Source organism: Panthera onca, chromosome D1 (assembly GCF_046562875.1).
Source record: "Panthera onca isolate mPanOnc1 chromosome D1, mPanOnc1 haplotype 2, whole genome shotgun sequence".
Lineage (NCBI taxonomy): Eukaryota > Metazoa > Chordata > Mammalia > Carnivora > Felidae > Panthera > Panthera onca.
Window position 1 is genome coordinate 51458715 of NC_138348.1, and position 134786 is coordinate 51593500.

The window sequence follows — 134786 nt, forward strand, 5'->3', positions numbered from 1 at the left end:
TATTTATATTAGGGCACCTGGGTGGCTCAATCAGTTAAGCGTCTGACTTTGGTTCAGGTCATGATCTCAGAGTTCGTGGGTTCAGGCTCCCATTGGACTCTCTGCTGTCAGTGCAGAGCCAGCTTTGGAGCCTCTGTCTCCCTCTCTCTCTGCCCTTCCCCCTTTTGCACTCTCCCTCTCAGAATAAATAAATAAACATATAAAAATATATTTATATTAGATGACAGATTAGATAATTTAATCAGAGGATTAAAACATTAGGAAGAAATAAAGAATTTTTAGGTATAAAAAATAAAATTATTAAAATAACACAAAAGATGGTTTAACAGCATATTAGACATAGACAAAGATAGGTCCAGTGAACAAGAAGACAGATAAGAACAAAATATCAGGGAGTGCCTGGGTGGCTAAGTGTCCAACTTCGGCTCAAGTCGTGATCTCACAGTTTGTGGGTTTAAGCCCTGTATCGGGCTGTGTGCTGACAGCTCAGAGCCTGGAGCCTGCTTCAGATTCTGTGTCCCTTACTCTCTGCCCCTTCCCCACTCACACCCTGCCTCTCTCTCTCTCTCTCTCTCTCTCTCTCTCAAAAATAAATAAACATTAAAAAAAATTTTTTTAAAAAGAAGAAAATATCTGGATTGAAGGACAAAAAGACAAAAAAAAAGAAAAATGAGACAAGTGAAATATGTGAAAAATAGTCTAACAAGTATAACTGAAGTCTCAGAGAAAAGAGAAAATAGGTTGAAAAACATTAAAGAGGTAATAGTTGAGAATTTTTCAAAACTGATAAAAAATATCAAGCTTTTTTTTACAAATATATATACATATATATTTAATAAATGTGACAATGTGAAAATAAATGATGTCTGTGTAAATTTAAATCTCATAGCGTATCTTACAATGGCAATAAATAAAAAAATAATAAACTACAAAAATCGTGTGCTTATTTTAACTAAAATACAGAGAATGCCTAAGCTTTAAATTACCCAAATTAGGGAGAAAAAAAATCCCACCAAATCCCAGAAAACCACCTCTTATACTCCTGATGTAAATCTTTTCAGAATGCTGTAACAGTCCAATGAAAACTGGGTGGAAAAAAAGAAAAGAAATACTAATAGAAAGCTCAAGACTGATCTATAATCATTGCCTAAAAGAGAAAGTCCTTCTTTAGTAAGGAAACACTAAAAACAGAGCAAAACAAGCAAGCAAACAAACAAACAAACAAAAAACTTCCTGAAAGATCAGAGAACTGACCATAGGGAAGAGTTTAAGAATGTGTGTGATTGAAAGTAGCAGTCTTGGAAAGGCATAATTTCTAGGAGAGAAGCAACCTTGGGGATTAGGGAGTGACAGAATAAAGAAGCAAAAGGAGAAAAATTAGGATCTCTGTAAGAAAAAAGAGAACTAAAAATCAAATGGCATACAATCTCTCTCCACCTCACCCAAACAAAAACAAAACCATCCACCACAGAAATTTTACTTAATTACTCTTGTGTATTTTTGAATAGGGAAACCATCCCAAATCCATAAAATAAAGACTGAATTTATAGAAAATAATTATTTTTATACATATAATTTATTGTCAAATTGGCTTACATACAGCACTCAGTGCTCATCCCAACAGAAGGTAATTTAAATATTGTTGAAAAATATTAATGAACAGAATCAATACCACCTTAAGAAAATAATACATCATTAAAGAGTGGGTTATATTTCAGGAATGTAAGGTTACTTCTATATCAAGAAGCTCATTAAGATAAGTCATATTAATGGATATGAGAACATAATAAATAATTATGTTGGCATTTCAATTCAGTTAGGAAAAGAAAGATATTAAGTACATAGCTATATTTAATATGTTTTCATAAAAATAAAATTACATCACTACATCATAATATAAAACAAAATATATTACAGATGGAGCAATAATCTATATGTCAAAGCCATAATATAAAAATTTAAGAGAAAATACAAAGAATTCTGTTTTGGTCTTGGAATAAGAAAAAACTAATCATGACACCAAATCCACTAGCCATAATGAAAATAGGCATCTGACTACATAGTCATTGCTCTATTTATCCAACACATAATCAAGGGCCATATTCTAGAATCAAATTCTTCAAGAAGTCCACATTACTTTAATTTTTTAAGTTTTTATTTAAATTCCAGTTAGTTAACATACAGTGTAATATTAGTTTCAGGGGTACAATTTAGTGATTCAACACTTCCATACAATACCAGGTGCTCATAACAAGTGTATTCCATAATCCCATCACCTATTTTAACCATCCTCCCACCCACCTTCCCTCTGGTAATCATCAGTTTGTTCTTTATAGTTAAGAGTCTACTTCTTGGTTTGCCTCTCTCTCTCTTTTTTTCCCTATGCTCATTTGTTTTGCTTCTTAAATTCCACATGAGTGAAATCATATGGTATTGGTCTTTCTCTGACTTATTTCCCTAGACATAATACTCTCTAGCTCCATCCATATCACTGCAAATGGCAAAATTTCATTCTTTTTTGTGGTTGAGTACACACACACACACACACACACACACACCACATCTTCTTTATCCATTCATCACTCTATGGACACTTGGGCTGTTTCCATACTTTGGCTATTGTAGGCAATGCTGCTACAAACATAGAGGTGCATGTATCCCTTTGATTTAGTATTTTTGTATTCTTTGGATAAATACCTAATAATGCAAATGCTAGGTCATAGGGTCGTTCTATTTTTAACTTTTTGAGTAACCTCATACGTTTTCCAGAGAGGTTGCACCAGTTTGCATTCCCACCAACAGTGCATGAGTGTTCCTGTTTCTCCACATCCTTGCCAACACCTATTTTCTGCATGATTGATTTTAGCCATTCTGATAGGTGTGAGGTCATATCTGATTGTAGTTATGATATGTATTTCCCTGATGATCAATCATGTTGAGCATTTTTTCATGTGTCTGTTGGTCGTCTGCATGTCTCCTTTGAAAAAATTGTTATTCATGACTTCTGCCCATTTTTTAACTGGTTTATTCATTTTTGAGATGTTGAGTTTGATAAGATCTTTATATATTTTGGATGCCAACCCTTTATCAGATATGTCATTTCCATAGGTTGCCTTTTACTTTTGTTGATTGCTTCCTTCACTGTACTGAAGCTTTTTATTTTAATGAAGTCCTAAGAGTTCATTTTTGCTTTTGTTTCCCTTGCCTCAGGAGACATATCTAGTAAGAAGTTGCTACAGCCAATGTCAAAGAGGTTACTGTTTGTGTTCTCCTCTAGGGTTTTCATAATTTCTGTTCTCAATTTAGGTCTTTAACTAATTTTGAATTTGCTTTTTGTGGATGGTATAAGAAAGTGGTTCAGTTTCATTCTTTTATATGTTGCTGTCCAGTTTTCCCAATACCATTTGTCGAAGAGACTTTCTTTTTTTTTCCTTTGGAAATTCTTTCCTTCTTTGTTTGAGATTAATTGACCATATAGTTGTGGGAGAAAGCCACATTACTTTTAAAGAATTAATAGCAAAAGCAGGAAGCTTCTTTTTTTGTTCTTCAGAAATATCAATACAAGTTGATGTTCTTTTAGTTGTGTTTGACTTTGTTTTTCCTCCATTTATTACACCTTCAAATATGTTATAATATCCTCTATGTTAAAATGCATACAGGAGGAGGAGTTAAGATGTCAGAGAAGTAAGGGTACCCTGGGCTTTCCTATTCCCTCGAGCACAGCTATGTGTTCAGATCACTTGGAACACCCAGGAAATTGATCTGTGGACTGCCATAATGATCTCCATGGTTGGAGGCAGACAACATGGCAGGTGTGAGGGGTGTAGAAGTGAATTGGGGGAGAGGAAAAATGGTGGTGCTGTGGAGGGGAAGGGAACCCTTTCTATGGAGAGACAAAAAAAGAGAGGAAGAGAGAGGGGTTGAGACAGTGCAGCATCAGGTTCACATAAGAGGAAAGCTTCTGTGGACCATGGACCGGGGAGCAAGAGGTACTAAATGTTGCAGGGGTTTTTTCTTGTTTTTGTTTTTTGATTTTTTTGTTTGTTTGTTTTTTGTTTTTATAAACAGTGTTTGGAGCTCAAACTCTGAGATATTGGAACTGCACAGTGACCTTCTCTGGAGCAGAGCTGTGCTGTGCCCTCCTGGGGAGGAGGGAGCTGGCCCCAGAATACATAGCGGCAACCAGAGATCTCCAAGGTGAATTGGGAGAGAGCATCCCCCCCAGAGTACTTTTGGAAGAGGGTATATGGCCTCCCCAAGGCCAAAAGACCCTGCAGGTGCCAGCAAAAGGCCTTTCATCAATAGTGGACAGAGGACCAGAGGAAATAAAACTTTTGCTGCTTTTACTGGTGCTACACCATAGATTCTGCACATTGTGTAGGGTGGGACTGTTTTTCAGAGACACAGCATACAGGGGCTCTACTCTGGAGTAAGGGGATGGATATGTGTGGTGCTGTGTTAAGACTTTGAGTTTTGGATTCCAGCCACATTCCAAAGAAAAAATGCAGTGGAGTTGTGGTACACAGCAAGCTAACTGCCCTTACTATACTGTAAGGGCTGCCTCAACAGCAGGGGATGTGAGATCCCCTGTCTGTGGATGAAAGATTGGGGTGGCACCATTTTCCCCCAACACCGACATGGTTGGTCTTCAGAAAGCAGCACACCAACCCCCAGTGGAGGTAGGAACCACTTACATCAAACCTCACCGCCCTGTGCCTGGCAACTGCTTATTTACGGGGGCACGACTGACTCTGAGCCAATACAGCAGGCCTCCCCTCCAGAAGACAGGCACAGACAGCACCCAGAAAGCACCAAGTGTACTGAAAATCACGTGCTTCAAAACAACACTTGCAGGTCTGGTGGAAATAGGGCCAGGCTTACTTTTTTTTTCTTTCTTTCTTCTTTTTTTTTCTTCTGGAATCAGGTTCATAGTTTCTTACTTGTTTTTTTTTTTTTTTTTTTTTCATTTCCTTCTCTCTCTCTCTCTTTCTCGACAAGTTTCTTTATTTTTTGTTTTTTCTTTCGTTTTCTTTTCTTCTTTTTTTTTCTTTTATTTTTCCCTTTAGAATCAGCATTATCATTTTTTGATTCTCTGGGGTTTTTTTTATTCCCTTTCCTTTTCTCTTTTTTTTGGGGGGGGGGGAGAATCAGGTTTTTCAATTTTTTTTTCCATTTAACCAGGCTTATTTTAACAAACAAATCAAAGCACACCTAGTTAAAGTTCCAAACATTCCCCACTGCAAGCAAGGAGGAGCTCTGCAAGGTCTGACCGGGGAAAAGAGCAGTCAAAATGCAATAGCAGCGTGCATACAGCATATACCAGAAACATTTCCTGAAGAGCCAGGCCCTGGACAGTGTATGACCTCTTTTTAATATAGCATTACTCTTAGGTGCAGTAATATAACAAGATTTTAAAACACCCAAAAGACAGAAACTTAGCCAAAATGACAAGTCAGGGGAATTCTCCCCAGAAGAAAGGTCAAGAAGAAATCACAGCCAGGGACTTGTTCAGAACAGATATAAGCAATACATCTGAACAAGAAGATAGAACCACAGTCATAAGACTACTAGCTGGGCTTCAAAAAGCATAGAAGAAACCAGAGAAACCTTTGCTGTAGAGATCAAAGACCTATCAACTAGTCAGGCTGAAATAAAAACTTCTGTAACTGAGAAGCAAAACTAACTGAAGACAGTCACAGCAAGGACTAAGAAGCAGAGAAAAGAATAGGTGATATGAAGGAAAAAATTATGGAAAATAATGAAGCTGAAAAGAAGAGGGAAAGGAAGCTATTAGATCATGAGGGGAAACTTAGAGAACTTAGAGAGTCCATAAACTGAAACAATATCCATAGCACAGGAGTCCCATAAGTAGAAGAGCAGGGGAAAAAGGCAGGAGGTTTATTTGAACAAATTATAGCTGGGAACTTTCTTAATCTGGGGAAGGAAAGAGGCATCAAAATCCAAGAAGAACAGAGAACTCCCATTAAATTCAACAAAAGCTGGTCATCACCATGGCATATCATAGTCAAATTCACAAAATACACAGACAAGGAAAGAATCCTGAAAGCAATAAGGGAAAAAAGTCCTTAACTTACAAGGAAAGATAGATCAGTTCACAGCAGATTTTTCCACAGAAACTTGGCAGGCCAGAAAGGAGTGGCAGGAAATATTCAGTGTGCTTGAATGGGAAAAATATTCAGCCAATAATTCTTTACCTAGCAAGGCTATCATTTAGAATAGGAGAGATAAAGAGTTTCCCAGACAAACAGAAATTAAAGGAGTTCATGACCACTAAACCAACCCTGCAAGAAATTTTAAGGGGGAGTCTTTGAGTGGAGAAAAAAAATAGTAAAAGACCAAAGCAACAAAGACTATAAAGGACCAGAAAACATCACCAGGAACACCAGCTGTATACATGACACGATGGCACCAAATACATATCTTTCAATACTCACTCTTTAAATGATTAAAAGCTCCAATCAAAAGACATAAGGTATCAGAATGGATTAAAAAAAAAAAAAAACAAGATCCATCTACATGCTGCTTACAAAAGACTTACTTTAGACCTAAAAACATCTGCAGATTGAAAGTGATGGGATGGAGAGCCATCTATCATGTTAATGTAGGCTAAAAAAAGCCAGAGTAGCCATGCTTATATCAGACAAGCTATATTTTAAAAAAGAGACTGTAACAAAAGATGAAGAAGGCATTATATCATAATTAAGGGGTCTATCCACCAAGGAGATCTAACAATGGTAAACATTTACGCCCCCAACTTGGAGAACCCAAATATATAAATCAGTTAATAACAAACATAAAGAAACTCACTGATAAAAGATTTCAATAATACTAAGGGACTTTAATATCCCACTGACAACAATGAATTGATCATCTAAGCAGAAAATCAACAGGAAAACAATAGCTTTGAATGACACACTGGACTGGATGGACTTAACAGATATATTCAGAATAGTACCCCCTAAAACAGCACAATACACATTCTTCTCAAGTGCACATGAAACATTCTACAGAACAGTTCATATACTTGGTCACAAATCAGAATATTAAAGAACATACTACTAAAGAATGAATGGGTTAACCAGAGAATTAAAGAAGAAATTTAAAAATACATGGAAGTCAATGAAAATGAAAACATGACAGTCCAAACCCTGTGGGATGCAGCAAAGGCAGTTCTAAGAGGAAAGTATATTGCAATTCAGGCCCACCTCAAGAAGCAAGAAAGGTCCCAAATACACAACTAACCTTAGGTGTAACTAACCTTATACCTAAAGGAGCTAGCAAAGGAACAAGAAATAAAGCCTAAATCCAAACAAGAATGGAAATATAAATATTAGAGAAGAAATAAACAATATAGAAACAAAAAGAAAAACCAGTAAAACAGATCAATGAAACTAAGACCTGGTTCTTTGAAGAATTAAAAAATTGATAAACCTCTAGCCAAACATATCAACAACAAAAAAGAGGGAAAGGATCCAAATAGATAAAATCATGAATGAAAAAGGAGAGATCACAACCAACACCACAGAAATACAAACAATTATGAAAATACTATGAAAAATTACAAGACAACAAATTGGGCAATCTAGAAGAAATGGAAAAATTCCTAGAAACCCATGAGCTACTAAAACTGAAACAGAAAGAAATAGAAAATTTGAACAGTCCCATAACCAGCAAAGAAATTGGATGAGTAATCAAAAATCCTCCAACAAACAAGAGTCCTGGGCCAGATAGTTTCTCAAGGGAATTCTACCAGATATTTAAAGAACACTTAATACCTATTCTTCTCACACTGTTCCAAAAAATAAAATGGAAAGAAAGCTTCCAAACTTATTCTATGAAGCCAGCATTACCTTAATTCCAAAAACCAGACAAAGACCCCACTAAAAAGGAGAATTACAGGACAATCCCTGATGAACCTGGATGGAAAGATTCTCAACAAGATACTAGCAAATCGAATTCAAGAGTATATTCAAAGAATTATTCACCATGATCAAGTGGGATTTATTCCTGGCCTGCAAGGGTGGTTCAATACCTGCAAATCAATGAACATGATACACTGCATAAATAAAAGAAAGGATAAGAAGCATATGATCATTTCAATAGATGCAGAAAAAGCTTTTAACAAAATACAACATCCTTTCTTGATAAAAGTCCTCAAGAAAATAGAGATAGAAGAAACATATCTCAATATCATAAATGCCATATACAAAAGACCCACAGCTAATATTACCCTCAGTGAGGAAAAACTGAGAGTTTTCCCCCTGAGATCAGGAACATGACAGGGATGTCCACTCTCACCACTGCTGCACTGTTGGTGGGAATGCAAACTGGTGCAGCCACTCTGGAAAACAGTATGGAGTTCCTCAAAAAATTAAAAATAGAACTATCCTTCAACCCAGCAGCTGCACTACTAGGTATTTATAAAGGATACAAAAATGCTGATTCGAAGGGGCACATGCACCCCAATTTTTATAATAGTGCTGTCAACAATAGCCAGAGTATGGAAAGACCCCAAATATCCATTGACTGATGAACGATAAATAAGATGTGGTATATATACATAGAATGAAATTTTACTTGGTGATCAAAAAGAATGAAATTTTTCCATTTGCAACAATGTGGATAGCTCTAGAGTGTATAAGGCTAAGTGAAATAAGTCAGAAAAAGACAAATATCATATGATTTCACTCACAGGAAACTTAAGAAACAAAACAGATGAACATAGTGGAAGGGAAGGAAAAATAAGATAAAAACAGAGGGAGGTAAACCATAAAAGACTCTTAATAGAGAAGAAAAACAGGGTTACTGGAGGGGAGGTGGGTGGGGAGATGGACTAGATGGACAAGCATTAAGGAGGGCACTTGTTGGGTAAACAATAATAAGGATTAGATAATACTTTAATGATGTTGGGATATTGGCTAGAAATTTTGTTTAATGATGGATGTATTCCTTGTACATTTATTGAAATACACTATATATGGATCAAAAAAATCCATATATGCACATGCACACACACACACACACATGCACACACACACAGCCTTTCTTTGGTCCTGTTACCCTTTCTAGCCACTGCCTAATTTTTTTTTATTTTGTTCCCAAACTTTCCACTCACTCTGTTTTCTTTCATTGCCAAATAGATTCATGACTGAAATTTTTTCATCCATTTTCCCCTTTTTACCACTTTGCCACTTTTCTTTTTTTTAAAGTTTTTAATGTTTATTTATTATTGAAAGATAGAAAGAGAGCATGAGCGTGGGAGGGGCAGAGAGGGGGGAGACAGAATCTGAAGCAGGCTCCAGGCTCTGAGCTATCAGCACAGAGCCTGATGCAGGGCTCAAACTCACAACCGAGAGATCATGACCTGAGCTAGAGTTGAATGCTTAACTGACTGAGCCACCCAGGCACCCCCGACTGTATCCTCATTGGTTGGTTAGTTGGTTAGTTAGTTCGTTCATTAGTTAGAGTTTTTGGCAATTTGACACTCCTCTTTATCACAACTCTTCTCCATTCGATTCTTTTAAGTCTAATTTCTTGAACCTAAAGTCAGTTAATATTTGATTTTTGTCTCACTTATATGCCAGTCACTAGGTTAAACTACAGAATAATCACAACAAATGCAAAAGTTTCTTATTACAGCCAGTGTTTCCACAAACCTTGCACCCTTCTTTACTATTTCCTTGTGTCTTTCCAATACCCCTTCCATAGCTGGGGGAACAGAATTCTTTCCTAGTCCCCACCCTAACCCAACCCGGTTCCATCTCATCACTCCCAGGATTCTGTCTTTCTGACCATACCACAGAGAAATTAAAAGCCTCAACATAAATAAATTAAACCACTCACCTCTCTGACCACACATGCCTACAAACCTGTAGCAATCCATCCTTTCCTCACAGGGAAGAGTTGTCTTTAAAAAAAAATTGCCTTAGCTACAATAAGGGTATTCCCTGTGCTCAAAACTTCACATACTTCTTCTTTGGCTATTTCTCTAACAATTACAACCTCTTTTCTCCCTTTATCTTCCTTATCTCCTATGCTATTGGTTTTCCTTCTAATAAAAGAATAAATATATTTATCATCTTACCCTTCACTCTAAGCTTTCCCATGTAGTGTGCTTTTCATCTCTTTGATGAATCTGTTCTGCACAATTCAAAGACACCTTTCAATGGCCAAACATACTGATTTTGCTTTTGGTTATCTTGCTTGATCTCTCAGTCATAATTAAAACTATGGATACTCTTGAAGATGTATTTTCCCTTGCTTTCTCTTATTCCTTTTTTCTCTAATGACATCCTTTCCTTTATCATCTTTTTCCTTCTGCTTATCTTTTAATATTGACATTTCCCTCATTTCTTCACTTTCTGAGTCTACACTCTCTGCATGACCTCATTTCTTCTGACTTTGGCTATCATTTAATTGTTGATGACTTCTATATCTCCATAAGCAACTGAGGCTTTTTTTTCAGAGTTCTGATTTACACAACAAACATCTTACAGGACCTCACTGACAATTTCCTTACATATATAATAGAAATAATGATGATGATGGTAGTATAAGTTTTCAGAACAACTTGGTTTGAATCTGAGTTCTATGAATTAATATATAGATCTTCTTGAGTAAGTAATTTCAGTTACACAAACCTCAGTTTCCACATCTATAAAATGAGGATATTAATATCTAATTTCTCCATTTGCTGTAAAAATTAAATGTAATAACTTATATAAACACAGTTATTATTTGGTATATGACAAGTATTAATTATCTGTAATAATAACAAATAAATATTACTTAATGCACAAATATGAACCAGTCACTCTACACACATTTTCTCATTTAACTTTCAATTTAGGACAACAAAAATTGAAACTATTATACTCCTCTGTTTTTTCCATAATTTATATTCTACATAAATACTCCCTTTCTTTCTTATATTGACACAGATACTAAGACAGTCTCTCAGGCTGAAAGGGGGAGACATTTTTCTCCCTTCCTTTCTTTCTACCTACTAGACAGGTGAAATAGTCACTAGATTGTATCTCAGATCTCAAATTTCTCTCCTCCTCTCTATTCCCAGTTATCATCAACCTATTTTCTGACCCTATACTTTCTATTTGTTATACTTCTATGATCTCTCTGCCTCCTGTATTGCTCTTTCAAAAAATAGAATAGAAGTGGGGCGCCTGGGTGGCTCCGTTGGTTAAGTGCCCAACTCTTGATTTTGGCCCAGGTCATGATCTCACAGTTCATTAGTTTGGGTTCTGTGCTGGCAGTGCAGGGGCTGTTTGGGATTCTCTCTCTCTCCCTCCCTCCCTCTCTCTCTCTTTCTCTCTCTCAAGATAAATTTTTAAAAAGAGAATAGAATAATCTTTAGAAAGTGACAATCATATAATTTTCAATTCTCCCATTAAATCAATTCAGTGATTCTCCGTTGCTTATAGACTGAAATCCAAATGCCTGATCAAATCCTACAGCATCTCTACCTGACTGCGGCTGTCTGAAAGGCCATCCTTCCCCACTTCCTAACTCCTAATTCATGTCCCTGCTATACCCAAAGGTACAGGAATCTGTGTCTTTGCCTGTGCCATTTCCTCTATCGAAGTTCACTTCTGCCTTATCAACTAGATAAACTCCTAGTCATCCTTCAGTATTCTCCTCTGACACTTCTTCACCCAATCTTTCTAGAAGTCTACTAAGCTGAGCTGTTATTTTCCATCTCTCTCGGTTTCTCTAGGTTTTATACCTACCACTATTCATACATATTTTCTGTCATACAATATATATTTACTTTCAAGTCGCTGTTTTTTTCTAGTTTATGAATTCTTAAGACAAAGATTCTCAGTGACTTTATCCCCATCTCTTGACACAGATAACTTTTTCAATAAAAATCTATTTAACAAATCAATATGTGTATATCCCATGCACATATTACCACACATTTTATACATATTTTTACTTATATTCCCAAACACAAACACTTATACAACCAGGAACCATAAAGCATGAAAGTAGGAAAAATAAGGCATGTTCACCTAGGCTTGGAGTAGGTAAAGTTGCACAAATAATGTTTTTTTTTTCTTCCTACCTTGAACTCAAGAAGAAAATTACCAATTGGCCACTTTACCTTCTGCATGAGATCAGGGTAAAGTATGTACACTGTGACAGAGATGATAGAGCAAACTATTGGGTCTTTCGGTAACAAAAGTCCTCAAAAGCTGTCATATTCATCTCAGTTTCTAGATCCAGAGATTTTCAAAATCAAAATACCAGGTTTCCATGTAGGCTTCTGCCTGTAGCAATGGGAAAAGTACAAGGGGATGGAAGCAGAGTCAGCAAAGGGCAGAGAAGTATCGGCCAGGGTCCAGTTGTTACAAAATGAGGTCAATGTGGAAAGTTATTACCATAGAGATTTTAGTGTAAAAGTCCTAATTTTTTTCTACTGTACAGAATCTGATCCCTGCAGGTACCTTGGAACAGAATCTCTGTACCAAGTTCTTGCAAAGAGAGTTAAAGATAAGTGCCCCACACATCAAAAAAGGAAAGTTCGTGTTGAAGAGGAAAGGCCAATTCTTCACAAATCTTGCAGAAGCTCCTAAAGAGATGTAGTCCCCTGGACAATTCCCTACTCTTACCTGCTGGGCTGGGCTAAGCACAGAGCAGTGGAGTCGCTGGTGAGGGGTCAAGGGCTGAGTATAGGATGGTGAAATCTGCAGTCTGAAGATCCAAATCCCACTTGGCACTTCTTCCAGGATTTTTATTCCCTGACACTCAGAACATTTCTCTATCCTAAACTGTTGCCAACCACTTGTCAAAGACAAAAACCTAAATTCTCTAAGGGCCTGAACAGTGGTTTTTCCTAAGAGGAAGTTATTAAAAATGAAGTCCTGAGAGCTGAGATAAACAGTACATTCCCATGAGTCTGGCTTCATAAAATTCTCTGAAGCTCTTTGTATTATGCTTGTAGACACAGATTACAATCTCTGGGTCTCCCTTGATTTTAAACTCTACTAAAAAGAGACAAAATTTAAATAGTGATATGGAATCCAATGTATATTTGTTATTCAACAGAGCAATTCTATTTCTAGGCTCCTACGAGAAATTAAATATTTTGTTCACAGAAAATTACAATTGTTCTTATCAGCTTTATTCAAACTATCCAAAAAACTCGAAAAAAACCCCAAATGTGTGTCAATAGATGAATACACAAATAAACTAGTGTATCCTTATAGTGCACCCATTTAACAGAATACTACTCAGGTTTTTAAACATATTTATTAATTTTTGGGATAGCACCAGTAGGGGAGCGACAGAGAGAGGGGGACAGAAGATCCAACGCAGGTTCTGCACAGAGAGGCTGACAGAAAAAAGCCCGATGTGGGGCTTGAACTCACAAATGACAAGATCATGACCTGAGCCAAAGTCAGACACTCAACCGACTGAGCCACCCAGGTGACCCAACTCTGTATTTTTTTTAATGAACTGCTGAAAAATGTAACATCATAATTGAATCCAAAAAACACTGTGCTGAACAAAAGAACTAATCACAAAAAAGTTCATACTGTATGATTCCATTTTTATGAAATTCGAGAGTCAGTAGCTACTTGGGGACCAGTGTATAAGAACTGACAGCAACCCAGCGTGCCCCTTCCTCACTGCCCTCCAAATCCTGCTGCAGCCATTGCTGCAACCACGATGCCGAAATAAAAGAAGCAGAATCAGTAGCAGCTGCCACCACCACAGCAGCCCCCGCTGCCAGAGCAGGAAGAGAGTAGAGTCGAGGAGGGTGGGAGTCCCATAGGACCACCCAGGATTCTGGGTGCCCCCCATGGCCAAATGGAAAGCCGGGTGACCCCAAGTCAGTCCCAAGCTGGAATCCTCCCACATGTCCACCATCAGTAGAATAGATAAATAAGTTGTTGTGTGTGCATGCAATGGGAGACTACACTGCAAGAAAATGAATGGACTCCTGCTATAGGCAACCTGGATTAATTCTCACAAACACGATGTTGAGTGAAAGGAGCCAGATAGGAAAGAATGCAGATTCTCTTCACAGAAGTCCTCCAGGATCAAGGGGACCAATGATTTCACCACTACTGAGTCTCAAACCTCTTCCCTGGGGCAGAGGCCCAATTCGGGGGGCCTAGGCCCCAGATGTGGCCCATATGGTCGTGGTTGGTGGGGGGCCAATACTGAACCTCCTTTTCCTGGACCACGCCGTGGGGGTCCTTCCAGGGGAGGCTTTCACAAAGAGCAGAGAAAAATCCTCAAAAGCTCATAAGTTGGTCTCTATCTGCCCACCCAAGGATGGCCCCAAAGTTATGGAAGACAAATCCAACCACCCTGTCTGCTGACACTTTGCCAAAAAAGGGCCACTGTCGATATGAGGACCTCTGTGCCTTCTACCATGCAGGCATCAATGGACCTCCTCTGTGAGACTGTGCCTTCCCATCCAGGCTGGAAGGAGCCATTTGGACCTAGCAGTCATATATTTCCCTGTGGCCCTGTGATGGCTACTGTGAGGCTGTTCCCCCCACCACCCTCAATCAGTGACACCCACCTCCATCCATCCCCTCCCCATTTGGGGTCCAGAGTTGTGTTTCATCACTGGTGCCAGTGTGTGGTCTTTCTTCTGATCCAGCCTCTAGAGACTCGCCTTCAAGACCCCATCTTTGCTCCCTTCAACTGCCTTCTGGATCCTCTTCCCCCTCACCAACTGACTGAACAGGAAACCTCTTTGGTGCTGTTTCTTATGCATCCGTTCACCCAGTCCCCAGTACTGCCCTTGATTCCTGAGAGCCCTGGAGCAGTTTCCTAGCACTCCCTTCTAGCTGCTTAAGTCCTTTTTAAAATGAAACAACCCTTACCTCCAAAGTTGCCAGTTGTCCTGTGAAACTCACCAGGTTGACCTGGGGTCAAGTATGGATGACTGGTTCAGAGTTACTCCCTGAAAGGACGCTCTCCCTGCTTTTGGATTTTGTAATTTCTGCATCAGTAGCATGATCTCCACCACTCTGGTCTGCGATCACTGTGCTTTGTGAAACTGCCCATCCCCTTGTATGCAGCCTCTCTCAGTGTCCGTGGCCTCTTTGTGACTTCCCAACACTAGAGTAAGTTTTTCTGCCAAAACAAATGAGACTTGGTGCCCTCTAGACTTTCCATACCTCCCAACATGGGAGAATTGTGAACCTTTCTGCAAGACTGCCTCCCTGGTCTCCCCATCCTGGCGTTGGTTTTTCTGGGTTTGACACAAGTCCATGAGATGTCCTCTAAAGCTTCTGACGAGTAACCCTATCTCCTCTCCAGCCCACTTTAGTTACACTATGTCATTGTGAGGCCACCAGCCCTTTCATCTGAATTCTGTGAATCTCCACCCGGCCTACCTTTGGGTGGAACCTGGGCAGTAGGGTTGCCTTCATCTAAGCTTCTTCCCTGCATCCCTGGCACTGGTTGCTTTCTATAAAAATAGCAGTGAACAGGCTCAGTTTTGAGCTGGCCCTGAGGAAATGGCTCAGGAGTTGTGTGGGCAAGAGGGAAGGATGAGAGCCGTTGGAGAACTGAGAATTAATTTTTTTCTTTTAAACATTTTTTATATTAGTAATAAATGCAGTGGAAACAATAACAAAAAAAGAACTGACAGCAAAAGGCCATAAGGAAATTTTCTGATGAAAAATTTAAATAGATGTATTATATATCTACTATATTATATTATAGATGTCTTATATTATATTGAAGTTATAAATCCATTCACTGTAAACTTGTACAGACACTGTGGAAAACAGCATAAAGTTTCCCCCCAAAATTACAAATAGAAATACCTTATGATCCAATAATTCCAGTACTGGGTATTGACCCAAAGAAAATAAAAACACTAATTTGAAAAGATATATGCTCCCTTATGCTTATTTCAGAATTATTTATAATAATCAAGATAAGGAAGCAACCTAAGTGTCTATTTTTTTTTCATGAAATTTATTGTCAAATTGGTTTCCATACAACACCCAGTGCTCATCCCAAAAGGTGCCCTCCTCAATACCCATCACCCACCCTCCCCTCCCTCCCACCCCCCCATCAACCCTCAGTTTGTTCTCAGTTTCTAACAGTCTCTTATGCTTTGGCTCTCTCCCAATCTAACCTCTATTTTTTTTTTTTTCCTTCCCCTCCCCCATGGGTTTCTGTTACGTTTCTCAGGATCCACATAAGAGTGAAACCATATGGTATCTGTCTTTCTCTGTATGGCTTATTTCACTTAGCATCACACTCTCCAGTTCCACCCACGTTGCTACAAAGGACCATATTTCATTTTTTCTCATTGCCACGTAGTATTCCATTGTGTATATAAACCACAATTTCTTTATCCATTCATCAGTTGATGGACATTTAGCCTCTTTCCATAATTTGGCTATTGTTGAGAGTGCTGCTATAAACATTGGGGTACAAGTGCCCCTATGCATCAGTACTCCTGTATCCCTTGGATAAATTCCTAGCAGTGCTATTGCTGGGTCATAGGGTAGGTCTATTTTTAATTTTCTGAGGAACCTCCACACTGCTTTCCAGAGCGGCTGCACCAATTTGCATTCCCACCAACAGTGCAAGAGGGTTCCTGTTTCTCCACATCCTCTCCAGCATCTATAGTCTCCTGATTTGTTCATTTTGGCCACTCTGACTGGCGTGAGGTGATATCTGAGTGTGGTTTTGATTTGTATTTCCCTGAGAAGGAGCGACATTGAACATCTTTTCATGTGCCTGTTGGCCATCCGGATGTCTTCTTTAGAGAAGTGTCTATTCATGTTTTCTGCCCATTTCTTCACTGGGTTATTTGTTTTTCGGGTGTGGAGTTTGGTGAGCTCTTTATAGATTTTGGATACTAGCCCTTTGTCCGATATGTCATTTGCGAATATCTTTTCCCCTTCCGTTGGTTGCCTTTTAGTTTTGTTGGTTGTTTCCTTTGCTGTGCAGAAGCTTTTTATCTTCATAAGGTCCCAGTAATTCACTTTTGCTTCTAATTCCCTTGCCTTTGGGGATGTGTCGAGTAAGAGATTACTACGGCTAAGGTCAGAGAGGTCTTTTCCTGCTTTCTCCTCTAAGGTTTTGATGGTTTCCTGTCTCACATTCAGGTCCTTTATCCATTTTGAGTTTATTTTTGTGAATGGTGTGAGAAAGTGGTCTAGTTTCAACCTTCTGCATGTTGCTGTCCAGTTCTCCCAGCACCATTTGTTAAAGAGACTGTCTTTTTTCCATTGGATGTTCTTTCCTGCTTTGTCAAAGATGAGTTGGCCATACGTTTGTGGGTCTATTTCTGGGGTTTCTATTCTATTCCATTGGTCTATGTGTCTGTTTTTGTGCCACCTAAGTGTCTATTAATAGACAAGTGGATAATGAAGATGTGGTATATATATACAATGGAATATTACTCAGCCTTTAAAAAGGATGAGATCATGCCATTTGTGACAACATGTATGGACCTAGAGACTATTATGCTAAGTGAAATAAGCCAGTCAAAGAAAGGAAAATACCAAATCATGTCACTCATATGTGGAATCTTCCAAAAACCAAAAAAATAAAACCCACAAAAAAACAAAGGATTATTCAAACAGAAAGCAAAATCAAACCTATAAATACAAACAGCAAACTTATGGTTGCAAAGGGGAGGGGATGGGAGGATGGGCAAAATGGGTGAAAGGGAATGGAAGATACAGGCTTCCAGTTATAGAATAAATAAGTCATAGGAATAAAAGGCATAGCATAGGGAATATATAGTCACTGATATTGTAATAGTGCTGTATGGTGACCAATGGCAACTACACTTGTGGGGAGCATAGCATAGCATATAGAAAAGTTGAATCACTATGTTGTACACCTGAAACTAATGTAACATTGCGTGTCAACTGTACTCATTTAAACAAAAAATTTAAGTTGTACATCTTTAAAACTTATTTTTATAAAATCTCATCTGCATGCTAATTTAAAAATAGGGAGATTTCAGGAATAAGTTATGGGAATAGCAACTCATATGAAATCCATTCAGTGAATCATTCATAACAAAGTTATTGAAGCAAACGTGTTGAAGCCAGAGGATACAGATTTCCACGGTATGTCATAAATGTGAACAGTTTTAGAAATGGAAGCCATTAGCATACTGTAGAACCTTTACAAGTATTTAGAATGTAATGGTAAGCAACCTTAAAAATACTTGCACAACATAAAAAGTAATTGGTAACTTAGTTACAAAGTATGAAAAACAAAAATCCAAATTTTATGACTTTTGCTTGGTTGATAAGTGGATACCACTAAAACGGCATAAGAGATATTTACACAAAGTAAATAGTTGTGATATCTCCCCTCAAGGAAAAGATGATATTGGTTTTTGCCATTTTCCTTCTTACACTGAAACATTCTATACCCTTCTATGCTCTGATAGTCTAAGAGGTGATCACTAAAGAATATATAACTGGGTTCTTTTGCTGGCTAGCTTCTGGTTGGACATAGACAGGGAGAAAGAAGTGCCAGCAGGGAACAAGAGAGCAGGAGTAAAACAGAGGTAGAGTATTTCTTCCCTGCTTACTCTCTGTTATGGGCCCTGTTTTCTGATAGTATTGATGTCCCAACCCTTGCAGGAGGATCCTCCACCACGCTGCTTCTCTCCCTAGAATACAGTAGTACATTATTTCCTCCATTCCCCCTTCAAGCTTAGGGTAGTAATGGTATCTTTGTGGTATCTTTGGATATCTCAATATCCCTTGGTAGTTTCTTTAATTCTGTCCTGACCTCTATATTAATCATTTCATTAACACTTCTGGAAACATCTAAGTTTCCTGCCAGGTTGAAAATGTTACAAGAACATTTTAATACTAAGAAAAAATGAAAGTAATCATCTAACTAAAGTCACAGTAAAAAAATCATTTTTGAAACTGGATGCTTAAAAATGCTTCTGTTTGTGTGATCTTGTGGCTAAAAATCACACGAAGTATGATCTTTAATCAAAATGGAATTAAACTAGATATCCATATCAGAGAGATATCTGAAAAAAACTCAAATATTTGAAAAGTAAACAACATAATTCTAAATGACCCACATTTCCACAGGGAAATACAAGGTATTGAAGTGAAACAAAAATAAAAACACAATATACAAAATTTTGTGGGATGCTATTTACGTATTTACTGTGGGCAGTATTTACGTATAAATTTATAGCACCAAATGCCTATACCAGAAAAGAGGTAAAATCTCCAATCAGTAATCTCAGCTCCCAACTTAAAACAAAAACAGAAAAAGAACAAATTAAACCCAAATAAGAGTAAGAAAAGAAATAATGAAGATCAATTATAAACATCTGTCCAGATCAAAGAAAATAAAGAAAGAAAGAACGCTTATGGAAAACATGCTAGTAAGTTCAACAACTAAGATGATATGAGCAAATTCATTAAAAGACCCAAACTACCACAACTTTGTAAAGAAGAAATGGATAGCTTAAATAGCCATACACTGCTGCTTTTGAAGATGGAAGGAAGGACTAAGAGCCAAAGAATGTAGCTGACCTCTGGAAGCTGGAAAAGGCAAGGAAACGTATTGTCCCCTGGAGTCTCCAGAAGGAACCAATCCTACTAACACATTCATTTTAGGTCAGCAAAACTGATTTTGGACTTACGGCCTGCAGAACTGTAACAGAATAAATTTGTGTTGTTTTAAACCATCAAGTTTGTAGTAATTTGTTACAACAGCCATAGGAAACTAAAAGATGTGGACATTCTAACATTCATTATAACTACGGTACTATTTTATTTGCTCCATTATCCTTAGTACACATAACAGTGTTTGGCATGTGGAGGAATTTCAGTAATAATTTATTGAATGAGTGGATAAATAAATGAATTTGATTAATAACTGTTAAAATGATGGAGATATAGCAATGAAGAAACAGACCTGAGGGACTGGATTCTAATAAGTTTGGTCAGCGTGAACTCATCAGGAAATAAGCAACATGAGGCAGAGAGGACATCTCTGGACAGGCTTAGAGACTGGGTAGGATTCATGGCTCAGCCACTAACACATTGTGTGAAACAGGCTGATCACAGCCTACCTCCGAGTCCTAGGCTTAGAAAATGGAGGGGTGGGCTAGAAAATCCCTAAAGTAATTTCCCATGAAAGTGAGAATTTTCTAAATATTGTGTAAAAACTCATCTGCCTACTAACTAACTGGAGCATGGGCACATTTTTGGCCTTCACTGTCACTGGAACTGGGCAAAACTGGCTACCATTCCCATTATGCTCCACTATGTCTTCTACTTGTATCTTTATCCTCAAACACATATGCAAATCAGGTCTGTGCCCATGTCCTCCACTACACACTTGAGGATTGGGATTTTGTCTTCTTAGTCTTTGAATAACAACATACAGTGCCTGGCATACACCAGATGCTTTAAAATAGCTTTTGACACACATTGAATGAATGAACTGAATGAGTGAATCAACGAGTGGATGACAATACTTTCTGTTTCCTCTGGGCTCCTATGCCACACTATAAAATAATTTCATTGAAGCTTAATCACATTTTTCCATGGTTGTGTCTGCCATTTTTCATAAATCTCTTAAGGGAATTTTCTTTTATTCATCATAATCTGCCACAACACCATAAGATACGTTCAATAAATGCTTATTTAAAAAATAAAAGTGAATATACCTCCTTGGCAGAGCCCACCCAGGCTTCCTTGGTGCCTCGGAAGCTAGGATGGTGGTAGGACACATGGGAGTCAGAGAAGAATCTGTCACCAGTATGAAAGCACTGTATTTCAATATTTAATACCGATAAGGACATCCCACAGCTTAATAGCTGCATATCATCTCCATATTAATAGGGCACTCGGACCACTAATCCTCTCTTAACATATTTTTCCTGAGTTACTGCATTTTTTTAATGGTTTTGACTGTGATCTATATGCTGATGATTCCTTAATCTAAATCTTCAACTCCAGACAGGTTTCTGGAACTCAGGACTGTGTAACCAGCTTAGTAGATACTTCCACCAGGATGTTAATGTGGTAGTTAATGTGGTAGTGGTTGGTTTTAGAACCAGGCTGTCATAGAACCTTGAACAAGTCACATCTCTGATTCATGTGTAAAAGATGGTACTTATCTTACCTCTTAGTGTTGTTATAAGTATTAAATTAAAAAATACATGTAAAGTACTTAGAAGAGTGTCTGGAAAATACAAAGCACCATACAATGGTGTTAACCATTATATTAATCTCAAACTCAGTGTATCAAAACTGAATCAGTCATCTTCCTCTACCCTCAGAGCTGCCCTGTACCTTGTAGCCTCCCATCTCACTAAATTACCCATTTAGGTACACACCTACGAATCACCTTCAAGACCCATACTTCCATTTCCACACACAATTAAAAAAGAAAAAAAAAAAGCCTTGCAATTTTAAACCCTTAAATTGATTTTATTCTATATCTTTTTCTTCCTGATAGAGTTCTACCCCTAACCCTCATCATGTTCTACTTATATCAAAACATTTTTCTCCTCTCTCCTCTTTCTTCCTCTTTCTTCCTCTCTGTTTCTCTCCTCCCCAATTTCCCTCAATCTGTTTGTGTATCCCTCCCTTCCTCTACCTCTGTCTCACAATCTTTTTTAATCTCTGTAGTAGGCTAAATAATGACTCTCCCCCAAATATATCCATCACCAAATGCCTGGAATCTACAAACTTTACCTAATATTGCAAAAGGGACTTTATAGATGTGATTAAGTAGAGGATCTTGGGGTGGAAAGATGATCCTGAATTATCCAAGAAGGCCCTAAATGTAATCACAGAATAGGGAAGCGGATGGAAGTTTTACCACAAAGGAGGAGAGAGCAATGTGACTACAGAAATAAGTACTGGAATGATGAAGCCACAAGCCAAGGAATGCAACAGAAGCTACAAGAGTAAGGAATGGATTAGCCCTGGAGCTGGTTCAACCCTGCTAGCACCATGATTTTGGCTCCAGAAAACTAAGTTTAAACTTCTGACTTCCAGAACTGTAAGGTAATATGTTTCTGCTCCTTTAAACTACTAAGTTTATGCAAATTTTTCATAGCAGCAATGGGAAACCAATACAATCACCATCAAAACTTTCTCTCTCCTCATAAAATACCTTGGAATTACCAATATCTAAAACAAATGCATAAACAAAACTTTATTATGTGTACCATTCTTGTGATAGTCCCTTTCCTCTGCTTATATTAAGAGCAAGAAATATTGATCTTTAACTAACTCCACCTCCTCATCTCAAATCTTATTTCTACTCAGTTTTACTTGGCTTTCCCCCCACCCATGGAAATGGCTTTTATCAAGTTCATCTATGACTTTCACCTTAGAATACATAATGATCAACTCTCTACCCTTACCCTCTTGACCTCTCAGAAGCATTTAATATGGTTGAACACACTTTTGCCATACTTCCTTCTCCAGGTTTTAAGGATCCCAAATGTGTCTCAGTCCCTACCTCCTCCTCTCTGGATGCCTCTTCTTAGTGTCCTTTACCTCTCTTGTAAATGTTAGAATGTTGCCCACCACCAGCATCCTTCTTTCTCCTCTATCTACACTTTCTTTCTAGCCAAGCTTACCACTACCATTCCTTGGTATGGATGGCATCCCTTAAAAGGCATGGCCTACTTTAGTCTGCTTTCCATCTCCACTTACCTGCCTAATTGGTATCACAAATTAAATATGACTCCCAATCTGCTCATGGGGGTCATAAACTTTGACCATATCAGAGAATGACACCATCATCAACCTATTTGCTCAGGTCAAAATTCTAGAAATCATCTGTATTAATTTTCAATCTCTGCATAACAAATTACCAAAAACTGTAACAACTTAAATAGTTGTAAGACTGTGGATGTAAGACTGAAGTCCCCAATTTCTTGCTGACTATCAGTCCAGAATCACTCTCAGCTCCCAGGCACATGGCCCACACAGGCAGTTCACCACATGCTCTCTTCAGATCATCAGGAGCACACTTGTTGCTGTTTCTTGTGTCTTTTAAAAGCTGGCCTGATTAAGTCAAGCCCATGCAGTATAACCATCCTTTTGCCATATAAAGTAACATAATCACAAAGTGATAGCCCATCATACCCATAGGTACTGCCCACAGTCTCTTAACTGTTACAACTGCCTTCTTCCTTGTAACCCCCCTATTCTGTATATTCAACCAGGAGACAATGTAATCTTCCTAAAGCTCAACCAGATAATGTCATTCCCATGCTTAAAATGTTAAAATGATCCAAACGCTTTCCATGACATGGAAGAAAAGCCAAAATTCTTATCATGACCTAAAAGGCAGAATATGAATCAAACTTTCAGACTTTTATCTTCTTCCCTCGCCTGTTTTTCAATTTTGCTCCAGTCACAGTGGGCTTTTCCTGTCCCCTATAACACCAAACTAGCTTCTGTTTGAGTCCTTTGAATTTGCTCTTCCTCATTCTTGGAAGGTTCTTCTCCAAGTTCTACACATATTAGCTTTCTTATCTTCCTTCAGGTTTAAACTGAATTATTACATCTCCAGAGTATTCTTTCCCAAAAGTCCCTATCTTCCAACCCCAGTAATATTTTACATTACCTTATTCCATCATCTTCACAGCAAAAATAATCATACTAATATTTTTATTGTTTGTCTCTTGTTTTTCTCACACACTCCAACAACTACCCTGCCCTGATATGAAAGTTCTCTGTGGAAAGGAATCTCTGTCTCTTGTCCAGGATTGAATAACCAGCAATGGATCATTGCTCGGTGCATGATGAGCGCTAATAAATTAGTCAATGTGTTTTTTGGCACTAAAAATAAAAAAGTGATAAGTGAATTTTAGATGAGATTTTTCAGAAATGTTGGAAAAAATAAGCAAAAGTTAAAGTTCTTTTGACAATGATTACGTTTAAAAAAGTATTCTGATATGTACTGAGATGTACACAATGATGAATAATATATTATCTGTTGATAATATTGTTAAGATTGTAGATTTGGAATTGCAAAGACTTGTGCTTGAATTCTTACACTCACAGACTAAATTACCTTGGAAATCTTACTCTCACTCTTGATTTTCTTACCTATGATATGAACATAATACCTATTTCTTTGTTTAAAATAAATGAGATAAATTGTGCAAAGTACCTGCCACAGTACCCAGGATGCAAATGATGCCCAATACATATCAGTTGTACATTTAAGTAAGAGTTTTTTTCAATCTAACAGAGGTAAATGGTTGAAGTAAGCAGATAACTATAATAACAAGACCAAATAGAAGTATCATAAGAATTGTGAGAGTAAAAATAGATAGCACAACATCTTTGGAGAAAAATCAAAACAGATGGGAAAATGACATTTTATAGTGACTTCAAGAATAGGCAGGGTTTTGATGAAGAGAGACAAGACAGATTACAGAAAAAAGTATTTTGGTGATAAAATAGATTTTAGTGATAATGGCATTAGCCTCAAATACTTGCTTGGAATAGGATTTTATCAGGCAAAGAGTAAGTGGGTAGCCATTCTAAATAGAACAGAAAAGCCAAGGCAAAAATGTGTGAAAGCAGGTTATGTTTGGGAAACAGAAAGTAATCTCGCATATATGGGCAGCAGAAAATGCAAGAGTGAGGAAATAGAAGCTAATGTGTTTCTGCCATCTTGTGGTCATGATCAGCCTTGAATTCCCTCAAACCTCCCACACTAGGGTATATGTGTTTAATTCAAGGGCTGCTTGAAAGGAAAAAATAAATATTACTGACAACAAATTATAAGATTTCCTATCACTTAAGTAATTAAAGAAAGGTATGGAAACACAGAGGACAGAAGGCTTAGCTTAGTCTACATTGGTAGAACCATCACGTAATGCTTGTAAGTTAAGGAAGATGAAGCCTGAGCCAAATTTAGAAGAATAAAAACTGTCAAGCAAAGGGAAAAAACTCAGGCAGGGGGAAGAGCTTAGATACTGAAGAAGTAAAGTTCACTATATGGTTAGAGCACAAGTTGTATGTGGGGAATGACAGGAAATTTAAGTTAGATAGAAAGCCAGGTCCATGTTACATAGGTCTTGTTGACCTTCATAAGAATATTTGTCTATCCTGGGTGGGACTTTTTAAAAGACACGTAGCTGTGCTGAACAATTTCCCTTTATCTCTTCAGGATCCTTGTCACCTCTCTACACTTTGCAGTGTATACCATGAAGCTAATTTCAGTGCTTTGAATCAACCAGGCTTCCTCGCCTTCTGACAACAGTTTGAGTTTGGCCAATGAGAGGCTCCTGCAGGTGACTGAGAAGTAGAGGGGGTTGGAGCAGATCTGAGTTTTTGTCCTTATGGTTCTCACTTTGGCAGACTCAGGTTGGCAGTGGCCTTTTCCTACAAAGATACATATTTTAGAATTTCTTTTCCTGCTGTTGCTAGCCCCTGGTATTTCACTATCTCTTAAACCCCTTTATAAGTAAACCCTTCATTAAATTTTTTTAATTACCTCCTTTGAATGTGCCATACTTTTGCAACTAGCTCAAATACATTTCATTTCCCAACTGTAAACTATTTTTTTGAAGTTAAGCCACTCTGTGTGAAGCACTATTGGCAACTCTTCTGAACACTTTTTGAAATGGATTTTGCACATGGGAGATCAAGTTGCTATATCCCTTGCATTAGATGCTGGTTGAATAGAATGCATATTTGTTCTTACTCATAACCTTAAGTTAGCTGAAGATTTTACACAAGTACGGATAGAAGAGAAATTCTGTATCTATTAATTTGGTTAAAGACGGGGGTACATAACATGTACTCTGAAAAAAGAATAGTTAATGGAATAATCCTAAGCCTAAAACTATGATAATACTAAAGTTTTTCCTAATTATATTAATTTCTGCAATTAATGATTTGTGATATAAAAGGCATTCCAGAGATTGGTGGTAAAATGGAGGAGTAGGGTGACCCTAAGCTTGCTTCTTCCCTCCAACACCGCTAAATAAATATCAAATCATTCTGAACACCCATGAAATCCATCAGAAGCCTTAGAGAACAGGTTGCACATCTGCAAACAAGAAAAAGGACCGGTGGAAGGTGGTAACTTTATAGAATGAGTGGGAGAAAAGAGCCTTGGGCAGTACCCAGGGGAGGGAGCATTGAATGTGGTGGTAGTAGTGAGAAAAGAGAGAAAAGGCACGGGATGAAAAACAAAAAACAAAAACAGAGTGAAAATATGCACAGAGGACTACGCAAGAAAATTATTCCCCAAAACCTTTTGTGGGGTTACAAAGAGAGGGTTATAATACTGCCAGTTTTCTAGAAATAGTGGAGCAGATTCTGAAGTTTCAGAGGTCTGCAACATTGCCAGGTTCATGCTTAGGAAGGTGAGCGGTGTTCCTCTGGGACAGCAGAGCTGAGTCCCAGTAGCAGGCAGCCTGAGGATCCCCAGGGTCACAAGGAGAGAAGTGGTTCCCCTGCTTGGAGTGGATTGGTAGAGGTAATAAGACCTCTCCAAGGGCAAAGGACCCTGGGAGAGCCATCAAACTCTCCCACTCACCAAGACAGGAACAAAGATACTGGTGGAGGTCTGCAAACCCTGATGCAGACTGTGTTACAGTGATTTACCATACACTCTGATCCGCTGGCTGGCACCGGCCACAGTGCAGGGAGACCCTCCCCCAGAAGATCAATGCAAGTAAGGCCAGGGGTGGGATGGTCTCTGAAGTGTGGAGTTTTGAAACACAGAGGCACCTGACTTAAAACACGAGTGCTGTGCTATTTGGCAGGTGGACAGCTTGGACACAGACAGGGTAAAGGCAGGGCTCAAAAGGAAATCAGGGACACAGGCAAGGTCACTCTTTGCAGGTCTGTGAGGGCCTGCAGCTGTGGGCTGAGAGAACACTGTGAAGCCATTGTCTTCCCACACCCACCAGCCTGATCCAACTCAGTTAACTAACAGTGCCACCAAGTTGAAAATGGATCTGCTACATCAAGCCCCACCCCCCTGCACCCTGCAGGCACATCTTCACTAGGGAAATTGCACCTGAGAGTCACAGCAGCAGGCCCCTTTCCCAGAAGAATAGCACAAACCCCTAGCATACACCAAGTCTGTTGATCATAGAATGCTCTCACCTTCAGCTCTAGGGGGAAAGGGATGTGGTGTACTTTTGCTTTTGTTTGTTTTGTTTGTTTGATAAAGACCAATTTTTTATTTTTATTTTATTTTTTAAATTTATTTTAGTTTATGTATATTTTTTAATTTTCCAATTTTTCTTTCTTCTTTTTTCTCTCTTTCTACCTTTTTTTCTATCAAGCTTCTAGTAACAAGCAGACCAAATCACACCCATGATCTAGCTTCCTTTATTTTATTTTACTTAAAGAAGTTTTTCTTTGATTTTTAAAAATCTTTATTTTGTTTTATTTTGCTTTTTTTCCTTCTCTCCAAAGCACAAGACAGAGGAATTCACCCCAAAAGAAAGAACAGGAATAAATGATGGCCAGAGATTTAATCAATGCAAATATAAGTAAGACGTCTGAACTGGAATTTAAAACAACAGTTATAAGGATATTATCTGGGCTTGAAAAAAGTACTGAAGACATGAGAGAATGCCTTACTACAGAGATAAAAGAACTAGAATCTAGTCAGGCCGAAATCAAAAATGCTATAACTGAGATGCAATCGCAAACGGAGGCCATAAAAATGAGGAAGGACAAAGTACAGGAGGGAATCAGTGACAAAGAAGACAAAATTATGGAAAATAATGAAACCAAAAAGAAGCGAGAAAAAAGGTCATGGACCATGAAGGCAGATTTAGAGAACTCAGCAACTTATTAAAACAGAATAACATTTGTATCATAGGAGTCCCAGAGGGGAAGAGAGAGTGAAAAGGGCAGAGGATTTATTCAAACAAATTATAGCTGAAAATTTCCCTAATCTGAGGAAGAACACAGATATCAAAAGCCAAAAAGCACAGAGAACTCCCATTAAATTCAATAAAAGCTGATCATCATGGTATATCATAGTCAAATTTACAAAATACACAGACAAGGAAAGAATCTTGAAAGCAGCTAGTGAAAAAAAATGCCCTTAACCTACAAGGGAAGACAAATCAGTGTGCAGGAGATTTTTCCACAGAAACCTGGCAGGCCAGAAAGGAAGAAATATTCAGTGTGCTGAATGGCAAAAATGCAGCTAAGAATTATTTATCCAGCAAGGCTATCATTCAGAATAGGAGAGATAAAGTGTTTCCCAAACAAAAACTAAAGGAGTTCATGACCACTAAACCAACCTTGCAAGAAATTTTAAGGGAGACTCTTTGAGTGGAGAAAAAAATAAATAAAAGACCAAAGCAACAAAGACTACAAAGGGCCAGAAAACATCACCAGAAACACCTATACATGTGTCTCTATATGTGACACAATGGCACTAAATACCTATCTTTCAATAATTACTCTGAAAGTAAACGGATTAAAAGTTCCAATCAAAAGACCTAACGTGTTAGGATGGATTAAAAAAAAAAAAAAGAAAGAAAAAGATCCATCTACATGCTGCCTACAAGAGATTCATTTTAGACCTAAAGACCCCTGCAGATTGAAAGTAATGAAGAACCATCTATCATGCTAATGGACATGAAAAGAAAGCCAGAGTTCCCATACGTATAACAGACAAATTAGATTTTAAAACAAAAACTGTAACAAAAGATGAAGAAGGGCATTATACCATAATTAAGGGACCTATCCACCAAGGAGACCTAACATTTGTAAACATCTATGCTCCCAACTTGGAAGAACCCATATAAATCAATTATTAACAAACAAAGAAACACATTGATAAAAGAATATACTAATACTACGGAACTTTAACACCCCGTTATAGTAATGAACGGATCATCTAAGCAGAAAAAACAAGGAAACAATCGCTTTGAATGACACACTGGACTGGATGGACTTAACAGATATGGTCAGAATATTACCCCTAAAACAGCAGAATACACATTCTTTTCGATTACACATGGAACATTCTCCAGAACAGATCACATACTGGGTCACAAGTCAGCCCTCAACAAGTACAAAAAAATCAAGATCATACCAGGTATATTTACAGATTACAACCCTATGAAACTTGAAGTCAACCACAAGAAAAAATTTGAAAAGCACTCAAATACATGGTTAAATACATCCTACTAAAGAATGAATGAGTTAACCAGAAAACTGAAGAAGAAATTTAAAAATACATGGAAGTCAACGAAAATGAAAACATGAGAGTCCAAACCCTTTGGGATGCAGCAAAAGGCAGTCCTAAGAGGAAAGTTCATTGCAACTCAGGCCCTTCTCAAGAAGCAAGGGTCCCAAGTACACAACCTACATTTACACCTACACACAATTCCTTTACATCTAAAGGAGCTAGAAAAGGAACAACAAATAAAGCCTAAAGCCAGCAGAAAAAGGGAAATAATAAACTTTGAGCAGAAATAAATTATATAGAAACAACAACAACAACAGTCCAGTAGAACACATCAATGAAACTAAGAGCTGCTTCTTTGAAAGAATTAACAAAATTGATAAACCCCTAGCCGGATATATCAAAAAGAAAAGAGAAAGGACCCAAATAGATAAAATCACGAGTGAAATGAGAGAGATCACAATGAACAACACAGAAATACAAGCAATTATGAGAATACAATGAAAAATCATACACCAACAAATTGGGCAATTTGTAAGAAATGGGCAAATTCTGAGAAACTCATGAACTACCAAAACTGAAACAGAAAGAAACAGAAAACAGAAAACAGGAAGAACAGTCCCAGCAAAGAAACCAGCAAAGAAACTGAATGAGTAATCAAAAATACCACAACAGATAAGAATCCTAGGCCTTCCCAGGGGAATTCTACCACACATTCTTCTCAAACTGTTCTAAATAATAGAACTGGAAAGAAAGCTTCCAAACTCATTCTATGAAGCCAGGATTACTTTGATTCCACAAACAGATAAAGACCCCACTAAAAAGGAGAACTACAGGCCAATATCCTTTATGAAACTAGATGCAAAAATTCTCAACAAGATACTAGCAAATAGAATTCAAGAGTACATTAAAAGAATTATTCACCATGATCAAGTGGGATTTAATCCTGACCTGCAAGTTTGGTTCAATATCTGCAAATCAATCAACATGATACACCACATTAATAAAATAAAGGATAAGAACCATATGACCCTTCAATAGATGCAGAAAAAGCATTTGACAAAATACAGCATCCTTTCTTGATAAAAACCCTTAAGAAAGTAGAGATAGAAGGAACATATCTCAACATCATAAAGGACGTATAGAGAAGACCCACAGCTAATATCATCCTCAATGGGGAAAAACTGAGAGCTTTCCCTCTAAGGTCAGGAATATGACAGGGACGCCCACTCTCACCACTGTTGTTCAACATATTACTGGAAGTCCGGCGTTAGCAATGAGACAACAAAAAGAAATAAAAGGCATCCAAATCAGCAAGGAAGAAGTCAAACTTTCCCTCTTTGCAGATGACATGATACTCTATGTAGAAAAACCAAAAGACTCCACCAAAAAATTCCTGAAGTAATACATGAATTCAACAAAGTCACAGGATATAAAATCAATGTACAGAAATTGGCCTTTCTATACACCAATAATGAAGCAGCAGAAAAAGAAATCATGTAATTGATCCCATTTGCAATTGCACCAAAAGCAATAAGATACCTAAGAATAAAGCTAACCAAAGAGGTAAAAGATCTGTACTCTGAAAACTATAAAACACTTATGAAAGAAATTAAAGAGGATACAAAGAAATGAAAAAGCATTCCATGCTCATGGATTGGAAGAACAAACATTATTAAAATATCTACACTACTCAAAGCAATCTACACATTTAATGCAATCTCTATCAAAATACCATTGGCATTTTTCACAGAGCTAGAACAATCCTAAAATTTGTATGGAACCACAAAAGACCCTGAATAGCCAAAGCAATCCTGAAAAAGAAAAACAAAACTAGAGGCATCACGATTTCAGATGTCAAGCTATATTACAAAGCTGTAGTCATCAAGACAGTATGGTACTAGCAGAAAAAACAGACACATAGGTCAATGAGCAGATTAGAAACCTCAGAAATGGATCCACTACTATTTAGTCAACTAATCTTCCACAAAGCAGGAAAGTATATCCAATGGAAAAAACTCTTCAACAAATGATGTTGAGAAAACTGCACAGTAACATGCAGAAGAATGAAACTGGACACCATACACAAATATTAATTCAACATGGATAAAGACCTAAACAGGATGCAGGAAACCATCAAAATCCTAGAGAAGAACACAGGCAGCAACCTCTTTGACCTCAGCCATAACAACTTCTTACTACATGTTGCCAAGGCAAGGGAAACAAAAGCAAACATGAAGGATTGGGACATCAAGATAAACAGCTCCTTGTTTCAAAGGGACACATGCACCCCAATGTTTATAGAAGCACGACCACAACAGCCAAAGTACGGAAAGAGCCCAAATGTCCATCAATGGATGAATGGATAAAGAAGATGCGGTATATATATACAATGGAGTATTACTCGGCAATCAAAAAGAATGAAATCTTGCCATTTGCAGCTACGTGGATAGAACTAGAGGGTATTATGCTAAGCAAAATTAGTCAGGGAAAGACATATATCATATGACTTCACTCATATGAGGACTTTAAGACAGAACAGATGAACACAAGAGAAGGGAAGCAAAAATAATATAAAAACAGGGAGGGGGACAAAACATAAGAGACTCTTAAAAATGGAGACCAAACAGAGGGTTACTGGAGGGTTTGGGGGAGGGGGGATGGGCTAAATGGGTAAGGGGCATTAAGGAATCTACTCCTGAAATCATTGTTGCACTATATGCTAACTAATTTGGATGTAAATAAAATTTAAAAAAATATATGAACAGCTTCTACAGAGTGAAGCAAACAATAAACAAAACTAAAAGGCAGCCTGCAAGTGGGAGATGTTTGCAAATGACATATCTGATAACGGGCTAGTATCCAAAATCGATAAAGAACTTACAAAGTTAACACCCAAAAAGTAAATAACCCAGTTAAGAAATGGGCAGAAGACATGAATAGACATTTTTCCAAAGAAGACATCCAGATGGCTAACAGACTCATGAAAAGATGCTCAACATCCCTCATCATCAGGGAAATATAAATCAAAACTACAATGAGATACCACCTCACACCTATCAGAATGGCTAAAATGAGCAACACAAGAAACAAAGGTGTTGGCAAGGATACAGAGAAAGAGGAGCCCTCACCATCCTGGTGAGGATGAAGAATGGTGCAGACACTGGGAAACGGTATCGAGGTTCATCAAAAAACTGAAAATAGAACTATCCTGTAATTCAGTGATTACACTATTAGGTATTTACCCAAGGAATATAAAAATACAGATTCAAAGGGGTATGCCCCCAGTGTTTACAGCAGCATTGTCAACAATAGCCAAACTATGGAAAGAGCCCAAATGTCCATCAACTGATGAATGGATAAAGAAGAAATGGTATATTTATACCACAGAATGTTCCTCACAGAAAGAAAGAAATCTTGTCATTTAAAACAACGTAAATGGAGCTAGAATGTATTATGCGAAGTCAACTAAGTCAATCAAAGACAAACACTACATGATTTCACTAATATGTGGAATTTAAGAAACAAAACAGATGAACATATGGAAAGGGGAAGGGAGAGGAGAGAACAGAACATACCACAAGAGACTCTTAATGATAAAGAACAAACAGTGTTGATGGACAGACGTGGGTGGGAGATGGGCTAGATACGTGATGGATATTAAGGAGGGCACTTCTTGCGATGGGTCCCGGCTGTTATATGTAAGTGATGAACCTCTGAATTCTACTCCTGAAACCAATATTGCACTGTATGTTGACTAAATAAAATTTAAATAAAATTAAAAAAAATTTTAAAGTCACTCTAACTGCTTATGCTCTTTTAAGTAACTTTATTGTTGGATGACGAGATGACCTGAAGGAAATTATTGTGGATCTCCTTTCTCAGATTCCCAAATGGGGCTGAATGATGGTGAAAGTGGAAGTGTTGACCAGGTGCCAACAAGATAAATGGTGCCTTTGGCAAAGGGCTATGACTTCCATCCGGTAGCAACCACTGGAATTCTGGACTAGAAAACTACCCATGTGTTTAAGGTATTTCCCCACTTGAAAGGCCTGTTGGCCTATTATTAGGTTTTAAAAGAAACCTCTTAAATTATGAAAGAACATAAAATATTTTGAGATCTGAAATACCCATTTTTTCCTAGGTTATAACATATCATCATTCTAAGAGGGAAGGAAATGCATGAAGGAGTTCTGTCATTAAACGGTAATACTACATTCAAGAACATATAACAGTGGGGACCACTGGGAATACCAATTGCACACATAAAGAGGTGGCTTTCATGACGTTGGTCCCTGCATTATATCCCCTGAGGACTTCCTAACCCCCCCAAAATAGGCCACAGTCGATAATGTTTTCAGACAACGTCAACAAGAAGTATAGTTTACGTACGGCAACTCAATGTTGGAGGGCCAAACATTCAACTTCTAAACTAGATGCACTTAAGTTTGTTGATGATTGTATTATAACTTAGGATGAAAGAGGAAAATACACTCAATGGGCAGAATTAATAATAATTTCCCCATGGCATCAGAGGAACTAATAATAATGATGGGGTATGGATTTTTATCAATGCTTGGGCTTAGCCAAGAACTGGCAGTGTAGTCCAGAAAATGGGCTTCAAGTGACTGAAGGATAAAAGCAGCACTATGTTATAGAAAATTGTATGCATTTTGAGGGCAAAATCAAAGTTGGGTATCTCAATGTTCACTAAAAACTCTCTCTTCCCTGATATTATGTACCCTCTGATATTATATTTATGAGAAGGGCACATTGTCTCCGTGGTATTTTTACCAACAACACATAACCACAATATAAACATGAAAGGAATCCAAATTGAGGGAAATTATATAAAATTCTTGGCCATTATTCTTTGAAACTGTTAATTAAGGCCATGATAAATAAAGGCCAGACTGAGAAACTATCACAGACCCAAAGAAAATAGGATGTGACAACTAGATGCAGTGTTATCCTGGAACAGAAAAAGATAATAGTGGAAAAACTGGTGAAATTCAAATAAACTCTGGAGTTCAATTAATAGTAATGTACTAATGTCAATTTCTTAGTTTGATAAATGTTTCATAGTTATGGAAGATGTTAACATTAGGGAAAAGTGGCTAGAAGGTAGGCAGAAACTAAACACACACACACACACACACACATATATGTGTGTGTGTGTGTGTATGTATATATATATATATATATATATATATATATATATATATATATATATAAAACTCACTCTACTATCTTCACAAATTTCCTTTAAAACTAAAATGATATGGGGCGCCTGGGTGGCTCAGTCGGTTAAGCGTCCGACTTCAGCCCGGGTCACGATCTCGCGGTCCGTGGGTTCGAGCCCCGCGTCGGGCTCTGGGCTGATGGCTCAGAGCCTGGAGCCTGCTTCCGATTCTGTGTCTCCCTCTCTCTCTGCCCCTCCCCTGTTCATGCTCTGTCTCTCTCTGTCTCAAAAATAAATAAACGTTAAAAAAAATTAAAAAAAAAATAAACAACTAAAATGATATTCTGGAGGTTGGCTGGGAAGATGGTGAAGTACGAGGACCTCAGCTCACTTCATCCATGGATACAACTAGAGACCACTCACGTCCACATACATAACCCAGAAAATGATCTGAACACTACAGGAAATAACTGCACATCTAAAGGTAGAGAAGCCACATCAAAGAAGGTAGTAAGGGCAAAGATGTGGCCTGGGAGCAAATGGATCATGGTCATCCACAGTGGAGAGGGAACTGGTGGCACAGAGAAGGGCAGGAAACAGACTTTTACACCAAGGAACCCATAAAAAATCCCCATAATATTTGCCTTTGAAAGCAAATTCCATGAGTTCTTAAAACCAGTGGGACTTAAAACTTGGAGTTTTTATCAATTGGTGGGCTTGGCTCTAGGAGAGCCAGGAGGGTATTAGCAGAGTCCCTCCCCTTAAAGGGACAGAATGGCAAACAGACTGTGCAGATACAGCATAAAACCAACAGTTTGGTTTGTTTGCTTTTTTAAATATAATTTATTGTCAGATTGGCTAATATACAGTGTGTACAGTGTGCTCTTGGGCTTGGGGGTAGAAGAACCAGCAGTTTGAAAACACCAGGGGCAGATGGGAAGAAGAGTAATTTGCTCATTTCAGAGTATGGCCCAGAGACACAAGGATCACAGGGAGACCCTTCCAGGAACAAAGGACTGGCAGGCACCATTTCCCTCCCAACCCCCAGCATAAACAACAGCCACAGCGGACACTCATCGCCTAACTTGCTTACACCAACGCACCCTCCCCACCCCGGAACGCCGCTGTGCTTTGGGTGGTTCTGCCTTTCTTACACATACTCACCTTAATCCCAGCACTGTGGGCCCTGTCCCCACAAGAAGATTGGCACAAACCCTACCAACACCACATCACCCGACCCAAATGTTGGGTGGGCAGTTCCAGTGGTGGCAGGGAAGGTCTCATTTCCCAAGCAGACCACCACACACCTTGTTAAAACATGCCCCACCCCTCCCTGGTGGGGACCAAACACTACCCAAAAGAGGCAAACAGAGCCTCTGCAGACAATCAGAGTAAAGGAAAAAGAGGCCAAGACTCAACAGTAGTACTCTTCCTAGAGTGCCAGCCTTCCTAGAGTGCCAGGGGAACAAGAGACCCTGAAGTTCAGGGCACTACAAGACCTCTTCTTCATAAGGCTACTATCATTAAGAACAAGAGAAGTAGGGGTGCCTGGGTGGCTCAGTCAGCTAAGCGTCCGCCTTCAGCTCAGGACATGATCTCACAGTCCATGGGTTCAAGCCCCACTTCAGGCTCTGTGCTGACAGCCCCTCCCCTGTTCATGCTCTCTCTCTGTCTCAAAAATAATTAAAAACGTTAAAAACAATAATAACAAGAGAAGTAACTGACTTTCCTAACACACAGAAACAGACACAGAGTGTTACAAAAATAAGGAGACACAAAATATGTCGTAAATGAAACAACACAACCACACCAAAACAAGACACCTAAGTGAAATGGATATACGTTAATATGTCTGAGAGAGAATTAAAAGTAATGATCATTAAAGATACTCATTGGACTTGAGAAATGGGTGGAGGACATCAGTGAGACCCTTAACACAGAGATAAAAAAAGAACGAATCAGAGATTATGAACACAATAAATGAAATTAAAAATACCTTTGATGTGGGGCGCCTGGGTGGCGCAGTCGGTTAAGCGTCCGACTTCAGCCAGGTCACGATCTCGCGGTCCGTGAGTTCGAGCCCCGCGTCAGGCTCTGGGCTGATGGCTCGGAGCCTGGAGCCTGTTTCCGATTCTGTGTCTCCCTCTCTCTCTGCCCCTCCCCCGTTCATGCTCTGTCTCTCTCTGTCCCAAAAATAAATAAAAAATGTTGAAAAAAAATTAAAAAAAAAAAAAAATACCTTTGATGCAATAAATAGCAGAAAATATGAAGAAAGGGAATGAATTAATGACTTGGAAGACAGAGTAATGGAAAGTAACCAGGCTGAACAAAGGAGATGAAAGAAAAGTAAGCAAATTCAGAATGGTCTTAAGGAACTCAGTGACTCCATCAAGTATAATAACATTCGGATTATAGGGATATCAGAAGAGGGAGAAAAGGGGGCCGAAAAGTTGTTTGAGGAAATAATAGCTGAAAACTTCCTGAATCTGTGGAAGGAAACAAATATTCAGATGTAGGAGGTAGAGATCCCCCTCCCAAATTCAACCCAAGGAGGTCCACACCAAGACACAGAGTAATTAAAATGGCAGAAAGTAGTGGTAAAAAATTTTTAAAGCAGCAAGAGAAAAGAAAGGAAACCCCGTAAGACTATCAGTGGATTTTTCAGCACAAACTTGATGACCAGAAGGGAGTGGCATGTTATTTTCAAAGTGCTGAATGGAAAAAATCTGCAGTCAAGAATATTTTATCCAACAAGGCTATCATACAAAATAGAAAGACAGATAAAGATTTTCTCAGACAAACAAAATCTAAAAGAGTTCTTGACCACAAAACCAAAAAATGATAAGTGAAATAGGGCAGTCAGAGAAAGACAAATACCATATGATCTCACTCATATGTAGAATTTAAGCAACAAAACAAAGAAAGACAGAGAGAGAGAGAAATCAAGAAACAGACCTTAACTGTAAGGAAAAAACTGATGGTTACCAGAGGAAGGGTAATTGGAAGATGGCTGAAATAAGTTATAAAGATTAAAGAGTACACTTATCATGATAAAAATAAATAAAATAAACACTAAAATTATATTCTTCATTATTGTAGTTTTACAGTGAGTCTTGAATTCAAATAATTGAATTTCTCTAATTTTATTTTCCTTTTTCAAATCATTTTGCCTATTCTAAGTCCTTTGCATTTCCATACAAATTTTAAAATCTGCTTGTCAATTTCTTAAAAAAAAAAAAAAAAAACTTTTAGGATTTCTCCCATTATCGAAAAGTACACTTGACGGGAAGACAGTGGAGTAGGAGGATCCTAAACTCATTTCCTCCCACAGATAAAACTAGATAACACCCACATCAGTGTGAATGAGCCAGAACACAATCCAAACACTGGTAGGCCAGACTTGCCACATTTAAATGTACAGAATAATCCACATTGAAGAGGGTAGGAAGGGCAAAGACACAGTACAGAGCTAAATCAGACTGTCCCCAAGATGGAGGGACACCACAGCCACGGAGAAAGGAAAAAAACCAAACCCTCACTCCAAGCACTCGGGCACAGGCAAACTGGATGAGGAGGATGAACCCACATAACATCTAGCTTTGAAAACCAGAGAGGCATAATTTTATAAATTCCTACAATGAGTTGGACTTAACACCTGAAACTCATTTCTCTCTCTCTCTTTTTTCCCCAAATTTTTATTTAAATTCCACCTAGTTAACAAACAGTGCAATATTAGTTTCAAGTGTAAAAATTAGTGATTCATCACTTACATACAACACCCAGTGCTTTTCCAAAGTGCACTTAATACTCATAACTGGTTTAACCCATCCTCCCACCCAACTCCCCTCCAGTAACCATCTGTTTGTTCTCTATAGTTAAGACTCTGTTTCCTGGTTTGCTTCCCTTTTTTTCCACGTTCATCTCTTTTGTTTCTTAAAGACAACATATCATTGAAATCACAGGGTTTTTGTCTTTCTCTGACTGACCTAGTTTCCTTAGCATAATACTCTCTAGCTCCATCCACATTGTTTCAAATGGCAAGATTTCACTCTTTTTCATGGCTGAGTAATGTTCCATGATATATATTCAATTTTGGATGTTGAGTTTATATATATACACACACTCCATCTTCGTTATCCACTCATTAGTCAATGGACATTTGGGCTCTTTCCATATTTGGCTATTGTTGATAATGTAGCTATAAACATCGGGTTGTGTGTATCCCTTTGAATCAGTATTTTTTTTATCCTTTGGGTAAATACCTAGTAGTGCAATTGCTAGGATGTAGGGTAATTCTATTTTTAATATTTTGAGGAACCTCAATACTGTTCTCCAGAGTAGCTGCACCAGTTTGCCTTCCCACCAACATTACAAAAATTTCCCCTTTCACCACATCCTCGCCAACACCTGTTGTTTCTTGTGTTGTTGATTTTAGCCACTGTGACAGACATGAGGTGATATTGTAATCTGGATTTGTAATTCCCTGATGATGAGTGATGTTGAGCACCTTTCCATGTGTCTGTTGGTCATCTGTGTGCCTTCTTTGGAAAAATGTCAATTCATATCTTCTGCCCATTTTTTAATTGGATTATTCAATATTGGGTGTGAATTTGATAAACTCTATAGATTTTGGATATTAATCCTTTATCAGATATGTCATTTGTAAATATCTTCTCCCATTCTGTAGGTTGAGTGTTTTCTTCACTGTGCAGAAGAGGCTTTTTACTTTATGTAGTCCCAACAGTTTATTTGATATTTTGTTCCCTTTGTCTCAGGAGAAACATCTAGAAAGAACTTGCTACTGATGATGTCAAAAAGATTACTGTCTATGTTCTCTTCTAGAACTTTTATTGTTTCAGGTCTCACATTTAGGTCTTCAATCAATTTGAAATTGATTTTTGCGTATGGTGTAAGAAAGCGGTCTAGTTCTTTCTTTTGCATGTTGCTGTCCAGTTTTCCCAATACCATTTGTTGAAGAGACTATCCTTTTCCCATTGCATATTCTTTCCTGCTTAATCAAAGATTACTTGACCATATAGTTGTGGGTTCATTTCTGGGGTTTCTATTCCGTTCTGTTGATTTATGTGTCTATTTTGTGCCAGTACCACACTATTTTGATTACTACAGATTTGTAATATAACTTAAAGTCTATAATTGTGATGCTCCCAGTTTTGCTTTTATTTTTCAAGGTTTCTTTGGCTATTTTCAGTACCATACCAATTTTAGGATTGTTTGTTCTACCTCTGTGAAAAATGCTGGTGGTATTTTGATAAGGATTGCATTAAATGTGTAGATTGCTTTGGGTAGTATAGACATTTTAACAACATTTCTTCTTTCAGTACATGAGCATAAAATATCTTTCCATTTCTTTGTGTCCACTTAAATTTCTTTCATCAGTATTTTATAGTTTTCAGAGTACAGGCCTTTCACCTCTTTGGTTAGGTTTATTCCTAACTACCTTATGGATTTTAGTGCCACTGTAAAATGGGATTGATTCCTTGATTTCTCTTTCTGCTTCATCATTATTGGTGTATAGAAATGCAACAGATTTATGTACACTGACTTTGTATCCTGTGACTTTACTAAATTCGTGTATCAGTTCTAGCAATTTTTTGGTGGAGTCTCTGGGGTTTTCTACATAGAGTGTCATGTCATCGCAAATAGTGAAAGTTTGACTTCTACCTTGCTTGTTTGGATGTCTTTCACTTCTTTATGTTTCCTTATTGCTGTGATTAGAATGTCTAGTACTATGTTGAATAAAAGTGGTAAGAGTGGACACCCTTGTCTTGTTCCCGATGGCAGAGGAAAATTCTCAGTTTTTGTCAATTAAGGATGATATTCACTGTGGGTTTTTCTCATATGGCCTTTATTATGTTGAGGTATGCTCCCCCTAAACCTACTTTATTGAGGGTTTTTATCATGAATGGATGTTCCACTTTGTCAAATGCTTTTTTAGCATCTACTGAAATTACATGGTTCTTATCCTTTCTCTTATTAATTCTTTTATTGATTGATTTGAGAATATTAAACCACCCTGACAACCCAGGAATAAATCCCAGTTGATCATGGTGAATGGTTTTTTTAAACATATTTTTGGATTTGGTTTGCTAGTATTTTATTGAGAATGCATCTGTGTTCATCAGGAGTATTAACCTGTAGTTCTCTCTTTTAGTGAGGTCTTTATCTGGTTTTGGTATCAGGGTAATTCTGGCCTCATAGAATGAATCTGGAAATTTTCCCTCATTTTCTATTTTTTGGAATAGTTTCAGAAGAATAGGTATTACCTCTTTCTTAAGCGTTTGGTAGAATTCCCCTGTAAAGCCATCTGTTTCTGGAGTCTTGTTTGTTGAGAGATATTTGGTTTGGTTACTGTTTCAGTTTCTTTCCTATTATCAGTCTGCTCAAGTCTTCTTCTTCCTGTTTCAGTTTTGGTAGTTTATCTGTTCTTAGGAATTTATCCATGTCTTCTAGTTTTTCATAATATGCTCTTATAATTATTTGTTATTTCTGTGGTGTTGATTGTTATTTCTCCTCTCTCATTTGTGATTTGTTTATTTGAGTCCTTTGTCTTTTCTTTTTGATAAGACTGGCTAGACATTTGTCAATTTTATTAATTTTTTTAAATTTTCTCAAAGAACCATCTCCTGGTTTCATTAATTTGTTCTATTGTTTGTTTAGTTTCTATATCATTTATTTCTCTCTAATCTTTATTATTTCTTTCCTTCTGCTGGAAAGAATTCCTTCCTTTCTTTTTCTAGCTCCATTAAGTGTAAGGTTATGCTGTTTATTTGGGATTTTACTTGCATCTTGAGATAGGACTGTATTGTTATGTACTTCCTTCTCAGACCGCTTTTGCTGCTTCCCAAAAGTTTTGGCCTGTTGTGTTTTCATTTTCATTTCTTTCCATGTAATTTTTCATATCTTATTCAATTTCGTGGTTGACCCATTCATTGTTTAGTAGCATGTTGTTTCACCCCCATGTATGTGTGATCTTTCCAGATTTTTTCTTATAGCTGACTTCTAGCTTCATAGTGCTGTAGTCAGAAAACATGCATGGTATGACTTTAAAATTTTGTATTTGTTGAGGCCTGTTTTATGACCCAATATGTGATATATTCTGGAGAATGTCCTATACTCACTTGAAAAAATTGTGTATTCTGCTGTTTTGGGATGGGATGTTCTGAATATACCTGTTAAGTCCATCTGGTCCAGTGTGGCATTCAAAGCCATTATTTCCTTATTGATTTTTTGTTTAGATGATATGTCCAATGATATAAGTGAGATGTTAAAGTCCCTTACCATTATGGCATTATTATGGATTAGTTCCTTTATGTTTATTATTATTTTATATATTTGGGTGCTTCCATGTTGGAGGCATAAATACAATTGTTAATATAATATAATATAATATAATATAATATAATATAATACAATTATTATATCTTCTTGTTGGATTGTCCCCTTAATTATAATATAGTGTCTTTCTCTGTCTCTTATAATGGGTTTTGTTTTAAAGTTTAGTTTGTCCAGTATAAGTATTGCTGCTCCAGCTTTCTTTCGACATCCATTTGCAAGTTAAATGTTTCTGCATCCCCCTCACCTTCAGTCTGCAGGTGACTTTAGGTATAAATAGGTTTTTTCTAGACAGCATATAAATGGTTCTTGCTTTTTTTTATCCATTGTGACACTCTATGTCTTTTTATCAGAGCATTTAGTCCAATTACATTCAGAGTAATTACTGATATATATATATATATATATATATATATATATATATATATATACACACATATATATATATTTCCATTTTATTACCTTCTTTGGTGGTGGTGTCTGGAGATTTTCTCTGAACCTTACGGTCTTTCATGTTTTGCTGAGTTTCTTTAGTGATATATTTGAATTTCTTTCTCTATTCCTTGTAAGTATATTATTGTTTTTTGACACATAGTTACCATTAGATCTATATAAAATCTCCTCTGCAAATTAACAGTCTATATTAAGTTGATGGTCATTGAAGTTTGAGTCCATTCTTTTCTCCTCTCCCTCTCCATGGCCCTACGTTTTAGGTACACATTATAGGTACACGTTTTAGGTACACATATTATATTTAGGTACCCCTTTTTGTGTGTGAGTTCCTCGACTCATTTTTACAGAAAGATTCATTTTTACTGCTTTTGTGTTTCCTGCCTTTCCATTGTCCCTTTTGGTCTCTCTTTTCGACTCAAAGAGTCTCCTCTAATATTTCTTACAGAGCTGATTTGTGGTCACAACTCCTTTAGTTTTTGTTTCATTCTGAATGATAGTGTTCCTGGATGCGATATTCTGGCTGCAGAATTTTCTGATTCAGCACTTTGAATATATCATACCACTGCCTTCTGGCTTGCCACATTTCTGTTGAGAAATCTCCAGCTAGCTTTATTGGCCTTCCCTTCTAAGTCAATGACTTCTTTTGTGTTGCTGCCTTTAAGATACATTTTTGTACTCTTTTTTGAAAACTTAATTATAATATGTCTTGGTGTTGCTCTGCGTTTGTTGATTTTGATGGGAGTCTCTGTGCCTCCTGAATCTGGATGTCTGTTTCCTTCCCCAGATTAGGGAAGTTTTCAGATATTATTTTTTCAAATAAATTTTCTGCCCTTTTTCCTCTCTCTTCTTCTGCTGGGATTCCTATAACACTAATGTTATTACATTTCATGCAGTCACTGAGTTCCGTAGGTCTATTCTCACTTTGCATAATTCTTCTTTCTCTCTTTTTTTCACCTCCCTTGCTTTCTATTGCTTTGTGTTCTAGGTCATTAATTCATTTCTCTGTTTCTTCCAGCCTGCTGTTGATTGCATCAAACATGCTTCCAATCTTGTTTATTGCACTCTTCATCTCCGATTATTTCTTTTTCAATTCTTTATCTCTGTGGTAAGGGCCTCACTGATGTCTTCCATTCTTTTTTCAGGTCCAGTGAGTATCCTTATGATCACTGCTTTAAATTCTCCATCAGGTACGTTACTTATATCCGTTTAGCTTAGATCTCTGGCCATGGCCTTATCTTTTTCTTTCATTTGGAATAGATTCCTGTGTCTTCTCATATGCCTAAGTATCTGGCTGCTTCTGTTATTAGAAAAGCCAGTTGTGTCTTTTGCTCCTGAAAGTAATGGCCTTATGAAGAAGAGATCATGGAATGCCTAGGGCCTGGCAGTTCAGGGACTGTCTTCAGTATGTGCTCCATGCACTGTGCTTTTTTCTGGCTGCTCTATCCTTCAGGCCAGTCCTCTGCAGAGGTTCTCCTATCCTGCTGTTGGCAGTGTTTCGTCCCTAGTCTGAAAGTGGTGAATTTTAACTAGGTGTGCTGCTTATAAAATGAGACCTGTCACCACCTCTTCTAGAACTGGGGCCTTGCAGAACTCTCTGGTCAGGAAATGGACTGTGGGCAGGGGCCTGTGCTGGTCTTCTGGGGAGGCACCCACACACACACACTGGGACTGAGGCAAGCATGACTAGGTAGTGGGGTTCTACCAGAGCACGTGCGGGTGGGACTTGGTATATGCAAGTTAGGCAGCCATTGTCCTCCTACTGTGTGCTCCTTCCTGCAGGTGGCTCTGTGTTTATGCTGAGGGGAAGGAGAGGAGAATGGTGCAGGCCAGCTCCTTTTTTCTCAGAGAAGTGTCTCCATAAACACTGCCTCTCAGGGACAAACTCCAAGAAGAGCAAATATTCTCCTCACTGTGTGTCCAGGTGCTATTCATGACACTGTTTCCATGCTATCCACTGATGGGTTGTTTGCCTGCCTTCTCTCCAGAAGCAGGGCAGTGCCCTCCAGGCTCTATCCCAGCCAAACCCTCTGACCCTTAAAACTCCAGGCTTTAAGTCTTGCTGGTTGCAAGAACTCAGGAAATTTGGCATCTTCTGCTTTCCAAGTCAATGGCTATGGGGAAATGTTCCTCTTGTGCCTTCCACTCCACCCCGCCACCCCCAACACACACCATGTTCTCCTCTCTCTCACCCTCAGCTGTACCTAAGGCTCCCTCACCTCCAAGCTGCCATAATTTATTTCTGCCCTAAACCTCATCTCCACACTTCTTACCTTCTTTGATGGGGTCTCTTCTCTCCCTTCAGTTATGGAGTTTGTTCCATCAGTCTTCATACTATTTCTGGGGTATTTAGGATGCTTTGACAGTCATCTAGTTATATTCATGGGACAAGGTGAACCTAGGGTCCTCCTACTCCTCCCCCATCTTCCCATCAATGAACATTTTATATGTCTTCATTTATTCTTCAATTTCTTTGGAATTTTTTTTATAATAGAAGAGAGAGTTCATAAATAGACTAACACTTACATAGTTTTTTTTATAATTACTCACTGAACTAATATGGAAAAGATGTCTTCGAGAAATCGTGCCAGAACAACTAGATATTTGTACAGTGGGGGAAATGAACCTTCATCCTTGTTTCCCACCATTAACAAATGTTAACAGAAAATGGGTCACAGAAGTCAATATAAGAGCTAAAACAATTAATTTTGGGGAAGGAAACAAGAAAGAAAATCTTCATAACATTGGGTTAGGCTAGGCAAGACTTCCTTAAATAGGATACACAAAACACAGTACAAGAAAAATTGATAAAACGGCATTCATAGAGGTTAAAATAGTTTTACCCTCTGAATGACATAGTTAACAAAAGAAAATATCAGAGGCACATGGGTAGCTCAGTCAGTTAGTATCCAACTCTTGATATCAGTTCAGGTCGTGATCTCACAGTGGTGAAATCAAGCCCCACATCAGGTTTTGTGCTGAGCGTACAGTCAAATTAGGATTCTCTCTCTCCCTCTCCCTGCCCTCCCCCACTCTTGCTTTCTCTCTCTCTCTCTCAAAATAAATATATAAACATTTAAAAAAATATCAAGCCACAGAATGGGAGAAAACTTTGCAAGACATATTGGACAAAAGACTTGTATCCAGAATATATAAAGAACATTTAAGAGTCAAAAAGAAAAAAAAAGACAAAACTGGGAGAATATTTGAACAGACATTTCACAAAAGAAGATATACAAATGATCAGTGAGTACATAAAAATGTTCACAATAATTCATTACTAGTGAAATGCAAATTAAAACCATAATGAGATAGCACTGCACACCCACTCAAATGACTAACAATACTAGTGTAGACAAAAATATGGCCAACTGGAATTCACAAACACTGCCGGTAAGAATGCAAATGTAAAATGATACAGTCACCTTAGAAAATGTAGTTAACCAGGGGCACCTGGGTGGCTCACTCATTAAGGGTCTGACTTTAGCTGGGGTCTTGATCTCACAGTTTGTGAGTTCGAGCCCCGCTTCGGGCTCTATGATGACAGCTAGGAGCCTGGAGCCTGCTTCAGATTCTGTGTCTCCCTCTATCTCTGTCCCTCCACTATTTTTGCTCTGTCTCTCTCTCTCTCTCTCTCTCTCTCTCTCTCTCAAATATAAATAAACATTAAAAAATTGTTTTAAAAAAAAGAAAATGTAGCTAACTGAAACCAAATTTGTTTTCCAATTCTCCATCCCTGAAAGACTCCAGACTCATTTTTGCAGCATAACTATATACTCAAAAACAAATGCCTATCTCATAAAATAGTTTGGAGAAGGGGGAAAAGAGAGAGCAATCGATTTCCTTTATAAGGGTATTTCATCGAGCCACCAAATTGGACAAGGACCCTGCAAGGAAAGAAAAGTATAACCCAAACTTATTCATGAAGATGCAAAAATTCTTTATGATAATGTTTGCAAATCACATCCAACTATGCCTAAAATGGAATAGACACAGCTCTTGTTCACAAGCAGCTCACAATCCAGGAGGGAGCAAAAATACAATGAGTTAAGTGACACTGAAGATATGAAATGTGACAGTTGGTCAACTGGTCAAATAGAGAACGCAACTGGTTGTTCATCCAAGAACTCTTTACAGGGAGGTAGCCTTTCAACTAGCTTTGGAAGAACAAGTTAGGCAAAGTTAGAAGCTCTTTTCTCAGTGTAAGACTTGGGGTGACATTCCTCATCTCTTGTGATTAGCATCTTTTAACTTCATTATTTACTTGCATATCTGTTTCCTACCCCTGCCCCATAAAACACAGTTTGTACGGGCAATGGTCAATTTATTCACATATTTCTGTAATATTAGCATAAGGCCTCACACTTAGTAGATGTTCAGTAAAGATTTACTGAAGTCTTAGGAAAAAGAATTATTAATCTTCTTATTCCCTATCTGCGTATGGAAGAGTCTTTTGAAGAGAAAGTAAGAAGGAAGAAGCCAGAAGACCTTGGAGCAAGGAAGATTAGAATACATCAGTTATCTCCCCATTGTAGGCCTGAAAATCCAGAGACAAACAAGATGCTGAGATGGAATGAATGTCCAGACAGTGGTAAGAAAAAAATACAGAGGGAATTACTTTAAGGGAAGCGAAAGTTTGTTTCCACAAGCCTGACCTCCATTCATGCCTCTAAAGAGAGCATGGCTAAAGTATTCCTTTGTCCTTTCTCTTTCTTCTAGATGACTAGATTGAGAGGCTGGAGGAAAGACATAGTGGGGGGATGTAGAAGAAATGTCCTGAGGAAAGACAATCTTGTCACTGAACTCTAAGACTTAAGTGACTCCCATTTCTTAACTCCACCCCAAACTCATCATCATCCAATCTCCTAGTAAGTTTCACAGAAAAAAATCCAAAGGTAGTTATTTCAGGCAGAGGTTAACCATGCCCCATCTTGCCCATGGGACTATACATAAACCAAACATATAAAACAAACATAAAAGGAAAATCCTAGGACCTGTAACGCAAATGCAAGTGAGGTGATGTTGATTTATTTATGGTACAAATGTCAGGAAAATATCATAGATTATAGTGTAGCAAATTGTTCAGATATCTGAACCTAGATTGTGTGGTTTGCTGAGCAGCAGAATTACTGTTTTTCCTCTATCAGGAAGTTGTTTCAGGGAGTTGATGGGTCAAAGGTTGCTGAGTGCCATAGATAAACTTTACACTGTTTCTTGGGTACAATTTATACCTGGTGAATTCCTCACCTGACCACCAGTCATCCTTACCACATTGAACACATTTCCTATAAGAAACCTAAGGGGAATGTCAAGCAGCCTAATAAACTCAAATATATCTCTTATCTCTGCAATTCTCTTAGTCATCCTTTGAATGATTTATAAATCCTATGAGTAACCTGTTGGGATGAGCACTGGGTGTTGTATGGAAACCAATTTGACAATAAATTATATTTCATATAAAAATAAATAAATGAATAAATAAATAAATAAATAAATAAACAATAAATCCTGTGAGTAGAGCTGACTGTGAGCTTCATTTTTGCCAGTTCTCATAGATGTACTCCTTAAGACATGATTTCTAAAGTTTCAGATATGAAAGCCTGTGCTCTTTCTACTATGCTGCACTAACTCTAGGCTGGAAAGGAAAAAGGACATTGGAATAAAGCACTATAATGAGGAGTACAACTCCTTTTTTGGGTGGTTGATATTTGACTGCTAACAACTTTTTAAACTCCTCTTTCACTCTTCCCCTTGTATCCACATCTGGGTTAACTAATGAGAAAGCCCGGATGTTCCCATATTTAGCATCAGCACAAATGCAAACCACACACACCCTTCCCAAAGTACATGAAGTTTTACCCAGCCCCACCCCTCACCACAATAAAAACCCAGTCCACTTCCTTTCCTTGCTCTTCAGACATTTCAGACGTCCTCGAAAGTTCTTCCCTATTCTCCACAGAGACCTCAATTATGTAAGTAATGAACGTTTTCATTCAATGTGTGTGTGTGTGTGTGTGTGTGTGTGTGTGTGTGTGAGAGAGAGAGAGAGAGAGAGAGACAGAGACAGAGACAGAGACAGAGGGAGGGAGGGAGGGAGGGAGGGAGAAGGAGAGGGAGGGAGGAAAGGAGAGAGGGAGAAACATGTTATCAGTCATAACATCCAAACCAGATTTTGGAGGGGAAGTCCATCTGTGTGTGCTGATAGCCATACCAAGCATCCTAGGAAAATCTATTTATTCTAGCCTCTAGGACTCATAGAAGCATCCTTACCTCTTTCCAAACTTCCTTCTTTGTCATTTGGGGGGAAAAGATCACAGAATCTTAATTGTGCCGATTTATTCCACAAACATTCACAGACTTCACATTACAGGAGAGTAGTTAACAGCACAGGTGGCGGTCTAGGATTTCCTAAGCTGAATCCTGGCTATGTGGTCCGGACAAGTCATTTAACTTCTCTGTGTCTGATCTTTTCTTCCATTTCCAAAATAACACTATCTAGGAGTGGTGTTCAAAATGGTAAATGGAAAGGCAGAAGCACTGAACATTCTGGGTGGAGTCTGGCTCTCTATAGCACCCAGAATTAGCCTTTTAGGTGCTGTTGGATTGTGGGGAAGGGTATGCAGTCTGGATGACCAGGACAGCAAAGACACCCTTGAAGCAGCAGCTGTTTACCACTCAGTATGAAAGTATTTCAACATTTTCATAACCAGCGAGCTGAATGTGCACCAGTTTAGTTGATGATAATAACAACAATAACAGCAGCAGCAGCACTTACTTCAAAGGATTGTTGTAGAAATTACAATTAAGAACATTAATCCCAATGCTTAGTATCCCACAGTTAGCAAGGAATTAAAAATATATGAACTATTATTACTATATTACTGGGCTCTCCTCTAGGTATAACACAGCACACACAGACAGAAATAAACCTCTGTAAGGGAGAATATGATTTAAAAAAATATGATTTAGCTAGTTTTGTCAATGATTGACAACAAAGTCATATTTCTCATAATCAAGTAAGGTCTGCCATAACCAGCTATTCTTATTTAATAACAGATCAAATATCCATGAAAGTTTTCATAGATATCCAAATTCTTTGACATTCTTCACATCAAGAAGTAGGGTCTCTGTCCTCTCCTCCTGAAACTGAGCAGGCTTTGTGATTACCTCAACCACAGAGCACTGCAGAAGTGACACTATACAGTCCATTGCTAGGTCATAAAAATGCCATGTATTTTCCACCTTGTTTGCTAGGAACACTATCTTATGGGGTCTTTAGCCACCATAAAAGAAGCCCAACTACAATAAAGTTACCATCTAGGAGACAACATGAAGAGATCACACAGAGAAAGGGGGCAAAAAGAAATAGGACAAAGTCTATATTACACAACTATTTATATAAATTAATAATATATACTCATGTAAAAAAAGGACTATACATTTTACCAGTATACTTACATGGCCACACACATTACCATACATATCAAACCCATTAAAGTGGGTGTCTATGAAGGAAATGAGAATAAAAGTGGAGATGGAAATAAAAGGGAATAAACAAATAAGAGGATGTGGTAAAACTGAAATCTCCATTACATGGCTGGTAAAAATGTAAAACAGTGCAATGGCTGTGAAAAACAGGAAGCTCTTCAAAAAGTTAAACACAGAATTGCCATATGACCCAGCCTTTCCACTTCTAGATTTCAATTCCAAGAGACGTTCACACAAAAACTTGTAAACAAATTGATCATGGCAGCATTATTCACAATAGCCAAAAAGCAAAAATAACCCAAATGTCCATCAACTGATGAATGGATAAACAAATGTGGTAGACCCGTACAATAGAATGTCATTCAGCCATAAAACAGAATGAAGTACTGATGCATGCTACAACATGGATGAACCCTGGAAAAAACATGCTAAATGAAAGAAGGTAAACACAAAAGGCCACATATTGTATGATTCTACTTATATGAAATGTTCAGAATGGGCAAATTCATGGAGATAGAAAGTACATTAGTGATCTCTACTTTAGTGAGGAGGGGAAATGAGGAGGTACTGTTGAATGGAGATGAAGTTTCTTTGGGGTGATAAAAATGTTCTGGATTTAGATAGATGATTGACAGATAGAGATGAAAGAAAGAAAAAGAAAGAAAGAAAGAAAGAAAGAAAGAAAGAAAGAAAGAAGGAAAGAAAGAAAGAAAAGCAAGAAAGGAAGGAAGAAAAAATTGTCTCCTATTCATTGGATTGTCTCTTCACTCTTCTGGTAGTGTCCTTTGATGTACAACATTGTGAACATAGTAAAAACTTTTGAATTATACACTTTAAAATGGATAAAAAATGGTGAATGTTATGTTATGTGAATTTATCTCAATACATTTATTAGGATTTATCAGTACATATACTAAAATTGTAATAATACAGAGATTAGCGTGGCCTCTGGGCAAATTCATGAAGTGTCTTACATTTTTCTGTTTCTGGTCAAGAGCCATATTCACTAGTTGGCCCAATATTGTAAAATCATATGAGTCCTCCTCTCCAACTAGAAATATGAGTCATCCACAGCTTCTGCCCTGGTTGCATACATTTGTCTAATCTCAAGCAACAAAATCATTGTTTAACTAAAAAAAAAATTCAACACAGATTCATAATAAAGTTAGCACACTGACAATACAATGAAAGTTGTTTAATCGGGAACATCTCCCACAAATATATAGGAAATATCATATTTAATGGTGAAATGTTAAAAATATTCTCTTTAGGGGCGCCTGGGTGGCTCAGTCGGTTGAGCGTCCGACTTTGGCTCAGGTCATGATCTCACAGTTCGTGGGTTCGAGCCCCGCAACAGGCTGTGCTGACCGCTTGCTCAGAGCCTGGAGCCTGCTTCAGATTCTGTGTCTCCTTCTCTCTCTGCCCCTCCCCCGCTCACGCTTTGTCTCACTCTGTTTCTCAAAAATAAATAAATGTAAACAAAAAAAAAAAATTTAAAAAAAAAAAAAAAATATTCTCTTTAAAGTTAAGAACATTAAAATATACCCTGTATCCAAGTTCTTGTTCCACATTTAATTACAGCTCCAGTGATCACAGTAAGATAACAATTACAACATGAAGGATTAAAAGATAAGAAATAAAATGTCTAGGGGCACCTGGGTGGCTCAGTCAGTTAAGCGTCTGACTCTGGCTCAGGTCATGATCTCACAGTTCGTGGGTTCGAGCCCCATGTCAGGCTCTGTGCTGATAGCTCAGAGCCTAGAACCTGCTTCAGATTCTGTGTTTCCCTTTCTCTCTGCCCCTCCCCCACTCATTCATTTTCTCTCTCTCTCCCTCTCTCATAAATAAATAAACATTAAAAAAATAAAGTTTTTAAAAGAAATAAAATGTCTATTATCAGCGGACAGTATGACTACCTGCCTAAAGAATTCCATAACATCTATAACCACATTGTTATGATTAACAGAAGGGTCAACAAGTTTGTTAGGAGAAAATCCTGATGAAAAAGTATAAACCTAGCCTAAGAAATTGGTGTTAACAGAATGACATGGAAGACACTTGTCACAAATACTCCATAATTAAATTCACAGGGTTTTCAGAGAATCCATAAATCATTTTGAAGATTCCAGCCAGTCTGCTCAAGGTCAGGCTGTCTAGATTTACCTCTTTGCTCGCTAAAAGTTAATTTGCTTATCAATGAAAAAAAGAGCAAGACTTAAGTGATCCCAGACTTTTACAAATCTGTTTTTGCAGTTTGTTCACTGACAACAGTCTACTCGTTGTATCTATCACATATGAGTACATTAGCATGTGAATATATAACTAAATATCACCTATATTATTCTTTCATGTCTGTATAGAAGCTAAATTTACAAAATTGTATGCCTGCAAGAAACCATACAGAATGTAGTTTTTATTTTTATTTATTTTTATATGAAATTTATTGTCAAACTGTTTTCCATACAACACCCAGGGCTCATCCCAACAGGTGCCCTCCTCAATGCTCATCACCCACTTTCCCCTCCCCCCTAACCCCCATCAACCTTCAGTTTGTTCTCAGTATTTAAGAATTTCTTATGGTTTGCCTCCTTCCCTCTCTATAACTTTTTTTTCCCTCTTCCCCTCCCCCCCAGTCTTCTGTTGAGTTTCTCTGGATCCACATATGAGTGAAAACATATGGTATCTGTCTTTCTCTGTGTGACTTAGCTTACTTAGCATAACACTCTCCAGTTCCATCCACGTTGCTACAAATGGCCAGATTTCAAGAACGTAGTTTTTTAAAAAAGAGAAGCAAACCAAGAAACAGACTCTTAACTATAGAGAACAAACTGATATACTGGAGGGGAGGTGGGTGGGGGGATGAGTTAAATAGGGGATGGGGATTAAGGAGGGCACTTGTGGTGGTGGGCACTGGGTGTTGTATGTAAATAATGAATCACTAAATTCTACACCTGAAACTAATATTACACTATATGTTAACTAATTGGAATTTACATAAAAATTTGCAGAAAAAAATAAATATATATGTAGAAGCATTAAAAAAGGAATGTAATTTTAAAACCATGTCATTAACACTAACAATAGAATAATAAAGAATCTAAGAGTAAATCTACTGCAAGTGTATAAGAACTTCACCAAAGAAAGTTATGGAACTTTATTGAAGCACATAAAGAAACACCTAAATAATAGAGAAACAAACCATATTTGTAAAGACAAGTCTCAATAATGATGGCATTTGCCCCCCCCAAAAAATTCTCAAACTCAATGTAATTATAGACAAAAGCTTAACAAGGTTAAAAGTTTACCTTAAAATAATATGAAAATCTATCTAAAAAGTCAAAAGTAACCAACACTACTAGAAGAAAAAAAAATAAAGGGGAGGTACTTGCACTCTTCATATCTGATTGATTCTTTTTTAACTCTTTTATCTCTGTGGTAAGGTTTCACTGATGTCTTCCATTCTTTTCTCAAGTCCAGTGAGATTACTGCTTCAAATTCTCCATCAGATATGTTACTTATATTTGTTTCACTTAGATCTCTGGCTGTGACCTTATCTTGTTCTTTCATTTGTGATAAAACCCTTTGTTGTTTTTGTGTTTTATCTAAGCTAGTTATTTCTCCTGCTCCTGAAAGTAATGGCTTTATGAAGAAGAGGTCATGCAGTGCCCAGGACCCAGTGCTTTAGGGAGTGTCTCCGGTGTGTGCTGCATGCTCTGTGCTGTTGTGTTTCTCTGCTCTATCCTTCAGGCCAGTCCTCTGCAGAGGCTCTCCTTGTCTGCTGTGGGCAATGTTTCACCTCTGGTCTGAACGTGGTGAGTTTTAACTAGGTGTCTGGTCTGCTTATGAAATGAGACCTGTCACCACCTCTTCTGGAACTGAAGCCCTGCAAAACTCTGAGAGATGTAGTGTGCACAGGGATTTGTGCTGCTCTTCTAGTGGAAGGGCTCATCATGCTGCCATTGAGGCAAGAATGAATGAGAAGGGCAGTTCTACTGGAGCACAGAGGATGGGGCTTGGTGGATAGAGTTAGGCAGCCAGTGTCCATGCTCTGTGTACTGCTTCCTGTAGGTGGCTCTGTATTTATGCTGATGGACAGGGGAGGGAAATGATGCCAGGCAGCTCCTTTTTTCTTAGAGAAATGTCTCCATGAAAGCTGTCTTTCAGGAAAATACTTCAAGTAGAGTAAATAATCTCCCCACTGTGTGCTCCAGGTGCTGTTCACCTCGCTCCTTCCACTCTATCTGTCCCTGGGTTGTTTGCCTGCCTTCTGTCCAGGAGCAGCACAGTGCCCTTCACACTCTACCCCAGCCAAGCCCCCTGACTTTTAAAACTCCAGGCTTTAAGCCTTACTTGTTGCAAGAACTCACAAAATCCAGCCCCTCTCACTTTCCAAGCCAATGGCCATGGGGAAATATTCTCCTTGTGCATTCCCCACTGTGTGCTCCTCTCTCTCTCTCCCCCCACCCCCCCGGCCTTCTCTGTAACCATGTCTCCCTCCACTCTGCAACAGCCAGGGCCCATTTCTCCCCTAAACCACATCTCCATACTTCCTACTTTCTTCATTGTGGTCTTTTCTCTTCCTTTCATTGAGGAGTTTATTCTGTCAGTCTTCGTGTCAATTTCTGGGGTATTTAGGATAACTTCATAGTCATCTAGTTGTGTTCATGGGCAAGGCAAGCCTAGAGTCCTTCTATTCTGCCATCTTGTTTCCCCTATCTGGTACTTTCTTATACTTTTTATCTCCTTGTTGAAGTTCTCACTGTGTTCATCCATTTTTCTCCTCAGTCTGATGAGCATATGTATGACCATTACTTTTAACTTTTTACCAGGTAAATTATGTATCTGTCTCATTAAAGTTTTTTCCAGAGGTTTTACCTTATTCCTTCATTTGGAACTTATTCATTTATTTCTTCATTTTTCTTGATTCTCTATGTTGGTTTCTATATAGTAGATGAATCAACTATCTCTCCCAGTTTTGAAGGAATGGCCTCAGGTTAGAGGTGAGCCTTGTTGTTCAACCCTTCCTCAGGCCTTTGTTGTCTCTCAAACCTTTGTGCTTGTCCAAGTAATCTATTATATTTTTAATAGTTTCCAGTAGTTGAAGACGTGCCAAGACCTGTCACTGTTCCTAAAGGGATGATCTAAACACCTAAATTCAGGATTTTTAGAAGCCAAACCTTCATACAGCAGATTTTAAAAGAACGCAAATATATACAGTTCTGTAGAATCACAAATATAAGCCCCACTTGCCAGATAATCTAGTGGTGTCCCCAGGGTGCCAGTCTGAACAATTGGGGCTCCAGATGAGTATGTAACATTTTTTCTTGGAAATACCAGCAAGCTGGAGCAAGGCAGAGGGAAAGCCCCAATATGGCATCCACAACCTATATTCCTTGAGAGAAGCTCCACAGTTCACTAAATGTGTGCCAAACCTGAAGCCTGCCCCTCAGGCCAAACTTAAGGACAAGTAAGAAGCCTCCTTCACAGAAATACTGGGGAGTGGGTGGAGAACGCCTCAGGCTGCTATCTGAATACAGTCCCGGGGTGGTAGCCTATCAAGAATCACCTTTCTGATTGCCACAGTCCCATGGAACTCCTGGCCACCAGAGCAAGGTAATCAAGGGGCCCTGTGGAGCATGGCAGGAGAGCACAACAATAGCTCCTGACCTCCATGTTTTTTGGAAAGGATTACAGCCAGCTCTTAGGTGCATGTTTCATTAGAAGTCTGATCCTCAGGCTACAGCCATGATGATTAGCTAACAGGCCTCCTTCACAGAAAGACTGAGCTCCTAGGTCTGTGGCCTCTTGCTGTGCCCTAGGGGTAACAGGGGTTTAAAAACCCTTTCTCCTTTGATTATAGTCCTTTGGGACCAACAAGCATAAGCTCCACTGGCTTCCAGAGCCAGGTGATGTAAAGCTGTCCTCTGGCAACAGCCACAAAAATCAGGGTGCTGGCTAGGGGTATGAGCTCCCTTCTGGGTGACATTGACTACCACAATCCCATGAGACCAGGGCCTGAAGCTCCCCTTGACTCCAGACACAGGTAGTCAAGAGGCATCCCCTGAGAAAAACTGCCACAAAGATTGGGGGACCAGAAATATATAAAATCCCCCTTCCAGGAGATACTGGTGCTCTGGAACACAGTAAAGAGAGAGTGCAAAGATGGTGCCCACCAGTCTCCATCCCCTGAATGTGTTCCAGCAGGTTCCCAAGTATGTGAGTTAAATTAGATGCCCACCCCTTAAGCCAATGCTTTAATATGAGCAGGTGAGTCTCCTTCACTTTAAGCCTGGACATGGTCAGCTATTTCTGAGCAGGACCCTAGGGCAGGTAACTCTGAGTGTGTGGGCCTTTTATTAGTTGTGCCCCAGAGCACTACAACTTTGTGGGTCTCAGCTCACAAGTCTAATTGGTTTTCAAAGTTAGATGTATTTGGGGGTTCATTTCTCAAGGGCAGGTCTAAAAGTTGAGGTGCCTGTGATGGGTTCAACCACTTCACTCTTCAAGGGAAGCTCTGGTTTTGAGGTTTTTCTTTTCCCATTTCTGGTTTGTCACAACAGGGGTAGAGATTATGGCAAAACTGTGTCCCAGCCTTTCCTCCCCACTTCAGTGTGGTTTTCTTCTTTTTGCCCATTGTGTAGTCATCACTCAGCCAACCTTGGTTTTTTTAAGAGGAAATTATTCCATATGTAGCTATAAAATTCAGTGTGTCCATGGAAGGAGGTAAGTTCAGGCTCTTCCTATGCTGTCATCTTGAACTGGAGATGAGTGTATAAGCTCTTTTCTGGGAGATACCAGTGAATTGGAACAAGGCAGAGGGAGAGTGCCAAGATGGTGTCCACAGCCTACATTCCACAAAAGCAGCTCCACAGTCCACTAGATATATGACAAACCTAAAGGGTGACCCTCAGCCTTGCTCAAGACAAACAGACTGGTATCCTTCACAGAAAGAATGAGAGTTGACATGAGGTTGAGAAATGAAACCCAGTCCTTTCTCAGTATTGGGGGTTGACCTACGTAACAGGAGCCAGCTGTATGGTGGAATGAATTTGCTTGTAAATCTGATTTTGAGGTCATGGGATTTCTTCACCCTCTTCACTAGTTTATACAACATTTACTGAGATCTTACCATATACAGAAAATGTGCTCATACCATGAAAGAATCTGAAGTGGATCAAACACACTCTGTCATCCATCTATATACTCATAGCATAGCAATAGAGAAGACATAAGCACTGAAACAAGACTCAGCAGAAGAGTGCAAAAAAAAATCCGCTAAGAACTGTAACATGGTAGCACTCATATAGAAATTCTCACAGATTCAAATTAAACACAAGGGAACACCGCACCTAGAGACATTTCCCTTGATGCCCCTTGTTCTCATAGAGTTGATCTTAAAACCAATTATGTGCTGGGGAGAAAATAACTCCTATTTGAATGTTTCTTCAGGCCAAGAAACTTATAACCTATATCAATCTATTGTCATTAATGTAATGTGAGGTAGTACTACCAGAACAACTTCTTTCCATTACTCAGCTCCTTCTCACTGCTTAGGTCACCCTCCTCTCACCCAAGATTTTAGTAAATGTAGCTAGTTACTGTTGGTTCTTGGACCCAAATTTGTCTGTAACTGATATCAAAACTCTTGCTTATTAGAAAACAAAACACTTTCCATGGGATTTACATTTGAGGGAAAACTGTCAGCAATAACGTTACTAAAAAGTTCTAATATAAAAGATAGAGAACAGTGAAATTCTCTCCTTCTCACCATAAACACACAATATGTGTTTAACAGTTTAAGCTCGCTTTAGTGTTGAATCATCCAAATGAGCCAACACAATGTTAGGAATGTTGTTAATTTTCAACTCAACAACTGTAGAAAAACAACTTTAGCAAAAAAAAAAAGTCTTTTACAGGAAATAAAAACTAAATCTAACATAAAGGTCTTTCACAGAAAATAAAAGTAACAAGTTTTATTACAACTGCTTCTCTCTCTGTCCTTGAGTGACTTGTGAACTGGAACAGTAAAGCAGTTAAAGCACTTTTCCTAAGGAAGAAACTCTAATGTGCCCATATCTTTTCTCCCTAATTCTTTACCTATCCTGTTTCTGCTATGTTTATTATCATGCGTTCACCGCCCCCCACCATTGGTACACACACACATACACATCAACTTTAGTCTTCTATTTACAGTAATTTTAAATTCTTTTAATGTTTATTTATTTTTGAGAGAGACAGAGTCTGAATGGGAGAGGGGCAAAGAGAAAGGGAGACAAAAATCTGAAGCAGGCTCCAGGTTCCCAGCTGTCATCAAAGATCCTGACACAGGGCTCAAACTCACAAACCGCAAGATCATGACCCTAGCCAAAGTCAGATACTTAACCAACTGAGCCACCCAGGTGCCCGTATTTGCAGTAATTTTTAAACCCAGGATCTCTCTCTCTCTCTCTCTCTCTCTCTCTCTCTCTCTCTCTCACACACACACACACACACACAGACACCAGGCATCACAATATAAACAAAAAAATAAACAGGATTCCTTTTAATCAGCTGGATTTTTTATTTTACAAACTTGATATGTTACATTTTGTAAATTTAAGGTGTACAGTGTATTACTTGATTCATTTATATATTGTAATATGATTGCCATTCAATATGATGTATAAATACATTTATACATCATTGTATCACAATATTATTATCTATATTCATTATACTATGCATTAGATCTCTATGGCTTATTTATCAGTCATTACAAGTTTGTATTCTTAAATAGCATCAGTTTTATTCCCCCATGCCAGCTATCACCAGATAACCATTTTACTCTGTTTTTTTGGTAGGTTTGACTTTTTTTGATTCAACATATAAGCGATATCATAAATACTAGTCTTTCTCTGACTTATCTCACTTAGCATAATGTGCTCAAGGTCCATTCATGTTGTTGCAAATGGCAGGATAACCTCCTTTCTTGTGACTTAATAATATTCCATTACAAATATACACCACAGCTTTTGTATCCATCATTCATTGATGGATATTTGGGTTGTTTGCATATCTTGACCAGTGGGAATAATGTTGCGATAAACACGAGTGTGCCTATATCTCATCAAGATCTTGTTTTCATTTCCTTTGGGTACATACCCAAAAGTGGAATTGCTGGATCGTATAGGTCTATTTTCAATTTTTTGAAAAACCTCCATATTATTTTCCACAATAGTAAGACTAATTCCCAGCAGTAGTGTATAGGGATTCCCTTTTAACCCTATCCCTGCTAGCAATTGTCATGCCTTCTTGAAGATAGCCATTCCAATAAATGTGAAGTGATATTTCACTATGGCTTTTATTTGCATCTCACTCATGATCAGTGATGCTGAACATCTTTTTATGTGTCCATTTGCCATTTTGATGTTCTCTTTGAAAAAATATCTATTTAGTTCTTCTGCCCATTTTTTATCTGGATTGTTTGTTCTTTTGTTGTGTTAGTTCTTTACACATTTTGGATATTAACCCCTTATCCAACATATGGTTTGCAAAATTTCTCTCATTCTGCATGCTGCGATTTCATTTTGTTAATTGTTTCTTTCATTGCGTAGAATTTTTGCTATTGTTGGTGCTTTGGCCTCATTCCCACAAAAACCATTCCCAAGACCAATTTCAATGAGTTTCTTCTCTATACTTTCTTCTAGGGGTTTTAAGGTATCAGAGCTTATGTTTAAGTAATCCATCTCAAGTTAATTTTTGTCAGTGGTGTGAGATAGGAGACCAATTCCATCATTCTACATGCGTTTCTCCAGTTTTCTCAGGAGCATTTGTTGAAGAAACTATCCTTCCCACCATTGAATGTTCTTGGCTCCATTGCCAAATATTATTTGAGTATATATGCCATGATATAATTCTAGGATCTCTATTCTGTTCCTTTGGTCTATTTATTTTTACACTAGAGCTACATTGTTTTTTATTGCTATGACTTTGTAGTATAGTTAAAATCACGAAGTGTGATACCTCCAGATTTGTTCTTTTTTTCTTCAGGATTTCTTGAGCTATTCAGGGTCTTTTGTGGTTCCACCACAAATTTTAGGATTATTTCCTCTTATTCTGTAAAGAATACCTTTGGCATTTTGATAAGGATTACATTAAATCTGTAGATAGCTTTGAATAGATTGGCCATTTTAACCATATTTATTCTTAGGATTCATGAGCATGAGATGTCTTTCCATTTGTTTTATGTCTCTTTCAATTTCTTTCAGCCAAGCCTTCTAGTTTCCATTATACAGATCTTTCACATCCTTAGTTTAATTTATGCCTAAGTATTGTATTGTTTTTGAAGTTATTGTGATTGGGATAATTTTCTTTATTTTTTTTTGAAGTTTTTATTTAAACTCCAGTTAGTTAACATACAAGTGTAGAATATAGTGATTCATCACTTACATACAACACCCCAGTGTTCATTACAACTGCCCTCAAAACCTATCCCCCACCTACCTCCCTACAGTAACCCTCAGTTTGTTCCCTACAAATAGTTAAGAATCAGTTTCCTGGTTTGCCTCGTTTTCCCCTATGTTCACTTTTTATGTTCCTTAAATTCCACATATGAGTAAAATCATATGGTATTAGCTTTAATTGACTTACTTATTTTGCTTAGCATAATATTCCCCAGCTCTACTCATGTCGTTGCAAATGGCAAGATCTCATTCTTTTTTATGGCTAATTGGCTAATATTCTGTGTGTGTGTGTGTGTGTGTGTGTGTGTGTGTGTGTGTGTGTGGTGTGTACTCACCACATCTTCCTTATTCATCCATCAGTCAATGGACATTTGAACTGTTTCCATAATTTGGCTAGTGTTGACAATGCTGCTATAAACATCGAGGTGCATGTATCTGTTCAAATCAGTATTTTTGTATCCTGTGGGTAAATATCTAGTAGTGCGATCTAGTAGTAGTGTGGGTAAATATCTAGTAGCTAGATCATAGGGTAGTTCTATTTTTAACTTTTTGAGGGATTCTCCATGCTGTTTTCCAGAGTGGCTGCACCAGTTTGCGTTCCCACCAACAGTGTAAGAGGGTTCCCTTTTCTCCCCATCTTCACCAACACCTGTTGTATCCCATGCTGTTAATTTTACCCATAGTGACAGGTGTGAGGTGATATCTTACTGTAGTTTTGATCTGCATTTCCCTGATAATGAATGATGTTGGGCATCTTCTCACGTGTCTGTTGGCCATCTGTTTGTCTTCTTTGGAAAAATGTCTATTCGTGTCTTCTGCCCATTTTTTAAACTGGATTATTTGGTTTATGGGTGTTGAGTTTTATAACTTCTTTATATACTTTGGATACCAACCCTTTATCAGATATGTCATTTGCAAATATCTTACCCCAGTCCATAGGTTGCCTTTTAGTGTTGTTGCTTGTTTCCTTCATTGTGAAGAAGCTCTTTATCTAGATGAAGTTCCAATAGTTCATTTTTGCTTTTCTTTCCTTGGCCTCAGGAGACATATCCAGAAAGAAGTTGCTATGGCCGATGTCAAAGAGATTGCTGCCTGTGTTCTCCTCTAGGAATTTGATGGCTTTCTGTCTCACATTTAGGTATTTAATCCATTTTGAATTTATTTTTATGTATTGTGTAACAAGTGGTCCAGTTTCATTCTTTTGCATGTTGTTTTCTAGTTTTCCCAACACCATTTGTTGAAGATTTTCCCCTTGTATATTTATTCCTCCTTTGTTAAAGATAATTTTCGGTTTATATCTGGGTTTACTATTCTCTTGCATTGATGTATGTGTCTTTTTTGTGCCAGCACCATACTGTCTTGATCACTATAGCTTTGTAATATAAATTGAAGTCCAGAATTGTGATGCTACCAGCTTTGCTTTTCTCTTTCAAGACTGCTTTGACTGTTTGGGGTTTTTTGTTGCTTCATACAAATTTTAGGATAGTTTGCTCTACCTCTGTGAAAAATGCTTATGGTATATTGATAGGGATTGCATTAAATGTGTAGATTGTTTTGGGTAGTACAGACAATTTACCAGTATTTGTTCTTCCAATCCATGAGCTTGGAATGTTTTTCCATTTCTTTCTGTCTTCTTCAATTTCTTTTTTGTTTGTTTGATGTTTGCTGTTGTTTTTTGTTTTTTAAGTAGGCTCCATGCTCAGCATGGAGTCCAAAGTGAGGCTTGAGCTCATGACCCTGAGATCAAGACCTGAGCTAAGATCAAGAGCCAGACACTTAACTAACTGAGCCACCCAGGAGGCCCCTCTTCAATTTCTTTCATTAGTGTTTTATAATTTTCAGAGTATAGATCTTTTACCACTTTGGTTAGGTTTATTTGTAGGTATCTTACAGGTTTTGGTGCAATTGTAAGTGGAAATGATTCCTTGATTCCTCTTCCTGCTGTTTCATTATTGGTGTATAGAAATGCAACCGATTTCTGTACGTTGATTTTGTACCCTGAAACTTTAGTGAATTTGTGTGGGTATTTTTTGGTGGAGTCTTAAGGGTTTTCTATATCATATCATCTGTAAATATCATATCATCTATAAATACTGAAAGTTTTACTTTTTCCTTGTCAATTTAGATACAATATTATTACTTCTTGTTGTCTAATTACTGAGGCTAGGACCTCTAGTACTGTGTTTAACAACAGTGGTGAGAGTGGACAACCCTGTCTTATTCATAACCATAAGGAAAAGCTCCACTTTTTCCTCACTGAGGATAATAATAGCTGTGGTTTTTTCACAAGGCCTTTATTATGTTGAGGTATTTTCCTCCACCACTACTTTGTTGAAGGTTTTTATCATGAATGGATGTTGTACTTTGTGAAATGCTTTTTCTGCATCTACTGAGAGGATCATATGGTTCTTATTAATGTACTGTATCATGTTAATTGATTTGTAAATATTAAACAACCTTGGAGCCCAGGAATAAATCCCACTTGATCGTGGTGAATGATTCTTTTAATATACTATTGAATTTGATTTGCTAGTACTTGTTGACAATTTTTGCATCCATGTTCATCAGGGATATTGGCCTGTAATTCGCTTTTATACTGGAGTCCTTGTCAAGATAATGCTGGCTTCCTAGAATGAGTTTGATAGTTTTCCTCCCATTCTCTTTTTTCGAACAGCTTAAGAAGAATAGATATTAACTCTTCTTTAAATGTTTGGGACAATTTCCCTGTGAAGCCATCTGGTCCTGGAATTCTGTTCCTTGGGAGATTTTTAATTACTGATTTAATTTCTTTGGTGGTTATCAGTCTGTTCAAGTCTTCTATATCTTCCTGTTTCAGTTTTGGTAGTTTATATGTGTCTGGAAATTAATCCATTCCTTTCAGATTGTCCAATATGAGGGCATACGATTTTTAATACATTCTCTTATAATTGTTTATATTTCTGTGGTATTGTTTGTTATTTCTCCTCCCTCATTTGTGCTTTTATTTGTTTGGTTCCTTTCTCTTTTCTTTTGGGATAAGTCTGATAGAGGTTCATCAATTTTATTATTTCTTTTTTTCTTGTATTTATTTTTGAGAGAGAGAGAGTGCGAGTGAGCGCAAGCGGGGAAGAGGCAGAGAGAGGAAGACACAATCTGAAGCAGGCTCCAGGCTCTGAGCTGTCAGCACAGAGCCTGATGCAGGGCTCGAACTCACAAACCACGAGATCATGACCTGAGCTGAAGTCGAATGCTTAACTGACTGAGCCACGCAGGCACCCCCAACTGCATCCTCATTAGTTGGTTAGTTAGTTCGTTCATTAGTTAGAGTTTTTGGCAAGTTGACACTCCTCTTTATCACAATTCTTCTCCATTTGATTTTTTTAAGTCTAATTTCCTGAACCTAAAGTCAGTTAATATTTGATTTTGTCTCACTTATATACCAGTCAGTAGGTTAAACTACAGAATAATCACAACAAATGCAAAAGTTTCTTATTACAGCCAGTGTTTCCACAAACCTTGGCACCCTTCTTTACTATTTCCTTGTGTCTTTCCAATACCCCTTCCATAGCTGGGGGAACAGAATTCTTTCCCAGTCCCCACACTAACCCAACCCGGTTCCATCTCATCACTCTCAGGATTCTGTCTTTCCGACCATACCACAGAGAAATTAAAAGCCTCAACATAAATAAATTAAACCACTCACCTCTCTGACCACACATACCTACAAACCTGTAGCAATCTATCCTTTCCTCACAGGGAAGAGTTGTCTTTAAAAAAAAATTGGGGCGCCTGGGTGGCTCAGTCGGTTAAGCATCCGACTTCCGCTCAGGTTATGATCTCGCGGTCCGTGAGTTCGAGCCCCGCGTCGGGCTCTGTGCTGACCGCTCAGAGCCTGGAGCCTGTTTCAGATTCTGTGTGTGTGTGTCTCTCTCTCTGACCCTCCCACGTTCATGCTCTGTCTCTGTCTCAAAAATAAATAAACATTAAAAAAAATTTTTTTAAATAAAAAAAATTGTCTTAGCTATAATAAGGGTATTCCCTGTGCTCAAAACTTCACATACTTCTTCTCTGGTTATTTCTCTAACAATTAAAACTTCTTTTCTCCCTTTATCTTCCCTATCTCCTATACTATTGGTTTTCTTTCTAATAAAAGAATAAATATATTTATCATCTTACCCTTCACTCTAAGCTTCTCCATGTAGTGTGCTTTTCATCTCTTCGATGAATCTGTTCTGCACAATTCAAAACCACCTTTCAATGGCCAAACTTACTGATTTTGCTTTTGGTTATCTTGCTGGATCTCTCAGTCATAATTAAAACTATGGATACTCTTGAAGATGTATTCTCCCTTGCTTTCTCTTATTCCTTTTTTTTCTCTAATGACATCCTTTCCTTTATCATCTTTTTCCTTCTGCTCATCATTTAATATTGACATTTCCCTCACTTCTTCACTTTCTGAGTCTACACTCTCTGCATGACCTCATTTCTTCTGACTTTGGCTATCATTTAACTGTTGATGACTTCTAAATCTCCATAAGCAACTGAGGCTTTTTTTTTTTCAGAGTTCTGATTTACACATCAAACATCTTACAGGACCTCACTGACAATTTCCTTACATATATAATAGAAATAATGATGATGATGGTAGTATAAGTTTTCAGAACAACTTGGTTTGAATCTGAGTTCTATGAATTAATATATAGATCTTCTTGAGTAAGTAATTTCAGTTACACAAACCTCAGTTTCCACATCTATAAAATGAGGATATTAGTATCTAATTTCTCCATTTGCTGTAAGAATTAAATGTAATAACTTATATAAACAGTTATTATTTGGTATATGACAAGTATTAATTATCTGTAATAATAACAAATAAATATTACTTAACGCACAAATATGAACCAGTCACTCTACACACATTTTCTCATTTAACTTTCAATTTAGGACAACAAAAATTGAAACTATTATACTCCTCTGTTTTTTCCGTAATTTATTTTCTACATAAATACTCCCTTTCTTTCTTATATTGACACAAATACTAAGACAGTCTCTCAGGCTGAAAAGGGGAGACATTTCTCTCCCTTCCTTTCCTTTCTACCTACTAGACAGGTGAAATAGTCACTAGATTGTATCTCAGATCTCAAATTTCTCTCCTCCTCTCTATTCCCAGTTATCATCAACCTATTTTCTGACCCTATACTTTCTATTTGTTATACTTCTATGATCTCTCTGCCTCCTGTATTGCTCTTTCAAAAAACAGAATAGAAGAGGGGCACCTGGGTGGCTCCATTGGTTAAGTGCCCAACTCTTGATTTTGGCCCAGGTCATGATCTCACAGTTCATTAGTTTGGGTTCTGTGCTGGCAGTGCAGAGGCTGTTTGGGATTCTCTCTCTCTTCCTCTTTCTCTGCCCCTCCCCTGCTCATGCTCTCTCTCTCATTCTCTCTCATTCTCTCTCTCTCTCTCTCTCTCTCTCTCTCTGTCTCTCAAGATAAATTTTTAAAAATAGAATAGAATAATCTATAGAAAGTGACAATCATATCATTTTCAATTCCCCCATTAAATCAATTCAGTGATTCTCCGTTGCTTATAGACTGAAGTCCAAATGCCTGATCAAATCCTACAGCATCTCTACCTGACCGCGGCTGTCTGAAAGGCCATCCTTCCATCCTTCCCCATCCATCTTTCCCCTTCCATCCTAACTGCTAATTCATATCTCTGCTATACCCAAAGGTACAGGAATCTGTGTCTTTGCCTGTGCCATTTCCTCTATCGAAGTTCATTTCTGCCTTAACATCTAGATAAACTCCTAGTCATCCTTCAGTATTCTCCTCTGACACTTCTTCACCCAATCTTTCTAGAAGTCTACTAAGCTGAGCTGTTATTTTCCATCTCTCTGTTTCTCTAGGTTTTATACCTACCACTATTAACACATATTTTCTGTCATACAATATATCTTTACTTTCAAGTCGCTGTTTTTTTCTAGTTTATGAATTCTTAAGACAAAGATTATCAGTGACTTTATCCCCATCTCTTGACACAGATAACATTTTCAATAAATATCTATTTAAGAAATCAATAAGCGTATATCCCATGCACATATTACCACACATTTTATACATATTTTTACTTATATTCCCAAACATAAACACTTATACAACCAGGAACCATAAAGCATGAAAGTAGGAAAAATAAGGCATGTTCACCTAGGCTTGGAGTAGGTAAAGTTGCACAAATAATGTTTTTTTTTTCTTCCTACCTTGAACTCAAGAAGAAAATTACCAGTTGGCCACTTTACCTTCTGCATGAGATCAGGGTAAAGTATGTACACTGTGACAGAGATGATAGAGCAAAGTATTGGGTCTTTTGGTAACAAAAGTCCTCAAAAGCTGTCATATTCATCTCAGTTTCTAGATCCAGAGATTTTCAAAATCAAAATACCAGGTTTCCATGTAGGCTTCTGCCTGTGGCAATGGGAAAAGTACAAGGGGATGGAAGCAGAGTCAGCAAAGGGCAGAGAAGTATCGGCCAGGGTCCATTGTTACAAAATGAGGTCAATGTAGAAGGTTATTACCCTAGAGATTTTAGTGTAAAAGCCCTATTTTTTTCTACTGTACACAATCTGATCCCTGCACGTACATGCTTTATACCTCAAATCAGTCATTTCTAAGAGGCTTACCTTGCTTGCAATGGGCAGTGTTTGGACCTTAGCCAGAGTGTGGTGAGTTTTAACTAGGCATGCTCTGGTTAGCTTATTAAATGACATCTGATGCCACTTCCACTATAACTGAAGCCTTGCAGAACGGGGTGCAGGCGGGGGTTTCTGCTGACTCTGCAGAAGGGGCCCATTGCACCGGTGTTAGGCACACTTGCCCAAGAAAGGCAGAGCCAGCAGGGTGCAGGGTGAAGGGACATGTTGTAAGCAAGTTAGGCAGTCAGTGGTGGCTGTGCTGTTATTGAAGTTTATTTATGCTGGGGGTGGGGAGGGACATGGTGCCAGTCAGCTCCTTTGTCCCCAAAGAGGGGTCTCTGTGCTATCTTCTCTCAAAGAACTTCCAGAAGAGTGAATAATTTCCCCTCATGTGTCCCCTAATGTTCCTCAAATCATGTTTCATGCTGTCTCCAGGTTTCTTGACTGCCTGGACCAGCACAGTGTACTTTGGGCTCTATCCTAAGCCAAGCCTTCTGACTTTTAAAACTCTAAACTTTAGGAATGTGCTGTGGTGGGGGCCTGCCTTGGTCTTCTGGGGGAGTGTCTCTCTGGGCTGGGACATAGGCAGTTTTGACCAAGAACAACAGCTGCACCTGAGCGCAAAGGTGTAGGATTTGGAGCAAAACCATCTAAGGAGCCAGTGTCTGGGTTAACCACCCTCAGCAGGCATCTCTGCTCCTATGCTGAAGGTAGGGAAGGGAAATGGTGCTCACTGGCTCTGTTTTCCTTAAAGTGGCATCTCTGCAAATGCCACCTCTCACAGATGTGCTCCAAGAAGATCCAACAGTCTCTCCTGGTGTGCCTTAGGTGATCCTCAGATTGCATCATCTACCCCCGAGGTTGCTTGCCTGCCTTCTCTCCAGGAGTAGGGCAATGCCCTCAGGTCTCTCTTCCAGTCACGCATGCCAACCTCTAAAGCTCCAGTCTTTGAGCCCCACTGGTTGCAAAAGTACAAAAATCAGCTCCTCTCGTTTTTCCAGCCAATGGCTTTGGGGAAGTTTTCTTGGGCATATCTCTGTGCACCCCACTCTCTCTGGTCTCTCTGCAATCAGGGCTCGTTCCCCTCTGCAGTACCCACAATCCATGTCTCCCCCAAGTCATATCTCTGCACTTCCTACCTTCCTCAGTGTTGCCTCTTCTCTCCCTCTAGTTATGGAGTTTGTTCTGTCAATCCTCAGGTTGATTTCTTGGATATTCAGAATGATTTGATAATTATCTAGCTGTGTTCAAGGGACAAGACAAGCCAAGGATCCTCCTACTACACTGCCTTCTTAACTCCCCTGAAACTATTTCTTTTCCTAATGCTTAATCATTAGTGCAAAGGAATACCACTGATTTCTGTAAACTGATTTTGTAACCTGCCACTTAACTAAAATCAATCATTAGTTCCAATACCTTTTCAATTGACTCACTGGGATTTCTACATACAAGATCATATTATCACCAAACAGCAACTATGTCACTTCCTCCTTCTTGATTTGGATGCCTTTTATTCCTTGTTTTGCCCAACTGCTGTAGCTAGGAATTCTAGTACTATATTGAATAGGAGTACTGAGAGTAGGCAATCTTGTCTCCAGAGCTGAAAAAAACATTGCAATTCTTTTCCATTGATTATGTTAGCAGTGGATTTATTGCATATGGCTTTTATTATGTTGAGGTATGTTACTTTGATACCCAATCTGTTAAGGATTTTTACTATGAAAAGATATTGTATTTTATCAAATGCTTTTCTGCATCTATTGAGATAAATGTGAGTCACATAAATGTGAGATTTTTGCTTCTCATTTTATTGATGTGAAAATGTGATTAGTTATTGATGTGATTAATGATTTACATATGTTGGACCATCCTCACATCCCAGGGATAAGTCCCACTTGTTCATGGTGTATAATCCTTTTAATGTGTTAAGTTTGGTTCCCTAATATTTTATTGAGAATTTTTTCATCTATATCAGAAATACTGGTCTATAGTTTCCTTGTGATATGCTCATCTGGTTTTGGTATCAAGGTAATGTTGGTTTTGTAGAATAAGTTCAGAAGTGTTCCCTCTTCCTCAATATTTTGAAAGAGTTTGAGAAGTGGTGTCAATTCTAGAAATGTTCAGAATGCTCTAGGGAAACTGGTCCAGGAGTTTTAGTGTGGGGAGGGTTTTTTTGATTACTATCTCAATCTCTTGACTGGTATGGATGGGTCTTTTCAAATTTTCCATTTCTGGGGTGCCTGGGTGGTTCAGTCGGTTAGGTGTCTGACTTTGGCTCAGGTCAGGATCTCAGGGTTCATGGGTTCGAACCCCACATCAGGCTCTGTGCTGACAGCTCAGAGCCTGGAGATTGCTTCAGATTCTGTGTCTCCCTCTCTCTCTGCCCCTCCCCAACTCGTGTTCTGTTTCTCTTTTTCAGAGATGAATAAACATTAAATTTTTTTTAATTTTCTATTTCTTCCTGATTCAGTCTTGGTAGGTTGTGTGTTTCTAGAAATGTATTCATTTCTTCTAGGTTATGTAATTTGTTGGTATGTAATTTTCACAGGAGTCTAATTATTCTCTATATTTCTATAGTATCAATTGTAATGTCTCCTCTTTCATTTCTAACTTTATTTATTTGGGTCTTCTTTTGTTCTTAGTCTAGTTGAAGGTTTGCCAATTTTATCTTTTTGAAGAAGCAGTTTTTAGTTTCATTCATCTTTTCTATTATTTTCTGGTATCTATTTCATTTACTTCCACTGATTTTTATTATTTCCTTCCTTCTGCTAAATTTGGGCTTAATTTGCTTCTCTTTTTCTAGTTCCTTGAGGTGTAATGTTAGGTGTTTATTTGAGATATTTATAATAATGTCTTAATATATTCATTTATTACTGTAAACTTGCCTTTCAGAACTACTTTTGTTGCATTCCACTGATTTTTTTTAAGCAAAACAACCAACAAAAAGAAAAGTGAAACAGTTTTTCATAAATTCAGGCCCCCTGACACAGAGGGAGACAGAGTCTGGGCTGGAGGTTAATCACCATCCTACCAGACTCAAGGAAGGAACCTACTAAGAACATACTAACACATACTAAGAACACAAATATGAATCTGGCGTTGTCACTGTTCTGATAAGCAGCTACAGAGGCAGAATATTATCTACACAAAAAAAGGAACTTAGGTTAAAAAAATACTGTTTGAAAGTATTATTGCAATAAGGAGAAGGAAACTTGCAATAAGGAAAACAATCTAACCACAGAGGTGCAAGAATCTCAAAGGTCAGGCAGAAAGGAATTTTCTTCTATGGGGAAATGTCAACAAGGCTAGAAAGAACAGGCTATAGAGGGAGTGGAATAATCCAGTAATGTTTTTTCCTGATTAAGTAGTTGTGTGCTGAGTCAAGATAAGAGTTGATCAAAGTTCAGAGCCCTGGAGAAAGGAGAGAAGCTTAACTAATGTTTAGTTAAATTACAAACAATTTACTTAGATTGATCAGTGTGGACAAACATCTCAGCTAACCTTTTATGAGACAAAAATGGGAATTTAAAGGGTCCATGTCTGTCCTCATTATTAGTAAGTTAAAAAGGGAGACCTCCATCCATGAGTCTTAACTAAGTCATACAGAGAAGAGTGGTTCTTTGCAGTAAGCCTTTACCAGAACACATTTCCAGAAGGACTCAGAAAAAATTTAATATTGTTATTATGATTCATGTAAGCATCAGATGCTATTGTAAACTCAGCCTAGGTATTAACTCAACCTAGAAGTATAACGGAAGTCTTCACAAATAAGGAGAACCTTGAACTGGGTCAGGAGCATAGAGTCCTGGGCAGAGAAGATGGGGAAGGGTTCATGTAAATAACGATGTAGGGGAGGGAAAATTTTCTCTTCTTTCCTTCCAGTTTTAGATTTGTTGGCTGGTCTAATAATTAAATTGACACAAGACAGGGGCGCCTGGGTGGCGCAGTCGGTTGGGCGTCCAACTTCAGCCAGGTCACGATCTCGCGGTCCGTGAGTTCGAGCCCCGCGTCAGGCTCTGGGCTGATGGCTCAGAGCCTGGAGCCTGTTTCCGATTCTGTGTCTCCCTCTCTCTCTGCCCCTCCCCCGTTCATGCTCTGTCTCTCTCTGTCCCAAAAAATAAATAAATGTTGAAAAAAAAAAAAATTTAAAATTGACACAAGACAGATTAACAGAGGAAAACCAAATTTAATTATGTATATACAGGAGTTCCACAAAGACATGAAGACTCAAAGCAATCAGGAAATTAAAGCTATTGAGCTAATGAGAAGGAATTAGGGGCCTAGGGTTTCAAAGGGAAGGAAGACAACTCACAGGAATATGACAACAAATGTTTGGTAAACAATGCTTGCCATGCAATGCAGATAAGTCTTTCTGATATAAAAAGTTATTTCTGATAATAGCTCTCTTTCTGGGACAAATCCCCTATTTAAATTCTCTAAGCAATTAAGAAACAGGTAAAAGGCTTTTTCTGGAATCTACTCGTTCTTAATTGCCTTCAGCTCAAAACAATCCACATGCCAAAGTGGCACATTTTGGGGTGGCATATTCTACTCCCCTTCAGTCGTGCCTTTGAAACTTCCCCAAGAAATCTCACAGTCCAGAAATTGAGTTGGTAGATTGCTCCATTTCCCTGAACCAGTCTCTTAGTTCTGACAATGGATCACTTTCATTAAACCCATTTCAGGAGACAGTAGGCTCCCAAAATTAGGCTTATATTGTATAAGCAATCCAATATTTAATGAGGCATTTCTGTGGAAACAAAACGGAAACAATGGTTGATTGGAATCGACTATAATTCCAGTTTCTGAGGTGTGAAGGCAGCCAGTGAAGAACATTTCTAGATGTCAGGCTCAAAACATCTTCAAATGGAGTGAGGGCAGGCTGTGGCAGTCTGCCAGGTTTTCCTGGTTTATAATTTGAAGGTCTCTGATGGTCTTTCTGAATGGCCCACACAGCAACCAGAATGGAATTACCTATACATGAGTGGTTGGGGTGATTTCTTAGAAGTTTATATCAAGTTGTCCAACTTAACCTTGCAGAGCCTCTAGAAAAGGGTAGTTTCTCAATGATTCCAAGGCAGGAATGTGAGAGAAAATTGGAAATGTTAGTTTAGAGAGCTGTAGCCAAATATTGAAGGAAACTAAAAGAATTCAGAGTCCAGTCCAGTTTACAGGTAGAAAACAGAACCTCAAAGACAACTAACAGAACTAGAATCTGATACCCACCAGGGTGCACTATGGTTTTTGCTAAAACGTAATTTCTCTCTCTCCAGGCACCCCTGTTTCTATCAGAAATAACCAAAGTAAAACTAATTTGTTTGCACAATAAGTCTAGTCTCATTAAGTTAACCTGATTACTTACGTAAATGCAGCAAGAATAGTAATTAACCATATAGGATCTTCTAGGTCTGCTTTGCTAGAACTTTTCATAAAGAATCTCAGACTAGACTTTTAAAAGCCTCTCAAGGCTAGGAAGCCAAGCCAAGTGCTAGCCATTAGACTTTACCTGTAATACCTATAGATTTGGGTGAATTCCTCTCTTGTCAAACTATCTTAAATAACCTGAGGTTCCTGGGACTGCCAGGAAGCGAATTTCCTTACTTACCTGCTAAAGCTTCTGGGAACCATGTAAGCAGGTACTAGGCCAATGTTTACTGGTTCCATAAAGTCAACCTTAGTTCCTTAAAGCTGTGTGGTCATATCTGGGTCTATTACATATCTGAGTATTACATCTCTCCCAAAGATGACATTCCAATCAAAGCCTTGGTAATATAACTAATGTTTCCAATTGTGTCCTGTTATAAGAAGAACAGATTCTTTTTTTTTTAAAGTTTTAGATTTTAATTCCAGTGTAGTTTACACACAGTGTTATATTAGCTTCAAGTGTATGATATAGTTATTCAACAATTCTATATATTACTCAGTGCTCATCATGTTAAGTGTATTCTTTAATCCCCATCACCTCTTTTACTCATCCTCCTACCCACTTCCCCTCTGATAAACATCAGTTTGAAGGACAATAGATTCTTATTAAACTTAAGCATAACTATATTGCCATGAAATAAGAATACTTAAGAGTATACTTAACACCATATTGAAAGCTTCTAAATTCTGAAGGTATCAGAAAGAGAGAAAAAGATAAATGTTTCACCTTTGTTCACAAAGGTATATTTTACCAAACTGCTGGTAGCTTGGGAGAAAAGAGAAAAGGGTTTCCTTAAATCTGGGAAAACAAAACACAAAGAACCAATGTTTCCAACCAAAAAAAAAAAAAAAATCATATAAAGTTGTAACTATCCTCATCAGTTCTTCAGTTCCATGTAATTAATTCTTATTGATCTTGATCTTTTGTTAGCAGTTTCATAAGTCATTAGTTTCTGCATTAGAGCTCTACAAATTCACACCCAATTTACTGGTATGATCTGAAAGGTTTCAGAGACCTGTACTTGTTAGAGTCGTTTCCATTAGTCTCCTTGAAGATGAACCGCTTTTACAGGAACATGTTGCAAAGCATTAGAATAAAACAGTAAGTGTCTGTAAATGACAAAAGATTAAGAATGGCTATGGTTAGGGATGCCTGGGTGGCTCAGTCAGATGAGTGTCCAACAGTTCATGGGTTCAAGCCCTGCGGTGCAGAGCCTGCTTGGGATTCTCTCTCTCTCCCTCTCTCTCCACCCCTCCTGTGCTCTCTCTCTCTCTCTCTCTCAAAATAAATAAATAAACTTAAAAAGAAAAATAAATGGCTATGGTTAAAGATCTGATGAGAGTTCATTATAATGCAATTGAAAAGGAAACCTGGTTATTTCTGTGGCATACACCTTAAGATGATAACTGGGAAAGGAAGACAGAAAAGATAGCCAACTAGGAGAATCCTGGGTTCATCTCCTCCTAAAGACACAACAGGCAACAACTATTGTATTGCAACTCACTCTGAAAATGATCTGAAGACTGGCGAACAGATCTTCCATAGCTAGGCATAGAGAGAAGGCCACTTTGGCCTTCTTTGGGATAGAGATGCAATCAGGAACCATACTCTGAGTGGGACTACCCGCAAACAGGAGCAATATCATAAGCATGGAGGAGCAAGGTGAGAAAATCCCATACCGGCACCCCAGCCCTGGAGACCCCCACTTGGAAGGTGTGTCCCCATAACAACTGACTTTGAAAAATAGTGGGGACCAACTCCAGGAGGGCCAGGGGGTGAAAGAAAATTGAAGAGGAGGCTCCTGGGTCGCCCAGTCGAACATCTGACCCTTGATTTCAGCTCAGGTTTTTTTTTTTTTTTTTAGTGTTTATTTATTTTTGAAGAAAAGAGAGACAGAGCATGAGTGGGGGAGGGGTAGAGAGAGAGGGAGATACAGAATCTAAAATGGGCTCCAGGGTCAGAGCGGTCAGCGCAGAGCCCGATGTGGGGCTTGAACTCACAAGCTGCAAGATCATGACTTGAGCTGAAGTTGGTCACTCAACCAACTGAGCTACCCAGGCACCCCAATCTCAGCTCAGGTCTTGATCTCAGGGTCATGAGTTCAAGTCCTGTATTGGGCTCCATGCTGGATGTGAAGCCTACTTTTAAAAAAATTACTTTAAATATAAATGGACTAAATGCTCCCATTAAAATATATAGGGTAGCAAATGGATAAAAAATAAGATGTATCTAATGTTGCTTAAAGACTCATTTCAGACCTAAAGATACATACAGGGATGGAAAAAGGCATTCCATGCAAATGGAAATGAAAAAGGTGGGGTGGCAATAGTCAGATTACATACACATTAAAACAAAGACCATAACAAGAGACAAAAAAAGGTAACTACATATGATAAAGGGATCAATCCAACAAAGGGATACAACAATTATAAATATCTATATACCCAACATAGGAGTACCTAAATATATAAAGCAAATGTTAACAATCATAAAGAGAGAAATCTACAATAACACAGTAATAGTAGGGGCATTTAACAACCACTTACATAACAGGGGATAGATCATCCAGATATAAAATCAGTAAAAAAAAAAAAAATATATAGTGGCCTTGAACAACACCTTATACCAGATGGACTTAACAGATACATAGAGAACATTCCACCCAAAAACAGCAGAATGCACATTCTTTTCAAGTGCACATGGAATGTTTTCCAAAATAGATCACATAATATGTCACAAGTCTCAATAAATTTAAAATTAAAATCATATCAAACATCTGTTCTAAACACAGTGGTTTGAAACTAAAAATCAATTACAATGAAAAAACCTAGAAGAAACATAAAGTGGAGGCTAAATAACCTGTTACTACACAATCAATGGATTAATGTAGAAATCAAAGAGAAAATTTATAAAATTGTTGGAGACAAATGAAAATGAAAACACTATCATTCAAAATCTTTGGGATACAGCAAAAGCAGTTGTAAGAGGAAAGTTTATAGCAATAAAGGCCCACTTCAAGAAATGAAGAAAAACTCAATCTATCCATTCACATAGAGGAACTAAAAAAGAATGACAAACAAAGCCTAAATTTAGTAGAAGGAAGGAAATAACAAAGGTTAGAGAGGAAATAAATGAGAAATTTTTTAAAAAATTAGAAAAGATCAAAAGCTGATTTTTCAAGAGTTAATTCTTTGAAAAGATAAACCAAGAACTGATTCTTTGAAAGATAAACAAAATGTATAAACCTTTAGCCAGACTAATCAAGAAATAAAGAGAACTCAAATAAACAGTATCAGAAATAAAAAAGGAGACGTTACAACGAACACCATATAAATACAAAAAATTGTAAGAGATTACTATGAAAAAGTATATAACAACAAATTGGATAATCTAGAAAAAATAAATTCAGGGAAACATACATCTTCCAAGACTGAACCAGGAAGAAACAGAAAATATGAACAGACCCATTACTAGTAGCAAATCTGAACTGATAATAAACAAATAAAACAAACAAACAAACAAATGTCAGCACAAACTAAAGTCAGGATCAGATGGTTTCACAGGTGAACTCTACCAAACATGTAAAGAAGAGTTAATACAAAAAAAAAAAAAAAAAGAAGAGTTAATACATAACCTTTCTCAAAACTATTCTAAAATAGAAGAGAAAGGAATGCTACAAAATTTATTCTATGAGGCCACCATGACCTTGATGCCAAGAAAAACAAAAGCATTATGGAAGGAAGGAAGGAAGGAAGGAAGGAAGGAAGGAAGGAAGGAAGGAAAAATGAAAAAGAAAGAAAGAAAGAAAGAAAGAAAGAAAGAAAGAAAGAGAGAGAGAGAGAGAAAGAAAGAAAAAGAAAGAAAGAAAGAAAGAAAGAAAGAAAGAAAGAAAGAAAGAAAAAGAAAGAAAGAAAGAAAGAAAGAAAGAAAGAAAGAAAGAAAGAAAGAAAATTACAGACCATTATCCCTGATGAACATGGATGCAAAAATCCTCAACAAAATATTAGCAAACCGGGGTGCCTGCGTGGCTCAGTCAGTTAAGTGTCTGACTTCAGCTTAGGTCACAATCTCATAGTTCGTGGGTTCAAGCCCCACGTTGGGCTCTGTGCTGACAGCTTAGAGCCTGGAGCCTGCTTTGGATTCTGTGTCTCCCTCTCTCTCTACTCCTTCCCCATTCACGTTTTGTCTGTCTGTCTGTCTCTCTCTCAAAAACAAATAAACATTAAAAAAAATTTTTTTAAACATTAGCAAACCAAATTCAACAATACATTAAAGAAATAGTTCACCACAATCAAGTGGGATTTATTCCAGAAATGCAAGCATGGCTCAATATACACAAATCAATCAGTGTGATACTCCACATTAACAAAATGAAGAATAAAAATCATATGATCCTCTCAATAGATGCAGAAAAAGCACTTGATAAAATTCAGCATCTATTCATGAGAAAAATTCTGAACAAAGTGGGTATAGAGAGAACATATCTCAAAAACACAATAAAGGCCATATATAAGAAAACACAGCTTAACATCATACTCAATGATGAAAAGCTGGAAGTTCTTTCTCCTTAGATCAGGAACAAGACAAGGATGTCCACTCACCACATTTATTCATTATAGTACTGGAAGTCCTAGCCATAGCAATCAGAAGAAAAAAATGAAAGGCATCCAAAATAGTAAGGAAAAAGTAATACTGTCACTATTTGCAGATGACATGATACTATATGTAGAAAATCCTAAAGGCTCCGCCAAAAAACTATTAGAACCAATAAATGAATTCAATGAAGTTGTAGAAAACAAAATCAACATAGAGAAATCTGCTGTAATACAACTACCGAAAGAGCAGAGAGGGAAATTAAGAAAACAGTCCCATTTACAATTGTATCAAAAAGAATAAAATACAGTACTTAGAAATAAATTATCCAAAGAGGTAAAATATCTACTCTGAAAAATACCTAAGACATTGATTAAAGAAATCGAAGACAACACAAATGGAAATACATACCATGCTCACAGATTGAAAGAATTAATGTTGTTAAAATGTTCATACCACCCAAAGCAACCTACAGATTCAATGACATCTCTTTCAAAATACCACAAGTATTTGTCACAGAACTAGAACCAAAAAAAATCCTAAAATTTGTATGGAACCACAAACAGACGCCAAGTAATCAAAGCAATATTAAGGAAAAAAAAAGCTAAAAGTATCACACTCCCAGATTTAAAAAATTGAGATATAATTGACATATAACATTATATTAGTATCAGTTGCATATGATTCAATATATGTATGTATTAAAACATGATCACAACCATAAGTCTACTTAACATTGCATCACCATATATAGTTATAATTTTTTTCTTGCAATGAAAACTTTTAAGGTATACTCTCTTAACAACTTTCAAATATATAATACAGCATTATCAACTATATATCTATATAGTTGATATATATATCAACTATATATATATATATATATATATATATATATATATATATATATATATATATATATATCACCATATCATACATACTTTGCATACCCAGGACTCATTCATTTTATAACTGGAAGATTGTATCTCTTGGCCCCCTTCACCCTTTTGTCCATCCCCCACCCCACCCCCACCTTTGGCAACCACCAATCTGTTCTTTGTATCTATGAGTTCAGTTCTTTGTTTTTTAATTTCCACATATAAGTGAGATCATAAATACCTGTCTTTCTCTATCTTAATTCATTTAACCTAATGCCCTCAGGGTCCATCCATGTTGCTGCATATGGCAGGATTTCCTTCTTTTTTATAGCTGAATAATATTCTATTATGTATATACCAGACATTCTTTATCCATCCATCCATCACTGGAGACTTGGTCATTTCCATATTTTGCTGCAATGAACATAATGGCATAGATCTTTTGGAGTTAGTATTTTCCCTTGGATAAACACACAGAAGTGGGATTGCTGGATCATTAAATTTTATAGAACCTGGAATAGGATGGACACTGCAAAAAGAGCCTAAAGCAACTCATAATGAGCAGTAGGGACACAATTCCTGAAATACATATTCTCTAACCACATGATTGAATGTAACCTCAAGTTACTTTCCCTCCTATTACCTGCTTATTTCTTTCTTAGCACTTAAAAAAATCTGAAGTTATTTTGCCTATTCAAGCATTTACAAATTTGTGGTCTGCTTCCTTCACCTAGAATGTAAACTCCACAAAGGAGTCTTATTCATCAATCAACCCACAGCACCAGAACATTTCCAGGCATACTGAAAAACCTCAATAAATATTTGTGGAATAGATGCTGGGATTTTAAACATATCTTTGCTAAGCCTCTGATCCATGGTACTTATATGATCTAGTTCACTTAAAGGCACATTATCATGATGGGTAGGAGAGGAGAGATAGTCAACAAAGAGAAGGTCCCTAGACAGGACTGAGCAGGATGAATACACTGGAGATACACCCTAGACTGGGTAATTGGAATGTATCAATACGGCTTAAGAAGAATTTTTCCAAAAAATTGTGAGGGCAGAAGTGAGACTAAATAATAAGTGCATGGGATGCACTCATCAGTTTATGTCATCAACAAATATTTATTGAGCCAGAAGTGCTAAATTTCAAGTTTCCTTCCTATTTTTCTTTAAGAAATCTATCATTAAAAAGAAAATGAGGAAGCTAAAAGCTTGTGGAAGAGGCAGGATCCAATTTTCATTTAAATGGAATGGGAAGAATGGTTTTCTTGTCCAAAGCAAAGCAACCATGAATGTAAGATACTCAAGATATTGTACACTCCAGATATAAAAATCAAGACTGAAACAGAGATAAGTATGAGCAGGATTTAGAGGACAGAAATTTTTTATGTCAACTTTATTGAGAAATAATTTGTGCACAATAAAATGCATCCTTCCATATTTTGATGAATTTTACCAACTTGAAACCACTGAAACCTTGAAACCATTCCTACAATCAATGCACAAAAAACATTTTCATCCTCCTAAAAGATTCTCAGTGCTCCTTTGCAGTCCATCCTTCCCTCTGTCCCACCCCTAGGAAACCACTGATTTTAGTTACTATAAATTATTTCGATATACATATATATTTTATATATTTTTATATATTTTTATATTTATATTTATGTGTAATACATTATGTATTATATATGTGGAATAATACATTATGTATTATTTTGTTGATGGCTTCTTTTGCCCAGCCTAATTTTTTTTTTTTTACTTTTTCAAGTTTATTTATTTATGTTTAAGGTTGTTTTTTTTTTTTTCTGAGAGAGAGAGAGAATGAAAGACAGAGCACACAAGCAGGGCAGGGACAGAGAGACAGAGAGAGAGAGAGAGAAAGAGAGAGAGAGAGAGAGAGAATCCCAAGCAGGCTCCATAATACCAGTATAGAGCCCGATGTGGGGCTTGAACCTACCAACCATAAGAACATGACCTGAGCCAAAGTCAAGAGCTGGATACTTAATCAACTGAGCCACTCTGGCAACCCTATTTATTTATCTTGAGAGAGAGAGAGAAAACAAACGAGTGGGGGAGGGGCAGAAAAAGACAGAGAGAGAAATTTAAGTAGGCTCTGCACTGACTGAATGGAGCACAACACAGGGCTTGATCTCATGAACTATGAGATCATGACCTGAGCCAGAATCAAGAGTCAGATATGTAACAGACTGAGCAACCCAGGCACCCCCCCCACCAGCATAATTTTTAAATTCAATCATGTTGTTGCAAGTATAAGTAATTATTCAATTGTATTGTTGAGTAGCATTTCATTGCATATCATATTGTGTTTCTCTATTTACCTACTGACTGACATTTTAGGGTATTTCCAGTTTGGGGCTATTATGAAAAAAGCTGCTATGAAGTCTATACAAAAATCTTTGTATGAACATAGATTTTTACTTCTCTTAAATGCATACCTATGAAATTTCATTGTTGTGTGGCAGGTGCATATGTAACCTCTTATGAAATTTCCAAACAATTTTCTAAAATAGTTACCACCAACAGTAATGAGAATTCTAGTTGCTCTATATTCTCCTTGACACTGGATATTGTCAGTCTTTTTAATTTTAACCATTCTAATGAGGAGTACTACCTTATTGCAGTTTTAGTTTGCCTTTCCTTGATGACTGATGTTGACCAATTTTTCATTTACTTATTGAACATTAAATGTATTATTTTGTTAACTGTTCAAGCTTTTGGCCCATCTTAATTACATTCTCTTACATACTGTTGAGCTGAAAGAGTCTTTATATAATCTGGATACCAGTCCTTTGTCATACATATACATTGCAAACATTTTCTTCCATTCTTTGGTTTGCCTTTTTTCCATTTTTAAATTGAGGTATAATTGACATGACATTATAGCCTTTTAATTTTCTTTTAATCTTTAATTTTTCTTGATCCTTTTAATGTGTTCTGAAATTCAGTTTGCTAATATCTTGTTGAGAATTTTTGCATCTATATTCATCAAAGATATTGGTCTATAGTATTCTTGTAGTGCCTTTATCTGGCTTTGGCATCAGAATAATGCTGACCTCATAAAATCAGTTTGACAGTATTCCTTCCTTTTCATTTTTTTTGGAAGAGTCTGAAAAGGTGTTAATTCTTCTTTAAATGTATGGTAGAATTTACCAGTCAAGACATTTGGTCCTGGGGTGTACTGTGTCTAGAGAGTTTGGTTATCAATACAATCTCCGTACTCATTGTTTGTGTGTTCAGAATTTTCTATTTCTCATTTATTTAGTCTCGGTGGTTGGTTTGTTTTTAAGAATATATTCATTTCTTCTCAGGTATCCAATTCATTGGCATATAAGTGTTCATCATAATCTCTTATGGTTCTTTGCATTACTGTGGTGTTAGGTTTAATGACTCCTTTTTTATTTCTGATTTTATTTACTTGAGTCTTTTTTTTCTTAGTTTAACTAAAGGCTTGTCGATTTTGTCTTTTTCATAAAACCAGCTGTTCATTTGATTGATTCTTCTACTATTTTTCTGCTAATTCATTTATTTCCACTCTGATCTTGTTATTTCCCTGCTTCTACTAATTTTGGGCTTTGTTTATTCTTTTTACAGTCCTTGAGGGGTAAAGGCAGGGTTTTTATTTGAGATTTTTATATTTCCTTAATATACCTATTTATAGCTATAAACCTCCCTCTCATAACTACTTTTGAAGTATTCCATAGGTTATGGTATGTTGTGTTCCTCTTCGATTCGTTTTGAGATATTTCTCTATTTCCCTTTCAATTTTTCTTTTGACTCATCAGATGTTCAGGAATGGGTTGGTTGATTTCCATATATGGAAATTTCCAACTCTCCTCTTATTGATTTCTAGTACCATACCATTGTGGTCAGAAAAGATACTGGATATAATTTTAATCTTAAATTTCCCAAGACTTGTTTTGTGTCCTATCATATGATGTATCCTGTTCCATGTACTCTTGAAAGGAATATGTTCTGCTGCTGTTGCATAGAATGTTCTATAAACATTTGTTTGGTCCACTTGGTCTAATGTGTATTTCAAACCCACTGTTTCCTGGTGGATTTTCTGTCTGGATAATCTACCCATTGCTGAAAGCAGGGTACTGATGTCCCATTATTATTGCATTATTGTCTATTTCTGCCTTCAGATATGTTAGTATTGGCTTAATATATTTAGGTGCTCTGAGGTTGGGTGCTTATCTTTTTATGACGGTTATATATTCTTGATGAACAGACACTTTTATCATATATTATATATTTACCTTCTTTGTCTCTTGTTACCATTTTTTGTTTAAAGTCCATTTTGTCTGATATTAGTAAAGCTACCCCCACGTTCTTTTGGTTTCCACTTGCATGGAGTATCTTTTTCCATCTCTTCACTTTGAACCTATGTGTCTCCTTAAAGCTGAAGTGAATCTCTTGTAGGCATCATATAGTTGGGTCTTGTTTTTTAATCCATCTAGCCATTCTGTGCCTTTTGATTGGTGAGTTCAATGCATTTACATTAGGAATGTTACTGATATGTAAGGATCTACTAATGCCATCTTATTAATTGCTTTCTGTTTGCCTTATATTTCTATTGTTTCTTTTTCCTTCTGTTTCCGAGTACTTTGTAAATTTGTTGTTTTCTGTGGTGATATACTCTGTTTCCCCTTTAATCTTTTGCGAATCTACCCTATGTTTCTGATTTGTGGTTATGATGAGGCTTATACATCTCATAAATAAAAGTCTTTTATGTTGGTTGCAATTTAGTTTTCATTGCCTACAAAGGGTCCCCCCTTTTTCTTCCTTCTTTTACATTTTTAATACCATAATTTACCTCTATTTATAGTATATATTATTATAATAGCTATAGTTATTTTTAATATTCTTTTAACTCTTATAGCATTCAGTGGTAAACACATTATGTTAGAGAATTAGAGTTTTCTAAATATTTATCTTTACCAGTATGTTATATTTTTTATAAGTTTTCATGCCACTAATTAGAATTTTGTTTCAGCTTGAGGAACTCCTTTCAGTATTTCTTGCAAGGCAGGGCTAGTGGTGATGAAATCCCTCATTGCTGTTTGTCTGGGAAAGCCTTTATTTCTCCTTCATATAGAAAGGTTAACTGCCAGATAGAGTATTCTGTTTTATTTTTTTAATATTTTTAATATTTATTTATATTTCGGAAGACCACAAGTGGGGGAGAGACAGAAAGAGGGAGACAGAAGATCTGAAGCAGGCTCTGTGCTGACAGGCTGACAGCAGTGAGCCTGATATGGGGATCGATCTCATGAACCATGAGATCATGACCTGAGCCAAAGTTGGACACTCAACTTTGAGCCACTAGGTGCCCCAAGCATTCTTTTTTTTAAATTTATTTATTTAAATTAAAGTTAGTTAACATACAGTGTAGTATTGGTTTCAGAAGTAGAACCCAGTGATTCCTCTCTTACATAGAACACCTAGAGCACATACCAACTAGCGCCCTGCTTAATGCCCATCACCCATTTAGCCCATTCCCCCCACCCATCTCCCTTCCAGCAACCCTCAGTTTGTTCTCTGCATTTAAGACTCTCTTATGGTTTGCCTCCCTCTCTGTTTTTATCTTATATTTCCTTCCCTTCCCCTACGTTCATCTGTTTTGTTTCTTAAATTCCACATATGAGGGAAATCATACAATATTTGTCTTTCTCTGACTTATTTTGATCAACATAATACACTCTAATTCCATGCATGATGTCGCAGATGACAAGATTTCATTCTTTTTGATCGTCAAGGAAAATTCCATTGTGTGTGTGTGTGTGTGTATGTGTATATATGTACACACACACACACACACACACACATATATATACATATATATATCACACATCTTCTTTACCCATTCATCAGTTGATGGACATTTGGACTCTTTCCATAATTTGCTATAATTGATAGCACTGCTATAAACATTGGGGTGCATGTGTCCCTTCAAATCAGCACGTTTGTATCCTTTTGATAGCAGTGCAATCACTTGGTTGTAAGGTAGTTCCACTTTTAATTTTTTGAGGAAGCTCCATAATGTTTTCCAGAGTGGCTGCACCAGTTTGCATTCCCACCAATAGTGCAAAAGTGTTCCCTTTTCTCCACATCCTCGCCAACATCTGTTGTTTCCTGAGTTGTTAATCTAGCCATTCTGGCAGGTGTGAGGTGGTATCTCATTGTAGTCTTAATTTGTATTTCCCTGATGATGAGTGATGTTGAGCATCTTTTCATGCGTCTGTAAGCCATTTGGATGTCTTCTTTGGAAAAGTGTCTATTCATTTCTTCTGCCCATTTCTCCACTAGATCATTTGTTTTTTGGGTGTTCAGTTTGACAAGTTCTTTATAGATTTTGAATACTAACCCTTTATCTGATATGTCATTTGCAAGTATTTTCTCCCATTCCATTGGTTGCCTTTTAGTTTTGTTGATTGTTTCCTTCGTTATACAGAAGTCTGTGTCTTGATGAGGTTCCAATAGTTCATTTTTTCTTTTCTTCTCTTGCCTCCAGAGACATGTCTAGTAAGAAGTTGCTGCAGCTGAGGTCAAAGAGGTTGCTGCCTGTTTTCTCCTCTAAGATTTTGGTGGTTTCCTATCTCATATTTAGGTCTTTCATCCATTTTGAGTTTATTTTTGTGCATGGTATAAGAAAGTGATCCTGTTTCACTCTTCTGCATGGTGCTGTCCAGTTTTCCCAGCACCATTTGCTGAAGAGACTTTTCCATTGGATATTCTTTCCCGCTCTGTTGAAGATTAGTTGGCCATACATTTGTGGGTCCATTTCTGGGTTCTCTATTTGGCTCCACTGCTCTATGTGTCTATTTTTGTGCCAATATCATACTGCCACTCTTGATGATTACAGCTTGAAGTCTGGAACTGTAATGCCTCCAGCTTTGGTTTTCTTTTTTGACATTACTTTGGCTAATGAGGGTCTTTTCTGGTTCCATACAAAGTTCAGAATTGTTTGTTCTAGTCCTGTGAAGAATACTGGTGTTGTTCTGATAGGGATTGCATTGAATGTGTACATTGCTTTGGGTAATATATACATTTTAACAATATTTGTTCTTCTACTACTGCATGAGCATGGAATGTTTTTCCACTTCTTTGTGTCTTCTTTAAGTTCTTTCATATGCTTTCTATAGTTTTCAGTGTACAGATCTCTTACCTCTCTGATTACGTTTATTCCTAGGTATTTAATGGGTTTTGGTGCAACTGTAAGTGGGATTGAATCCTTAATTTCTCTTTCTGCTGCTTCATTATTGGCATATAGAAATGTAACCAATTTCTGTATTTTGATTTTATGTTCTGCCACTAGCTGAATTCATGTATCAGCTCCAGCAGTTTTTTGATGGAGTCTTTTGGGTTTTCCACACAGAGTATGTCATTTGAGAAGAGTGAAAGTTTGACTTCTTCCTTGCCAATTCGGATGCCTTTTATTTCTTTTTGTTGTCTCATTGCTGAGGCTAGGACTTCTAGTACTATGTTAAACAACAGTGGTGAGAGTGGACATTCCTGACCTTAGGAGGAAAGCTCAGTTTTTCCCCATTGAAGATGATATTAGCTGTGGGTCTTTTGTATATGGCCTTTATGATCTAGAGGTATGATCCTTCTATCCCGAATTTCTTGAGGGTTTTTACCAAGAAAGGATGCTGTATTTTTGTCAAATGCTTTTTCTACATCTATTGAAAGGATCATATGGTTCTTATCCTTTCTTTTATTTATGTGTATCATATTGATTAATTTGCAAATATTGAACCAGTCCTGCATCCCAGAGTAAATCCCACTTAATCATGGTGAAGAACTCTTTTAATGCACTGTTGAATTCAATTTGCTAGTATCTTGATGAGGATTTTTGCATCCAGGTTCATCAGGTATTTGGCCTGTAATTCTCTTTTTTAGTGAGGTCTTTGTTTGGTTTTGGAATCAAGGTAAGGCTGGCTTCACAGAATGAGTTTGGAAGCTTTCCTTCCATTTCTTTTTTTTGGAACACTTTGAGAAGAATAGGTATTAAACTGTTCTTTAAATGTCTGGTAGGATTTCCCTGGGAAGCCATCTGGTCCATAACTCTTATTTTGGGGGCCACTTAGAGTATTCTTGATTAACAATTTTTTTCTTCCAACACTTCACATAGGTCATTCCAGTCTCTCCTGGCCGGTAGGGTTTCTTCTGAGAAATGCACTAATAGCCTAATGGGGGTTCCTTTGTAGACTACCATCATTTTTTCACTGGATTTTAGGAGTTGCTCTTTATCTTTGATTTTTGACAGTTTCGTTATAATGTGTCTTGGAGGTCTTTTTGCACTGAGATAATAGAGTAATCTCTTGGCTTCATAAACTTGGATGTCCAATTCTCTCCTCAGGTGTGGGAAGTTCTTGGCTATTATTCATTTAAATAAACTTTCTGCAACTTTCCCTCTTCTCCTTCTGGAATCCTTATTATTCTGATTTTTTTTTCTTTTTATAAAATCCTATGCATCATGCAGATTTCACTCTTTTCTCAATCTTTTTTCTTCAATCTCTACTCATTGGGTTATTTAATTTTCTTGTCCTCTAACTCACTTATTCTGTCTTTCACTTGTTCTACTATTGTGTACATGCTCTCTATTGCATTTTCCATTTCATTCATTAAGTTCCTCAGCTCTACTCTCTAGTCTGTTGAGGGTGTATCACCAGACAATCTCATCCACCAGGGAAGTAAAGCACGAGCACACGTACTAGGACTGAAAGATGGTGAACTATGTCTTTGAAGGGTGAAGCCAAAGGAAACTTGGTGGAGGTCTGTAATGTCTGTAATGGTCTGTAATGGTCCTGATGTGCAAATTGGTTATCTGACCTGTGTATAGGGGCAAAAGACTAATCGAACCATTTAGTAACTGGTTCCCTCCAAAGTTTCCCTCAGGATAGCTGGCATGCTCACACACAAACCTACAAGTTTTATCTAGTAAAGTGAATGACTAGGGTCTTCAACCACAACTATTTCAACCTATTCTCAAACTTCAAATGGCTAAGAAGCCTGCCTTGCTAGCATGGAGCCGGGAGAGGAATGTAAGTGCCTAGTGGGCTACTTTTGGTAAGCAGAAGTAGTGCTACAAGATGAATCAAATGCTTGGTTAAGGTACCCAATGCCAAAACTGATTAAACCCCAGAAAAGATATTGGTTGATATAAACAGGATAATGTCAATGGAAGTTGGAACCCACTAAGAAGTATGTAAACACCCACTTGCTGAATGACCTAGCCCTGAAAATGTTGGGAGTGATAGGCCCATACACAGCCATGGCTGGCATTTGGTGATGCATGCAAGAAGGATGGAAGCAAGTGGGGGCAGGGAACATGGGTTCCCCCCAGGGCCACCACAGCCACTATGCCACAATGAGTAGGAAGGCCACTGTGGTGAGACTTGAAGCTTTGGGCATGGGCCCAGGTGGAGCTCCCACTGGTGCAGATCTTGGTGATAGTAGCAAATATTCAAATGAGAACTTTGAGGGCTGGGGGCACCTGCATGACTCATTGGTTGAGCTCCTAGCTCTTGATCTCAGCTCAGGTCATGATTTCATGGTTCGTGGGATCAAGCCCCATGTTGGGCTCTGAGCTGACAGTATGGAGCCTGCTTGTAATTTTCTCTCTCTGCCCCTCCCCTGCTCTCATGTATGCACATGTAAGCAGGCTCTCTCCCTCTCTTTCAAAATAAATAAATTTTTTAAAAACTTAAAAAAAAAAGACTTTGAAGGCTGAAGTGGAGAAAGGTTCCATGTGAACAGCAATTGAACATGGGTCAGTTGGTCCTGAGAGATGGGCAAGCACCATTGTGAAAGGACAGGCAATTGCCTCCATTGTCTTCGGCCAATCAAAAGGGAGTCCATTCATATTTTTAAAAAATTCACCTAGAGGAGGATGGGGGCACAGTAGGAGGACCTCAGGCTTGTCTCATCCCAGGAATACAACTAGGTAACTATCAAATTATTCTAAATTCCCAAGAAACCAATCTGAAGATTGACAGAACAAACTCCATACCTAAAGGGGGAGAAGAAGCCACATCAAAGAAGGTAGGGAGTGTGGAGACATGGTTCAGGGGAGAAAAGTATCACAGGTGCTGTGGAGAGTAGGGAGCCATGGTTGTGGAGAAGGGTGAGAGAGGTCAGAACACACAAGGGAACACAAAAAGACAAGATTTCCACAAAGCCATAGGGTGAGAAAATGACAGGGCTGCTTTCTATACGTTCTTGCAACCAGTGAGTCTTAAAGCCCAAAGTTTTAAAGGTCAGCAGGCTGGACTGGGATAGAACCCTGAGGGCACTGCCCTGCTCCTGAAGAAAGGTCAGGCAAACAACCTAGGGGAAATGGCCTGGAAACAGTGACCTGAAGAATACCTGGGGCACACAAGGAGGGAGATTATTTTCTCTCCTTGGGGCACATCCCTAAAGGCAACATTCATGAAGAAGCCTCTACAGGGACAAAGGAGCTGGCTGGCACCATTTCCCTCCTCCACCCCTCAGCATAAGCACAGAGCCACCTGCTGGCAGCACGGCACAGACACTGGGGCCTAACTTTCTTACACCAAGCCCCAAACACCTGTGCTCTGACATGACTGACCTTCTTGGTCAAGCTTGCCTCAGTCCCAGTGCAGCAGGCCCCTCCCCAAGAAGACTAGTACAAACCCCTGTCCATGCCACTCCCTAAAGCCTGAAATTTTAAAAGTTATCAGGCTGGGCTAGAGCTCAGAGGGCACTGTCCTGCTCCTGGAGAGAAGGCAGGTAAACAACATAGGGGCACACAGTGTGGAAACAGTGATTGGAAAAATGTACACGGGGGAATTATTCCTTCTTCTCAGAGTGCTTCCCTAAGAGGCAGCATTCATGGAGAAGCTTCTAAGGGGACAAAGAAACTGGCTGGAACCATTTCCCTTCCCCACCCGACAGCATAAACAAAAAGCTACCCTGGGTAGCAGTCCAGCACTGACACTAGCTGCCTAACTTGCTTACATCTAGTCCCACACAGCTGTGGTCTGGCGGGACTGCCCTTCTCAATCAAGCTTGACTCAGTCCCAGCACAGTGGGTGCCTACCCCAGAAGACCAGCAGAAACCCCTACCAACACATCTCCTAACCACAGAGTTCTGCAGGGTCTCAGTTCTAGTGGAAGTATTATCAGGTCTCATTTAACAAGCAGACCAGACCCCACCTAGTTAAAACTTGCCACATTCTGACCAAGGAGCAAACATTTTCCTAATCGGGGTAAGGAAACAGACATCCACATCCAGGAGACACAGGGAACTCCTTAAAATCAACAAAACTGGCCAACATCAAGACATATTGTAATTAAATTTGAAAAATAGAGTGATAAAGAAAAAATCCTAAACGCAGCAAGACAAAAGAAGTCCTTAATTTACAAGGGGAAATCCATAAGGCTAGCTGCAGATTTCTCAACAGAAACTTAACAAGCCAAAAGGTAGTGGTATGATATATTCAAAGTGCTGAATGGTAAAAATCTTCAGCCAAGAATACACTATCCAGCAAGGCTATCATCAAAACAGAAGAAGAGATAAAGAGTTTCCCAGACCAACAAACACTAAAGGAGTTCATGACCACTAAACCAGCCCTACAAGAAATATTAAAAAGGACTCTTTAGTGCAAAGGAGAGACCAAAACTGACAAAGACAAGAAAGGAACAGAGAAAATACCCAGAAACAATTACAAAGCAAGTAATAAAACTGCACTAAATGCATATCTATCAATAATTACTCTAAATGAAAATGGACTAAACTCTCTAATCAAAAGATATAGGATGTCAAAATGGAAATAAACAAACAAACAAACAAACAAATAAATAAATAAATAAATAAATAATAAATAAAGAAGACTCATCTATACGCTGCCTACAAGAGACTCATTTTAGACCTAAAGACACCTGCAGCTTGTAAGTAAAGGGATGAAGAAACATTCATAACGCAAATGGATGTCAAAAAAAAAAAAAAAAGCCAGAGTAGCAATACTTACTTATATAAGGAAAACTAGTTTTAAAACAAAGACTATAACAAGAGATAAAGAAAGGCACTTTATTATGACTAAGAAAACAATTCAACAAGAAGGTATAACAATTGTATGTTTATGCCCCCAACATGAAGCACACAAATACATCAAAAAATTAATAATACACATAAAGAAACTCACTGACAATAATACAACAGTAGGGGACTTTAACACCCCACTTACATCAATGGATATATCATCTAAGTAGAAAAACACTAAGGAAACAATGGCTTTGAATGACACACTGGACCAGAAGGACTTAACAGATATATTCAGAACATTATCTTCAAACAGCAGAATACACATTCTTTTCAAGTGCACACAAGACATTCTCCAGAATACATTACATACTAGGTCACAAATCAGGCCTCAACACATACAAAAAGACTGAAATCATACCATACCGAAACCAGATAAAGACTCCACTAAGAAAGACACCAGGCCAATATCCTTGATGAACATGGATGCGAGCACTGTCAACAAAACACTAGCAAAACAAATCCAACAGTACATTAAACGAATCATTCACCATGTTCAACTAGGACTTATTCCTGGGTTGCAAGAGTAGTTCAACATTCACAAATCAATCAATGTGATACACCATGTTAATTCAAGGAATGACAAGAACCATATGGTCCTTCCAATAGATGCAGAAAAAGCATTTGACAAAATACAACATCCATTCATGATAAAAACTGTCAACAAAGTAGGGTTACAAGAAGCATACCTCAACATAGTAAAGTCTATACATGAAAAACCCACAGCTAATATCATCCTTCATTGGGAAAAACTGAGAGCTTTTTCCTACCATCAAGAACAAGACAGGGATATCAACTGTCACCACTTTCATTCAACATAGTACTAGAAGTCCCAGCCTCAGCAATCAGAAAAAAAAAAAAATCAAAAACATCAAAACTGGCAAAGAAGAAGTAAAACTTTCACTGTTTGCAGATGGCATGATACTCTATACAGAAAACCTGAAAGACCCCACCAAAAAGTTACTAGAATTGATACATGAATTCAATAAACTTGCAGACTACAAAATCAGTGTAAAGAAATCTGTTGCATTTCTATACACCAATAATGAGGCAGCAGAAAGAGAAATTAAGGAATCAACCCTATTTACAACTGGACCATAAACCATAAGATACCTACGAATAAGCCTAACTAAAGAGGTAGAAGATCTGTACTTTGAAAACTGTAACACACACTGATGAAAGAAACTGAAGAGGTCACAAAGATATGGAAAACCGTTCCATGTTCATATGGATTGAAAGAACAAATACTGTTAAAATGTCTGTGTTACCCAAAGCAATGTACACATTTAATGCAACCCCTATCAAAATACTACTAGCATTTTTCAAAGAGCTAGAACAAACAATCCTACAATTTGTATGGAACCATGAAAGACTCTGAATGGCCAAAGCAACCTTGAAAAAGAAAAGCAAGGCTGGAGGCATCACAATTCCAGACTTCAAGTCATATTACAAAATGCAGTTTTCAAGACTGGTACCAAAATAGACACATAGACCAACAGAACAGAATAGAACACTCAGAAATGAACCCACACTCTATAGTCAATTAATCTTTGACAAAGCAGGAAAGAATATCCAATGGGAAAAGGACAGTCTCTTCAACAAGTGGTGTTGGGAAAACTGGACAGCAACTTGCAAAAGAATGAAATTGGACCACTTTCTTACACCATACACAAAAATAAATTCAAATGGATGAAACACCCTGATGTGACACATGAAACCATTCAAATCCTAAAGGAGAACACAGGCAGTAATCTCTTTGACATTGGCCATAGCAACTTCTTACTAGATATGTCTCCTTAGGCAAGGGAAACAAAAGCAAAAATAAACTATTGAGACTTCACTAAGATAAAAAGCTTCTGCATAGCAAAGGAAATAAATCTAAAAGACAACCTACGGAATGGGGGAAGATATATTTGCAAATGATATATCTGATAAAGGGTTAGTATCCAAAATATATGAAGAACCTATAAAACTCAACACTCAACAAATGAATAATCAAATTTAGGGTCACATGGCTGTATCAGTCGGTAGAGCCTGTGATGCTTGATCTAGGGGTTGTGAGCTTGAGCCCCATGTTGGGTGCAGATTACTTTAAAAAATAAAACAATATTTTAAAAATGAATAATCAATTTTAAAAATGGGCAGAAGACATGAAGACATTTTTCCAAAGAAGACACACAGACAGCCAACATGAAAAGATGCTCAACATAACTCATCATCAGGGAAATACAAATCAAAACCACAATGAGATACCAACTCATACCTGTCAGAATGGCTAAAATCAAAAACACAAGAAATAACAAGTATTGACGAGGATGTGGAGAAAGGGGAACCCTCTTGTACTATCCGTAGAAATGCGAATGGTACAGCCACTCTGGAGAACAGTACGGAGTTTCCTCAAAAAGGTAAAAATAGAACTATCCTATGATCTAGCAATTGCACTAGCTATTTACACAAAAGATACAAAAACGCTAATTCAAAGGGATAAAAGCACCCCTATGTGTATCGCAGCATTATCTACAACAGCCAAATTATGGAAGGAGCTCAAATGTCCATTGACTGACAAATGGATAAAGAAAATGTGGTATATATATACAACGGAATATTACTCAACCATAAAAACGAATGAAATCTTGCCAATTGCAAGGATGGTGATGTAACTAGAGAGTATAATGCTATGTAAAATAAGTCAGAGAAAGACAAATACCATATGATTTCATTCATATGTGGAACTTAAGAAACAAAACAAAGGAGCATAGAGCAAAAAGGAGAGAGAGGCAAACAAAGAAACAGATTCTTAATTATAGAGAACAAACTGATGGCCATCAGAGGAGATGGGTGTGGGGATGGGTTAAATAGTTGATGGGGATTAAGTAGTTCACTTGTTGGGACGAGCACCAGGTGATGTATGTAAGTGTTGAATCACTAAATTGTACATCTGAAACTAATATTACACTGTATATTAACTGAAATTTAAATAAAAATTTAAAAAATAAAAATTTTTTAAATTAAATAAATAATTTATTAAATTTATTTATTTAAATAAATATATATTAAATTATAATAATTATATATAAATATATATTAATTATATAAATTAAATATATTTATTAATAAATAATTTATTAAATTTAATAAAATAAGTAAAAATAATATTGAATGTTTATTACTCATCTGTTTCTTAATCTTATAAATTACAGCTTATAACTTTATTAATTTCAGTAATTTGTAGATTCTTTTGGCTTTTCTATATAAACAATTATTTTCAAATAAACACAATATTTTATTTAAAAAATTATAATAAAATAAGATAAAAATTGTTCAGCTCCAGAATTTCTGCTTGTTTCTTTTTTATGATCTAGTATCTTTGGTAAGTGTCATTTTATTTACGTATCTCCCCCTGATTTCCTTAAATAGTCTTTCTGAGTTTTTGTTGCTCACTGATTTTCTTCAAAACAGGTATTTCAAATTCTTTATCAGGAAGGTCACAAAATTCCATGCCTCTGAACTAGATAATTGAGAATTATTATCTTTTGTTAATGACATGTTAATGACATTTTTCATGTCCTTGTAGTTTTGCTGCTTTGCATCCGAAGTTGGAAGACACTTCCTTAAATCTTTACTAGTTCCCTTCAGTCAGAGTATTCTGTGTATTGGTACTATTATATCTGGGGTTTTCTCTACCTTTGTATGGATACAACTGCTCCATTGTCTTGCTCTCTCTTGTGGCAGAATTATTAATCTTTTAGGTCTTGTCTGGTTGTTACAATTCAGCAGATTGGCTACTGGAAACTTCTCTTTTGTTTTCCAGAAGGTGGTGCTATGGCTCAACTGTATGGTTTCTCTCTTCCTCACAAATCCTGATCTGTTTTGCTCACAGCACTCTAAAAGACTAGCTCTCACCACTGAACTCAGGAGCATGCACAGGAAGTCAGCCACAATGGGAGGTGGGGTGTATGTGTCAGCTTAGCACTTGGTCATTGAGGGTGCCCTTGGACCTGCTGGGGAGTTCCTTGGGTGAGGTTCTCCCAAGAGGCTCATGGTGGGGGGGGGGGGGGGGGGGGACTTCCTGCTGAATTCTTGAGTGTAATCAACAGGGACCATGTCCCTTTAAAGTCCTTTGATATTCTTCTTTCCCAATCTCTTCTCCCTTCTCCCAGTCCTGACTTGATACTCTGGGATGAATACCCAGAAATGGATTTCTCTAGCCATGTCCCACACAATTGGGAGTAGATGGGCTATCTACTATCCTTTAGCCCCACTGGAGAGGTCACTGCCAATGGACAGTTCCAGTCCACCAATGTCAGCAAATTTGTGCAGGAATCTCCCATCAAGAGGGCTGGATTTCTGCAAATTCTTTCATCTGTGAGTATAGGACAGCACACTCCAGGTTTTTTTCGGAATGTGGCCAGGGGGCTGGGGCAGACTTGCTGGTTTTGCTGGTTCCATGGCCCATACTGAGGTCTTCTGCCTATTACCAGATTCACAGGAGGATGAGACTACTCCCATGTCCCTTGGCCTATGGTGCTGTATTTCACAACTCCCACTGAGGCACTTTTGTTCACAGATGGATGTCTAATAAGTTGTTTTAAAAGGGAGCCAAAAAAGAGGAACATCTTATACCACCATGATGCTGATATCTGCAAGTAAGTTAAAGGACAGGACAGTAAATAAATATCATAAAATGGCCTAAGAAGAAGTGACAGAAAGACAGGAAAGAAACCACTCAACACAGGTTTCACAGAAACTTGAGAGGAAATATAATTGGTGGTGCCACTCTTGTTTTTTGTTTGCTATTGAATAATTTTTTTTTAATTTTTTTCTTTTTGTTTTCAAGTTTTTATTTAAGTTCAAGTTAGTTAAGATACAGTATAATATTAGTTTCAGGTATAGAATTTAGTGATTCATCACTTACATACAACACCCAGTGCTCATCACAGCAAGTGGCCTCCTTACTCTCCATCACCCATTTAACCCTTCCCTCTACCCACCTCCCCTCCAGTAATTCTGTTTGTTCTCTGTAGTTAAGAGTATGTTTCGTGGTTTGCCTGTCTTTTTTTCCCCTATGTCCATCTGTTTTGTTTCTTAAATTCCCATATGAATGAAATCATATGGTATTTGTCCTTCTCTAACTTATTTCGCTTAGCATAATACTCTAACTCCAACCACATCATTGCAAATGGCAAGATTCCATGTTTTTTTCTTTTTGTTTTCTTTTTTTCCTTTTTTTTTTTTTTTTTTTTTTTTTTTGGCCACTCTTGGTTTTAAAACAAACATCAGGCTATCAAACTCATGCATATTTCCAAACTCCAACCCTCAGCTCAATGCTTTCCATGCAATCAATTCTGTGTAATAGGAAATGCCAAAAGCCAGGCTTCAAGGTGCAACTCACCCTGGTAACTAAAAGGCAATCCATGTTGAGAACACCCACAAGGATGTCTTGCCAGAAGAAGAAGAAGAAGAAGAAGAAGAAGAAGAAGAAGAAGAAGAAGAAGAAGAAGAAGAAGTAGTAGTAGTAGTAGTTTTAACAAAATATATTCATTGGAACAATGAAAGGAGGAAATGAGAAAGCCTTGGAGACTTGGATCTTTAGTACATTCACCCTTTGGCTATGTGACTTCTAAGGTCATAACACAGGCTAATAGTGTCTTTTCTTCCCACAGCTATGGCCACAGCGAAGTCCACCCCTGATGAGCCCCTGCTCAGAGGCAAAAGAACACATGATCTCCAGGAGATGTTGACAGAAGTAGGAATGGCACTCGAGTACTGGTTGCCCAAGTTGCAGGAACACCTAGGTGTGACTTGTGCCCAGGCCTTACAACACCTGGAAGAAAAAGACCTCCAGAAGCTGAAATCTCAAGCACGACATTCCTGGGAGAAAAAAGCCCTGGAGATGCTTCTTAACATGTCACACTCAAATAGTCTTTCAGAGTTACAGGAGTCTCGGCTGGAGATGATGAAGAAAATGCAGAAGCATGCAGAGCAGACACTGCAAGAGCTAAGAGACTTGCTGTCAGAAGGGAGGCAGCAAGAGGAAGAAGCAGTGAGGAAAAAACAGGCAGAGCTGAGGCAGGCAATGGGGATCCCTGACGAATACTGGCCACCTCCCCAAAAGTCCCTACAAGAAGTCATGGAAAACATTCAGAAACAACTCAACCTCATGGAGGGGACATTGTCTCACAGGCAGAACCTCCCAGATGGAGATCTGGTGAGATGGGCATCTGGAGGGTTGGCTCTGCAGGGAATTTACAAAACTAGCGATGAAAGGGGTTTGATAGAGAAGAGAGAGGAGCTACTCAGTGTCCCAAAGAACTTCTCACTCTTTGGCCCTGAGCAGGGCACACGGATGGAAACAAGAGAATTTACATCTTCTCAAGCAGAATCCACATTCACCCAGACTATAGAGAAGCTGGGCTTCAGTGCAACTGCCTCAGCCAAAGGTAAAGGTTGGGGATTTAGCCTGAAAGCGAGTGTACATCACAGCATACATTCAGAATCTAAGAAAACCCAACAATCACATTCTGAGCACTCTTATTTTTGCTCAACCAAGTTCAGCTACATCCCGCTGGCTTCCTGCCACTTTCCCACTGATCAGCTCCAGTTATCCAAGGCTGCTCTCCAGGAACTAAAATGCATTGAAGACCTTCTGGGTCAGTCTGCAGGCTCAGACAGACTCCCTTTGCTAAAGTCCAGGAGTGAAGCCTTCTTCCACAGGTTTGGCTCTCATGCTAACCAGGGCCCTCTGCACTTGGGAGGAATCTACTGGTGGAAAGCCATTTCAGAGGGTTTCCAAAGTGAACAGCTGGCAGAAGTGAAACAGCAGTCAGCCAAGGCCCTGGATATTTACATAAGGGGCAGCTACAGTGGCTTTGGAATTCAAGTTGCTACAGACGTGGCTGTGACAGACTCTCATTCAAAAGACGACTCTCAGAGCACAAGCTCCCAAAATCTCCAAACCAAAATCCAATTATCTGTGGCCCAGACAGGTGGCCCACCAGAAGCAAATGACCTTTTCCAGTGGAAAGCTGGCCTAGTTGCCAGTAATCGAACCTGGTGTGTCATTGACCGGGGAATTCAACTGGTGCCCGTCTGGGACATCATCCTCTCCAGCCACAGAAGTGATTTTAAAGATCCTCTTCAGGTAGCTATGTGCCTGAAAGACAGCTACACTGCTCTGACTGGCCTCACTACCCAGATCCAGAGTGGAGAAGAATTACTCAGTGTTGTGAAGAAGGCCAGGGTTTTCCTAGAGGATGTGAAATCCTGGGAGGTATCTGACCCTGAAGAGCAGCTTAAAAAACTGATAAATTTCATGCAAATGTTGAGTCAAAAACTAAAAAGTTATGACACTTGGATTAACATATGCCTGACAGATAGGGATCTGCAGAATTTTCTGGTAAACACTGTCAACTTTTGCAAAAGGTATTCCATTTATGAAACAAAATTTATTAAATCTCAGTTGCGCAGCCTTTTGGATCCTCACATCTATAGCGTGACAAACTTTCCTCAGGCTCATTCCATCATGCAGTGGATCTTCAGGTCAGAGTCAGAGCAGGAGTATATCAAAATCTCCCAATTTTCTGAATTAATTAAAATCTTTCAAAAAACCAAAAATGACTTCATGGAAGTGAAGATTAAGTCCGAGTCCCCGGAAATAGTGGAGGAAGCACAAAGAAAGGCCACGTATGAGGTCAGCCTGTCTCTTTGCTGCTTCTTGAATTACCTCCAAGAAACAGAGCAGCCAGACATACAGCTCTTGCTACTTTCCATTGCAACTGGCGCAGGTTACCACATGGTAAATAAGACTTTTCAGTATCTCCTGGGGTGTGATGAGTTAGACTTTCTAGTGCATGAAATGCAAACTGCCCAAGATAAATACCAGGAGCTCAAAAATATTTGCAGCCACAGGGCTCAGGCATTCCTGGTGCTCACAGGTCTGACAGCCACTGTTGGAGTTACAGCTGTTTCTCCAAAGGAGAAAACACAACGTTTGACATTTATAAGACAGTACATAGGACAATCATTGACTAAAGAAGTTGTAGATGTCCTCACCAAACCTGGAGCAGATCATGACTGGGTAAACCTAGAGAAAGACTTGAGTCTGCTCATTGATGGGAATTATGAAGCCACCACCCCTTCATTGAAAATGGATGAAGTGAGAAAACATTTGCAAAGTATCTTCCATGAAAAGGAACTGCCTCACGAACCACATGATAATGAAAACAACAAATGGGAGGCCACAGAAAATGGAGCTTTCTTAGAATTGCTCCAGCGTCTAGGCCTAGAACACTACTACCCAAAGAGGATGAGCAGAGCTAATTTCCATCTGATCTACAAGACTTCTGTGTACAACACCCAGCCCAGCTCTGAACGGGAGCTTCCCTTCTACTTCCTACAGAAGCTACTGATGTTGGATTATGGGCTGAGATATCTGGTCTTCAAAGATGATGGAAACACAGAGAATCAAGTCTATCTAAGTGCCTCAAAACAGAAAAATGAGGTTTTTGATCCATATGATGATTTTTTTGAAGACAATGATAGTCCCACTAATCCTTCAGATACTAATTCCAGACCCCATATTCACCCTATGGATATTCAGATGGCAATTCTTCACTGTGCTGATGATTTTGCTAGACAATATATTCTGGCCAAACTTTCCATTTGCCAGTTTGCCCTCCCTCTTCTTATACCTAATCCTTGCAATTCTCAAATTGAATTCTCTCTTTGGTCTCTCAGTCAAATTAGGAGAAGCTGGCAGCAAGCAAGGAAATCAACAAAAGAGGCAAAGAACAATTACAAGAATCAGCAAATGTGTCGTGTCTCTACCCCCATTGTGTCCTTTGTTAGGGTTGGAAATGGCTTCTCCACTTCCAAATCTCAGATTATGAACTGTATTCTCAGTAAACGTAAACATGATATCTTTTTTCATCGCCATTGCAGAGGGAGTAGCAAAAACTGTCTCTTGATGGGGGGTGTAGTGGAAATCTGCTGGTTCTGTCCTGGGGGTGAAGATGAGGACAGATTTGACAACTGTCTGACCTTCACCAATCTTCATGGAGATGCCAAGGAACATGAGAAGCAACTCACCTTCCTGCAGGAGATCTCTTCTCTCATTGTAGTCCTCATGGCAACTTCTGATGGCAATCAAGAAAACCGAAAAATTATCCGTGGCCTGTGTGAGCTATCCAAACCTTTGATCTGTCTGCTTGATGACAAAGAAAAAACCACAGCCAGTAATTCTGGCCAAAAAGTGAGAATTGGGATCAGGAACAGAAATGAGGCAGAATTAACAGAGGAGCTCAAAACTACAATCAGACATTTGCTAGAGCTCTCTGACACTACTTTTAGCTTAGAGGACTGTGCCCAGATTGCTCGTAAGCAAGGATTCCTTATTGATGAAGACCAGAGAGACTGCAAGGAAGCCAAAGAAAAGGCAGAGGTTCTCATGGCCCTATTAGGAGAAATGCAGATATCTCAGATGAAGGAAAACTTACTACCCCTTCAGGGACACCTGTGGCATCTTTGGTGTAAAAAGGACAAAGAACTCTATCATCTGAGAGAAAAGGGAAATCGGAGCATTGAACAACACAAGAGTGAGATTGAGGCAGAAAAACAAATAATACGGCAGCAACAATTGACCAGAGCCTTTCCTCTCAATGAGTTAATGCAATCTGTCCTTGAAATTATCCAAAACCATTCAGAAACTCATACCAAACTCTACTTCTTACAATGGCTGAGTGTGTCTTTGGACAACCTGACTGCAGGACACTTGGAAAAACTGAATGAAAAGAAAAAGGCTTTGTGGTCACTGGTACAAACAGAAAAGAAAAAAGCACCAAAGAACACCTCCCTGAAACACTGGCAAAATGAGATAGAAGCTATTTCTACAGAGATTACTGACTGCACCTTGGGAATTGAACAACTTCTCAGAGAAATAGGCCAGATCTATGAAGTTCTGGAAGAAACTTTCTCCACAAAAGATAACCTTTTTCTCTCCCTTCCCCAGATTGCTGCAGATCTAATGATATCTGGTCTTCCCATTGAGCTGATGGATGGGGATGCTTCATATGTGCCTCTAAAGTGGGTAGCAGCTATTTTTGACAAGGTCTCTGAGAAACTTGGAGACAAACGACTGTTTGTTCTCTCTATCCTTGGCCTGCAGAGCTCAGGGAAGTCCACCCTGCTGAATGCCCTTTTTGGGCTGCAGTTCACTGTCAGTGCTGGGAGGTGTACCCGGGGTGCCTACATGCAGCTCCTGAAGGTGGAGGAGACATTCACAGAGGAACTGGGCTTTGACTTTGTGCTTGTTGTGGACACAGAAGGACTTCGGGCCCCAGAACTCAGCAGCAAATCCCAGAATCGTGACAATGAGCTGGCAACCTTTGTTATTGGACTTGGAAACTTGACTCTGATTAACATTTTTGGGGAAAATCCATCAGAAATGCAAGATATTCTACAAATAGTTGTCCAAGCCTTTCTGAGGATGAAACAAGTAAAAATCTCTCCTAGCTGCCTTTTTGTCCATCAGAATGTGGGGGAAGTTACAGCTAAAGACCAAACTATGGAAGGACGAAGGCGGCTAGAGCAGAGATTAGATGAAATGGCAGCAAAAGCAGCTGAACAAGAACAGTATTCAGATGTAACCCGATTTAGTGATGTCATTAAGTTTGATGTCAATACTCATGTCTACTACTTTGCTCACCTCTGGGATGGCAATCCTCCAATGGCCCCTCCCAATCCTCGCTACAGCCACAATGTCCAGGAACTGAAGAGTAGAATTCTTCTGACAGCCAAACAGGAATCTAGGGGAGGCATCATGAAGATATCAGATGTAAAATTCCGAGTCCAAGATTTGTGGAGAGCCCTGGTCAATGAGAACTTTATTTTCAGTTTCAGGAACACACGAGAAGTCATGGCCATGAGCAAATTGGAAACAATGTATAACTACTGGACCTGGGAGCTGAGGAGTCATGTGCTGGGCTTGCAGAACCAGCTAATCAACCAGATTCAGAATGGGAAAATCGAAACATTCAGAAAAAGCACATTTAAGGCGCCAGTCACAGAAAAATATGAAGCCATCAAGCAAGAACTTGAAAAATATTTTAATGAAGATCCAGATAGTGAAATACTGGTTCAGTGGAAAGCAAATTTTGAAAATAAGCTAATGATCCTTACAGAGGCACTTATTTTAGAAAGCCAAAAAAAAGCTGATGAACTTATTAGTTTTAAGAAAAGTCAAGAAAAACTGGACAGCAAAAAGTCAGGTTATGAAAAGGAATTATTAGAAAAAAGCCGAAGGTTGGCTTTAACTGTCAAAGGCACAGAATTGAGTGAGGAAGAGCTACATGAGAAGTTCAATCAACTTTGGCAAAAATGGGTCTGTGCTGTGTCCTCAACTCTCCCTCCAGTCACAGAGCCTAACATTGATGTGGATTCTGAAAACATCCTTTTGGAGTATTTCAAAAAGGAGAGAAATATTGTAGACACACTGAAGGAAAATCCTGGAGAAAAGTTTCAAATCAAATATGACAAACATGTCAAAATGAACATGAAATATTACATAATTACAAGGACATTAGAGGGCTATGATAAAATGTCCATAGATAAGACTACTGACCACATTATTTCAAGATATACTGAAACTATTAAGAATATTTGGACACAACAGCGTGATTACAATCCAAATTATTTCCATGAAATCCTGAGAATAATAGATGAGGAAGTGAAATCTGCAAACACTGATGGAAGATACACATTTACAAGTAAATATGAAATTGATTTATCTTTGTGTTTATTCCAAAAAGCATCAGAGACTTTTAAGAAGATGCACAGGGCATTCAAGAGAGCAAATGATCCTGTAAACTATCTGGAAAGTAAGAAAGAGGATTTCTTCATGAGTTTTAAGATATCTTGTCAAGGAGCAACTTCAGTCAAAACATTTGTTGATTTTCTGTGGCACAAACTCACTCCTGCTGTCTCTACCACCATATGGGAACAAATGGTCCTCAAAATTGCTGGGGACATGCGAGCTAACTGCCCAGCATTCAACGGAAACAAGTCTAACCTGGAGAAACATATTCTCATCTCTCTGGCAGAAGAAGAAAATTTTGATAATTACTGGGATTACCTTCATAATTCAGAATCATTTTTTAGGAATTACATTCAAAACCATATTAAAACATATTGTTCAGACAAAGGAAGTGAAAAAATAAAGACTTTTTTAAAAACAACTTTAGGTGATATCAAGACTGCCATCCTCTCAGCTATTCATAAATCCACAGTAATAGCCAAAGATAAAAGCAGCACTGTGTCTGGGTGGTTGGATTTGTTCTGTGATCACCTGGGGAGTAATGTGATCTTTCCAAGAAAAGACTTGATAAGCATTGAACACCAAGAGATAAAAGATATTGAGTTTCTCAAAGAAGCTATGAGTGAAGCTTTGGATCCCACAATGAAGAGAGTAGAAGAGAACTATTTGAATATGTCTGAACAAGAAATGGTTCTGGCAGTTCAGAAAATGCTCTCTGAACATCTCTCTGGCTGCTGGAAACAGTGTCCCTGCTGTGGAGCAATTTGTACAAACACAATCCCTAAACATGAAGGAGACCACAGTGTTCCCTTCCACCGTCCTCACGCTGTTAGTGGAGGGTATTTTTACAAAACAGACAATTTTGTCATTGATTGCTGTACTAATTTGGTAGCAAGCGATCTTCTATTGGTTTTGAGAGATGACTGGAAAGTCCCATATAAGAACTATCGACAGGCAGGAGGGGAGTATGCCATGTGGAGCATCACCCCAGACTCATCTACCCAGCCATACTGGAAATGGTTTGTCTCTCACTTCAGATTAAAGCTAGAAGAAAAATATCAGAAAAAATTTATAAATAAAGGTAAAATCCCTGATGCATGGGACAATATAAAAAAGCAGGATGTGCTCGATGACTTGAAAAAACAGTAAAACTCAATGAACCCCAATACTCAGACAATCCTAAAATACCTCCTCCTCACAGTAAGAATCCTCATTATTACATTTTTTCAAATGAAAAATCTAAAAATCAATCAATTAACTTTAAGTCTTGTGAAAAGACTTCATTTTTCATTGCCTCAATTCCTTCTGGCTCAAAAACATATTTCTAAAATATATGAACATATGATAAAATCAAATAAAACCCATTTAAAATATCTACTGTACATTTTAAACTATTATTCAGAATGTTTTTATTTTGAAATATATAATGTTATATAAAGTCTCAGAGAAAGTCATTTTCATAGGAGGAAAACAAAATCATTGCAGACTACTACAAATTTACAAATTTCTATAGAATAAATATATGGATATTTCATACAATATTGACTGGAAGCTACCAAAAGCCTTTTTTTCTTTAATCCTCTGAAACTGTGAGAAAAAGTTACTAATCCTCAAATGGAAAAACATTCATGGAAAATTCATGATCCCCAAGCATAGCAATATTTAGGCAGAACAGAATACTGTTCTGGAGAGGAATAAAACAGAGACTTTACCAGAACAAAGTCTGCATCAATTCAAGAAATGTTATCAAGCAAATATAGAAAACAGAAATCAAATAACTGTTCTTCTCATTTAATCCTCACCCTCTTCTTCCCTGGCATCTTGCCTATATATGTTAAAAAGGGGGGGGGGGGGTCACAAGAGCTTAGGTATTCAAAGCTTGGTGCTATATACAAGTCTAAGATAAACTGGCTTTTGGAACATAATTTATGACCAGGTAACATAATTTATGACCAGCTAAAAAGGGCCATTTTAATTGAAGCTGTGGATAGGGTCAAATCTGATTAAGCCATTGATGATTTTTTTTAAAAAAACTATTTCTTTAAGAATAAAATATCAACTATTCCTTTAAGAATAAAATACCAAAAACTATACAGTTTTTTGGTTCTAATATTTTAATAAGTAATTCTTTTTATACATTCAAGTATAAGGAAATACTCATCTCCACATTAGGTGATAAGTAACTTTTCATACTGTTTAAGTCATAGGGTCATGATCAGAATAAAAATGACAATCACTCTGAAGCTAATCAAGGACGTGAGAGGGGAAAGAAATAGCCATTCTACAAACCTACACCTTCTAAAACAATGACTTACACTAGGTTCTCAAAGCTGATGATCTAAAGGAATCCTGATACAAAGAAGAAAATTTATGTCGGACATAAGGGCATCCATTGGCTTCTATTTAAGACACACTATCAACCCCTCCATAGCCAGTGAAAACAAACAGCACAGGGAACCATAGTCAAAGGACTGGAATCTTTAAAGTTAGAAGATAGGAGTAATGACTCTGCTGTTTTATTACTCAAAAATTTTTCCAGAATACTATCAGTTTCAGGTAAAATGACCCATGTCTCCAAAAGAAATCCTGGAACAGAAAAATTATAAAGGATAAAGGAAACAGGTATTCTTGAACAGCACAATTTTCCTTTTGTTCTCTGGAAAATAATCGCTTTAAGAGTTGGAAGGACCTACCAATATGATTAAGTTGAAATGGTGATGGAAACAGAATCCCTGCATGGTTCCTGTCTCGCAAATCACTGCATCCTCAAAAACTGCAATGTTCAGTTAACATTTGCTGAATGTTTTTTGTATTTGTTTAATGAATCCAAAATCACCTTTAAGAAGTATTACATGTCATGTATTAACTTTGATTTTCAAGCCAAAATTGTGTGTAAATAAAGAAGATCTTTGACAAATTCCTCAGGCATTTAAGCAGTATGATTATTCAATGAGATTCAGACACTATGCTCAAGAAATCCCAGATAAACTGGCAAGAAGTAAATTGGGATAGAGAAAAGATGACTGTATAGGAATGGAGTTTTCTATGATAGTAATGGAGAGTGTAAAGCTGCCATAAAGGTGTAGTCAGGATTAAAGAGATTATAGTGAGAGATTCTTCCTTGGGAGATTACTAGAGTAAAATAACTTATTGAGAGCAAGGCCCTCATGATGGGATTAGTGCCCTTAGAAGAAGAGACACCAGAGAGACCTCTCTCTCCCCGTGCCATGAACCAAGGAAAGGCTATGTAAGCCCACAGTGAGAAGGCAGCCACCTGCAAGCCAGGAATATTGCTTACCACAAATCTAACCAAGTAGCACGCTGATCTTAGATGCTCCAGAACTGAGAAATAAATTTCTGTTTTCTAAGATACACAGTCTATGATTATTTTGTTTCAGCAGCCCAAACCAAGACAGTGTGTGCCTAAAAATTCACCCCCTAAAGTTCTGGCAGACTCCTCCCTTGGACTATAAGAAAAGACACATGAATCATACAATTTTTATTTTTTTTCCCCTTGCCTCAAAATTATAATTCCCTTGAATCATTCTAACCCTTTAGTAAGGTCTGGGAGTGTTGTGGTACATGAGTGAACAAGGAAGGGAAGGAAAGTGTGTGTATCACCATTGATATTATCATGATAATTACTAATACTGCTATCTTTGTAGCAGTGGTACCTGTGAGGCCTTGGGCATGTAATTTAACTTCTCTGTGCTCAAGTGCCCTATCTGTAAAATAGTACATTTCTCATGCAGTTGTTGAGAGAAATAAATGAATTGCTGTATATAAAGCATTTAGGACAATGGCATATACATAGTAAGTACCCTATAAGTAATTATTATGTTATACTCCCTCTCTCAGGTTCCTTCTTCCTTTGCTTTTGCGTAACATTTTATTAGAATCACATTGATAGGTTAAGATAGCCTCATGTGACTAAGGTTCATTGGCAGGAATATTTAACAAGGACTCCTTGGGAAATCATAATTAGGACATAGTAAGTTCTCAATAAATGTGATTATCACTTATAGCTCAAAATGCATCTCAAGATATCAATGTCCTTTGATACTTTATGAGTAGTTACAATGATTTCAAATACTAATCAACCAATCAAAAACTTAGAGGAGTCACTGCCAAAATTGTTTAGCAATGTGAAAACAATATGTCTTAAATTCCTCAGAAGCAGGCCTAAGGCATAGACTGACATAAAAGTGACTAATTACAAAACTTATCCCAGTAAAAATGAATAAGGGGAAGCAATGAGGGAAAGGTAATTTAAGGTGAGGGAATAAATAAATAAGTAGGTTTAAGTCAAGTTTTAAGAGTTAGGGAGTGTAGCTTGCAGTTGTAGTTAAGAACACAAAATCAGAAGTTAGATTGCTTTTACATAGGGCCTCCACAATTTCCTGGCTGTGTGATCTTGAATGAGTTCCTCAACCTGTCTCTGCTTTATTTTCTTCACCTATAAAAGGGTGCCAGCTCACGGAGGTGCGAGGATGACTTGGGACAACGTACATGACTGGCACACAGTACACGTTCTAATGACATTCGGTGGCAGTAGTAGTAGCATTAGCAGCAGCAGCAGCAGCAACAGCAGCAGCATAAGTCACATTAATAGAATTACAGTAATTATTAACATTATTGTTATCATTGCTATTCCACTAAAATGTAGTTATGCCCGTAACTTGTTCTGAACTCTAAGTTCTGAAAAAAGAGGATCCATGTCTTGCTCATTTCCATATGCTCAGTATCTTGAATGGTACTTACCACAAGTGTCGGTGATAAATAATGACTCTTAAATATAATGGACAAGGTTTCTACATATTGGAGGTGAAGGTGATGACAGGTGGAAGGAAAAGAAAGAAACTGAAGATGGTTCTAATATTTCACACAGTGATAATGCAGCTAAATTAACTAAATAAAGGTCACCAATGGCCTCTGCTTTGTTAAATCCACTTTTTTTTTTACTTTCAATAATCTTATTTGATCTACCAACATCCTTTTATCACTCTCACCTCCCTGAAACACTTTCTCCACTAGGATTTGAGAATACTGCACCCTTGTTTTCCTCCTCCAGTCACTCTGCTTTACTGGTTCTTCCTCTACTATTAGAACTCTCAATGCTAGCATACTCTGAGGACTCAATCTTTGGTCTTCCTTCTATATCTAGACTCTCTCTCCCTCTTAATGTGTCACCTGTCCCCAAGGCATTAAAGAGCACCCATACACTGACGACTCCTAATATATATGTCTCACCAATACTTCTTTCCAAATGTCAAACACTTGCCTATTCAACACCTGCACTTGGAAGTCTTAAAGACATCTCAAGTATAACACGCCCAAAACTGGATTTTAAATCTCCCCTCACCTGAAACCTGCTCTACCCACAGCCTTCCTCATCTCATTTAAAGGGAAATTCATTGTGTCAATCCCCCAGGCCAAAAAATACTCTGATTCATCCATAATTCATCTCACCCCTCTCATTCATTGGTAAATCCTGTGGGATCTACTTTCAAAATATATCAAGATCTAACCATTTATCACCATTCCACTGCAAGCACTGAGGCTCAACAGCCTGCTAACAGATTGCCATATCTATAGCCTATTCTCCAGAAGGCAGTCAGAAAGCTTTCTTAAGAATTTATGCTAGATCATTTCAATCTTTTGCTCAAAACCCTGAAATAGCTCCATTTCTCATTCAGTGTGAAAGCCAAAGTCACAAGAGTCATCAAGGCTCCTGGTTACTGTTCTGATCTACTCTCCTACTCCTATCCTCTTTGGTCACTCACTCCAACCATACTACTTGCTATTCCTCAAACATTCATTGTTCGGACCTTAGCTGTAGGTCTTACCTCTACCTGAAGGAATATTCTTCCCCCAGATATCCAATGTGAAAACTCCCTTATGCTCCCAAATACTTCTAAGTCTTTGCTCGTACTTCATCTTATGAATGAGACCTTTCCTAGAACCCCCTAATTAATAAAACAGTCTGCACCCCTACCTTACCTCTGGCATCCAGGTCCTTATGTATGACTTTTTTGTTTTTAAACTTACCATCTTCTGGACTCTATCATATACTCATTTGTTATTTCATTTTATTGTCTAGAATACAAGGTCCATAAGAGCAAGAGATCTCTTTTGTTAACTGTGACACCCTTGGCACCTACCACAATGTATACTTAGTTCAATAAAGGTACACAATAAATATTGCTGAATGGATAAATAAATGAATCAATCTGTTTTAAAATGAACAGAGTTGGGGTGCCTGGGTGGCTCAATCAGTTAAGCGTCTGACTCTTGATTTCGGTTCAGGTCATGATTTTATGGTTTGTGAGTTTGAGCCCCACGTCGGCCTCTGCACTGACAGTGTGGAGCCTGTTTGGGATTCTTGCTCTCCTTCTCTCAGTGCCTCTCTCTCTCTCTCTCTCTCTCTCTCGCAAAATTATAAATAAAACAAAAAAAAACTGAACAGATTTGTTTTTTCATGTGATTTCAAATTACTCTCTCAGGCTCTTTGCTTTCAACCTAAAGAACTTCCTTTAGTATTTCTTTAAGATGTGTCTTCTAGCAACAGATTCTCTCACGTTTGTTTACCTGGAAATGTAGTTTGCCTTCATTTATTTAAAGGCAGTTTTTCTGGAATAAGATTCTTGATAAATACCTTTTGTTTTCTTCTAGCACTTTGAACATACCATCCCACTGCCTCCTGGCCTCCACTGGTTCTGGTGAGAAGTTGACTATTAGTCTTATCAGGGTTCCCTTATACAAGATAAATCCATTTCCTCTTGCTGCCTTCAAAATTTTCTCCTCCTTTTTAGTTTTCAGCATTTGGACATGTAAATTAATATTTATAAATAAATTTGAAAAGTTTTTAGCCATACTTCTTCAAATACTTTTTTGCACATTATGTATGTGTTGGCATGCTTAATGTGTCCCACATTTTCCTGAGTTTCAGTTCACATTTCTTCATTCTTTTATTCTCTGTTCTCAGATTATACATACTTGCATAATCTCTATCAGTCTACCTTTAAGTTTGCTAGTTCTTTCTTCTGCTGGTTCATATCTACTGTTGAGCTCCTCTAGTGAATTTTTCATTTCAGCTATATTTGTCCCCCACCTTATCCACAGGGGATACATTCCAAGCCCTCCAGTGGATGCCTGACACCACAAATAGTCCAAATTCTATATATACTATGTTTTCTCAGATACATACACACCCATGATAGTTTAATTTATAAATTAGGCACAGTAAGAAATTACCAATAATAACTAATAATAAAATAGAAAAATTATAATATGTTGTAGTAAAAGCTATGTGAATGTGGTCTCTCTCTCAATATCTTATTATACTGCACTTACCTCCTTCTTCTTGTGATAACGTGAGATGATAAAATGCCAATGTGATGAGATGTAGTAAGGTGAATGACATAGACATTGCAATGTAGCACTAGGCTACTACTGACCTTCTTTTGATGTATCAGAAAGAGGATCATCTGCTGCCAGACACAGTTGACCATGGGTAACTGAAACCACAGAAAGCAAAAGCATGGATAGAGGGAAGGGGGTGGATTGTTCTATTGTACTTTTTAAACTCTAGAATTTCAATGGGTTTTTATAATTTGTTTTTATTGATATTCTTTATTTGATGTGACATTGTCATCATACTTTACTTCTCTAATCCTGCTTTTATTTAGTTCTTTGAACATTTTATAATGGCTACTTTGAAGTCTTCTACTCTAATTCTAATATCTGATTGCTCTCATAGGCAGTTTCTGTTGTCTGCTTTTTTTTTCTGTTATATGAGTCATACTTTCCTCTTTCTTTTAACATCTTGTAATTTTTTGTTGCCAAGTAGACATTTTAGGCAATATATTATAGCAAGGTGGATATTGGTCCCCTTTATGGGTCTTGTTATTATTTGTGTGCTTAGTGACTGGCTGGACTGTTTTAATGAAGTGGATTCTCTATTCTCTTCCCCCCATTCTGCCTCTTTTGCAGTCTTATGCCTCTGATGCTCTTCCTCAGAGAATGCAGCCAGTGATAAACACAATCACCCTGGGGTGACTGGTTTTAGCAGGATTCTATTTGTCTCTTTCTCTGATCTGTTCAGTTTACCACCACCTTCAATATGACACCCAGCTGGACTCCACTAATTCCTCTCCGAAGGTTCCATTCTTTTCAACAGTGCCCTGGGGCATAAGAGGTTTCACAGTCTGCTCCAATAAACTGTGAGCAGGGTTAGTTTTTAGGACCAATCTTTGAGGGTTTTCTCCTGACCCCAGGGTGAGTCTTCCTGTCTCTTTCCCTAATTCTCTTTGTCAAACTTCCTGACCTATAGTTTAGCATGTTACTGTCATAGAGTTATTAGCCTCCCCTTAACTCTTACCACAAAAATCTCCATTGTTTTCAGAAGCACCCTTAGGTTTTAACTTCCCCTCACACTCTTTTAAATAAAGTCAATTCTTTAGGGGAGAGCTTCAGGGCTCTCTGTTCTTATGAACTGCCTATTCACCTAAAAATCTCTGAGCTACTCCATAGGCACTGAGTAAGGGCAGCAGTCTTCAGTCTTCTTGGCTTGCCCTTCCCAGCACAGAACACATTCCCTACAAGTGAGCTGAGGTCCCAATATATTCAGCCTGCCATCCCTGTGGTAGAACCTCCACACCTATGGGTGGGGCTAGGTGGAAGAAGGGAGCCCTAATTTCTCAGCAGCAGTCTCTTACAAATTAGCCTCTACAACTCGAAATTGGAGGGGATGAAAAATGCTGGCCACCTGCCCCTCCCAGTAAAATACCCTACACCTCTTCACTGGGAGCTGAGGGAAGAGGGAACCCCATCTTCTCATCCACATCTGCTTACAGTGGAAGGAAGGAGTGGGTCATGGATCATGCCGCAGACTCTTGCTGTTCTTACCAACTTTTCAAAGAGTTTCCTGAATAAAATGTCCTTCATTTGCTGTATGGCCTTAAGATAATTCCCAGAAACTTATCGTTGGTTGATTTTTTAAATAAATTTCACCAGCTATACTATTTCACTGAGAAATGGTTCCATGAAGTTCCTCACACTGCCATTTTAGAAGCAGACCTCTTCGAACACAGGCAGCAACCTCTTTCACCTCACACACAGCAACTTCTTACTAGACACATTGCCAGAGGCAAGGGAAACAAAGCAAACATGAACTATTGGGACTTCATCAAGATAAAGTTTCAGCACAGTGAAGGAAACAATCTACAAAATTTAAAAAGCAACCTACAGAATGGGAGAAGATATTTGCAATGACATATCTGATAAAGGGTTAGTATCCAAAATCTATAAAGAACTTATCAAACTCAACACTCAAAAAAACACAAAATATCCAGTTAAGAAATGGGCAGAAGACATCAATAGACATTTTTCAAAAAAAAAAAAAAAAATCATACAGGTGGCCAGCAGGCACATGAAAAGATGCCCAACATCACTCATCATCAGGGAAATACAAATGAAGATCATGATGAGACACCACCTCACACCTGTCAGAATGGCTAAAATTAACAACACAGAAAACAACAGGTGTTGGTTAGGATGTGGAGAAGCGGGAACCCTCTTAACACTGTTGGTGGGAATGCAAACTGGTGCAGCCTCTCTGGAAAACAGTATGGAGGTCCCTCAATAAGTTAAAAATAGAACTACCCTACAATCCAGCAGTTGCACTACTACGTATGCAAAAGGACAGGATACAAAACTACAGATTCGAAAGGGTACATGCACCCCAATGTTTACAGCAGCATTATCAACAATAGCCAAACTATGGAAAGAGCCCAAATATCCATTGACTGATGAATGGATAAAGAAGATATGGTATATTGGGACATCTGGGTGGCTCAGTCAGTTAAGCATCAGACTTTTGATTTCAGTTTAGGTCATGATCCCACTGTCATGAGATCAAGCCCTGTGTTGGGCCTCTGCACTGAACATGGAGCCTGCTTGATATTCTTTCTCTCCCTGTTTCTCTCTCTCTCTCTCTGCCCCTCCCCACACTTGCAAATTCTTTCTCAAAAAAAAAAAAAAGGTTAAAAAATGTGGAATATATATACAGTGAAATACTATTCAGTCATCAAAAACCATGAAATCTTGCCATTTGCAATGATGTGGTTGGAGCTAGAATATATTATGCTAAGCGAAATATGTCAATCAGAGAAAGACAAATACCTTATGATTTCACTCATATGTGGAATTTAAGAAACAAAACAGATGAACATATGGGAAGTGGGGGGAAAGGAGAGAAGGAAACAAACCATAAGAGACTCTTAACAATAGAGAACAAACTGAGGGTTGATGGAGGGAGGTAAGTGGGGATGGGCTAAATGGGTGATGGGTACTATGGAGAGCACCCGTTATGATGAGCACTGGGTATTATACGTAATATTGAATCACTAAACTCTACTCCTGAAGGACAGGGCTCCTGGGTGACTCAGTCAGTTAAGCGACCGACTCTTGATTTCAGCTCAGGTTATGATCTCACAGTCTGTGAGTTGGAGCTCCATATCAGGCTCCATGCTGGCAGTGGGGAGCCTGCTTGGGATTCTCTCCTTCTCTCTCTCTCTTTCTCTGCCTCTTCCCCACTCATGCACTCTCTCTCTCTCTTTCAAAATAAATAAATAAACTGTAAAAAAAAAAAATCTATTCCTGAAACCAATATTACACTATATGTTAACTAACTAGAAATTAAATAAAAATTTGAAAAAGAAAAAAACGTAGAACTCATCTAAAATGGTACAGATTTGTGGAATCGTTAAGGAACATATTTAAGAATGCCATTTAGGAGTACCTGAGTAGCTCAGTCAGTTAAGCATCCAACTTTGGCTCAGGTCATGGGCTTGTGATTTCGAACCCCCCTTCACCCAGGTCAGGTTCTGTGCTGACAGCTGAGAGCCTGAATCCTGCTTCGGATTCTGTGTCTTCCTCTCTTTCTGCTTGTATCCTCTCTCTCTCTTTCTCTCTCTCTTTCTCTCTCAAAAATAAATAAATGTTAAAAAAAAAAAAGAATCCCATTTTTTAAAATATTTATTTTTGAGAGAGAGAGAGAACACATGTCCACGCAAGTGGGGGAGGGGCAGAGAAAGAGGGAGAGAGAAACTCCTAAGCAGGCTCCTCACCCAGCACAGAGCCCATGCCGGGCTCCATCTCACCACTTCAAAATCATGACCACGAGATCACAATCTGAGCCAATATCAAGAGTTGGACACTTAACTCACTGAGCCACCTAGGCACCCCTAAAGAATGCCATTTAGAATATGCTGAGTTTGATCCCAACCTGTTAAAGAATTTATGAGTTTTCTATTGATTAACCTGCCTGGTCACCTCCCTGAGCTTCCTTCTTTATTCTCATAAGCTCTCTAGTAATTAATTTTGCTTTCATTTCTGCTCCCATTATCTTCCATTTGTATTTCCTCTCACCCAATGCCTGACTGCAAAAACAGAAACAAAACAAAACACATATATACCTGCTTCATATCCAATGTTGCATCCTACTGCTGCCATAGAGGTGCACCACTTAGTTCTCCTTCAAAAGAACCTGCTAAAGGACAGCTTCAAGGTGCTACCCTTTTGGATCCACTATGGTGTTCATACCAAAGTCACAAATGGTGTTCAGATGTGGGCTACCCCCAGCCAATGACTGAGCATGATGGGATTATTAGAGCTGCACTGTTCCCACCCACTGCAAGCTCCTCCAGCAAGCGATCTTTGCTCAGGACCTGAGAGTTTGCCAGAAGTGTGCTGTAATCTGAAACTTTTCCTACCTTATCCTTCTTCCCCCTCTCCTTTACTGATGTTAGACTAGCATTATGATCTCAAGGTGCTCACTGACAGACTACTTGCTCCCACCACTTTATCCTTCATATGCATGTCTCTCATTAAATCTCTTATATGTCTAATCTTATTTTAGTGTATGTTTCTTGAATAGCTCAAAGTTACAGAGATGGTACAGAAATGGTCCCAGAAATGGGAAATAAAATAGAGTTTAGAAATTGGCTCACTCACCACCCAGCTGACAAGAAGGACCCAACTTGAGTAGAATGTAAAGCACAGTCCCTCACATAAGATGGCAACCAAATTGCTAAATAATTTACCAGTGACAATTTCATAACATTGTTATCAGTGTCATGATTCAGATATTTGAAAAATATGGAGAGAACACTCCCTATAGGAAAGTGAGGTTGACTGGTTATTAGAAAGTTGTACTGCCACCCTGCAGAGAAATAATGAGAAATTAGGGGTAGTTAACAAATAATTAAAGGCTGTGTATAAGAGTCTAAGGGACTCTTATGCAGCTTACAAAGAAGCCATTGTCCCCTGCAGTGGAAGAATGAGCACATTTAAGACACAGACTCAGGACTTAACAGTTAGAGTCACAGATATCCAGAGATGTTCAGCCAGGGCAAGTCTGTTTTGCTAAGGTCAGGGCCCTGACTGGGAAAGTCTAGAACCTGGAACCTGGAACCTGGAACATGGGATGGATCTCAGTGGACACCTGCAAGGATTACTGAGATTACATCCCAAGAGAGCTACAAGAATTAGTTAGTATGTATTAGCACCATATGATCCTCTCAATAGATGCAGAGAAAGCCTTTGACAAAATACAGCATCCTTTCCTGATAAAAACCCTCAAGAAAGTAGGGATAGAAGGATCGTACCTCGAGATCATATAAGCCATATATGTTAAGACCCAACCCTAATATCATCCTCAATGGGGAAAAACAGAGAACTTTCCCCCTAAGGTCAGGAACAAGACAGGGAGGTCCACTCTTGCCACTGTTATTCAACATAGTATTGGAAGTCTTAACCTCAGCAATCAGACATACAAAGAAATAAAAGGCATCCAGATCAGCCAGGAGGAAGTCAAACTTTCATTCTTCTCAGATGACATGATACTCTATATGGAAAACCCAAAAGATTCCACCAGAAAACTGCTAGAACTGATTCATGAATTCAGCACAGTTGCAGGATATAAAATCAATGCACAGAAATCGGTTGCATTCCCACACACCAACAATGAAGCAACAGAAAGAGAAATCAAGGAATCAGTCCCATTTACAATTGCACCAAAAACCATTAAATACCTAGGAATAAATCTAACCAAAGAGGTGAAAAATCTAGACACTGAAAACTATATAGAAAGCTTATGAAAGAAATTGAAGAAGACACAAAAACATGGAAAAATATTCCATGCTCCTGGATTGGAAGAACAAATACTGCCCAAAACAATCAATACTACCCAAAGCAATCTACATATTCAATGCAATACCTATCAAAATAACACCAGTATTCTTCACGGAGCTAGAACAAACAATCCTAAAATTTGTATGGAACCAGAAAAGACCCCAAAAAGCCAAAGCAATCTTGAAAAAGAAAACCAAAGCAGGAGGCATCATAATCCCAGACTTCAAGCTGCACTACAAAGCTGTAATTATCAAGACAGTATGGTATTGGCACAAAAACATTCACATAGACCAACGGAATAGAATAGAAACCCCAGAACTAGACCCACAAACGTATGGCCAACTCATCTTTGACAAAGCAGGAAAGAACATCCAATGGAAAAAAGACAGTCTCTTTAACAAATGGTGCTGGGAGAACTGGGCAGCAACATGCAGAAGGTTGAAACTAGACCACTTTCTCACACCATTCACAAAAATAAACTCAAAATGGATAAAGGACCTGAATGTGAGACAGGAAACCATCAAAACCCTAGAGGAGAAAGCAGGAAAAGACCTCTCTGACCTCAGCCATAAATCTCTTACTTGACACATCCCCAAAGGCAAGGGAATTAAAAGCAAAAATGAACTACTGGGACCTTATGAAGATAAAAATCTTCTGCACAGCAAAGGAAACAACCAACAAAACTAAAAGGCAACCAACGGAAGGGGAAAAGATATTCGCAAATGACATATCGGACAAAGGGCTAGTATCCAAAATCTATAAAGAGCTCACCAAACTCCACACCCAAAAAACAAATAATCCAGTGAAGAAGTGGGCAGAAAACATGAATAGACACTTCTCTAAAGAAGACGTCCGGATGGCCAACAGGCACATGAAAAGATACTCAACGTCGCTCCTCATCAGGGAAATACAAATCAAAACCACACTCAGATATCACCTCACACAGGTCAGAGTGACCAAAATGAACAAATCAGGAGACTATAGATGCTGGAGAGGATGTGGAGAAACGGGAACCCTCTTGAACTGTTGGTAGGAATGCAAACTGGTGCAGCCACTCTGGAAAGCAGTGTGGAGGTTCCTCAAAAAAATAAAAATAACCTACCCTATGACCCAGCAGTAGCACTGCTAGGAATTTACCCAAGGGATACAGAAGTACTGACACAGAGGGGCACTTGTACCCCAATGTTTATAGCAGCACTCTCAACAATAGCCAAATTATGGAAAGAGCCTAAATGCCCATCAACAGATGAATGGATAAAGAAATTGTGGTTTATAAAAACAATGGAGTACTATGTGGCAATGAGAAAGAATGAAATATGGCCCTTTGTAGCAACATGGATGGAACTGGAGAGTGTTATGCTAAGTGAAATAAGCCATACAGATAAAGACAGATACCATACGGTTTCATTCTTATGTGGATCCTGAGAAACTTAACAGAAACCCATGGGGGAGGGGAAGGGAAAAAAAAAAAAGAGGTTAGAGTGGGAGACAGCCAAAGCATAAGAGACTCTTAAAAACTGAGAACAAACTGAGGGTTGATGGGGGGTGGGAGGGAGGGGAGGGTGGGTGATGGGTATTGAGGAGGGCACCTTTTGGGATGAGCACTGGGTGTTGTATGGAAACCAATTTGACAATAAACTTCAGATATTGAAAAAAAAAAAGAAATTGTGGTTTATATACACAATGGAGTACTACGTGGCAATGAGAAAGAATGAAATATGGCCCTTTGTAGCAACATGGGTGGAACAGGAAAGTGTTATGCTAAGTGAAATAAGCCATACAGAGAAAGACAGATACAATATGTTTTCACTCTTATGTGGATCCTGAGAAACTTAACAGAAGACCATGGGGGTGAGGAAGGGAAAAAAAAAAAAGAGGTTACAGTGGGAGAGATCCAAAGTATAAGAGACTCTTAAAAACAGAACAAACCGAGGGTTGATGGGGGGTGGGAGGGAGGGGAGGGTGGGTGATGGGCACTGAGGAGGGCACCTGTTGGGATGAGCACTGGGTGTTGTATGGAAACCAATTTGACAATAAATTTCATATTTAAAAAAAAATAAAATAAAATGTGAAAAAAAAGAGAATTTACTGATTATAAGAATATAAAAAAAAAGTATGGTACTGGCACAAAAACAGACACTCAGATCAATGGAACAGAATACAGAACCCAGAAATAGACCCACAAACGTATGGCCAACTAATCTTTGGCAAAGCAGGAAAGAATATCCATTGGAATAAAGACAGTCTCTTCATCAAGTGGTGCCGGGAAAACTGGACAGTGACATGCAGAAAAATGAACCTGGACCACTTTCTTACACCATACACAAAAATAAACTCAAAATGGATGAAAGACCTAAATGTAAGACAGGATGCTATCAAAATCCTCAAGGAGAAAGCAGGCAAAAACCTCTTTGATCTTGGCCGCAGCAACTTCTTACTCAATACGTCTCTGGAGGCAAGGGAAACAAAAGCAAAAATGAAGTATTGGGACCTCATTAAAATAAAAAGTTTCTGCATAGTGAAGGAAACAATCAGCAAAACTAAAAGGCAACCAATGGAATGGGAAAAGATATTTGCAAACGACATATCAGATAAAGGGTTAGTATCCAAAATCTGTAAAGAACTTATCAAACTCAACACCCAAAAAACAAATAATTCAGGGAAGAAATGGGCAAAAGATAGAAACAGACACTTCTCCAAAGAAGACATCCAAATGGCCAACTGACACATGAAAAAATCCTCAACATCACACATCATCAGGGAAATACAAATCAAAACCACATGAGATACCACCTCACACCTGTCACAATGGTTAACATTAACAACTCAGGCAACAACCGATGTTGGCAAGGATGCAGAGAAAGAGGATCTCTTTTGCACTGCTGGTGGGAATGCAAACTGGTGCAGCCACTCTGGAAAACAGTATGGAGGTTCCTCAAAAAATTAAAAATAGAACCACCCTACAACCCAGCAATTGCACTACTAGGTATTTTACCAAGAGATACAGGTATGCTGTTTTGAAGGGGAACATGCACCCCAATGTTTATAGCAGCACTATCAATAATATCCAAAGTATGGAAAGAGCCCAAATATCCATTGATAGTTTAATGGATAAAGAAGATGTGATATATATATATATATATATATATATATATATATACACACACACACACAATGGAGTATTACTCGGCAATCAAAAAGAATGAAATCTTGCCATTTGCAACTACGTGGATGGAACTAGAGGGTATTATGCTCAGCAAAATTAGTCAGTCCGAGAAAGACAAATATCATAGGACTTCACTCATATGAGGACTTTAAGATACAAAACAGATGAACCTATGGGAAGGGAAGAAAAAATAATATGAGGGGGACAAAACATAAGAGACTCTTAAATATGGAGAACAAACAGAGGGTTACTTGAGGGGTTGTGGGGGGGGGGATGGGCTAAATGGGTAAAGTGCATTAAGGATCTACTCCTGAAATCATTGATGCACTATACGCTAAGAAACTCGGATGTAAATTAAAAAAAAAACAAAAAACATTACAATCAACACAGGGGATGGCAAAGATTAACACCCTCATCAAAGACCTAAAGAGGTGGTGGTCCCTATCATATCTCCATTTAATTTGCCAGTTGGCCCCTCTAGTAACAGATGGATCCTGAAAAATTATTGTAAACTCCTCCAAGATCAGGTGGTAGCCCTATTGCAGGTTTTGTCCTAGACATGGTAACATTGCTAGGGCAGATTAATAAGGCTTCAGTTGCATAGTATGTATCATTGATTTGGCAGATGAACTCATTTCTATTTCAGTAATAAAAGACTTCCAGAAATCGTTCACATTCACATGGAATGGACAAAAATATTCTTTAAAGTTTTGCCCCAGCACTATTAATTTTCCCACTTTTTGTCATAACAAAATCCAGAAAGACAGGGGAGCATCCCATTGAACATCAATTGATCCATTCTATGGATGACATCGTATTAATCAAGCAGGAAAAGCAAGAGGTAACTAATGAATTGGTGGCCTTAAGACATATGCCCCAGAGGGTAGGAGATAAACCCTACAAAGAATCAGGGAACTGCCTCACAACAAAAGAATGTAGGGGTCCAATGGTCAAATTATCCCCTCCAAAATAAAAGACAAATAACTGCATCTTGCATCCCCTAACCTAAAGAACAAAGCACAGAACCCGATAGGCCTCTGATATATTCCATACATAGGAATACTTCTCTGGCCCATATACTAGGCAACAAAGAATGCTGCCAACTCTGAATGGAGTCAAGAAGTGGCAAGGACTCTGCAGTAGGTTCAGGCTGTGGTACAAGTTGACCAGCTGCTGTGCTATATGATCCAGCAGACCACACAGTATTCGAGGTGTCAATGTTGGTAAAAGAATCACTGTGGAGTTTGTGGCAGGGCTCAGCAAACAATGGCCCATGGGCTAAACTGGTATGCCACCTTTTTTGGTACAAATGTTTTATATTAATACAATCATGTAAATTCATTTGCATATTATCTATAAATGCTTTCATACTACAACGCAGAGTTAAGTAGATGAAGGAAGGAACATATGGCCACTAAAGCCTAAAATATTTACTATCTGGGCCATTACAGAAAAAGGTTGCTTATGCTTGGTTTATGGTAAACCCCAGTGAGAGAATCATAATATAGGGGTTCTGGAGTAAAGCCATGCCATCAGCAGCAAAGAATTATATGCCTTTTGAGAAGCAGCTCCTAGTCTGCTACTGATCTCTGGTAGTTATGGGATGTTTGATCTTGAGGCACAAAGAGATGATGCAACTGGAATTGCCCATTATAAGTTGGGTTATTTTGGACCCACCAAAGCATAGAGTCAGAAATGCCCAGCAGCAATCCATTATAATATAGAAATAGTATATCCAAGCAAGTTTGAGTAGAACAGAGGCCATGAGGGGCGCCTGGGTGGCGCAGTCGGTTAAGCGTCCGACTTCAGCCAGGTCACGATCTCGCGGTCTGTGAGTTCGAGCCCCGCGTCAGGCTCTGGGCTGATGGCTCGGAGCCTGGAGCCTGTTTCCGATTCTGTGTCTCCCTCTCTCTCTGCCCCTCCCCCGTTCATGCTCTGTCTCTCTCTGTCCCAAAAATAAATAAAAAACGTTGAAAAAAAAAAATTTAAAAAAAAAAAAAAAAAAAAAGAACAGAGGCCATGAGTAAGTACAACCAGGTAGCCCAGAATGCCAAGTCACCCACCCTGGTTGAACCAGGACCCCACCCTCAGTTCACATCTATGGCTTTATGAGGATCACAAACAAACAGCTAAAGGAAATGAGAAAAGCTCAAAAGTCCCTAAGAGACAGCCGCATCTGGGAGTCAGAATGCTCATGGGTAGAAATTAACTCAAGAGCTACAGAAAAGCTGCATCAGTCCCAGGGATAAGAGCTGTGATATTTGATTCTAGGATAAAGCTACAAGAAAAATTTATTTCATTGGGGAGAGAGAGACAGAGTTATATGAAAAACTCCAGAGGCAGCATCAAGGACAGAAACAGAAACAGATTAATGGTTTCAATGTCCAGCCTTCACAATGGTCATTGAGTTCACACAGAGAGAATCTAAGCACCTGGCTAGGCAGTAGAGCAGCCACCTGAGTATACTTGCCTTCTCATAATTAGCCTATGTGTTTGCTATCAGAAGAATCATAATTTTCATATTCTGTGGGGAAATTCATTCCATTTACCAATACAGGTCAGTCCAACTAAAAAAATCACAAAAACAATGGGAAAAAAAACAGAGAGAAACTAAGCTGGACACAGAACTATCCCCAAGAAAACAGTTAATGCTGGAACAGAAAAAAAAATTTTTTTAACAAGCAAAATTAATGTACTATTCCCAGACAAATTTGAGAGACATCCAAAAACAAGATGCTTCCATAAAGAGTCATCTTTGACAGCCTCCTCTCATTATTCATATCTAATCTATAACCGTGATCTGTCAACTTTACCTCACAAATATCTTTCAAATCTACTCACACCTGTCTACCACCAACATTCTGATACAAACTGCCACCATCTCTCTTAGTCCCCTACCAGTTGGTCTTTCCTCATTCGTTGTTGCCCATCCAATCCAGTTTCCAAATTTTAGTCAAACAGTGGTTTTCAAAATTTAAATACGATCATATCATATATTACCACCCTCCCTTGAAATCTTTGTTATGATTTCCCAAGCCTCTATGAAGAAAGGCCAAAATTGTTAATGACGTAGACAAACCCCTCCCCAGAGTGGATCCTGTTTATCTTTCCAGCCTCATCTTCCACCACTCTCCCACTTAAACATTATTATGGAGCCCCAATGGCCTTTTTAAAAATTTATTTACTTGAGTGCCCCATGTTTCCTCACTTACCACGGGGCCTTTGTGTACATTTCTTTGGTCTATAATGTTTTTCTCCACACTTCTTCCTTTTCTAGTTTTTTGACAGTTCAGCTGGAGTCACTTTTCCAAGGAAGGCTGCTCTGACCTCCCAGCATTAAGTCAGCATCCTCACCCATTTCAGATACTCTACTAACCCTCTGTAGCTTTCTCACATGTTCTCTAACTACCATGGAATTGAATTAGAAGTCAGTAACAGAAAGAAATTTAGGGGGTGGGGGGGGAGCCTGAATGACATAAGAAAACCAGGAAAAGATGATGGAGAATGGTGGTGATGATGATATGAGGCTTGTGTCTTGTAAGCCAAAATGAAGAGACTGTTTCAAGTAGTAGTGGCTTGTCAACCCTGTCAAATCCTACTGAGAGGTCAAATGAGGTAACACTGAACATTTTCCATGGACTTGGCAAATAGAAGATTTTACTGACCTTGGTAATTGTTGTCTCATCAGAGCTGTGGGAGAGTAGGTCAGATTAAATCGGGCAGAGAAGTGAGTGAAAGGTAAGTAAATTCTCTACGTTTGCTGTGACAGCAAAAGTAGACAATTCTTCCGATAAATTTGTTGTGAAGGGAAAGAAACAGAGTAGAGTACAGGGGTATATGGGATATAACAGATTAATTGTATGATTTTAAATTTCCCTTATCTTTACTTATTTTTGCCTGTTGGATCTGTTTCTGTAAGATATGTTTAACTGCCATTATGAATGTTCGTTATTTTTCCCTCCCTGTACATTTAAAATAACTTTTTCACTGTATTACTATTAGTTCTTCTTGCTGGATTTTATCTTTTATTAATTTAATTTGCCCCTGATAGTCTATGGCTTTTATCAGTTGCCTTTATTGTCAGCACTGATAAGCTTGGCCTTATTTTGACAATCTTATTTTATGGTTTATTTTTTTGTGTATTATTTCTGATTGTTTCTTTTTCCTTTTCTGGCCTACTGGATCAGTCAAATTTTATCTTTTTTTCCTTATGATATGCATTTTCCACCTTTATTCTACCATATGAATTTTTTTAAGTATAACAAATATACCTGGTTTATTGAATGAGTTGGAATCAGTAGGTACAAGCAAAAAGCAATTTTATTTTTCTCATGACTGCCTCATTTAGTCTGTGCAGTGGACTCAGTTCTCATCAACCATGGAGGAAATATCAAGTGAATCACCTAGTTTTCTCAGTGAATCTTAGTCTTTAAAAAGTTTAATATAGTCTACTACAATCTTATTCAATTGAAAACTTCTCTCTTTCACCAACTCCAGACCTGCCTCATGGCAACAGGAAAATAAACTGAGGTTACCTTCTTAACTATTTTCCCGACTTGTTCCTTTAATCTTCCTTCATTTCTGTGCTCTCACTACTCTACAGTTGAAAATGGGAAGATATATAAATGACTAATAAGCATACAAAAAGATGCTCAACATCATTAGTCATCTGAGAAATGCAAATCAAAAGCACAGTGAGATACTGCCTCACACCCACTAGAACAGCTATAATCGAAAAGACAAAAAAAAAAAAAAAAAAGAGAGAGACAATGACAAGTGTTGGTGAGGTTGTGGAGAAATTGGAACCCCTATGGGAATGTGAAAAGTTAACAGCTACTTTGGAAAAGTTTGTCCGTTTCTTAAACTGTTAAATAAAGAGCTATAATATTACCCAGGAATTTCACTCCTACACATACACCCAAGAGAAAGGAAACATACGCCCACAAAAAAAATTATGCACAGCAGCTTCTTCATAACAGCCAAAAAGCAGAAACAACTCAAATGTTCATCAACTGATGAATGGTAAACAAAATATGGTAGATTCATACAATGGAATATTACTCAGCAATAAAAAGGAATGAAGTTCTGATACGTACTATAACATAGATGAACCTCCAAAACATTATACTAACTGAAAGAAGCCAGACATAAAGACCAAATACTGCATGAAACTATTTATGTGAAATATTCAGAATAGGTAAATCTATAGAGACAGGAAGTATATATACTGTGGTTGCCTAAGGCTGAGAAGTAGAGGTAGGGGGAGGGGAGGAATGAATACTAATGAGTTCAAGGTTTGTTTTGGAAGTGATGAAAACAATCTAAAAATAGATTATGGTGATAGTTACACAACTCCATAAATAAAATAAAAACTACTCAATTGTGCATTATAAATAAGTAAAGCTTATAGTATGTTATATCTCAATAAGGCTATTTACAGAAAAAGTAATTAACAACAGGCCATCAAAATGTCAGTATGCCCCCAAATATAGAAACTACAGAGGTTACATTATCTAAAATTAAGAACAAATACCCCCAAACCATTAACAACTTGGAAATTTTTAACTATCTCTCTATATAAAGTAGAAATCAAAGCCAAAATCACAGACTATTTATAAATGATTGACAACTATAATGTTGTACAGTGTATTACAAATATATGGGAAAAGGAAAGCTCTGAGGAAATTTTGGTCCTGTAGATACCTAAAATACTTAAAGTAATAATAAAAGTTAATAAAATTTTCAAGTAAACAATGATTATAATATATTTATTATTAAAAAAACATAAAGTAAGTAGAATTAAAGGTGGATCACTGAAATGAACTAAACACAGAAAAAATCTTTTGAAAAGTCTGAACAAGACAAAAGGGAAATATATATAAATATCAGAAATAAAAAACAGAATAGAACACTACTATATTAGTATATTATATATAGAATATACTATAATACTACGTTTCTTTCTGAAATATGTATTTCAAGAAAATATAAATGATGAAATATGGCTTTAAAATTGGTTTGGGGGGCGCCTGGGTGGCTCAGTCGGTTAAGTGTCCGACTTCGGCTCAGGTCCTGATCTCACAGTTTGTGGGTTCGAGCCCCGCAATGGGCTCTGTGCTGAACACTTGCTCAGAGCCTGGAGCCTGCTTCAGATTCTGCGTCTCCTTCTCTCTCTGCCCCTCCTCTCTTTCTGCTCTGTCTCACTCTGTCTCTCAAAAATAAATAAGTGTTTAAAAAATATATATATTTTTTTAAATTGGTTTAGGGATGGGGAGCCTGAGTGACTCAGTTGGTTAAGCGTCTGACTCTTGATTGCGGCTCAGGCCATGATCTCACAGTTTGTGAGATATTTTTTAAAAAATGAAAAGTAAAGAGGGATGGTGAGGGGAGGTATGGCAATGTATGGAATTCTCCCTTTTTTGGTAACTGTGCCTGGTTGTAAGTAGCCCATTTGTCAGTTAGGGATATTTTGAGGTGATTAGCCTGATGGCCTTGTCTGTATTCAGCCAGCTGTCATTGTGGGCCGTTTCCACATTCCATTGTTCAACCCTGTTTTCCTAAAAGCCACCTCTACACAGATGAAGAAAGAAAAGTAAAAAGAGGGACAAGAGGGAGGTAATGACAACACAGATGAATACCCTCTGGAAATAGAAGGGGGCATTTGAGGTGCCTTACAGGCTGCTCCCAGAAGTTTCCAATTATTTCTGATTATTAACTAGTGAGATATTGTGACATAATCATAAATATGTATTCAGTGTTTGTCCAGGTTCCTGGCACAGTGCTCCTAAAAGTCTTGTAATTTCACAAGTGATGGGGTAAGAGCAGTATCCTTTGTTATTCTTAATAAGTCCTTTTCAAACACATCTGAGTTTATGCTAATGAGGTAACTCTGGATGGGCCTCTAGATAGCTTTAGAATAGGGGCTGGTTGCTAGAGAAACTAATCATGTAATTAAAGGACTGAAACTTTCAGCCCACTGGCCCCTCTCCACCTCCAGGCAGAGAATGACTGGAGACAGAGTTAATCACCAATGGCCAATGATTTAATCAATTGTGCCTATGTCATGGACCCTCCATAAAAAAAAACACTTAAATGAAGGCATTCAAAGACCTTCTGGCGTGGTAAACATATCCACAGGCTAGGAAGGGGATGTACCCCAAACTCCACAAAGATAGAAGCTTCTGTATTTGGGACTCTAACAAACCTTACCCTATATGCCTCTTCACTGGTTGCTCATTTGTATCCTTTCTAATATCCTTTATAAATTAGCTGGTAAGTGAAACCCCTGAGTTCTGTGAGCCATTATAATAGCAAATTATCAAACCTGAAGATGGGGTTACCCAATTTGAAGCCAAGTTGGAGAAGTGTGGGTAACCAGGGACCTACGACTGGTGATTGGCAACTGAAATGGGAGGCAGTCTGATGGGACTGAGTCCTTCAACACTGGGGTCTGCACGAACTCAAGTACTTACCGTCAGAATAAAATTAAATTACAGGACATCTAGTTGGTATCCACAAAAACTAGAGAATATCTTGGTATGGAAAAATCCACACATTTGGGGTCAGAGTGTTTTGTGGGTAGAAGTAGATCTTAATAATAATAATGATCATTAGTAGTCCTTCTAATCAAAATAAAATTATGAGTAAGTGTCCTCATGATGTATGATATAGGTAATGTGAATTAAAAGTGATTTCAGAGGTGCCTAGGTGGGTCAGTCAGTTAAGTATCCAACTCTGTTTCAGTTCAGGTCATGATTTCATGGTTGGAGAGTTCAAGACTTGCGTTGGGCTCTATGCTGACAGCAAAGGGCCTGCTTGGGATTCTCTCTTTCCCAGTCTCTCTGCCCCTCCTCCATTCATTCTCTCTTGTCTCTCTCTCTCAAAATAAATAAGCTGTTTTTAAAAAGTGATTTCAAGAGAATGAAATAAAAGTAAAACGCCTATTCCAGCACCTGGCATTTATTCAGTCAACATTAATTAAGAAAAAGCAGCAGCATGGTAGTGGTTAAAAGCAGAGAATCTGGTATCAGGTTGTCTGGGATTGAATTCTGGCTCCTCCACTTACCAGTCTTGTGATACGAACAAGTTGTATCTCTGACTCTATATTTCCTCAACTATAAAATGGGGATTGTAATAGTAAGTTGTTAGGAAAACTTGTCAGTGTTGTGACTGAAGAATGTGAAATGGTTTCCAGACTAACAGAGGCAGTTAGGGAGGGTCATAAAGCAGCCAGATAGTTACAGGTCAGGAATGACAAAGAATTCAGTGTCACAAGAACAGCAACGGTGAGGAGCAGCAGGAAGAAAAAGATAAGGCTGCAGAGACAGGCAAGAGATCCCTAAGAGAAAAGGTTGAGATGCCAAGATTTGGGCCTCTGTGCAGGAGCTCATCCAGGGGCCTGAAGCTTATACAATTTAGAAGTCTCCCTTCAAGAAAAAGAAAACATGATTATAAATCCAAAGGTAGGTACAAAAAGAATTTTTAAAAAATGAATACTTATAGAAGAAAAGGAATGTAACAAATGACAAATGTTAAAAAGTGACAACTATAGGGACGCCTGGGTGGCTCAATCTGTTAAGCATCTGACTTCAGCTCAGGTCATGATCTTGCATTTCGTGAATGAGTTTGAGCCCCACAAAGGGCTGCCTGCTGTCAGTGTAGAGTCTGCTTTAGATCCTCTGTCCCCCTCTCTCTGCCCCTCCCCCACTTGTGCACACACTCTCTCTCAAAAATAATAACTACACATTTTTTTAAGTTGACAACTATAAACCACAAAATCCAAAACCAACATATTTGTATTAATTAACTGATTGATATACCTCTAAAACTTTTTCCTTCATTTTTGGCAGTGTACTTTTCATATGTTGACAACTTGGTATTGTTTTCCGTAGTAAGGATAGAAAACTAGTTCAGTCTTTCTTCTAACATGTTACCTAAATTTGTTATTATGACAGTTGGAATGTGTAAAAGCATACAGCTTCACACAGTTGTACAATTTGTAGTGTTTACATATGTGTGCCCTACGAACACAGAAATTCTAAAGAATTCTCTTTCACATGATTCCCACCAAAAAAGGAGGGGGGAGTTTAATGCATTTTAAATGGTAATGCTACTTAAATAAATCAAGTGTATTTAGGAATACAGAACTTGCATTTTGACTAAGTATCAATGAAAACCAAATCCTTGCTTACAAATCTTCAACACTGGAAGAATTCTCCAGAGATCAGCTTCTGGCTCCATATATTTCAATTCTTGTTTTTCTTTCTTTTTTTTTAAGTTTTATTAATCAACTTACTTATTTTGAGAGAGAAAGAGAGAGAGTTAGTTTGCACACAAGGTGGGTAGGAGCAGAAAGAGAGAAAGAGAATCCTAAGCAGGCTCCACACACAGCGCACAGCCCGATGCAGGGCTCAATCTCACAACACTGAAATCATGACCTGAGCTAAAATCAAGAGTTGGACACTTAACCAGCTGAGCCACCCAGGCACCCCTCTCTTTCACTAATACATTGTTCTAGTGCTAGCACCATAACACAGGTTCACAATGCATAGTACCTGGACTGTGGTCTTGTAATATGAACTTCCACTAAAACATACGAGGGCTTTTTCAAGAAATATCTGATTCCAAGTCTGGAGCATAAAATGTACAGAAGGGTCTAGAAATTATTTGCATACCAGATAGAAAAGAAGCTATCAAAAACAACTAAGGTCATGACAAAAGGACTCAGGAGCCAACTTGAAAGGCCTCTCACTAATTAAAGATTAGACAATCTGAGCTTCAAAAGAATAAAAATTATAATTTATTGAAATCTATCAAATATGTTTCACATTGATTGCTTTCAGAAAATATCAAGGAATCAATAATTCATTGTTTTTGAAAACATCACAATAAACTAATAATTAAATTACTAATTAATAAGTTAAAGAAAAAGAATCAACCATATATCCTTCCTTTCCCATTTGATCTCTACCCCTGGGCTACAAAGTAGTAGAGAAGGGGAAGTATTTCTCTATGAAAGGATTCTCACCTATAAATCAATGAAAATTAGAATTTTACCATTTTGCATCCTCCACTGAATTACTGCCTCCAAGCTTTGAGCACCAACAGCCACTACCACAAAAAGAGTGACAGACTATGTGCCTCCTAACTGAAAGAACATAAAACACCAAAAGGAGCAAACATAAGTCTAATCCAGTCTCTGGATCAAGCTGCCAATTTACACAAAATAGAGAAAACTGAAGCAAATTGAACTGCACCAACAGTATGCAGCCAGAAAAATGCACGGTGGAGGACTAGGTCGAGTATCATGCATTCGTAAGGAAACCTGTGAAGAAAAGAAAGGAAAAGAGGGGAAATCTTGTAGAATAATAGAAAATAGAAGAGATATCACATTGTTTTTTAATAGGTAGGATTAAACCATAGTGACTAGGGATAAACCCTTGGGAGATAAAACTATAAATAAAAGCAAGTAAGCAATTAATATAAAATTAAATCAATTAATATAAAAGTCAGAAGAGTAATTACTACTGAGGGAAGGAAGATTAAGGATTAAAATTGAAAAGGGGCACTTAAGAGAAGCACAGAGAGAGGTAGTGAGTTCTATATTTTGACCTAGCAGTGGTTACAAATGTGTTTGCCTTATTGTCTCCTGTATTTGTATTTTATTTTCTCTAAATAAGATTTTTAAAAACACAGTAGAATTAAAGATATAAACCTCAAAAAGGGGATGAGTTTGGGAGGTGGGGAGGTCAAAGTGGCTAGGCAAGGACAGAATTAGAGCACTGCAGGTTCCTTGGCAATAGCTCCCTAATAGGGCCCAATGCCATTGTTATTGCTAATGCAATCTACGGGATTTGCATTTATTCAAAGTTGGAAAAGTTGTGAACCAGGGCACATTCTCTGGGAACAACCTGCCTAGTAGTTTAATTATCTTTAACGCCTTTCCTTTGAACCAGGAGAACAATACTATTCATCTTGTAATTTACATTGTGATTCCCACCAATTCTGCTGTAAACACAGTAATGTGCCACCCAGATCTTCCTTCAAGGAAACACTTGCTGCCCACCTGAGGGGAATAGAACAGAGTAAGCAGCTATTCTTCAGCCGTCAGATCCTTCAAATCTGCCTCAACCAGAGAGCCCCTTCACCTGAAGTCATAATCTTCTTGGGGCAGCCTACATGCAGTGACTAAGCGAGACAGAATATAAAAAAACATCTGACCAGTGTCGCCTGACAGAGGATGCTATGATGGGCTACATTAGTTCCAGAGCTCCCCACCTGGCTGGTGATGGTTTGTGGGATTTTCCTCACAGTTTAACTTCTTCTGCCCCCTTTCTAGGTGTTCGTCCCTTAAACACGCTGCTTCAGCATTTGCTTCTGGAGAAACCAATCTGTAACATCCTTTAAGGCCTGGTGAGAAGACTGCTACATCTAAGTGGATTTGAACAACGAGGTTGTGGAAAATAAAGCGACCGTGCAGAAAAGAAATACGGGCTGCATAATATTCCTACAGAATGCCGCTGTCAGAAGAGAGCGGCATACTTTAAAGGGTGAGAGAATGCAGGCCTTCCAGCAGTGAACAGCAGGCAGGGAAGGAAACTGTGGCCCACAGCTCTGTTTAGAGCAGTGGAGAGGAGCATGAGATGTAGCTGCCAGGTGGGCAACTCATCAGTAAATGATAATTAGAAAACAAAAAACTGGAGGGTAAAAAAAGAGAGAGAGAGAGAGAGAGAAAGGTAAAATTGATGAGCAGAGCAAGAATAGATATTTTTTCTAAATGGTCTTGGAGGTGCAAGTGAAAAAGGCAGGATCAAATAAAGAAGCCTAGGCCTTGAAAATGGATTCTTGAGGAGGAAAGAGGTAGGGATAATAGTTAAATTGAGCCAAAACAAGGAGTCCTACCCTGGTTTCATGTGCTCTGGGCTACAATTATTCCTGAAGAACAGACTCAGCATCCTGTGTACTGGGGAGGCACCTATATGTCCAATTGCAGATCCCCACCATCACCCCAGCTCCCTTCTACCTGCCAAGTTAAAAAAATCTGTAAAGATTACCCAATGCCTTTCTTGCTTCAGCACCTAGTTATTCAGGGTCTCTGGAGTCACAATGAAACTGGGAATCTTAATGTGGGGTTCATAAATAAACAATACCCACCTCATAAGAAACTACTGGTCTTAATAAAAACATCACAGACACTCTAAACCATGAATATTTCTTGCTTTTCTCTTGCCTCCCATTCTAACTATAACTATCCTTATAGCCTCCCCATCTTATTTCTGAAGCCCTAGTTCATCCATTTGAATTTCTGCTGAAGCTACATAGAAGTTGTAGACCCGCCACTTACCACAAGATGGTGGTAAAGAGCCTCATCAGGATAATTCTGATCTTTTTCTCAACTTCTGCACTGTTGACATTGGGGCCACCTAATTCTTTGTTGGAGGGGGCTGTTCTATGTATTGTAGAATGTTTAGTAGCATCCCTGGCCTTTACCCATTAGATGCTAGTAGCACTCCCTGCAGTCATGACAACCAAATATTTGTGCAGACATTGCCAAATGTCCCTGGAATATTTGGATTCTTTCGTTGAGAACCACTATGCAATAGGACCTTGAAGGGTTCTGAATAGAAGAGAGAAAGAGAATCAGATTTTGATGAAATTTTTTAAAAGCTTTGTTGGTTTTTTTAAAAATAACATTTATTCATTGAAAAAAATTACAAGAATGTGGAAAAACATTTAAAAAGGAATTTTAGGGGCACCTGGGTGACTCAGTCAGTTGGGTGTCTGACTTTGGGTCAGGTCATGATCTTGCAGTTCATGAGTTCAAGCCCTACATCAGGCTCGCTGCTTTAGGGCAGAGCACACTTCATATCCTCTGTCCCCCTCTCTCTGCCCCTCCCCTGCTTGCACTCTCTCAAAAATAAATAAAACACTTAAAAAATAAAAAATACAGGCACCTGGGTGGCTCAGTCAGTTAAGCGTCCAACTCTTGACTTTGGCTCAGGTCATGATCCCATGGTACATGGGTTTGAGCCCCATATCGGGTTCTGCGCTGACAGCACAGAGCCTGGAGCCTGCTTTGGATTCCATGTCTCCCTCCCTCTCTGCTCCTCCCCCACTCATGCTCTCTCTATCTCTCTCTTTCAAAAATAAACATGAAAAAAAATTTTTAGTTAAATAAAAAATAAAAAGGGAAGTCTAAAACACACAAAATCCAGCCACTCAGATTAACTTCTGTGAACATTTAAATGACCATCCTTCAAGCATATGGACACATGTGAAATAAGTACAATTTGTCATGCATGGTAATATATAGTACACATACTCTCCTATAATCTTCTTTTCCATTCAAAATCTACTATAAACACCTTTCAAGATCAACAATATGGCCTATTTTAATGCCTGCATAATATCCTTTTGCATGTAATCAACCAAGTTTCTACTGGTAGGCAGAAATTCCTAAATTTTCACTATTATAAATACCATTGCAATTTAATATCCTGGAACATGTGCATCTTTGCACAGCCTGAGATTGACAGTTTATACTCAATGTTTCTATTTATCTAGAATTTTGCCAGGGTACAGAGCTTTACAAAGTGAATTACACATGGATCTTTTTTTCTCTTAATGTTCATTTATTTTGAGAGAGAGAGAGAAAGTGTGCCTGCACATGGGTGCAAGCAGGAGGAGGGGCAGAGAAAGAGGAAAGAGAGGGAGAATCCCATGCAGGCTCTGCATTGTCAGCATGGAGCGCGACATGGAGATCGATCTCACAAACTGTGAGATCATGACCTGAGCTGAAATCAAGAATTGGATGCTTAACCTACTGAGCCACCCAAGCATCCCTACACATAGATCTTATTCCAAAGGTGTACACAGACTGGTAGTGAAAAATGAACACAGGACAAAATAAAATGTGATAAATGGCATGGCGGAAATGTTGGCAGAAATGAAGAGAATATAACTAATTATGCACCTGGGATACTTTCACAGACATGGGCCTAGAAAGTCGGTATAAAAGTTAGTATCAGCTTCTCAATGCTATGTTGAAATAGAAAACCCTAAAAGACTCAACCAAAAAACTGTTAGAACTGGTAAGTGAACTCAGTAAAGTTGCAGGATACAAAATCAATGTGGTAGAAATCTGTTGCATTCCTACACACTAATAATGAAAAAAACAATAAGTGAAATTAGAAAACAATCCCACTTAATTGAACCAAAAATAACAAATTATCTAGAAATAAACTTAACCAAAGAGGTGAAGGACCTGTACTCTGAAAACTGTAAAGCACTGATGAAAGAAATTCAAGATGACACAAAGAAATGGAAAGATGGAACACATGGGTGGCTCAGCTGGTTAAGCATCCAATTCTTGATTTGGTTCAGGTCATGATCTCCCAGGTTCATGAGCTGGAGAACTGCATTGGGCCCCGTGCTGAGGGCATAGAGTCAGCTTAGAATTCTCTCTCTCCACTCTCGTCTGCCCCTCTCCTGCACATGTGTGCTCTCTCTCTCAAAATAAATAACTTTAAAAAAAAAAGAAATAGAAAGACATTCCATGCTCATAGGTTGGAGAAACAATTAATGTTAGAAAGTGTATACTACCCAAAACAATCTACACATTTAATGCAATCCCTATCAAAATACCAACAGCACTCTTCACAGAACTAGAACAAACAATCCTGAAATTTGTATGCAACCACAAAAGACCCTGAATAGGGGCACCTGGGTGGCGCAGTCGGTTAAGCGTCCGACTTCGGCCAGGTCACGGTCTCGCGGTCCGCGGTCCGTGGGTTCGAGCACCGCGTCAGCCTCTGGGCTGATGGCTCGGAGCCTGGAGCCTGTTTCTGATTCTGTGTCTCCCTCTCTCTCTGCCCCTCCCCCGTTCATGCTCTGTCTCTCTCTGTCCCAAAAATAAATAAAAAACGTTGAAAAGACCCTGAATAGACAAAACAACCTTGAAAAAAACAAAAACAAAAAAAAAGCAAAGCTGGAGGCATCACAATTCTGAACTCCAAGTTACATTACAAAGTTGTAGTGATCATGACAGTATGGTACTGGCACAAAAACGGACACATAGATCACTGGAACAGAACAGAAAACCCAGAAATAAACCCACAATTATATGGTCAATTAATCTTCAACAAAGGAGGGATAAATATTAATGGAAAAATCTTCAACAAATGGTGTTGGGAAAACTGGACAGCAACATGCAAAAGAATGAGACTGGACCACTTTCCTACACCATACACAAAAATAAACTACATCAAAATAAAAAGCTTCTGCAGAGCAAAGGAAACAATGAACAAAACTAAAAGACAACCTACCTACTGAATAGGAGAAGATAGTTGCAAATGATATATCTGATAAAGAGTTAGTATCTAAAATATATAAAAAACTTATCAAACTCAACAATAAAACAAATAATCCAATTAAAAATTGGCAGAAGACATGAACAGACATTCCTCCAAAGAAAACATCCAGATGGTGAACAGACACATGAAAAGATACTCAACATCACTCATAATCAGTGATAGGCAAATCAAAACTACAATGAGATATCACCTCACACTTGTCAAAATGGCTAAAATCAACAACACAAGAAACAAGTGTTGGTGAGGATGTGCAGAAAAAGGAACATTCAGGCACTGCTGGTGGGAATGCAAACTGTTGCAGCCACTGTGGAAACAGCATGGAGTTTCCTCAAAAAGTTAAAAATAAAACTACCCTACTGATTCAGTAATCACACTACCGACCATTTACCCAAAAAATACAAAAACACTAATTCAAAGGGACACATGCATCCTGATGTTTATAGCAGCATTATTTACAATAACCAAAATATGGAAGCAGCCCAAGTATCCACTAACAGACGAATGGATAAAGGAGATATGGCATATATAGAATGGCATAATACTCAGCCATAAAAAAAAGAATGAAATCTCGCCTTTTGCAACAACATGGATGGAGCTAGAAAGTATAATATTAAGTGAAATAAGTCAGAAATACAAATACCATATGATTTCACTCATGCGGAATTTAAGAAACAAAACAAATGAGCAAAGGGGAAAAATAGAGAGAGAGAGAAACCAAGAAATAGACTCTTAACGATAGAGAACTGATGGTTATCAAAGGGGAGGTGGGTGGGTTAAAGAGTGATGGGAATTAAAGAGTAAACTAACAGTGATGAGCACTGAGTAATATATAGAATTGCTGAATCACTGAACTGTACATGGGAAACTAATATAACATTGTATGTTACCTATACTGGAATTAAAATTGTAAACTTAATTTTAAAAAGTCAGTCTCAGCTTGTTTTTCTTTAAGGGCTTGTTTGTAACAATCATTTGTTTAAATGTCTATTTCCTTGTTTCCCCTGCTCCCCGTGTGCAGGTGAAAAGTCAACTGTTTCTTCCACATATACACTGTATTTATCACAGAGCCTCATACTTACTGAATCTTCAGGAAACGTTTGTTGAATGCGGGGTATATTTTGAAAACTTGCCTGCCTAGAGAGCATTCTTCTAAAGAGAGGAAAGGAAGAATCACATAGGAGCAAGTGGACTATGGATATAAATTTAAATTCCCTCCAAACTTCCCAAACTCAAAGACACACCAGAAAAGAGGGATGGGAAAGAGAAGGGAAAAGAAGACAGAAAGATAAGTTGATGTGTACTTCTATGGTGTTCTCTTTCCTCTTCTGAAAAGCTTATCCAAGGGGCGCCTGGGTGGCTCAGTTGGTTAAGCATCCAACTCCTGATTTCAGCTTGGGACATGATCTCACGGTTTGTGAGTTCACGTCCACATCAGCATCTGTGCTGACAGTGCAGATCCTGCTTGGGATTGTCTCTCGCGTGTGCTCTCTGTGT

General features: G+C 38.2%; 1 protein-coding gene and 1 pseudogene across 3 annotated transcripts; both read left to right on the top strand.

The window, feature by feature from the left end:
- The first annotated feature begins 13710 nt into the window (after positions 1–13710).
- On the top strand, positions 13711–14451 carry LOC132662438 (proline-rich protein 3-like; annotated as a pseudogene).
- Positions 14452–48018: 33567 nt separating this feature from the next.
- LOC132661391 (interferon-induced very large GTPase 1-like) lies at positions 48019–104481 on the top strand. Of its 3 annotated transcripts, none has more exons than XM_078433174.2 (3): positions 48019–48135; positions 61135–61231; positions 95416–104481. In XM_078433174.2, the coding sequence occupies exon 3, from the start codon at positions 95418–95420 to the stop codon at positions 102708–102710; it is 7293 nt and encodes a 2430-aa protein (XP_078289300.2). In that variant the 5' UTR covers positions 48019–48135; positions 61135–61231; positions 95416–95417; the 3' UTR covers positions 102711–104481. The 3 variants fall into 3 exon arrangements, with proteins under 3 accessions (XP_078289300.2, XP_078289301.2, XP_060461857.3); XM_060605874.3 differs by lacking the exon at positions 48019–48135 and adding an exon at positions 53220–53463; XM_078433175.2 differs by lacking the exon at positions 61135–61231 and having other exon boundaries at positions 48037–48135.
- Positions 104482–134786: the final 30305 nt, after the last annotated feature.

Coding starts and splice junctions, on each gene's coding strand:
- LOC132661391 (XM_078433174.2), top strand. CDS start 95,418: ATGGCCACAGCGAAGTCCACCCCTGATGAGCCCCTGCTCAGAGGCAAA.